This window comes from Cervus elaphus, chromosome 10, assembly GCF_910594005.1.
Source record: "Cervus elaphus chromosome 10, mCerEla1.1, whole genome shotgun sequence".
Lineage (NCBI taxonomy): Eukaryota > Metazoa > Chordata > Mammalia > Artiodactyla > Cervidae > Cervus > Cervus elaphus.
Genome location: NC_057824.1, coordinates 48180952 through 48302847, shown reverse-complemented (window position 1 = coordinate 48302847; position 121896 = coordinate 48180952). Strand labels below are relative to the sequence as shown.

Sequence of the window (121896 nt, the reverse complement as noted above, 5' to 3'; positions counted from 1 at the left end):
CTCGTAGGAAAGGCCCCTTCAGTCGACCGAGGTGTATTTGCTGGGTGCCAGGCGCCTAGTAATTCGAGGCGGACAAAAGAGATACGGCCCCAGTCCTCCGGGAGCCCACATTGACGTCTGTGCTGTCTTAAACAGGTCGTCAGAAGCGGCAGGAGTGGACCAGACCCAAGGAACAAAGGCCCGGGGGCGGGGACGGGGGTGGGGGTTGCTGAGAGCGTTAGCAGGGTGGCGGGCGAAGCCACAACTCGCCCCGGGACTGCGGAGGTCGGCGGGGGCCAGACCCTCGGGCACACAGGGCCGGCCACCTCTCCCCAAGGACGTGGGCGTTCGCTGCACAGATCTGCTCAGAAACAGGAAAAATAAATCTAGCAGCTTTAATCAAAATAACCCACCCGGGCCTCGAGCTCATGAATATTCAGCAGCCTGCTTCCGGCGGGCAACCGCTCCGGCCGCGCCCACCTAGGAGACTGCGCTTGCGTCACTGGCGCGCGACTCTGTCGTCACGCGCGCACGCCGCCGCCCGCCAGGGAAGGCTGCTGTCATGGCGAGCTCGGCGGCCTCCTCCGTGCGACCGCCGAGGCCCAAGAAAGAGCCACAGGCGCTCATCATCCCCAAGAATGCCGCGGAGGAGCAGAAGCTCAAGCTGGAACGGCTCATGAAGAACCCGGTGAGACGAGGCGCGGGCTGACGGCCGTCCCGAGTCCCAACCCCTTTCCTTCCGGCGTCTCTGGGCGCTCGCGGGCCCTCTTCCCCAGTCTCTGAACGCGGGAACTCAGGAGCCAAAGCCCAGGGTCAGACTTTGGGAAGGAATAGGCGAGCCGGAGACAGATTTCTGCTGCCCTTCTGTTAGAGCCAAGCGTGGAGAAGCGCGCTGCGGACTGGCTTCCCGTGCTTGAAGACCCTTTAACTTCGTGTGAACGGAAGCCTTAGACTAGAAAGATGGAGTCTTTGGGTTAGCGCAAGAATTTATTCTAGAAGCATTAACTGTTAGGCGTTGGGCCAAGAAACCTGGGGGTTGGAGGTCTCCAGCGATAAATAATGACTGACGTTCTGAGTTCTGCCCTGGAAAGTTGAGTTTAGCCCTAACAAGGCTGTGGGCTGTTATAGGACCCAGAATATACAGAATGAAGTAAAGCCAGAAGGGAGAAAATAAACTCAGCTTTGGGTCCAAGAAACAAAGCAGCCTTACTTCACTAGTTCAGTTAAAGGATTTTGGTTGTAAAAGATGTCACTTCGTCAGCCGGTTTATAACTAACAAACGCTTTCATGTTTAAATGTTGCAGGACAAAGCAGTTCCAATTCCAGAAAAAATGAGTGAATGGGCACCTCGACCTCCCCCAGAATTTGTCCGAGATGTAATGGGTAATGTCTTTGTGTGTGTGTGTGTGTGTGTGTGTGTGTGTGTACAGTTTTTAAAGTGTAAGTATAAAACCTCTAGTTTTTGTTAATTATATCCCCGTGGTGGGGGGGGGGGGGGAAGTTCACTGATCTAATATTTTACTCTTACAATGAAGGGATATTATTGGTTATGGTTTGGCATTAGAGAATCTTCTTTGTTTTTTAATGATATCTTTTTTTTTTCAAAGTGGAATAGTTTTTATTTTGTTGGATTAGTAAATTAACAGTTCTAAAGAAGAGTAAAGAACAGGTGTAAAAAAATTAGAACCACCTGTAGTTCCGTGGTTCTACTTGTAACATTTTGGTAAAGCCTTGGACACCTCTTTATAGTCAAAACCGCTCGTGCTTAAGAAAAAATGTTCTTAGAAAAATACTGTTGTTCTACACATACTATTTGAAACTTACTCTTTTTTAGATCATGGCATCTTTTCAACTCAATAGAATCACATATCGTGTGAAATCCTTTGCTTGGGGAGGGGAAAGGTCACAGACTCTCTTTTAGGTTTCTGGTTTCTGAACCTGAATCTGCTTGTTCTCTTAATGCTGTTTGAGAATGAAATTTTTAGGGACTTCACATTCAACATTCATGCAACAAGTATTTAATGATATCTACAACATGCCAGCCAGTGTGCTAGGTTCTGGAATACAGTGGGAAACAGGGCAAGCTTGATCCCTTCCATCACTTCTGGTATTTGTCTTTGGTCCGCTTTGATTAAGGGTAGCCTGAGTTGGTAACTGGATCTCATCAAGAGCTCTGGACTGTCCTGGCTCTAGGTTCAAGCGCTGGGGCCGGCAGCGGAGAATTCCACGTGTACAGGCATCTCCGCCGGAGAGAGTACCAGCGACAGGACTACATGGATGCCATGGCTGAGAAGGTTAGTGAGCCAGGGGGCTGGCTGAAGCCTGGGGTTGAGTCGATGTGCACTTAAACCCGAGGAAAATAAACAATTGAAGAAGAGTAGATACACCTGGTTGTGGCTTGAGTGAGGGCTGCCTTCTGAAGTCAGCACGAGAAACAGATGTCAAGTAGAGTCTGGGTTACTTCTAGGTCAGACCCAGCACAGCAGGGCACTCACACTAGGAAGGGAATGAAGGGAGGGCGTCTGCCAGGTGGTAGAGAGCCCAGCAGGGTCCCTCTCCCCACCAGGCCATTTGCCATGGAATAGGAGGCAGGATCTCACATCACTGGAGTTATTATTTCTCTATAATTTTCTCTCTTTTTGGCTGAATGCCTGTAATTCCAGTTAGCTGTGTGTCTGGTGCAAGGAGTACTGTGCTTTCAAGTGTTTTTGCCTCTCTGAGTTCTCTAGCTTTGAGGCTGGCATTTCTTCATGACACATAATAATTGATTAAGAATTGAGAATATCTGTGAGTTCTGGTGGTCTAGTGGTTAGGATTCAGCACTTTTCACTGCTGTGGCCTGGGTTCAATCCCTGATCTCAGAACTGAGAATCCTGAAAGCCTCCAGGGAGGGGCATGGCAAAAATAAATAAAATTTTTAAGTTAAGAATTGAGAATTGCTTTAGAAATTGTACTGTAAGAACTCTTAAATTTTCCATTGCTTGATGGGAAAGACCAGAAACCTCTCTCCTATTGCTCTTAAGAAGTATTCTCTTGGACATTTCACTTGTTTTGTTTTTGGAATTGGGTTTTGAAGTTCTTTTATCCACACCAAACATGTTGCTTGATTTTTTTTTTTTTACTAGATTTAGATTGAGTCTGTAACTTAACTTGAATGAGAATGGATGTCAGTGTTTAGTCATCTCCTCTAGAAACTTTGTCTTCTTTTGCTTGTATCTTTTTGTATCTCTCAGTAATCATCTATGGAGATTTCACATATGTCTCACTACATTTGTTCAAAGATTTTTTTTTTAAGTATTTTGATTGTAGTGATCCTTTACATATTTATTGGCCTGGCCAGAATTGAGTTTGAAGAGGTACCTTTATGATTTTCGAGCAGAATGGGATAATTGCTGTGGTGGTTTTCGCCTGGTATTTGTGTGTCCTCCAGCCCTTAACTCGGCCCCCAGCTGTTGGTGGTTCTCCAGCGTCTTCTCAGCTCCAGTAATTAGCTTCAGGTGACTTGTCACAGCTGTGCCAGGTCACTGATGGCTTTGCACCATCAGGAATAGCAAAACTCTGTGTATAGACACTTAGTTCAGTTCAGTCGCTCAGTCATGTCTGACTCTTTGTGACCCCATGGACTACAGCACGCCAGGCTTCCATGTCCATCATCAACTCCTGGAGCCTTCTCAAACTCATGTCCATCGAGTCAGTGATGCCATCCAACCATTTCATCCTCTGTCAGCCCCTTCTCCTCCCGCCTTCAATCTTTCCCAGCATCAGGGTCTTTTCTAGTGAGTCAGTTCTTTGCATCAGGTGGCCAAAGTGTTGGAGTTTCAGCATCAGTCCTTTCAATGAATATTCAGGACTGATTTCCTTTAGGATGGACTGGTTGGATCTCCTTGCAGTCCAAGGGACCCTCAAGAGTCTTCTCCAACACCACAGTTCAAAAGCATCAATTCTTCGGCGCTCAGCTTTCTTTACAGTCCACCTCTCATATCCAAACGTGACTGCTGGAAAAGCCATAGCCTTGACTAGACGGACCTTTGTTGGCAAAGTAATGTCTCTGCTTTTTTTTTTTTTGTCTCTTTAATATGCTTTTTAATATGCTGTCTAAGTTGGTCATAACTTTCCTTCCAAGGAGTAAGCGTCTTCTAATTTCATGGCTGCAGTCATCATCTGTAGTGATTTTGGAGCCCAAGGAAAAACAGTCAACCACTGTTTCCCCATCTATTTGCCATGAAATGATGGGACCAGATGCCATGATCTTAGTTTTCTGAATGTTGAGCTTTAAGCCAACTTTTTCACTCTCTTTCACTTTCATCAAGAGGCTCTTTAGCAGTTCTTCACTTTCTGCCATAAGGGTGGTGTCATCTGCATATGTGAGGTTATTGATATTTCTCCCGGCAATCTTGATTCCAGCTTGTGCTTCTTCCAGCCCAGCGTTTCTCATGATGTACTCAGCATATAAGTTAAATAAGCAGGGTGACAATATACAGCCTTGACGTACTCCTTTCCTATTTGGAACCAGTCTGTTGTTCCATGCCCAGTTCTAAGTGTTGCTTCCTGACCTGCATACAGATTTCTCAGGAGGCAGGTTAGGTGATCTGGTATTCCGATCTCATTCAGAATTTTCCACAGTTTATTGTGATCCACACAGTCAGTGGCTTTGGCATAGTCAATAAAGCAGAAATAGATGTTTTTCTGGAACTCTCTTGCTTTTTCGATGATCCAGCAGATGTTGGCCATTTGATCTCTGGTTCCTTTGCCTTTTCTAAATCCAGCTTGAACATCTGGAAGTTCACGGTTCATGTATTGCTGAAGCCTGGCTTGGAGAACTTTGAGCATTACTAGCATGTGAGATGAGTGCAATTGTGCGGTAGTTTGAGCATTCTTTGGGATTGGAATGAAAATTGACCTTTTCTAGTCCTGTGACCACTGCTGAGTTTTCCAAATTGGCTGGCATATTGAGTGCAACACTTTCATAGCATCATCTTTTAGGATTTGAAATAGCTCAAGTGGAATTCCATCACCTCCACTAGCTTTGTTATAGTGATGCTTCCTAAGGCCCACTTGAGTTTGCAGCCCAGGATGTCTGGCTCTAGGTGAGTGGTCTCACTGTCATGGTTATCTGGGTCGTGAAGGTCTTTTTTGTACAGTCCCTCTGTGTGTCCTTGCCCCATCTTGGTATCTTGACGCCGAGCACTGTTTAAAGCGGAACATAGAGCATGGCTGTGTCTAGTGCTCAGTTGACGTTTGTGGGTATTGATGGACAACCCAGAGAAAATACAGAAAAATATTTCACAAACCTTGAATCCACATAGTTGCAAAGATTTTATTTTCATATGGTGAAGGACAGGCTCTGAGATTAGAAGGAAAGAGAGATACAAGAGAATCCTTAACCTTCCACAGTGACTGTGGGCCAGCAGCCAGCGGGGGCTTTCCCTTGGAAAGTGCAGCTGCTTCAGACATTCACAGCTCAGCTTCTCAACAGACCAAGCGCTTTTAGCTTGAAGGCGTTGCTTTCTAGTTGAACTCTAATTGATGTTAAGTCCTGGGAATTCCCTGGTAGCTCAGTAGTTAAGACTTGAGCTTTCACTGCCAAGGGCACGGGTTCAATCCTGGTTGGGGAACTAAATCACACAAGCTGCACAGCACGGACCAAAAAAAAGATGCTAATTCCTTTCTTGGAAGGAGGCACTTCTTTTTTATTTCAGAATTCTGCTCTCAAAGAGAGTTTCTGCGTCAGTCTCAGCAGAACCACCCAGCCCTGGCAGTGCAGACCAGCAGAGGTGATGAAGCCACTTCTTCCTCTGCTGGCTCCCTTTTTGCGCCCCCACCCCACCCCCCCGCCCAACCTTTGTGGCTGTAACTACCAGAGGTAGAGGTGACACTCTTTTATCTGAAGATGTCTTTATAGTTTTTCCTGTAGGTTTATTGCAGTTCATTGTTCTTCCTAAAGGCTTGGAAAAGGAAGAATTACTATTCCCCCATTTTATAGATGTGGAAACTGAGGCTTAGAAACAGGTACAGCTGCTAGGAAGAAATAATACAAGGGGTGGATATATGTATGTATGTATGTATTGACATATACATATGTACCACATGTATGTATGTTTAGGTAATGGCAGTACATGTTATGCTGCCTTAGAATCTGTCTGTTAGTAACTAACTAGTTGGGACTTGAAAGTTCCACGGTCCCAGCCCTCTGGCCACTCTGCCTGATGAACTCTGGTCACTGTCTCTGAAGAAAAAGCACACCCTTCTGTGTCTCCTTACTCTGAGTACTCCTAGTACTTTTCTGACACAGTCAACAAATCTATGGGAATTTTCCCCACACCAAGCAGTTCTGTGGCACCAGGCAAGTGTCCTACAATTTAACTCAATTCACACACTACCTATGTGGAAATAGCTTCAGATCTCAAAAGTTAAGGACTCAGCCCCACAAGACTGTCTCCCCGCCCAGCTTCAAAGGCATACTACATGCCACCATTGTCAGCTGTGCTTCTGACCCCCTGGCTGTGAATCAGAGGCTTCTGTGACCCCCTCCTCGGGGCTCCATTCACTTGCTTAGAGAGGCTGACAGAACTCAGGCAGGCGTCTCGCTTACTAGTTTCTGGTGTATTCTGAAAGGCTGGAGCTCAGGGAGAGCCGGATGGAAGAAGGTGCAGGGAGAAGGAACGGAAGCCCTGTACCTCCATTCGTTCACCAGCCCAGGAACTATCCACACACACCCTTTGGGATTGGAGGCTTCACTCTGTGGACATGGGTAAATCATTTGGCCATTGGTGGTTAGTTCAAGCTTCAGCCCCTCTCTGCTCCCTGAAGGTCAAGGAGGCGGGGCAGAAAGTTCCCGTGGCAACCAGCCCTGTTCTTAGGGGCTTTCCTAGAGTCACTCATACACTCCTGTAGTTGAAAGGGACTGGTTATAAAGAACAAAAGATACCCATTTCATCTTTATTTCTGGAGCTTTGTATCTGGAGTTAGGGAAGAAATTGGCAACAAAATTAAATATTATAGTAAAAGATCCCCCTGTGGCTCTTAAATAGGAAATTTATAAGAGTTTTAGGAGCTATGTGTCAAAAAAGTAGACAAAATATTTAAACCACAACGTAACATTTTCCAAGGCTCTAGTGAGAAAGAGTCAGTACTGCTACTGCTGCCTTCAAGATATACAGTGCGTTCTCTCCTACTTTCTGTCTCTTAGGTTTACTTGGGCATGAATGGTATCTTCGGAGAAGGCAATGGCACCCCACTCCAGTACTCTTGCCTGGTGGGCTGCGGTCAACGGGGTCGCTAAGAGTCGGACACGAATGAGCGACTTCACTTTCACTTTTCACTTCCATGCATGGGAGAAGGAAATGGCAACCCACTCCAGTGTTCTTGCCTGGAGAACCCCAGGGATGGGGGAGCCCGATGGGCTGCCGTCCATGGGGTCGCACAGAGTTGGACACAACTAAAGTGACTTAGCAGCAGCAGCAGCAGAATGGTATCTTAATGAATTGATTCGCTTCAACATCAGAGTCCTGTATGTTGATTTCCTGCCCCACCTGTTGGGCAACTTCTTAAAGTGGCCCCAGAGATTTGGCCATGTCTGTAGCACCCCCGGTGGTGTGACTTGTAGAGTTTTCATGCCACGTCAGTGTTTGTCTAAGTGATGTGGTTTTTTGCAGCAAAAATTGGATGCAGAGTTTCAGAAGAGACTGGAAAGAAATAAAATTGCTGCAGAGGAGCAGACTGCAAAGCGTCGGAAAAAGCGGTGAGAACTTTGTGGCATCCCATAGCTAGTGAGACTTAGGGCAGGAAATGTAAAAATAGATGTCTGGTGAACAAATCCTTCTTGTGGTCAAAAGTTCACCTGTATGGCCTGTTGAGGTCTTGGGTGTTAAAACCTACAGTGGAGCACCCCAGTAGAGAAATGACTTTTCTTCCTGGGGAGAGATCTGTTCACTTACTGCCCCCCACCCCCAGCTTACTACAGATTTTCCAAGGCTTGGGGGTCAGCACTTCGGTGATGGCGTGGATTTCTGTGTCCCCTCTATGTCTGTGTTTTAATGAAAGGTTTAGTAAGTTGCTATGAGCAAACTTTGCAGTTAGCCTCTCCCTGAAAGGAGGGCCTGTAACCTCCCTAAGTGACCTCATGCAGGCTGCGTGTGTGTGTGTGTTTTAGTAAATGCTCCCTCAACTTTTAGAGAGGTGAGCAGGATTCTAAAAGTCGTCCCTGAATATCTTGGAATGAAAAAGTATCGCTGGTATCAATATCTCTGGATTGCTTTAATCACCTCAGGACTCCAAAGAATTTGATCTTGATTCATGAAGGACACAGGTTGATAACGTTGATGATGTTGGAGTAGCAGAGTCATGAGGAAGTACTTCTTTCATTTTATTGTAGCATTTGTGTAGTGTCTAAATCGCTGAAGGTTCTATAAGTAGATGTTTATTTTCTAATATATAAAATGGGTAGTTAAAGAATTAATGTATTTATTTTACATTTGTAGCCAGAAGTTAAAAGAGAAGAAATTACTGGCAAAGAAGATGAAACTTGAACAGAAGAAGCAAAATGAAGGTGAGTGATGCCTACTTTCCTTTTCTGACCTTTCTCAGTGTTGATCACAGTGGTTGACCTGTCAAGAATGAGGTTTAGAGTCTGGAGCTGGTTGGCTGGCCTCTGAAGAAATGAGGGCTTATTTCTGTTAGTTTTGACTCATTTAATTTTCAAGTGTCAGAAAAACAAGCTGGTTTAAGCAAAAAAGAAAAGATACTGGCTCATGTTTAGTCCAGGACAGACCTCCTTTCAGGCCTGCCTTGTAAAGGAGCACTGCTATTATTGGCATTTACTGTCTCTCTGTCCCCTGGCTCCCTGTCCTCAGGGGGACTCATTTCCTCCTGATGGTTCCAAGGTCCCTGTGGCTGCTCCAGGCTGCACCCTGGCTCATTCTTGTCCAGTAGGAAAGACTGAGGGAGTGTCTCCAGCAAAAGCGTTTTTGTGTCTCTTTGGCTCTTATTGAGTCATTTGGCAAGTTAGTTAAGAATGCTTTTGGCTACAAGAAATAGAAAACTCACCTAGCGGTAGTTAAGCAAAGAGTTATTTTTTCTCACGTAGCAAGAAATCTGGTAGTAGGGTGGTTGAGCCGGTCAGTACTATCAAGCTCAGCATCCCTGCAGTTCTTTTGACCTTGATCCTGGGGGCATGAGATGGCTGCTGCAGTTCCTGGCATCATACTTAGGTTTAAAGCAGAAAGAAGAGGGAAAAGAAGTGGCATTTGTCTGGTTTTGTTTTTTTAACTGGAGAGCATACGATCCCCCAGAAGTGCCATCAGGTATTACTTTATATCTCATTGGTCAGTACCAGGTCACTTAATGTCATCAGGCTAGATGAATAGAAAACAAGTGTCACAACTATCTGTAACCTATCATCACCATCACTGGATGGATGGTACATTGCCAGTCTAGACAGAATTGAGGTTTTGTTACAAGGAGTAATAGGGGGCGAGTAATGTGTCAGCACACTGGGCTAGAAGAAGCACAAGCTGGAATCAAGATTGCCGGGAGAAATATCAATAACCTCAGATATGCAGATGACACCACCCTTATGGCAGGAAGTGAAGAGGAACTAAAGAGCCTCTTGATGAAAGTGAAAGAGGGGAGTGGAAAAGTTGGCTTAAAGCTCAACATTCAAAAAACTAAGATCATGGCATCTGGTCCCATCACTTCATGGCAAATAGACGGGGTAACAGTGGAAACAGTGTCAGGCTTTATTTTTGGGGCTCCAAAATCACTCCAGATGGTGATTGCAGCCTTGAAATTAAAAGATGCTTACTCCTTGGAAGGAAAGTTATGACCAACCTAGACAGCATATTAAAAAGCAGAGACATTACTTTGCCAACAAAGGTCCGTCTAGTCAAGGCTCTGGTTTTTCCAGTAGTCATTTATGGATGTGAGAGTTGGACTGTGAAGAAAGCTGAGCGCCGAAGAATGGATGTTTTTGAACTGTGGTGTTGGAGAAGACTCTTGAGAGTCCCTTGGACTGCAAGGAGATCCAACCAGTCCATCCTAAAGGAGATGAGTCCTGGGTGTTCCTTGGAAGGACTGATGCTGAAGCTGAAACGCCAGTACTTTGGCCACCTCATGCGAAGAGTTGACTCATTGGAAAAGACCCTGATGCTGGGAGGGGTTGGGGGCAGGAGGAGAAGGGGATGACAGAGGATGAGATGGCTGGATGGCATCGCCAACTCGATGGACATGAGTTTGAGTGAACTCCGGGAGTTGGTGATGGACAGGGAGGCCTGGTGTGCTGCGATTCATGGGGTCGCAAAGAGTCGGACACGACTGAGCGACTGAACTGAACTGAATATGGTCAGCATTCCACAGTCCTGCCTACTTCTGAACCCATCACAAGGCCAGTGATGCCAGTCACTCCTTTGAGAGCCCCTGGGCTGAGAATCAGAGAGAGGTCCCAGATGGGAAGGATCAAGGAGGCTAAGAGACCCAAAAAGTGACAACTGATCACCACATTACTGAATTGGTGGCTATACCATAATTGACTAGACGTGTTTCCTGATTGGACAGTTGTGATTTTTGTTCTTAAGATAAAATCAGACCTGCGTTGGCATACTGAAACATCATCAGCCCCTTCTATGACCTGAGTTGTAAATGTACTATAATGGGCTTCCCTGGTGGCTTAGTTCATTAAGAATCTGCCTGCAATGCAGGAGACCCAGGTTCAATCCCTAGGTGGGGAAAATCCCCTGGAGAAGAAAATGGCAACCCACTCCAATATTCTTGCCTGAAAAATCCCATGGACAGAGTAGCCTGGTGGGGTACAGTCCATGGGGTCACAGAGTCAGACACAAGTTGGTAACTAAATCACCACCATGTGACACTATATAGGACATGATTTTAGCCTGTTGCCCACCATTTCTGAGAAGAAATTATTTTAGAGTGCCAAAATGTGATGGCTCGGACCTCTTCCCCCAAGTGAGCCGCCTCGTCATGTCCCCTGTCCTTCCCCCAGCCCCTACACACAGGAGTGTGGGCGTACTTGCTCCAGGGCCAGGAGGGTTGGGCACAGGTGCCAGTCTCGTGTTCTGTTGAAGAAGGTACTATGGCTTGGACCCCAGTATATTGAGAAATAGAAAGACTCTCCTTGGCCCTGGTAATCTGACCTTCCCTCCCTGGGGCTTGTTTTTGCTGCTTGTTGTGTTTACTGCTATGTATGTGTTGAGTGAGTTCCCTGAGCTAACTCTGAAGCTTATGTTCTTTGTTGTGTGTGGCAGCTGAAGTCTTTGCTTGGTTAGCTTAGTGGTCAGCTGAAGATTAGAGATTTCCTGAAATGCTTTGAACCAGTAAGTCTCCTGATTCTTGCCAAGGGCCTTTTCTGTGTGTGCTGGAGCATGTCTTCAGCATTCTGGCAGGCAGTTAACAGCTTTGCCTTAGCCGTCACCTCTGTGCACAGAGCCTCAAGCTTAACCAGAGGTGAGATTACGGCCATCGCTTGTCTGTCTTAGACTGTGCACAGCGGTGCACATGCATACAGCCTTCTAGATTACCAGCTTGTCCTCTTATACTTTCGGTCAGTTTCTTGTTTGTTTCAACTGTTACCACTGCCTCAGGCAGCTATGATGTTAAACAGTTGCCACTGATGGTTTCTGACAGATACCTTGGGGAAAGTCTGTTCTCACTGAGTCGGGTTGAATAAAGACAAGCCTTGGGAGTGGAAGTTTCCAGGGAGCTGCCAGACGGGTCAAATAGGGACAGTGCTCTGAGTGGGTGACTTCGGAGGAACTCCCACCAGGGGATACTCGTGGCTTTTCACAGCTACTGCAATTAGGAGGCTGTTGATTGAGCGACTTTTTTGGATCTGGAGAGGAGGAGTAGGAAACAGGACAAGTTAAAACAACCACAAAGCTTGCTGTTCTTACCAAAATTCAACCACTTTTTGTCAAACCATCCAGGGAACATTTGTAGAGTTCTGAAAAAGTTGATTCTGATGATTGTTGTCAGTGTTCTCAACAATACTGCTACTTTTATGGAGGAGCAGATTTTAAGAGGTCCCTTCTGAAAGTGCTACCATCTCTTTAAATTTTTACCTACCTGTATTTGAAATATGTTTCCTGTAGATATCAGATATGTGGGTCATGTTTTTAATCCATTCTGACAGTCTCTGTATTTTTTGATAATGTTTGGATTTTAAGGCTGCCACTTTGTCTTAATTCTCTTCTTTTGTTTGTTTCTGTTTCTCCTTTCCTGTCGTCTTTTGGATTTATTTGAACATTATTCTATCTATTGTGTTTTTAACTATTTCCCTTTTTGCAGCCTTTTAGTATTTCCTTTAGAGCTTACCCTATTCATTATGCTTTCACAATCTACTTAGAATCAGCATTTCACCACTTTAAGTAGAATGTAGATATTTTTCATCATATAGATTTCTTTAATCCTTATGTTACAGTTGTCTTAGGTATTATATCTCCATACACTGAAAACCCCTTCAGATAACATTACTTTTTTTTTAAGTTGACATATAGTTGACTTACAATATTATTTCAGTTTCAGGTGTACAACATAGTGACTTGATATTATCATAGATTATGCACCATACAGTTATTATAATATCTTTGGTTATATTTCCTATGCCATGCATTACATCCCTGTGACTTATTTATTATGTAACTGGTCGTTTGTACCTCTTTGTATCCCTTCACCTGTTTTGCCTTTTCCTCCATCCTCCTCCCCTCTGGCATCCACTAGTTTTTTTCTCTGTATCAGTGGAGTCTGTTTCTGGTTTAAGCAGATTTTTAGATCCCACATATAAGTGAAAACATGCAGTATTTGTCTTTCTCCATCTGACTTATTTCACTTAGCATAATACCCTCTAGGTTCTTCCATGTTCTTGCATATGGCAAGATTTCATTCCTTTTTTATGGCTGAGTAATATTCGTGTGTATGTGTGCATGTGTGTGCACACGCACACATCTTTATTCATCTGTCAGTGGACACCTAGGTTGCTTGTGTGTATATGTGCGTATACGCACACTCATGTACACATTTTCTTTATTGATTCATCTGTCAGTGGACACCTAGGTTGCTTCCATATCTTGGCTTTGTAAATAATGCTACATTGAACTTTCCGATGCATGTATCATTTTGAACTAGTGTTTTCATTTTTTTTTTTTTTTTTTTTCAGATAAATACCCAGAGGTGAAATTGCTGGATCATATGGTAGTTCTGTTTTTATGAAGCAGAGCTATTTTTATTACTATCTTTTATTTTCAATCATCAAATATATTTCAGACTCAAGAGGAGAATAGTCTTGAATAGTGACCAGATAGTTACCATTTCTATTGCCTTTTCTTTGTTCCTCATGTTCCAGACTCCTTTCTATCAGTCTGTCTTTTTTCTGTCTTCTTTCCCGTCTGTCAGAAGATCTCCCTGTAAGTCATTCAGTGAGAATAGGTATGCTGGCTATGAGTTATCTTAGCTGTTCTTCATATATGTCTATCTTTATTTCATCCTTGTTCCTATGGGGACATTCTCACTGGATAAGAATATTGGGTTGGCAGTGGTTTATTTCAGTACTTTCGAAATGCTGCTTCATTTCCTCTGGCCTCCATTTCTAATTAAAAAAAAAAAAAGTTATTCAGATTGTTTTCCTATCATTGTTTTTCCCTGGCTGCTTTCAAGATCTTTAGGTGTTAGGAACTTGATTGTGATGTGTTGGCACATGGATTTCCTTGGGTTTATCCTGGAGTTGCATTTGGAGTTCACTGAGCTACATGAATCATTGGTAAGCACGTGTCTGTCAAATTTGGGACTTTTTTCCAACTTTTTTTTTTTTTGCTTTGTTCATATTGGATAATTCCTGTTGATCTGACCTTAAGCTGTCTCTTCCCTGTGTCATTTCCAATCCACTACTGAGTCAATCCGGTGAATTACGTTTTTCAGAAAAGTTTTTGTTTCCATTTGATTCTTTATACTTTCTCTTTTCTTTGCTGCAATTTTCTATCTTTCTGTTTGTTTCAAGATTCTTCACACTCACTTCCTGGAAAAATATTTCAATAGCTACTTTGAAGTGTTGGTAGTTCCAACATCTGGGTTATCTTGACATTAGCATTTGTTGAATGTCTTTCCTCGTGCTAGTTGAGATTTTCCTGATTCTCCACGTACTGAGTGATTTCCTGTGGATCCTGGACATTCTGAATGTTGTGAGACTCTGATCTTGCTGATGTTTGTTTCAGCAGTCAGTCATCCTGGTTGTGTTCAGAACCCAGGTTCTCATCAGCCTTCTGTAGACTGTGGCTCCAGGAACCAGGGCTTTTAAAGCTTTTGCTGTGCTCTCCAGATGTGTCCTGTGGGTGCCACCCAGTGGCCAGTCAGGGTTTAGCTGAGTTCGGTTCTCAAAGTGCTCGGCATGATGATTAGGGCCAGATCCATGCATGTGCTGTCAGGGTGACCCCAGGAGTTCATAAAGACTTTACGATGTCTCTTCCAATCTCTCCATGACCTCCCCGGTAGTTCCTGGTTTCCTGGAGCTCCCCTTTTCAGATCTCTGGCCAGAAAGTCGGGGCTCTAGTTACCTACTCTGCCACATGCTCCGTACAGTTGCCCTTGCATCCAGGGCTGAGTGGTGGGAGGATAAAGAAGAAAAGTAACAGTTTGCCTGGCCATCCTAGGACCACAGCTCCTCTGATCATAGAGAAAGGTTCCCCTCCTTCCAGGTTTTTGTGCAGTAAGCCCCCATTGCCACCAGTCACTGTGGCCATCCTGACACTGGCAGAGGGAAAAGACAAAAGAGATTCCCCTCCCTCTGAACATCGGGAACCCACTGTCTTACTCCTTGAACCAGAACTCGAAAGCTTCTCTCAGAACTTGTCTATGCCAGTCTCCACTTCTGTGTATGGATCGCCCCAAATCCAGGCTGGGATACTGGAGAGAAAAAAAGGAAAAAAAAAACCCACAGGAAATGCAATATTGTTCCAGTGGTACTTTGTATTCTGGTCTTTTCTCCCATTTTGCTTATCTTTCCGAGTCAATGCATTCTGTCCTGGTGCTATAAGCAGTGTTCAGTGGAGAAACAGTCGAATGTGCTTGCTCTGTGTTACCTGGAACCCACCCTCCATTTGTTTGGGGGGGGTGTGGTTTTTTTTTTTCTTTCTGATTGTGCTGGGTCTTCGTTGCTGTGCATGAGCTTTCTCGCGCTGCGGCCGGTGGGCCCAGCTCCCCAGCTGCGGTGCACAGGCTTCCTGCGGCGGCTTCCCTGGTGGTGTGCAGGCTCGGTAGTTGTGGAGCGTGAGCTTAGTTGCTCTGCAGCATGTGTTGTCTTCCTGGACCAGGGATCTAACCAGTGTACCCTGCATGGGAAGGCGGACTGTTAACCACTAGACCACCAGGGAAGCCCTATTTGGTGTTTTGAATCCAGTTACAGGACTTGACATTTAGCTCTTGCACATTTCAACTTGGTGTTACTGGTTCTGTTGGTTCAGGTCTCCACAGTCCTTGTGAATTCTGATTCTGGAATTCAGCATGTTACCATGTCTTTCTGGTGTTGTGATGGGCAGGTTTGATAAACATACCTCCTTTCCGTCATTGGTAAAAATGCTGAGCCAGCCAGACTGGGCCAGGGAGCTCCATCTAGCCTGGCATGGACCTGTTCACTGAAACCCTGGGTGGTGGTATTCTCCAGCCGAGAATCAGCCAGACTCCCTCTTCTTTAATCTGACCCACAGAGGAATCATAGGAAACTTGAGAGGTCACTCGAGGCCATGGAGTGAGCATGGTGTCCGTAGGGTCTTGGCTCAGTGCTCTTTCTGGCTCACCTTGACCTCAAGCATCTCTTGGAGCAGATATTTTTTTCTCCCTTAATTTTAGCTTGTAAAATGATAAGCTCTTCCTAGATCTAAAATTCTGCAACTTGGTATCTTTGCCACATGCCTTGCTATAATGAATATACACCATCTTTGGGGGGGTGGGGCAGAGGAGTTCCATCCCCTGTAAATGCAAGAACCCTTTCAGAACAAGAAACTGAGGTTACTTTGCTTGCTCTGAGTTTGTATTTATTGAACCTGTGATGGGTCTGCGGGATCAGAGTAACTTTTTAGTAATCAGATTGGAGAGAGGTGGCAGTATCCCAGAGCTGAGATTTCTTAAACCCCCCTTTTCTCGCCACTTTCTCACCTTAGATTCATGTTACCACACAGTTTCCAGTCCCTTTTCTTTCATTTGCCTGAGGCTGTGAAGAGTCTCAGAGATGATAGATTTCACCCAGGGTGTCTGCCCTGTTTAAAATGGCCCCGTGCCCTTGCCCTGGGTCTCCCCCGGTCCTGAGCTTCAGTTCTGTCAAAGGATAAAATGTTTTCATCCATGTCGCATTGTAGCAGTGCAGTGTTTTTCAAACTGAGGGCTGTGATCCTTTACTTACTGGGTCATGAAGTTAGCTTAGAAGTTACAGGTTGTTGTTTTTTTCAAACATGCATAAAACAGACTAGAAAACATCAGAATGCCTCACATCCTGGAGTAACTGTTTAGTGAAATTTTCTTTTCGGTTTCTAGGTGAGCTGTCAGGCTTGAAAATCACTGTTAGGATACATGAGCCCCACCTGTCTTGTGCAGTTAGCACCTGTACATATTTTTTAAATGATTAGTAATAATGTATGGTTGTATATGCTTCTCACCAAATGAGCAGGAGAGTGTTATGGGGATAGCTTCCTACAGGGGGTTTGTGTGCCTTTCCTGCACCTCTCAGTTCCTTCCTTATTTTTCATTTTGTGAAAGGGAAAGGATTTCTAGATTTCTAGGATTTCTATTTCTAAAATAAATTTAATGTGGTGATACTCAGTTCTGCCACAAGGTGGCTTCAGTGCACCGCTGGGTTCTTGAAGGACCTGGAGCTAAAGCACCTGAGCTTTTTGGCTCTTCTGTCCGTGGTGAGGGGCAGCTGGCCAGGAGTTCGGTTCTGTTGCTGGAGAGGAAATATCCCAGCTTGTCGTCCGTGCTGGTCCAGCAGTTCAGTGAAGTGAGACTTGTCAGAATGATACCACAGGGTGGCGTTAAGCCAGTCTGGATTATTAAAGCCTTGAATCCCTGAACAGTATATTCTGATGCCAGTGTTAATCATGACGCTGGCTTACCTACCAGAGAAACCTTAAGGTGACGCATTACCAAGAACATCAAGGGCGATTTCTCCAAGGCTGGGTGGGGGGAGAAGCAGGCGAGGGAGATAAAGTGGTACAGACTTTCACTTACAAAGTAAATGAGTCACAGCTGTGAAAGGTGTAGTGTAGGGAATATCATCAGTAAGGTTAATATCTTTGTGTGGTGTCAGATGACAACTGGACTTACCGTGGTGATCATTTTGAAACATACAGAAATAGTGCATCACTATGTTGTATACCAGGAACTAATATAATACTGATACTTCAAAAACACTCCTAGAAAAAGAGATCAGATTTGTGGCTGCAGAGGTCAGGAGGAAGGGGAATTAGATGAAGGTAGTCAAAAGGAACTTCTGGTTACACGATGAGTAAGTACTGGGATGTAATATACAACATGATAAAGATAATACTACTGTACATTATAAATGAAAGTTAACAGACTTCTCTGAAAAAGGAAAAAAACCTTTTTTTCTATTTCTTTAACCTTATGAGAGATGGATGTTCACCAAACATGTGGTGAGTATTTGAAAACTGGGGTGGGAGGAGCAGTTTATCAGCCTCAGCAGTGTGGACACCCTGGGCCACATGGCTCTTTGTTGTGAGGGACGATATCCTGTTCACTGTAGGATGTTTAAGAGCATCCTGGCTTCTACCCGCTAGATGCCAGCAGCACCCACCCTCCCCTCCATCACTGACAAAAAGAAATGTCTCCAGACCTTTGCCAAGTGTTTTCCTCATGGCGGAGAGGGACAAAAGTGTCCCTAGTTAATACGATTCCTATTTCAGCTGGTATCGGGTGTTGGGAAGACACTCAGTTTATGTTTTGGATCAAACTGTTTGCTTGAGTGCCACAGTTCTTACCCATGCTCTCTATATTGGGAAACCATGTGTATCCCTTGCGTCTTTTGAAAGTAAAGGCAAGACAGGATCATTTTAGAAATGTTTAGAATACACAGGAAAGGAAAAAAGTCAAAAAATTATCTGCAATTCTTACTTAAAAAAATCACTTTAACATTCTCATGATGTTTATTTAAATTTTAATATTTATCATGTAAACCTATTTACATAATTATCATATTTACAGTTGTCCTTTTATCATATAACATTGTATCACAAATATTTTCCCATGCTCTTATAATTCCATAGTGCAAGGAAGGATTTTTTTTTCCCAATCTGTTCATTCATCTGTTGTCTTGGATTTTTGTTTTTTTGTTTTGTTTTATTAAAGTTAACATCAGCTTCAATTACACTCAGTGGCATTTTACCTAGTATTCTTACAGTCTTGTGAATAAAATCTCAGATACCTAGATTTTAAAATCATCTGTAAACAGCAGTGTGAGAGTAGTGGAAAAAGGTCAAGTATCACCATCCTAATAGATCACCTCTCATTCTGTCCGTTTTCTCCTTTTTACGTGTTTGTTTATTTGATGGCACTGGGTCTTAGCTGCGACGCGCGGGGCCCTTCACGGCAGCGCACAGGTTCAGTAGTTGCATTGCTGGCACTCAGTTGCCCTGAGGTGTGTGGGATCTTAGTTCCCTAACGAAGGATGAAACCTGAGTCCCCCGCATCGCAAGGCGGATTCCCAGCCACTGGACCACTAGGGATGTCCCTGTCCGTTTTGTTTTAATCTCGCCATGTGAACATACCGTCTGTATGTAGGTAATAATTGTAGTATATGAACATGTTCCCCATTTGCTTGCTTTTATTGAACATTATAAGCACTTCTGGTCTTCATAACTTTTTCAGTGACTGATCATATCCAGCAATCGACATGCCATGATATACCTAACATTTTCCCTTTGTTAGACATTAGACTGATTCCAGTTTTTCTCTTCTTTAGAAGATATTTTAGTGAATTTATGAACCTGTCTCCCTTCCCCCTTTCTGGGTAAAATTCCAGCAGTGGCAATTATTAGATCACAGAATATAAAAAGAGTTTTTGGCTCTTGAAATGTATTGCCAGTTTCTTTCCAAAGAAGTAGTATCAGTTTTTACAGCCATCAGCGATGTGCAGTGGTGTGCATTTTACCATATTAAAAAAAAAAAAACCTTACAAAAATATAGATCCAGATCTGGCAGGACTGTGATAGCAGCCTCCATGCTCTTCCCACCCACCCTGAACAGCCTCCAAAGCTCTCTCTAAAACAGGCTGGGTTGTCATTTGTTCTCCTACACTTCTCTGATGGCTCAGAGAGTAAGGAGTCTGCCTGCAATGCCGGAGACCCGGGTTCAATCCCCGGGTTAGGAAGATTCCCTGGAGATGGAAATGGCAACCCACTGCAGTATTCTTGCCTGGAAAACCCCATGGATGTAGAAGCCTGGCAGGCCCCAGTCCATAGGGTCACAAAGAGTCGGACGGGACTGAGCGGCTTCACTCTTACTTGCAACAGTCCTTAGCATTTATTGAACATTTACTATGTAGCCCCAGTTCTAAGTGCTCTGCAGGTATTAACAAAATCCTCACAGCGGCCCTGTGACAATCCCCATTTTACAGTTGAGGGGCCTGAGGGACCAGGCAGTGATGGGCGCCCACAGAGCGAGCAGATAATCCCAGTGTCTCCCCACTGGCCTTGCGCTGACCCCCGAGGTGACTGTTTCAAACCTAGCCAGCAGCCCTGCACGCCCACCCCTTCCGGTCTCCCCGCCCTTGCCCTCTGACCTTCTCTCACTGCTCTCCCGCCTCTGCTCCTGCTCAGGCCGCTGTGCTCTTTCTCTCTCGTGCTCCCCACTCCCCGTCTGCCCAGAAAGCTTCTGCTCAGCTTGCACCTTGTAAGACCTTCCCTACCGCCCCTCCCCACCCCAGCCTCCCACTTTGCTCCCACAGGGTTTGGTTATGGAATGTGCTAAATCACATAATGTGTTTATTCAGTCGCAATCTCAGTTCCCTGAGGGTAGGCAGTGTCTTTAAAAAAATAATAATAAGCTTGGTTTTAGAATGATTTTAGATTTACAGAAACACTGCCAGGAGAGTATAGTACGAAGAATTCCCATATGCCCAGTTTCCCCTATTGTTAACATCTTAAGTTAATGTGGTTCATTGGTCACAGTTCATGAACCAGTCTTGATGCATGTAGTAGCTGAAGTCCATACTTCGTTTCCTTACTTTTTACCTAGTGCCTTTTCTTGTTCCAGAATCCCATGTAGGGTGTCATATTACATTTAATCATCATGTAGCCTTCGGCTCCTGATCGCTCTTGACAGTTCCCCAGACTTTGTTTTGATGACCTTGAGAGTTTCGAGGGTCAGGTGTTCCGTAGAATGTCCTTCAGTTGGGATTTGTCTGGCGTTTTTCTCATGAGTGAGTTACCTAGAGGAAGAAGACCACAGAGATAAAGTTCCATTCTCACGTCAGGGCTGGATGCTTATCAGGACGACTTGTCACTGTTGACGCTGCCCCTGATGCCCTCCTCAGGCAGTGCTCGTCAGGGTCCTCTGCTGGACGGCGACTCTGCTTCCCCTTCCCACGCTGTGCCCTTTGGAAAGAAGTCACCCTGCACGACCCACACATAAGGGGTGGGGGCTTACGCAGCCCCTCCACGAGGGCGGAGGCTCTGCATCAGCTATTTGAAACTCTTCTGCATGGATTTGTCTGGTCCTCATTTTCTTTGTAACTGTGGACTCTGAGATACTTATTTTGCACTCTAAGTTTAATCTAATACTGCTTTATTTTCTTGCTCAGATTGTTCCAGCTTTGGCCACTGGGGGCTCTTTCATATAGTGCCTGTCCCTTTCACAGACTCCCATCGTTGGTGGAGTTTGGGGGGTTGGTTTTGTTTGCATCAGCACTTCCTTACTTCCTGGTGCTACAAGGTAGTCCAGACTTGTCTTACGTATTTTCAGCCCCTAACCTAGGATTCAGCCATTCCTCTGAGTCCTGTTTCTTTTTATTGGAGAATGAAATAATTTTGTTGAAGAGCCAAATGACTTGAATGTGCATCGGATTCCTAAGTTTCTCCTCTCTGAGAGTGACACTTCTAGGCTCCGACAGCCTGTCTCCTATCCACAGGAACCAGTTGTGTTTAGAGCTTGTCAGTCATAAGCAGTGCTTTGAGCTCTCCTCAGTCAGTCAGCATCTCAGACATCCAGACAACACATTCCCCAGACAACCAGATTAATGAGTGTTTCACTGTTTTTTTGGTCCAACAATTACAGAAGTTTAACAAAGATGTTCAGTAATAAAATGTACACAACCCAATTTTTATAGTAAAATGCAGGGGAGGGGGGCATGTGGACACCGTTGAATCTCTGATGAACAGCCATTGTTGGTACTGGTTCCAAGACTGACGGGATGATGTCTCCTCGTATTGCCACCAATCCAGTATTGTTCTGTTGCCCACCAGTAGCCATCTCCACACGTTCACCTATCACAAGATTCATAAAAGGATCAGGTCCCCACAGTATTCCTTGGACATATCTGCCACCATTTAATTTCAGCAATAACTTCTTGTCCATACATTTCTTCAACTCAGGAGGGTGAGCCTTGCTCATGCTGTCTACTTGGTGAGCTCAAAGACACCTCCGACTGTCCTGTCCCTTTAAGATCAGAATTCAAGATGAAAGTCTGTGCACTTGTCCTGCCTGTTCATACCTCTTAGGATATGGTTGGTGGTTTTCAGGCTTGAGGCTGACCTGTGATGACTAAGTTACAGAACAAAACAAGTAATCAGCAGTTGCACCCTGGGAGCGCAGGTCCTAGAGCAGAGCTCCCCAGCTGGCAAATGGGGAATGGGGCACACGTGGCAGACCCCGATCACCTTGCCTTCAGGGTGGCGGCTGAGTGCCCACGACCTGGACAGGGCTCAGAGAGCACTGCCCGAGGAGTCCAGGGCGCTCAGAGCTGTGTGTCTGGTCCACCTCTAGTTTTTCACTTGGTCTCCGTATAGCATGTTTTTTCTTTCTTTCTCCCCCTCCCTGCCCCCCTTCTTCTTTTGTTTTTTTTTTTTTACAATTTTGGTGAAATATACATAACACAAGATTTACCATCAGTACAGTTCAGTGGTACTAAATACATTCAGATTGTTGAACAACCATTATCACCATCATCTACTGCCATAACTTTTCATTCTGTAAAACAGAAACTGTGTCTTTGAAACAGCAGTTCCCCCATTCCCTGCTCCTCCCAGCGCGTGGCAGCCACCCGTCTCCTTTTCCATCTTCGAATCTGCTCCTCTCAGGACCTCCTGTAACAGAAATCATAGAGCGTTTGTCATCCTGTGACTCCCGTTTGACTCAGCGTAATGTCCTCGGGGTTCCTCCCCATTGCAGCCCCCATCAGAACTTCTTTCCTTTTTCAGGCTGAATCACTGCGCTGTATGAATAGGCCGCATTCTCCTTATCCATTCAGCATGCTCATTGTTACTGCTTGCACCTCATTTTTCTTACTGTGTATCGGAGTGTAGTATATTTACAATGTAGTGTTAGTGTTGGGTGTACCGCAGAGGTTCCTTTGTACGTATATCCTTTTCCAGATTCTTTTCTCGTCTAGGTTATTTGTTTATCTTGGCTGCCCTGGACCGTTGTTGCTGTGTGGGCTTTCTCTAGCTGTGGGGAGGAGGACTCCCACTGCGGTGGCTTCTCTTGCTGAGGAGCGGGGGCTCTAGGGGCACGGGCTTCAGTAATTGTGGCGAAAGGGCTCAGCTGCTCTGTGGCCTGCGGGTCCTTCCCGATCAGGGCTCAGACCTGTGTGCCCTGCCCTGGCAGGCGTTCTTGTCCTCATGCAGGTCATTGCAGAGTACTGAGTAGAGTTCCCTCTGCTCTAACAGTGGGTCCTTGTTGATTATCTGTTTTATGTGCAGTCGTGTATGTAATTGATCCCTCCCCGACACTGCCCCACACCGTAAGTTTGTTTTCTAAGTCTCTGAGTCTGTTTCTGTTTAGTGAATAAGTTCATTTGTGTCACTGTTTAGATTCCACATATAAGTGACACCATAGATGTTTGTCTTAGTTGATCATTTCAGTCCATCCGTGTTGCTGCAAAGGGCTCTATTTCATTCTTTTCTATGACTGTCACGTCAAGTTTCTTTTGTCTCCATTCCCCTATGCATTTCTGCAGGCAAGGTAGGCAGAGGCTTGAAAGTCACATAGTGCAGGTTGGAATCCTAGGTCCTGGTTTTACAGATTGTGAGACCTTGATTAGCAAATTACTTAACCTCTCTGAGCTTGATTCCTCATCTGTAAAATGGGTATAGAGGAGCATTACTCATCTCAGAGACTGTTATTAAACAAGAGGGTACAGACGTGCAGACTTCGCCCAGCGCCTGGCATGTGACAGGTGTTCAGCAAATCTTAGCCACTAAAACATGCTCATCATTTGTAGTTTCTCATCCTGGTTGGGCATGAGGTTGAGGAGGAGGAACATCCTAAGGAATTAAATCGTAGAGATGATTTCGACCCCTTGCCATGAATGCTCTTTAGTGTCCCGCCAATGGTGTGAAGGTGGATAGACCGTGCTGTGCCCTGGGTGCCTGTGGGCGCAGGAGTGAGTTCCTACACTTCTGCGGGAGGTGCCCACCGTGCCCGCCAGTGTTGTTGAGGAGCTGGGGAGGCTGGTGCGGGCTCCGCGGGCTCTGGCTCCGCCTCGTCCCCGCTCTCGCCCACTGCCCTGCTCCAAGAGGGGGAAGCAGGAGGAGTCGGGAACAAGTTGTCTTTGTGCTCTGCTCTTGGTCTGCTCAGCGGCACTGTGGGTACTGGCAGACACGCCAGGGAAGACGCTGGGATTCAGAGGCGCACGTGGAGTGCCGGTGGGAGGCTTTCTGGGTCTGCGGGCAGGGCTGGGAAGCGGACATGTTTGTTGTGGGCGGGGCCCTCTGCTGCATGGGTTTTGAAAGTCCCTTCGCAGATGGGCCGAGAGCAGGGACGTGAGCACATGTAGTCGGCCTCCCTCAGTGGTAAAGGGCGGCTGGGGGCGTTGCCTTGCCAAGACGATGGACTGGGGAGGACCACATATAAAGCAGTGAGGCCTGATTTCTGGGGCGTCAGGATCTTGTGTGGGCTGGACCCTCTTAGAGGGATGAGGTCCACCCTCCAGCAGTGGTAGGGTCGGTTCTGGGACTGGCCCTTTATTCCCGGGGTGGCCTTGGGGGCTGACGGGCACGAGGACCTCTCCGGCTCCTCGCTGTCCAGTCCAGGGACGGCTGGGGCCTGGGTTCTTCCAGCAGTCCATTCTCAGCGAACCCCTCATTCTCCGAGTGGATGTGTGTATCGCTGATCCAGATGCCATGTGATTGCAGGATCCAGTGAGACCCAGGAGCAGCCGTCCAGTGGCTCCGAGGAGGCGTCTGGGACAGAGGACAAGGGGGACGCGCCCAGCTTCGTCATGGGGCGATGACGGGGCTGGCCCCGCGACTCCGAACGCCCTTCCAAAGCCTCATGGAGACACGCAGTGGGAGCCCCTCCTGAGGACTCGCAGCCCCGCTGCGGGCAGGACTCAGCCGGTAGGGAGAAGACTGGCCGCCTGGACACGCGAGGGCACTGCCAAGCGGGGTTCGCTAATGTTCTCGCTGTGAGGGGGGAACTGTATGACCTGGCGCCCCCACCTGCTCTCACATAAGTGGACAGTGATGAGCTTGGGGCTGGTTTCTGTGAAACGAATGTTTGTTTAGTAAAGAACAGAAAAACTCCAGGTTTTGTTCGGACCTGTGACGTGACACGACAGGGGGGGGCTGGTCCCAGACCCAGAGAAGCAGCCTCGGCTCCGGAAGGAGCCCTCGCTGCAGGGTGCGGGGCCTCCGTGTCCTTCAGCTGAGGGTGCAGAGTGCACCCCAGGACTGCTCCCTGCATCCCAGCAGCTGCAGAGGGAGACCTGGGACTGAGCCAGGGGTGGAGCCAACAGAGAGGACCTTGGCGTGTGAAGACGACTTCGGAAAACCAACTGGTCATAGAAAGTCAGCAGGTAGAGGAGCCAGGCTGGGCTGGACCAGAGCAGGTGGCCTGGGGAACCCTGCTGGACCACAGGGGTGCGGATGACGCTGGCCAAAAGCTACACTTTCATCAAGAGGGAAAAGGGGATCTAAGCAGAAAATGGAAGGTGACTGAGGGCAACCTTTCAGGCCAGTGGGAGAGACAGATGGTTTCTATCTAAAGCCTTGGCTCACGTTTTTGGTATCTCCAAGTTTCTAGGTCTATTTTGTGCCTTTTATAGAAAGTTTGATAGAATTAAGGAAATAGTGGTTTCAAGTGAAGGGAAATGAGGAAACATCTTACGTTTCTTGATTTCCCTGGCTCCATCCTGAGCCTTGTGACATCTGTGATAACGTCTGTATGTCCACAGTTTAAGTCACAGGAATTTTCTTTCCCAGGAAGCTGAAATGGAAAGTCAGCCCTCATAAATTAGAACACAGCCTGACTGTTTTGAAAGTGGCGTTTCTCTTTCATTAGGGACTGACCGGTTAGTTCTGTGTCCTCCTATCTTTGAGCTGTTGGTTTCCTTTGTCCCCTCAAAGTGTGTGTGTCAGAGCTCGTGCTTTGAGCCTGGAGCCCTGGGACTGAGTCCTGGCCCTGCCTCTGATGGGACAGGGAACTCCGGGCAAGTCCCTGCCCAGTGTCCCCGGCCAAGAGCTCGGAGCTTCCGCAGCAGATGTGTGCCGGGCAGGTGGGCAGATGACTAGACTGGGTGCTTGCTTTTACCTTTACTGGATGTCAGGAGATGCTGCTCAGGGAGAAGATGTCCTTCAGCAGTTCCCAGTGATGCAGCGGTTTTAGTGCCTTAGGTTGAATGACTTGCCGGCCTTCTGTACCAGCCGGAAACTTGGATCCACTCTCCCAATCCACTCAGCAGAACCAAGCGACTGACACTGCACTTCGTGTTATCAAACCCAGTTCACTGCAGGGCATCCAGCAAGGAGAACAGGCCAGCTGGTGCTCAGAAGCCCAAAAGACTGCGAGGGAGAGGGTCCCAGGGTATGTGATCCGCTCCTGTGCGGTTTGATTGGTCGATGGTGAGTGAGTAAGTGATGTCTGGGGAGTTGCAGCTTTCTGGTTCCAGCCCGTCCGGGCTCTGCGCTGCTGGTGGTCCTCGGGCAGGCAACTGCTTTCACCTGGGGGGAATCATGCCTGCAAGACAATTAAAGGGTGTGGCTCGGGATACTACTTAGCGCCCTTAAGGAGGAACTGAAGGGCCTTGACTTTATGGCCAAATTATTTTGTCTGTCTTGACTGCTTTCTTTGTTTCTTCATTTTCTCATCTGTAACTAAATTTGTGCAAGAATGTGGGAGAAAGTCATTGACCTTTTCATTTTAAAATTCTTTTCATTTTTAAAAGAATTCTCAAGTTGCTTGGTGCCAGTACTTTGTATTATAAAGACATTACCCCTGATGGCTTTGTCACAGCACCTGGACAAACGCTTGAAAATTAGACACAGTACAATGAGGATAGAGATGTAAACACACCTGCCATATACCCAGAGTTTGTTACAGATGGCAACCAGGAAAATCAGTTTTGGAGTGAGTCATTTTTATATAAATTCTGTAACCAAGGAGTCTTTTGAATTCTATTTATTTGGGTTTCAGCTTCTCCAGGGCTCTTTTTTAAAATATATTTATATATATGTGTGTGTGTGTGTGTGTGTGTATATATATAAACAGCTGTTGGCCACTGCACATCTTTTTTGTGGTTAAAATGTAGTTTTATTATCTAGTACTTTTCTGCCTAAATAATCTAGCGCCTTCTCCTTGGAAGCTATAGCTTGAGCTGTCTTGCTAATTGCTACAGTAAGCCCCCTACATACAAACCTTCAAGTTTCAAACTTTCAGATATGTAAATGTGTTCCACGCCCATCAGGTGTGAGTGAAGCTGCCCTCCATCTCCTATTGCTGACGATCCTTCAGCTCCACTGTCTCCCTCCCCCAGTCAGTAACTCTTCTTAGCCGCTCACTCAGTGCCAGCTGTTACGTGACTGTACTTTTCAAGGTCCTGTAAGGTTGAAAGTTTGTTTTTTCTGTTTAGGTATTACTTGTGTGCAAGTATGAGCCTAGTACCATACTATAGAGCGATCGTGTTAGTTAGGTACCTAGACTGACTTTGTTGGACTTACGAACTCATTTATATGTAGGGGACTCACTGTATTCCTAAAGAAAGGCATTTCATGGCAGCTGATAGTGTCCTTGAGTCTGATACAGTTCAGAAAGTTCAGGTTCTCAATAATACAGGAACGTGTCTGAACCCATGTCTGTAATAGGCACGCAGGTCCATACTGAATGCCTGAACTACAGTTACTTCATTTTAATTTTGTAAATGCTTCTGTAAAGTAGATGTATACAGTGTATGTTTGATAAACTAAAACAGCCTGTATAAACCAAAATAATTTCTCTATACCTTGGTATGTGAAAGTTTCCATTATTTTCTCCTTTTGTTTGCAAATCTTTCAGTAGAAAGCATTGATGATTCAAAATACTTGTCCCTCAATGCTAGGCCTCCTTTTATGTATAAAGTATATAAAATATTAAATATATTATGATGAGAAAAACTAATCAAACATAGTGAACAAGCTCACAGGTATGCTAATTTTATAGGCTGTACATTATCATTTATACCAAATTGTCACACAAACATTGTACATATGCTTTCAGAGTAGAGTTAAAAGCAAGTGGTGATAAATGTCATGAGTACTCAACTTGACGAGAATTTTCAGTCTTGAACTCTGGAGTCAGAAGTATGATTAGAAATAAAACTTTGTCTTGATCGGGAGACACACATTTGGTGAACAGTTCAGCTGAATTACAGTGGACCTTACAGACCTGGTGCGGATTCTTGGGTCAGCGGTCTGCCCCTCTGTCGTCGTCTTCTCGGCCTGGTGTCAGCGTTGTTGGAGGTCAGCAGTGCTCTCTCTAGGCCAGTCCTGTGCAGAAGCCCTGAGTGGGAAATAATTCATTCAGGAGTCGGTTTCTGTCAGTTTCCACTATGCATGAGCCACTAAATACCTGATGAGACACCTTTCATTTGGGTTGGAGAGAGTCTCAATAAATGATGTCTTTTCCAGTATAATGTGTATATGTATAATCTGGTTGTGGATCACGGGGCATCTGATCTTCGTCCAAAGACAGATTACTGTGATCAGCTTCAGAAACAAGCTTGGAATATTCCTTTAAAACTTAGACTTTATAATATAACAACAAGGTCATCTTCAATGTAGATAATACAACAACCTCAGCATATACAAAACGTCAGTATCCACAAAGGTATGTTATCAAAACACAATCTCTCTAAATTACCCTTTGTGGCTCAGACGGTAAAGAATCTGCCTGCAGTGTGGGGCACCTGGGTTCAATCCCTGGGTCGGGAAGATCTTCTGGAGAGGGAAATGGCAACCCACTCCAGTATTCTTGCCTGGAGAATCCCATGGACACTGCAGTCGCTGGGGTCGCAAAGAGTTGGAAATGAGTGAGTGACTAACACTGCCAAATTAAGTCGTTTGATAAACTTGGCCTGATTATTTACCTAAGTGTAATTGATCATATAGGCTCCTTTAAATCGACTGTGCCAGAATCTTTCCTAAGGAATATCAAATTTAACTTTTTAAAAAGATTTCCTTATGTCTAGAAAATACAGACTAAAAGTTGTTATAACTATTCATCAGTTAACTGAGTCCCATGTAACTAGCCCTTGATCTTGTTAACAGTTTGATGAAACCATCGGGGTTTCCATTAGAATTAATTTCTTACCAGTTCATCGGTATGACCTGGAAGTTATCAGAATCTTGTGCTTGCCAGAAAGTCCTTTCTGTGAGTCTTCTTAAAGATGAGACATTTTTGCAAATGTTTTGAAATATCACCTATGAATGACAAGGGACTTGAAAAGACGAAGTTAAGGATATGATTACCATGCAGCTGACAAAGAAGCCTAACCAAGTTGCTGTGACATACAATATTTTAACAACTTACTGACCAGAGACATCTCTTGTTATCTGAACACTATTGATCAAAGACATTTCCACATTCACTTACATAACAAATTGCTAGCCAGAGGCATTCGTTTCTGCAAAAATTCCCCAGTCAGTAATGTGTTAACAAGAATTAAGATCGATAACAAATGGTATAGTTTCTAGAACACTTAATGACATTTACCCATACAATATTACTTAAGGCTTATCACCACTCATTTGATAATGCTTCTCATGTAGTTTTAACACATTAACTTATCACAGCTGAAATAAGTTTCACTTGAGTTTTAAAAGGCTTTTCCATTTCCTTTCAGTTCAGGTTCTACCTATTAAGCTAAGACCATAGTCTCAGACAGTGTGAGCCGTGTTTGCATTTAAAGGAAATGGGAGTTATAATTTTGGCTCTGTACCTAGGAAAACTTTTGCTCTCAGGGTCGGAATTTTGAAAAATTTTTATCAAACCAGATTTCTTTAACTGTATTTGCAAAAAGGAAACAAAATTAGAAGGTCAAGAGTTTTATCTTGGCCATTTTTCTCCGAAGTCTAAATAACATTGTGGCCACGTGGTGTTACACCAAAGTCATCTTTTCATAGAGATCTAGCTGAAAATTTCCCAGTTTTGTAAGACACCCTAGGGGACTACAAGAGGCAATAGAGCTCTGATTTATCTTTTCAAAGAGCTGTATTATCAGAAACAGATCAGAACCAGGCAACCCAGTGCTCAAAGGCCCCTCAGATCCTAGTTCCAAGCACGAGGATGGAAGATTTCCTATCTGTTGTTCCAGAGAGGGGTAAGAGCAACCAGCCTTGGTGTATGAGGAGTTTTCCAAGCGGCCCACGCAGTGCGGGATGGCTGAGGGATTCCTCAACCCAGAAGAGAAGGCTCCACTTAGAGCGGCACTGTGCTTCTCCCCTGGCGCCCCCCCACACACCAGGAAGGACAGATTCCAGTCACAGGAACCCAGCAGGGAGATGTCCCACTGCTCACCAGTGACGCCTCCAGAGCAGAACTGGAGCCTCGCGTGCTTCACCACAGAACCGAGACTGCCATGGGCCAGTCAGCACTCAGGCTGTCCCGGCGACACTGCTGCCCGGCCCGCTGCTGGACCGGATCCGAGAGCTGCAGCCGGCCAGGGGCTGACGTGCCCCTACTGCTCCAGCAACCCCACTCCTGCGAGTTTACCCAGACTCAACTATCATTTAGGGTACACACACCCCCACGTTCACAGCAGCACTGCTCACAATAGCCAAGACACGGAGACCACCTGAATGACCACCGACAGATCGCTGGATAAAGATGTGCATACATACAGTGGGAGACCACTCAGCCGTACAAAACAATGCCACTTGCAGCAACACGGATCCAACTAGAGATTATCTTACTAAGTGAAGTCAGAGACGGGGACTTCCTAACAGTCCAGTGGTTAAGACTCTCCCCATTCAGTGAGTGCCGCAAAAAAAAAAAAAAGAATATACCAGGTATATGTAATAGAACACAAATGAACCTGTGGAACAGAATCACGGACACGGAGCAGACTGGTGGTTGGGGGGGAGGGGTGTTGGGAGAGGGGCGGAGTGGGAGGTTGAGGTTAGCAGCTGTAAGTTTTTATATTTAGATAAACAAGGTCCTACTGGATGACACAGCTATATTCAATATCCTATGATAAACTATAATGGAAAATATTAAAAATGTGTATACACACACACATAACTGAATCACTTTGCTATATAGCAGTACATCTACACACCAGAGGCCGTCCCCAAGAAGCCCCCCAACCCGAGTCCTGCTCAGTTTAATTTCTTCAGAAATGAAAAATGTGTAGAAAAAGCGAACGATTATGTGTCATCAGTGAGGAGGGGGAGAGACCCACATTCCCCCCGCCCCCGAAAAAATGATTAATGCCCTTTGTGACAGTTACCAAACCCAGGATCATTTTGCCCAACATGCAGCAGCCAGAATGCTGAGATGCCAGGGTTTGCAGCAAAGAGGGTTTATTCACAAGGCAGTCAAGCAACAAGACAGAGCAAGTCTCAGATTCACCTCCTGGAAGGCAAAGGGCTCCCGGTGTTCATGGTGTGAAAAAGCAAGGCAGCCTGCGGTGTGGGGGCAGTGGGGATGGGGAATTGGAGAAAGCTTGGCAGTTGTCATTCTGTGCGGGTGTAACTAAGCTACAGGCCTCTGCACACACTCAAAAGTGGAGCTGCTTACAGCATGATCTGAGGGTTACCCTTTGAGGTCAGAAGGTCACCACGTGGACACACGGGCCGGCCCATTTGGAAGGTCATTGGTCCTATCCAGCCTTAGCCAGCTCAGCTCAGACTAGACACAGCTGACTCCAGGCCCCTGGGAAACAACTGACAAATACTGTTTAGGCTGTGTGCTTCTTGTTGACACACAAGTCTCAGAACAAACGACCCTGATCAATGCAGGTAGAGGAAATGGATTTGACTGATAATTACCCTCAGTTTCGTTCCCCCATGTCTTCTGATCATTCCTCGATCTTCAGAGTGGCAGGGGCGATGACAGATTTACAGAGCTGTGTTAGCCCTCTGCCTCTTACCAGTGTCTACACATGCTCGCTCAGTCGAGTCCGACTCTGTGCAACCCCATGGACTGCAGCCCGCCAGGCTCCCCTGTCCGTGGGATTCTCCAGTCAAGAATACTGGAGGGAGCTGCCATTTCCTCCTCCAGGGGATCTGCCAGACCCAGGGATTGAACCCACATCTCCTGCATTGGCAGGCGGACTCTTTACCACTGAGCCACCTGGGAAGCCGCCCTCTTAACAGCACAACATTGTACATAAACTGTACTCCAATTAAAAGTTTTTCTAAAAAGCTTAGGGCTAACAAGGGCTTGAAGAATGCAGCTGTTGATTACTCACTTAAACATTCTCTTGTTCCCAGTTTCCAGTGAGCACTTTGATCCCAATAAATAGATAACCACCTCTGTACCAACTGTCACAGGCCCAAGACTGATAATCAAAATGGCAAAGACCAACTCTGAGGGGGACACACATATTGTTAAAATTTAGGCCCCAGATCTTATCTAGGACATGGTCAAGCCAGGGAATCCATGTCTTACCTCCTTACTGGAGAGTCCCAATCATTAGCAGTTTGACTGAAACACTTAGATACTAAATATGGAAGGAACACAGGCTGGAAAAATACGTATGTTTTCTATTCTCACCTAACAGAACCTTGACGGGTAGAAAAGGATTATTTTTTTTTTAAATCTGAGGTCACAAGGACCAAATTTCAGCTTAGACAGGGAAAAACAGGACAGGAAATTCTATTGATTAGACTAATCAGATATGTAACATTGGAAGTCACAGTGAAGTTAGGGACAGTTGAAAAATTAATGGCAGGCAGGACAAGAGGTAGGCATCATTAAATACAGAAAAAGATTTTGGATGAAATTTCCAACAGCTAGGACAAAGGTCTGTATAGTCAAAGCTATGGTTTTTCCAGTAGTCATGTATGGATGTGAGAGTTTCTTTAATAAGAAAGCTGAGCGCCAAAGAATTGATGTTTCTGAAGTGTGTTGGAGAAAACTCTTGAGAGTCCCTTGGACTGCAATGAGATCAAACCAGTCCATCCTAAAGGAAATCAGTCCTGAATATTCATTGGAAGGACTGATGCTGAAGCTCCACTACTTTGGCCACCTGATCTGAAGAGCTGACTCATTAGAAAAGACCCTGATTCTGGGAAAGACTGAAGGCAGGAGGAGAAAGGGACGACAGGATGAGACTGTTGGATGGCATCACTGAGTCAATGGACATGAGTTCCAGCAAGCTCTGGGAGATGGTGAAGGATAGAAGCCTGGCGTGCTGCAGGCCATGGGGTCGAAAGCAGCCGGACGTGACTGACCGACGGAACCCCACCACCACCAGCACTTCCCCAGTGGTCCGATGGTTAGGAATCTGCCTGCCAGTGTAGGGGACGCGGGTTCCATCGATGTTCCGGGAGGATTTCACATGCCAGCGGCAACTCAGCCCTCGAGCGGTAACTACTGAGCCCACACTCCATAACCACTGAAGCCAGAGCACCCTAGAGCCTGTTCTCTGCAACGAGAAGCCACGGCAAGAAGAAGCCCTCACACCCCAACTAGACAAAGCCTGAACACAGCACCGAAGATCAAGCACAGCCATAAATATTAAAAGAGTGAGCATTAAAGACATCCAACAGCTAGAGAGAGTGCCTGCTTTTGCCCAGCTTTGAGAAATCTTAATCATTGAGCTGCCCTTCCAAGCCTTAATTTCTTTCTTGCGACTTCATTCTGAAAAGCTGCATAAGATCTGTTCGAGGTTCACCTGCCCACTGGGAGGAATCAGTGTAGGGGACCTGGAACCAGCCAAGGCTTGGAGTGATCTCTGTTGACAGTGCTCCACAGTATGGTTTCCATTTCCCATCACGTTCCACACACGGACTTCTCTAGTGGTCCAGTGGCTTAAGACTCCGAGCTCCCAATGCAGGGGGCCCGGGCCCAGGTTGAATCACTGGTCAGGGGTCTAGGTCCCACATGCTGCAATTAAGACCTGCTGCTAAGTCACATCAGTCGTGTCCAACTCTGTGCAACCCCATAGACGGCAGCCCACCAGGCTCCCCCGTCCCTGGGATTCTCCAGGCAAGAATACTGGAGTGGGTTGCCATTTCCTTCTCCAATGCATGAAAGTGAAAAGCGAAAGTGAAGTCGCTCAGTCATGTCTGACTCTTAGCGACCCCATGGACTGTAGCCTACCAGGCTCCTCCGTCCATGGGATTCTCCAGGCAAGAGTACTGGAGTGGGGTGCCATTGCCTTATCCAATTAAGACCTAGCACAGCCAAATAAATTTTTTTTTAAATTGTGGATCCAAATGTTTCAGAACCCAGCCATTCTCAGGAATCCCCACAACTGTCTCCTGAAAGTGGGAACTCCAAGCCCAGCTAGAGCCTCCCTTCTGTCAGGGGACGAGACTCTGTCCTTGTGAGACTTCAAAACCCAAGTGGTCAACAGAGGGCAGACAACTATGCCTTTTCCTCAGACACCTTACAGCTTCATTCAACCACAAAGTTCAAAGTCAAAACTGTATTCTGGTCTCAGGCTTCCTTTGTTTTACATGCAATCAAATGGGAATGTCCACATACTAGAGTGGGGCTCCCCCTCTTTTAGTTCAGGGGCCTTCAAATCTTTGGCCAGGATTTCTACAGATATGGTGCGGGAATTTTTAAGTCCCTGAGAACTTCCTGTCAGGCAGAACGGTTGTTTTAACTCTTCTATCTAGATCTTTCCATTAAAAGCAAACAATTCTTGGGATTCAAATCTCAGGGGTATGCAAGCACGCGCGCACACACACACACACACACAGCATTCTTCAAATCAAGCATAAGCGCGTGCGTGTACACACACACACACACACAGCATTCTTCACATCCAGTAAGTAAACCAACAAAAACCTCGCGTGAGCAGAGCAGTGAGAAGAATGTATGGGTTAGGGACTCATGGACAAATATCTTCTACAATTTGATTAACTGCTTGTAAGTCATGCACAAACCAATATTCATCTGTGCTCAGTTTCTAGACAAGTAAAATTGGATTTCCCTGGTAGCTCAGATGGTGAACAGTCCGCCTGCAATGTAGGAGGCCTGGGTTCCATCCCTGGGTCGGGAAGATCCCCTGGAGAAGGAGATGGCAAGCCCACACCAGTATTCTTGCCTGGGAAATCCCATGGACAGAGGAACCTGGAGGATCACAGTCCATGGATTCGCAAAGAGTCAGACATGACTTAGTGACAAACAAAAACTGGAGTGTAAGGTGACTCGGGGACACATTAAATCGTATTCCAAGAGGGCTGTCAGCAGGGATTGAATTCCGTGCTGCACCTGCTCCTTTAGTGGGCAAGTTTATTCTGATACAGTAACAATTGACTGTACATAAGGTATTTCATCCCGGTGTTTCTTCCATTTACAGAACAAATCTAGTTGCAAATTTGTATTATAACTTAAGGATCCATTTTTAGGCCCCAAGTCCAAAGGATATCTTGGCACATACAAACCAGACCAGAAATAAGACCAAAGACCAGAGCCCTGGGTGTCCAGCCCAGGTATGGAGTACCTGAGCAGCTGGGACCTTTTATACTTTTTTACCAAAATTCTGCTGACCCTATGGTCTTTGTCCCCCATGTCTTCTGCCTGCCTTTTTTGGAAAACTTGAGTCAAAGACTAAGTTTAATCAGAGAAGTGAGAAAAGGTGGAAACAAATAGGAGTCAAAGGAGACCAAATAACCACAGTTTAGTCATATGCTAAGGACCCCTAGTTCCTTCTCAAGGGCTATAGAGAATATTCTGAGCCACATCCTGTGAGCTGTCTGACAGATGCTGAAACCCCCATCACATGGAAGAAGTTCACTACATGATGACCGGGCTGTAGCCATGACATGCTTGTCTGCTCAGCCCCTCAGTTGTGGCCAACTCTTGGCGACCTCCTGGACTGTAGCCCACCAGGCTCCTCTGTCCATGGGATTTTCCAGGCAAGAATACTGGAGTGGGTTGCCATTTCCTTCTCCAGGGGGATCCTTCCTGACCCAGGAATCAAACTCACATCTCCTGCATGTCCTGCATTGCAGGCAGATTCTTTACCACCGCATCACCTGGGAAGTCCCACGGCCGTGACAAAAGCTACCGCAGTTTCAAGAACTGTCATCAAGGAAATGGGAACAAACCAACCCTGGAACTGAAGACCAACTGTACTTAAAACAAGATGATGCTGGTCAGACACCGCGTGGCCAATTTCAGGATGACTGTCAAGAGTGCATGGAGCCCCCTCCCTCAGTCTATAAAAGCTCTTGGCCCCTGACTGTCGGGGAGGGGGTGGAGGGGGAGTTGGCTTTTGGACAGGCATCTGCCCTGCCCCCTCTCTACATTGGCATCCAAAATAAAACAGACCTTCCTTCCCACCAACCTGGCCTCTTTTTATTGGTTTTTGAGCAGCCGGACCCTGGTCTCAGTTACACTGCCAGGTGGGCCTCTGCCCCTTCCCTCCCCAGCCCCCGCCCCCGTCTGGCCGGGAATGCCAACCAGCCCAGGTACAGGTGCATTCAGGCAGCTCAGTTCAGTCACTCAGTCGTGTCCGACTCTTGGTGACCCCATGGACCGCAGCACACCAGGCCTCCCTGTCCATCACCAGCTCCCGGAGCTTACTCAAACTCATGTCCATCATGTCAGGGATGCCATCCAGCCATCTCATCCTCTGTTGTCCCCTTCTGCTCCCGCCTTCAATCTTTCCCGGCATCAGGGTCTTTTCAAGTGAGTCAGTTCTTTGCATCAGGTAGCCTAAGTATTGGGGTTTCAGCTTCAGCATCAATCCTTCCAGTAAATATTCAGGACTGATTTCCTTTAGTATGGACTGGTTGGATCTCCTTGCAGTCCAAGGGACTCTCAAGAGTCTTCTCCAACACCACAGATCAAAAGCATTAATTCTTTGGTGCTCAGCTTTCTTTATAGTCCAACTCTCACATCTGTACATGACTAGTGGAAAAACCATAGCTTTGATTAGATGGACCTTTGTTGGCAAAGTAATGTCTCTGCTTTTTAATATGCTGTCTAGGTTGGTCATAACTTTTCTTCTAAGGAGCTAGCATCTTTTAATTTCATGGCTGCAGTCACCATCTGCAGTGATTTTGAAGCCCAGGGAAGTAAATCTATCACTGTTTCCCCATGTATTTGCCATGAAGTGATAGGACCAGATGCCATGATCTTAGTTTTCTGAATGTTGAGCTTTAAGCCAACTTTTTCACTCTCCTCTTTCACTTTCATCAAGAGGCTCTTTAGTTCTTCTTCGCTTTCTGCCATAAGGGTTGTGTCATCTGCATATCTGAGGTTATTGATATTTCACCCAGCAATCCTGATTCCAGCTTGTGCTTCATCCAGCCCAGCGTTTCTCATGATGTACTCAGCATATAAGTTAAATAAGCAGGGTGACAGTATACAGCCTTGATGTACTCCTTTCCCAGTTTGGAACCAGTCTGTTGTTCTATGTCCAGTTCTAACTGTTGCTTCCTGACCTGAATGCAGATTTCTCAGGAGGCAGGTCAGGTGGTCTGGTATTCCCATCTCTTTAAGAATTTTCCACTGTTTGTTGTGATCCACACAGTCGAAGGCTTTGGCATAGTCAATAAAGCAGAAGCAGATGTTTTTCTGGAACTCTCTAGCTTTTTCAATGATCCAACGGATGTTGGCAATTTGATCTCTGGTTTCTCTGCCTTTTCCAAATCCAGCTTGAACATCTGGAAGTTCCCGGTTCACATACTGTTGAAGTCTGGCTTGGAGAATTTTGAGCATTACTTTCTTAGTGTGTGAGATAAGTGCAATTGTGTGGTAGTCTGAGCATTCTTTGGCATTGCCTTTCTTTGGGACTGGAATGAAAACACCTTTTCCAGTCCTGTGGCCACTGCTGAGTTTTCCAAATTTGCTGGCATATTGAGTGCAGCACTTTCACAGCATCACCCAAAGAGGTCTTCCAAACCCCAGCCCCTCTCTGTGGTCTGCAGAACAAAACTAAACACCGAAGGGCCCCAGCGTCTCACCGAGGAGATCTGGGGCGCGGGTCCCAGAACCAAAGGACGAGGCAGCTGCTCTGAGACAACACCAGCTGACAAGCCCCGGGCAGAAGGCCCATCTGGGCTTACCCCCGGCCGGCTCAGACCATCACCGAACCCGGTTCATCTTGCCTGACGCCCAGCAGGCCGAGACGCCGAGATGCTGAGGCTTACAGCTGAGAGGGTTTGTTCACGAGGCGGCCAAGTGAGGGGAGAGAACCAACCTCAGGTCTGCCTCCCAGAAGGCAAGAGGCTTAGGATGCATCGTGGGAGAGCAAATGGAGAAGCAGGCTGGTCCCGGGCGTGGGGGGCGTGGGGGGTGTGGGGATCGGTGACTGAGCAAAGGTGTGGGCATCGTCGTCCTGCGCAGGTGGGACTCAGCTACAGGCCTCTGCACCTTCAGAAATGGAGGCACGGGATTTCCTTGGTGGTCTAGTGGTTAAGACTCCACGCTCCCACTGACAAAGGCCCAGGTTCCACCCCTGATCAGAGAACTAAGATTCTGCAAGCACCATCCCCCCACTTCCCCAGGTGAGGCCAAATATTAAAAAAAAAAAAAAAATGGAGACGTTTAGCACCATCTGAGGGTGGCTCTCTGACATCAAAAGGTCGCCCACATGGAGGATCAGTGGTCCTCTCTGGTCTTAACCAGCTCAGCTCCAACTAGGCACAGGTGCCTCTGAGCTCCTGAAAGACTACTCAGCAGACAGCTTACCGTGTAAGCTTCACACCGCTGAGGGGACGGCCAGCCTTAAACGACCTTGGCGAGTGAAGGCAGCTGAGGTGCGTTTGACGAGTAATCCCCCAACAAGGAAGTGTAGCGCCGCCACCTGAACCCGGGCGTGACTGCAGCATCCATCCTCCCAGCCCTGGCCACTGGCCGGGCCGCTGCAGGGAGGGGTGTGCGGAGCCCTAACCTGGCAGAGAGGGTGCCAGGCTGAAGGCCCTCCTGGAGTGAGCCACCCCCACCCCGAGGGTGGTATGTGCGTGTGTTTGCGTAATAACATAGACGTGTGTCACAGCGTCTAATAGTCTTAGATACAGTCGCTCCTTGTGGTCCACACCTTCTGCTTTTGTGAACTGGCCTGGTCACTCAATTTGATTTGTAACCCCAAATCGATACTTTTGTGGCCAGGTGCAGACATGCGCACTGTGGTGAAAGTTTGAGTTGCCCGATGCGCGGTTGCCAGCTGAAGTCAAGGCAACACTCTGCCCTCTGGTTTCAGCTCATACTTGTCTCCTTAATGGTGGGCCTTTTCTGCATCTTTGCTTTTTCTCCATGGTTTTTCCATTTTAAACGGCCCGTGGGCATCGTGTTAAAATGCAGAGACTAGTGTTTCTAAGCTCAGGGAGGCTGGGTGTGTCTTAGAGCAGCTTTGCTCAGGCATGAATCAGGTGCTGTGAGTTCAAAGATAGTGAATCAGTAATATCTACCACTGAAAGGGTCTTTAAACAAAAACACACATAGATCAAGGTTGTGGGACTTCCTTGGTGGCCCAGGGGTTAAGAATCCACCTGCCAATGCAGCTTACATGGCTTCAATCCCTGGTCTGGGCAGATTCCACATGCCATGGAGCAAGTAAGCCTGAGTACCTCAATTACTGAGCCCGTGCCGTAGAGCCTGTGCTCCGCAACAAGAGAAGTCACCGCAAGGAGAAGCCCCCACAGTGCAGCGAGAGAAGCGCCTGCCCTCCCCGGCCAGAGAAGCCCTTGGGCAGTAAGACTCACTCAGCACAGCCAAAAAGAACACATTTTAAAAGCTGTGTATTGATCTTTACTGATGGGACCAGAGGCTCACAGAAACCTAACCCCGTATTTCCCCGAGGAAGGAGTGGTTCGTGCTTGGATGCTCAATCACTTCAGTCATGTCTGACTTTTTTCAACCCCATGGACTGTAACCCCACTAGGCTCCTCTGTCCATGGGATTCTCCAGGCAAGAATACTAGAGTGGGTTGCCATGCCCTCCTCCAGGGGATCTTCCCGACCCAGGGATCGAACCCATGTCTCTTAAGTCTCCTGCACTGGTAGGCAGGTTCTTTACCACTAACGCCACCTGGGAAGCAGCTCAGCCTCTCGGCGGCATTCTGTTCCGTTTTTCACTCCTCTGCCCGCATTCCTGACAGCACTGCCTCCCGGCTGGCTTCCTGCCTTTCCTCTTGTTTGTTTCGCCTCCACTCAAACTCTACATATGGGGGTGACCCAGAACACGGCCTTCTGTTGTCAACACTCAGGCCCCAGGAGATCGTTTCTAATATGTGGCTTTAAAGGCCAGCCTGTCTTCTGCGTTGTGGCTGCACCTTCCCTCTGGAACCCAGACTTCGTATCCATCCACCCGCCCGCCGTCTCCTCGGGGCTGTCTAATGAGCACTGTGGGCTTCGCATAAAGGAACCTTGACTCGGGCTTTCCTGGTGGCGCAGTGGGTAAGAATCCGCCTGCCAACGCAGGGGACATGGGTCCATCCCTGGTCTGGGAGGATTCCACATGCCGCGGGGCAGCTGAGCGCACAGGCTGCAACTACACGCCTGGAGCCCGTGCTCCGCAGCAAGAGACGCCGCGGCAATGAGACGCCCACGCAGCACCAAGGCCCCGACATGGCAAAAAAAAAAACAAACCAACCCTTGATTACATCCCCCAAGCACGTTCCTCCTCTATCTCCCCACCGTGGTAAACTGCCCCGCTTTCCACCCAGTTCCTTGAGCCTCTAACCTCAGAGTCAGGGTCACGGCTGGTTCCTGCTTTTCCTCACCCGCTCCCCACATCCATCCATCTCACCGGACCTGCTCACTCTCACCGTCTCTGCCTCCTTCCTCCGAGTCCACACCACTAGCATCTCTAGTTTGGATGGATGCTGTGGCTTCTTCCCACTCAGGCCCCTCCGAAACCAAGTCCCCCTGAAAGAAAGGGCTTCTCCGGAATTTATTATTAACCTCTATCCAAGACCTTATCCCCTTTCTGTCCTGCAGTCTTGAGGGGACTCAAGATTGAGGAGAACCCAAGAAAATGGGGGGCTGAAGCCAAGCAGGGCCCTGCGGGGCCCTCCTGGGGACAAATGCCATTCCATGTCCCCTGTTTCTTGTTTACAGAAAAAGACTTTGTAGTCTCCTAGACCTTCCCTGAGTTCCAAAGACCGGACTCAAGCAGTTACTAATTAGGGAAGGAAGGGAACACAGAAACGAAGAGCAGGTCCGAAAGGTCTTGAAAACAGCAGGGGCTGACCAGGAAATTCTCAACCAGTCAGTCACCTCGGCTCTAAGTAAACAATCAAATGCCTCAACCATCCCTTTTGCTCTCTCTGAGAAAGAAGTTAAGGAATCAACAAGACCATGATTTATTAGTTTGTTTTTCAGGAACACAGATCGCCAGTGACACAGAGTCACAAGACGGATGGAGTACCGAGAAGCAGGCAACTGAGGTCTTTTCAGGAAACTGAAATCACACAGATCCCTCCTCGTTACCTTTTCTTTTTTTTTTTTTTTTTTTTCGCTTTAAAAACCTTGCACTTCAGCCAGCAAGATGGATTTGAGACAAACCTCTTGTCCACCCAGTTGGCACCTCCTGGACTAGTAAACCCTTCTCTGCTCTAAACGCCAGCATGTCAGTTTGTTTGGCCTCACCGCTGTTATGCACATGAACTTGATTTTGATGACACCCCCCACCCCCAAATCCGTTCCCCACACAGCAGCCAGAGTGATCTTTTAAAAGAAACTAGAGCCTTCCCTGACAGGCTAATGGTTAAGACTCCAAGCTTCCAGTGCAAGGGCACAGGTTCAATTCCTGGTCGGGGAACTAAGATCCCACATGTCTCATGGTGAAAAAAGAAAAAAAGCAGAAACCAGATATTGCCTCCCCTCAGGGTTAAGTCCTCAAGGGCAGGCTTCCGTTGTTACCAAGTCCAAGCTCTCTCTGCTCACCACACGACAGGCCAATGAATCCGAGGGACAAGGTGTTGAGGCAAGCAAGGGAGAGACTTTAATCGGAGAGTCAGCAGACTGAGAAGATGGTGGGCTAGGGCCTCAAAATAACCATCTTATTGGGGTCTGGATGCCAGGTTCTTTTATAAAGCAAGAAAGAAGCAATGAGGAACTAAAGTCAAAAGGCAGAACAGAGAGTGAGCAGTAGTGGGGAAGGGGTGTGCCAATCTCCTCTATTCACAGGTGGGCAAGGACAAACTCTCTCTCCATGAGCTGAACAAAGGCACTTTCAGTTCAGTTCAGTCGCTCTTTGTGACCGCATAGACTGCAGCGCACCAGGCTTCCCTGTCCATCACCAACTCCCAGAGGTGGCTCAAACTCAGGTCCATGGAGTCGGTGATGCCATCCAACCATCTCATCCTCTGTTGTCCCCTTCTCCTCCTGCCCTCAATCTTTCCCAGCATTTAAAAGGCACGTTAGTTTACAGTCAAGCAAAAGGGGCACAGTCCTCCAGGCAAGCCACTGAGTATGATTATAATAATAAAAGCAATGAAAAGCAAGTCAAAGCAACACTTTCAACATGGGAGTCAGAACGGGCTTTCTCCCTGAAACACCATTACACTTAAAATAGGAGCTGAAGGCCTTCAACCCAGCCTCTGCCTCCCACACTTGCTCCCAATGACTCCACCCCGGAAGCATTTCCTGCCTCTTCTCTCCTGTAGGCCTCAGTTTTCCACCCACTCACCACCTGTTCCATTTCTTCCAGGGCTCCATCACTGGCTCACCTGCCTGCACCCTGTCACACCCACAGCCCCCACGCCCCCAGACTCAACTCAGCTTCTGACAGTAAGGACCCCCAGTGCCAGCAGGGTGCTTGGGATGTCACAGGTGTGAAACAGATGTCCCTGAGCAATCTCAGTGACTGAAAGCAAGCAGGTAAGTTGTGCACACCTGAAAAAACTGCTCCTACGGCAAGAAGAACCTACAAACCTGCAAGTAGACACGGTCACTTTTGCTGCCTTTAATGCCCAGAGCTCAGCAGCAGGGGAGGAGCCTGCCTGAAATACCCAGACCCCAGCCACACCCCCCAGACTGAGTCATCACAGCTCTGGCCATGATTAGGCATTTTAAGCAGGTATCATTTGAAAAGATCCTGATGCTGGGAAAGATTGAAGGTGGAAGAAGAAGGGGACAACAGAGGACGAGATGGTTGGATGGCATCACTGACTCAAAGGACATAAGTTTGAGTGAAAAACTCCAGAAGTTAGTGATGGACAGGGAAGCCTGGTGTGCTGCAGTCCATGGGGTCGCAAAGAGTCGGAAACGACTGAGCAACTGAACTGACCTGAACCTCAGATGCTACTCTGGATCCCCACCCCCCACCCCACCACCACCAATACCTTGAGAAACACTGGTTTGGCGCAAAGAAAGTACCATCATTATTTTAATTCTCTGTTTCAACATTTATCATTTGAGGGGAAAAAATTGAGTTAGAGGAGAGACGTTCTATTGACTTTTGAAAATAGGAACGTAACTAAACTTGGTTTAGTAACTAAACCAACGTAACTAAACCTGGTTTCCAAGGTGCGTGGAAGGAGGGCTGTGTGAAAACCGTTTCTTCCATGATCATCACTGGAAACAGGCACAGTTTCTCCTCCTCCCCTTTGGAAATTAATCTATGTTTACTGTCCAGCATACATTACTAAAGTGATCTACAACCTCTATCTAATAACATAGATCAGTAAGGAGAACCACCTGAGAAATTAGCCTGGGGCAAGTCCTCAGGCAATTTTCCATTTTCTTATTCCCCAGAATGTAGCAAAAAATTTTTTGGAGGGGGGCGCAGCTGTGCTGTCGCGAGCTTCTCAAGCATGCACTTGGGATGTTAGTTCCCTGACCAGGAATCAAACCCACGTCCCCTGCATTGGCAGGCAGATTCTTAACCACTGGACCACCAGGGAAGATCCTGCAGCAAACATTTATTGAGCAAACACTAGGCTGAAATCCAAAGGGTTCCGAAGTGCACTGCTGGGCAACACGATCCTCACCTTCAAGGACTCCGGGTCTGATCGGGGACACAGACATGAAAGTCAGGCTGGTGCCACTCGGGGTCCTGCGTGGGCATGGGCCCCAGGCCTCCGGGATGAGCAGAGGCTAGCTCAGATCAGAAACTCAGATCAGAGACCAGAGGTGACGATGGCCTGAATTAGAATAGACACGAGGTGGGGAGAGCAAAAATGAGGGGCTTGGGGGATTTCAGAGACATTTCAGTGGGAAAATTCACAGGACTTGAATTCTCCTTGTGGGGTCAGGATCTATAGAGTTCTGCAGATCTACAGAGTTACCAGCTGTGCCAGGCGACAGGGAACCAGGAGGTGGAGCAGGTATGTGAGGGAAAGATGAGGACTCTAGCTGTGGGCGGGCTGAAGCCAGGGGCCCTGGGACACGTCCTGCTGGGAAGAGATCCAGAGATCGGGGTTGTAGGTGATGATACGGGAGCCCTCAGGCGTAACGGTGAGTGGGTGAGAAAACTCCAGGAGAAGTGTAGAGAGAGGGACCCGGATAGGATCCCGAGAAACACCAGTATCGAGTGGACACACAGAAGAAGAGAAGCTCGCATAGGGTGTGGGGGAGAGTCTGGTGGGCTCACCAGAGAAGGAAGGAGGGTTTCCAGGTGGAAGGAAGGGGACGCAGGGACAGACAGGGCAGTGGCTGGGACATCTGGATTTAGCAGCACAAAGGGCCGTGACTCCAGGTGGCTGAGGAAGAAACACAGGAAGTGATTACAGCTCTCTGAGGAATTTATAGTCTGAAGTGCAGGGGAAAGGCAACAGGAGTGGAAAGGAGACTGAGAGAAAGATGGGTGTCAGCAGGGTTGGGGGAGTGCTGGGGACTGAGTGAGGAAGGAGGGTCAGAAAGCGGGGTATCTGAATTTAAGAGTTCACACTGGGAATTCCCCAGCAGTCCAGTAGCTAGGACTCGGCGCTTTCCCTCCCAGGGCCCCACGTTCAATCCTCGGAAGTTCACAGAGGGTGATAATAAGCGCTGGGCTTTAGGAGTGAATGGTCAAGGGGACAGAACTTGTCTCCATGTCAGGGGACTGGATACACTGTCTACGCCAGCTGGGAGGCCATCCTGGCTAGGAGCTGGGGGGAGGAAGACAGCAAGGATCACAGTGTTCACGGAACGAAGGGTCACAGTGGATGAGGTCACCAGCATGGGGGTGACCTCTGGGATGCGCCTCCCAGAATTGCCTTTTTCAAATGTGGGGTGGCCGAGGCCTCAGAAAAGGAGGTGACTTGCCAGACCACCAGCCAGGGGAGTGTCAGCACAGACTGGAACCCAGACCTCCCCGCTGAGCGGCCAGTACTGTGCACCTTGACCCGAACCACCTTGGTCTCTGCGTAACCCCCACTCAACACCCTGGGCGCCTGAGTGGGCTCTGCAACTGTGAGTACTGTGATCATTCAATTTCTCTTCAACTCGGTGCTGTCAGCATGCTTAATCTCACAGGGTGGGGAACGCCGTTTTCTTGGTTAGTAAACGAGCTCTGGAAAGCCCTGGTAATTATGACTTACATTCTACTTCTGCCCAGACATGCTGGATAAATGTGCCTGGGGGTGGGAGCATGACTACCAGGCCTAGGAAGCTTTCTAAAGGATGTGCCATCAGGGTTCAGAGGTAAGAACTCAAGCAAAGGACTCTGTTGCTCAAAGAATGTTCACCTGTGATGCAATTACTGCCGTTAGCAAAGTGTTCAGAATGTTTCCTTCCTTTTTTGAACACCAAAAACATTTTATATTGGGGTGTAGCCGATTATCAATGTTCTGGTAGTTTCAGGTGAAAAAAAAAATAAATTAAAAAAAATTTTTTTAAAAATAGTGTTTTCCTCCTGTTTTTCAGTCCACTTTATCAACTGCCAGAGGTGTGAAAGCCACACTGTATTTTTTGTGGACTTTGCTCCCCGAAATACAACAATCTCTTTCCTGTTGCCATGGGTGGGAGGGGCACTAATCAGACCCCAGGATTTTCCTCATTCCTCTGTTAGGGCGGTAAACACAGGGAAACTAGCTTAGTCCGCTCTTAAGTGTTCTCTCGGAATAAAAGGTGTCATTCTGGCTCTCAGCGAGGGTCTTGAAGTATAAATGGATCTGGCCTGGCATACCTGCTAATCTTTACTCATCCAATTGTCGGAAAACTTGGACTGGGCGACAGGAATGGAATTTTTCTTTTTTCTTTCCTTTGGATAAATGTGTCACGGTGCCATGCTGTTGTGACAGATGGAAAAATCCTATGTAGGGCACGCAGGAAGGGCTCCGAGGCCCGCCTGGCACGGTGGGTGGATGGGAACCCATCTCTCCCTCAGTGAGTTACCCATATGCACTTCCTGAAAAGACCGTTCCTGTTTGAATGTCTGGGTTACAAAACCGGAGAGTTCACCGTTCCCAGTGAGAGGTTCCCTGCAGCCTGGAACGGAAGCAGCCAGAAGCACTGCGGAAACTTCTCCCCCAGCGCTCTGCCCACCAAGCATGCCGCACTCGGGTGAGGACCCCGCAGATCTAGCTGGGCCTGGTGGGTGGGGCTGCGGTTCCAGGTGACCAGCTCCGGGTGCATGCTCGGCCTGGGGTCGCTGTCCACCTGGCAAATTGGGGCGTGGCCACCCACACCTTCCCCCAACGGAGCCTCCTCTCCTCTCCACCCCTTCTCCCCGCCACCCCGCCACCCACCGTCTGCGCGGCAGACTGATAACGAGATCCCACCCGTCCACAGGGTCAGTGACCGGTCCTGGGCGTCCTCCGGGGCTCACCCTGGGAACCTGGTGCTCCTACTCTGCGCTCAGACCCACACACGTCTGGCAGACTAGGGCTCACCCTGCCCTGCACTTGCGGGCCAGACCCAGGGGCAGAGAAAGCGCAGCCTCCCCATTCCGTTGCGGGGGAGGGAGAGCGAGGGATGCCCAGGCTTCCGGCTCTCATCACCACCGCGGCGCGGATCCCTGCTCACGGCCACTCGCGGCGCGCCCGGGAACCAGGAAAGATGAGCACCCTTCTCGGGTTTTCGTGTCCCGGTGGGAGCGGCGCCCGCGCTGCAGGGACCCCGGGTGGCGGGGGTGGGGGGTGGGGGGTGCTGCGCACCCCGCCCCTCCTGGCCCGCAGCGTCACGTGGCCCGCGGCGCCCCCCCGCGGGCCGGTCACGTGACAGCCGCGCCGTTGCCCTGGCAGCGGCTGCGGCGGGGCGGCGGGGGGCGGGGCTGCCGGCGGGGGCGGGGCCTGGGGGACCCCGCGGGACTGGCCGTAGGAGGGAGGGGGCCGCTCTCGGCGCCCCGGCCGGGCCACCCGGCCACCGGGCCACGCCAGTGCCGCCAGCTGCGCGCCCGAGCCGGAGTTGGGCCGGGAGGGCAGAGCAAAGATCGGTGAGTGCTCGCTGCGGGATCTCCGCCCCGGCGGGGGCGGGGGCAGCCGGAATTGCACCCGGAGACCCCAGCTTCCTCCTGGGCAGGCCTACGGGACGACTGTGAGGTTGGAACCCCAAGCCCGCGGGATCCCCGAGCGGGATGCGGCGCCGCCGGGATGACTGGGAGGTTGCGGGGCGCGGAGAGATGCGGGCCGCATGCGGGTCCCCCGGCTGCTAGGGGGTGCTGAGGGAAAGGAACAGGGATGCAGGCGGGTTCCTCTAGAGACACCCAGGGGAGGAGGGGAGCTGGACCCTCCCGTGTGCGGGTGTGACAGAAAGAGTCAGAAACAGCCGTTTCTGCGTGGCACTAGCCATTGCTAGTGCCCCAGATGTTTAAGGGAAGTTGACAGGCAAACCCCCAAACTCACCCCCTGGAAATGTTTCCCACGGCCAGAGACAGCGTCACGGTAATTCTACGAGATCTCTTTTCTCTGACCGCCCCTTATTTAAAAACAAAACCAAAAGCCCACAAGGTTCGTCCAGGAGAGCATCCTTTGGAGCCTCTGCCACCTGACAGAAAGGTCAAGCTCCATCTTGCCCTGCCCCACCCGCTGCCTAAGCCGAGCCCTGGAGTCTGAGGACCAGACTCTGCCTCTGGGGAGCCCGGGTGGGGAGGAGACTTGGCCCGGGGTAGGACTCTGGGGCTGAGGGGCCTGAGGATGGGTTTGAATCCAGTCTGAGCTGCTCCCTCTGCAGGAAGTGGTTTCTCTGTCTTGGGGCCCCACAGGCTCACCTCACCACCCCCGTTCCAAGCCCACAGACAGTCCTTCCTCCCCAAATCCTGCCACTGGGGACATCAGTAGAGCTGAGGCCGCCCCGGCCACCGCCCAGGCCACCGTCAGCTCTCACTGCCCATGAGTTCTCCAGTCTCCAACTTGGGCTCAGCTCACCTTCACTGATGGTCCCCATCTCCACACCATTCATCTCTCTGGAGGCCACCAGGCCCTCCTGCCCTTCCCAGCTGGCCAAGTGTTTGAGCATACAGACCAGACGGAGCCCCGATGGCTCCCTCACCAACTCCTCCCAAGCCCGGGCATCTGGGCAGCGCCAGGGCAAGTCCAACACAGTCCTACCGCCTGGGCCGCACGTACTCCCTGAATCTTGCTTCCACCACTGTTCCCCGGCCCCGCTGCAGCCAGCCTTCCCGCCCTGCCTCTCAGACCCTCTCCAAGTGCGCACCCACCCCCTCAGCCCTCACACCCGCTCCACTACAGCAGCCTTTAACTCACCGGACAAGAATCTCCCCCCACTTAGGCCACTCGCCCACTGAACATCCTCACCTTTCATCTTTGATCCTTAAGTACCAAATGCAGTCTTACTTAGGGCCCAGGAAGCGTTTACTGGATGCAGGACGGAGGATGGATCCTCTGAGGGGACAAAGGTTGTGCCTTTCACCCTTCCACAGGCTGGACAGTGTCTTCATCAACCCCGTGGGCTCACTTCTGTTATGTAGTGGGGCAAAAAGAGGGGAAAAAAATGTATTTCCAAATGATGCCAATGATGCCATTGTAAATGATTTGGAGCCAGCCAATGGATTGGTTAGTGAACAACGTTTCTCCAAATTCTCTCCCCAGGGAAGGGACATTCCTGTGATTGAAGTGCTCACAAGCAGTGCTGCTGGCTGCAGATGTGGGTGGGGGCGGGGGTGGTGGTGACCAAGGTTCCCAAGTCGGCCCTCTTGTAAATGACCTAGTAATTGGCGTCCCCGGGCAGAAACAGAAGGGCACAGAGCTGTTCTCTGGGGGCCCTGTTGGCCAGTAAAAGCCGTGCCTCCATGGCCTGGCGCAAAACAAAGAGGAAGGCACCCCCAAAAAGAGAGAGCCTCCCCCCTCCTCAGGACCTTCCCAGAGAATCCACTTAGGGATTGGCATGGGCAGATCAAGTTTGGGGCATTTCCTCAGCCACGGACCCTGGTAAACACCCTCTATCCTGCCTACCCACCCCCAGCCTGGCTCCCTGGGACCTAGGAACGCTGATCTGTTTGTAATAGCCTTAAGTAGGCTTTTCACCGGGCCCATGCGGGCCTGAAGGTACAAGTTAATATCTGATGCTAAGTGAGCTGTGAGGTGCCTGTGCCCTTGAAGCCTGCCCTGCAGATTAATTAGAGCTGATCCTGAGGGCTGCTGCAGGGTCAGCCCCTTGGGCCACACGATCCCCTATTTGGATTAGTGGAGATTTGGGTTTAAATTCACAAATCTCAACAGATCAGCCCTTCTGATCTTCATCCTGTGTTACTGTCAAACCACATGTCTACTGGGATGACTTGAGGGGTCTCCAGCCTCCATTTCTTAAAAAAAAAAAATAAATAAACCCCCAAACCATGCTCATGTCAATTGGCCAATTTGGTTTTTCATTTTGCTAAAGGTTTCCACCCAGGATGTAGCACCCTGGATGTAGCTTCAGTTGTATAAATCAGTTATTTTCAGGGTGAACTGTGCTGATTTAAATTGAAGTGAGATTTGAGAAATTAGCAGCTGTGTGGAAACATTGATTTCATGGTTGGCACCTGGCCGTTGGAAGGCAATTTGGGGTCTTTGGGCTCCATTCCCTTGTTAATGAGAATCTCCAGGATTCTTGCCTGGAGAATCCCATGGACAGAGGAGCCTGGCGGGCTACAGTCCATGGGGTCACACAGAGTTGGATACAACTGAGCGACTAACAGGGTGGGCATGTCTCCACGTGAAGATGAACAGGTTGAAAAAGTCAGGTGTTGTGCTTAGAATCCCATGGCCGGGTCAAATCCAGAAGTTTCAGGTCCTAGAAGCTTCCAAACCGCTACGACTCCCTATTCCTTGAAGATGGGCACTTAGGTGCTTTTGGCCAGCCTTGGAATTCTGTTCACCCAGAGCCACGCTCAGTTGGAGCTTTTCTCAGCTCAGGCGAGGAGACCAGATTCCAGCTTTATGGAGGTACACTGGACGCAGAGTGGGTCCTGAAGATGCACCCGCCTGACCCCTCTTTCCCACAGGTGGTCCCTACATTCCTGTGTGGGGACAAGCCTCAGAGGCCAGAGCCCCACCCTCGTGCACCCCTGGATCCCGTGGCCCTGGCGCAGGGTGTATATAGCAGGCCCCTAGGGAAGGTAGAAGGGACTTGGGAGTCTGGCTTCTCCCCGCCCCGGGGACCCTCTGGTATACCTGAGTGTCTCTCTCCCGCCCCCAGCCTGGCCCCCACCATGAGCGCCGAGCTCAACGTGCCTGTGGACCCCTCCGCTCCCGCCTGCTCAGAACCCGGCCATAAGGGCATGGATTACCGGGACTGGGTCCGCCGCAGCTACCTGGAACTGGTCACCTCCAACCACCACTCTGTACAGGCGCTCTCCTGGAGGAAGCTCTACCTGAGCAGGGCTAAGCTAAAGGCCTCCAGCCGGACGTCAGCCCTCCTCTCGGGCTTTGCCATGGTGAGTGGAAACACGTGGTGGGAAACACCAGCCAATAAGGTGGGCTTCTGCTAACTGAAATCCCGTGATGCTTCAGGGAGCAAAGCCCACCCTCTGGGCCCTGCTGGCAGCCATGGAAGTGGTCCAGGGATGGACCACTAGGAAGTCTCTGTCCAAGGACTTCCCTGGAGGTCCAGTGGCTAAGACTGCACTCTTAATGCAGGGGGGCCTGGGTTCAATTCCTGGTCAGGGAACTAGATCCCACTGGCTGCAACTAAAGACCCCAAGTGCTGCAACTAAGACCCCCGCTCCCCCGCCCTACAATAAAACTCTCCTCCCAGGCCCCACCCCCTCCAAGGGGATTGGTCTGGCAACAGGAAGGACGGCCTGGGGCACCCAGGGGAGTCCCCCAAGCCCTCATGAGGACCCCAAGAGTTTGGGAGTGTGAACAGGAACTGCAGAATGGACCCGGTTTGCTCAGTGTAACCCAGCTGGGCACGCACACGCTCCCCCGAAGTGATGAAGCAGAGCCTCTGGCCTGACTCCCGCCTGCCCAGTTATGCTTTCCTTCTGAGTCATCCCCCAGGGCGAGTCTGTCTGGGGAGAAACCGCGGGCCCCCAGGAAGGGCCACGTCTCCTGTTGACTCCGAAGCCCACAGACCTCATCCCTCCGGGCGATCGTCCCAGAGCCCGGGGATGTCAGGATCCCAGTGAGAACTGCGGGCACAGCTCCTCCTCTCTATGTTGTCTGCTAGGAGGTCCTATTGGGCTGGAAGCAATTTTTTTTTTTATGTGGAAACAATTGTTTTTCCATAGCCTAGAGCGTCAGTTGTCCAGTGGATATGCAGAAAATAGAAAGGTGTCCGAGAGAGCCAGTGTGGCCACGCCCCTGACAAGGGCCTGCCAGTCATGGGCCCCGGTCACCCTCTGAGAAATGAGACATTGTGTAGTCAGGGCGTGATTTCATACAGGGCAGGGCAGTGGTCACCACATTTAGAGGGCAGTCAATCTGCGTTCAGGTCTGTGGTTTAAAGCAAAGGCTGATTCAGGTCTTGCGAATTATTTTTTAAAACAATTCTGATTTTAATCAAGCCACTGATGGTCCAGTGGCTCAGACTCTGAGCTCCCAAAGCAAGGGGCCTGGGTTTGATCCCTGGACAGGGAACCAGATCCCACAAGCCACAACTAAAGATCCTGCATGCCACAACTAACACCCGGCACTGCCACATAAATATATATTAAAAAAAAAAACAAACATAATTACAAAAGTGTCCAATCACACGGGGCAAAATTTTGGCTCAAAATGATTTTCTTTCATCACATTAAAAAAGGAATATTTTCTCAAGCTTAATTTTAAGAAATAGGCAAGGGAATTTTCAATGTCACTATTAAAATTAGATCTTGGGGGACTTCCCTGGTGGTCCAGTGGCACAGACTGCTCCCAATGCAGGTGGCCTGCGATTTGATCCCTGGATGAGGAACTAGATCCCTGTGCAGCCAAATAGATAGAAATAAATATTTTAAAAATTAAATCTTGTTTTCTATCTTCACAGAAGAATTATAGTACTGCATTAAGTTTTTCTGGCCTGTATATATATACACATATACGTATATGTATGTGTATATATATATATGTGTGTATATATATATATGTATGTATATATATGTGTATATATATATATATATAGACTTTATCTTTGGAAAACTAACTCTGAGAAGCACTGCCCGCCTGAATGCGGTAGGATGGTTTCCATTCTGTGTGGGGCCCAGGTCTTGGAAATCACTTCCTGTCTGCAGGCGGTCTCTTGAGACTACGGTTTGGATTTCCAAATTTAGGGAAGAGTCACTTTTTCCAACAAAACGCTCACCCAAGTTGAAGGCTACAAAACCCCTCATTGAAATTTGAAAGCAAGCCCGGTGAAGCTACAAAACAAAGAGTGAATCCTGGAGGGTTGGTTTGAGACTTAACTGCAGCCTTCAGGGGTGTGAAGTGGCCTGAGAACGGGAGCAGTGACCTTTGAGAGGCAGGGGTGGAAATAATAATGCATTTTCTCAGCTTTCATGGAATATCTCCTCTGTATCAGCCAGTGCTCCCGTTAAGCCGGCGGGGATACGTTTCAGAAACCACACAGACCCCAGTAAATCAGATAATTGTTCAGACAGCAAAGCCACCTAGGAGAAAGAACTGATGAATACTGATCGTCAGCCAGTATTTCCGCTGTGGAAACTATAGCTGAATAAGGACAGGGTCGTGGAAAAATGAACACGGTGCTCGACGCGGAGTCCGCTTTGTGTCCTTTCTTGTCCGCGCTCAGTCACTCAGTCATGTCCGGCTCTTTGCAGCTCTCTGTATTTTGTATTCCCTAATTAGAATTGCAAAGCTGGTCCTTTGTCCAACAAGTGCTCATGCCTGACCTTAAGCTTATTTCTTCATGTTTATCCTGCCCCTAACACAGAAAACCTGTGATCCGAGGCCTGTGATAAAATATCTGCATAAATACACTGAAATATGACCTTTGGCCTTTTCTCCTCCTGCGGTGGAACAAAATTGCTTTCCTTGCTGGCCTTTTAATCATCTTTGTTTCTTATCTCACCACCCTCTGAGGTTCAGGACATCCTTTTTTGTTGGGTCACATCCTTTGTGGTCACAAGAGCCTACCCAGGCTACCAGGGCACTGAGAAAGGACCACCCCTCCCTCACCTTGGCAATGTGGCCACTGACTCTTTGGAGCAATAATCATTGCAGAGTTTCCATTCAAGCTGTGGTCCATTAGGACTGACATTATCTTTTTCCCTACCAAGGGTTCTATCTCCACTGAGGACGGAATGAGGGGATAAAGCAATAGTTGCTAGAAGTTGTGAAATCTTCTTTCTTGTAAATTTCTTAAAACTGGGATGGCTCTGGGAGTTCCCTGGCGGTCCAGTGGTCAGTGGTTGGGACTCTGGCACCTTTTTTTTTTTTGGGCTGCTGTGGCCCTGGGTTCAATCCCTGTTCAGGGAACTAAGATCCCACAAGCCGCACAGTTCAGAAAAAAAAAAAAAAAAACTAAAAACCAAACAGGGATGGCTTAGATCTAGGAGACAAACAGTGAGTGGAAGAGCTCCCTGCTCCTGCTGTCTTAATGGGTCTGGTTTCTTATTGTTGGGTACCTGGGAGAAAGCCCTTGGTGAGCCAAGACTAAACCCTCCACTGGGGCTGGTCTGCAGAGCTGGGGTGGGGTGTGGGCCACAGGAGAGCCATCCTGAGTGGACTGGGTGTGACCTGGGGAAGCGTGGCAGGAGCTTGGCACCCAGTCTGGATTTTGAAAGCCCCTTAGGGCTTCTGGTGAGCAAGTCTCAGCCTAAATAGACACCCACTGCTACAGAGATAAGCTGGGGCTTCTGGTCCTTTGGTGGATCTCTTACTCCCTTTGACGTAAAAGTGATTCATATGTTATTGAAGTGAATACATGCACACAGTTAAAACCCCAGCAGCCCCTGGTTCCCACCCCTGGAGCCCCTCGGTCTCCACGTGGAATTCGGGAATTACTGTTTCTTACACTTGCTAGACATACCTTTGGCCTAGCTGTGACCATTGCTGAAGATCCGGCTGTTTGCCCAGCCCAGCCCTTTTCCCAGCTTCCCCTTCTTACCATTGTTCTCATGTATATGACCATTCCTGGCCTTCAGAGATGAGGCTGCTCCTTCCTGCTTTTGGTCTCAGCTGACAGAGGCACCCTGTGGCTTGCGTGAGTCCATCCAATGTACAGTTCTGAGTCTGGGGGTCACCAGGAGCCTCCATTGTTCCTTTTTTTTTAACCCCCTGAAAGGTCAGGTTGTTTGTTTTGAAAAGCAGCAGTTGTTGGGAGCTAAGCCCTACAGCAGCCTGGCTCAGCTATCAACAGTAGTGTTGCATTTTCCCAGGGAAGTGTGGCCTCGCCCTGGGCTGGAGCTGAGCACCCCCAGTACTCCTCCATTCTTGGCACCCAGGATGCAGTCTCCGCGGGACCCAGTGCTTCTTTGGCCTTTTCTGTGCTTTTTAGATTGCCCTTAGTGAGATCTTTAGTCTATCAGAAAGAAGTTCATAATATGTGAACAGGGGAGGAGAGTGCCCTCTGCTCTGTGGAGGCCCCGACTCAGCGCCCCCTCTGCCTTGCAGGTGGCCATGGTGGAGGTGCAGCTGGAGACGCAATACCAGTACCCGCGGCCGCTGCTCATCGCCTTCAGCGCCTGCACCACGGTGCTGGTGGCCGTGCACCTGTTCGCCCTGCTCATTAGCACGTGCATCCTGCCCAACGTGGAGGCCGTGAGCAACATCCACAACCTCAACTCCATCAGCGAGTCTCCGCACGAGCGCATGCACCCCTACATCGAGCTGGCCTGGGGCTTCTCCACCGTGCTGGGCATCCTGCTCTTCCTGGCCGAGGTGGTGCTGCTCTGCTGGATCAAGTTCCTGCCCGTGGACGCGCGCCACCAGCCGGGCCCCCCGCCCGGCCCCGGCGGCCACACGGGCTGGCAGGCCGCCCTGGTGTCCACCATCATCATGGTGCCCGTGGGCCTCATCTTCGTGGTCTTCACCATCCACTTCTATCGCTCGCTGGTGCGCCATAAGACCGAGCGGCACAACCGCGAGATTGAGGAGCTGCACAAGCTCAAGGTGCAGCTGGACGGGCACGAGCGCAGCCTGCAGGTGGTGTGAGCGCATGCGCTCCCGGGCGCGGCCGCAGCCGCGTCTGCGTCACTTGGCGTGGACCGGAACTCGCCTGCCTCCTGGACAGTTTCAGACACGCGGATGGCCCACCGGGCCGCCGAGTCACTGCCAGACGGTTCAAGACCAAAGTTCTACTCCTGTCTTAATGCTGTTAAGACCTGGCTCGTTTTCCCTCGGAAGATGGAACTCTTCAGTTAAAGGGGAGACTGATGGCCAAGAGCTCAGGGCAAAGAAAGACTGAGTCCTTGGCCCTGGGGACTTCCAGAGGCAAGGAGGCCGGGCTCTGGGTTGTAAGGGGTGGTCACGGGTCCCCTCGGAGACTTGGACTGAGTGACCAGCTCGGGGCGGGAGCCTGGCAGGGGCCTATAGAGTCGGGGCAGCATCCTGAGTTCACGGAAGGGATTGTACCCCGATTCCGGAGCTGGGCTGGTGGCAGCCCCGGGGCATGAGTGATGATACCACCCTGCTATGAATAGATGGGGCGCAGGATTAACAGCTTGGCCTGGTGCTTCCCTCCCTGCCCTGGAGGGAGTTGGGTGGCCTGGCTCCTGGGGCAGGTGGGGGCGGGGAGGCAGGAACCTGGGTAGGGCAAGTCAGTACAGCAAGTCCATCAGACTAGTTAGGCCTTGGATGAGATGTCCGAGGTCTGAGGCCTGCGGGGTCGGGAGGCCTATCTCCGGGCATCCCAGGTGAGGTGCCCACTTGAGGCGGCTAACAGGGATGACCTGAAGCAGCCTGAGCTCGAACTCTCTCTTCCCAGACAGCAGGATCCCTGGCCACACTGACCCAGCGAGGCCACCAGGTTGGGGAAGGGGCCCACAGTCCAGAGACGTCCTTCTCTCAACCCCAGATTGTCCCAAGCTGTCAGCCCTCTGAGCTGTCAGCCCTCCGAGCTGTGGCTACACAGGGCCGGACACTGGCCAGGCAGCTGAACTCACCCATTCCCCTGCTGCCTGTGGCCCCGGCTGTGGGAGGGGGTGGCCTGGGGGACTTCCTGTCTAGACAAGGCCGTGGCCTGGCCTGGTCCGTGGGTGGCGGTGTCAGAGGCCAGCCCTGGCCACATGTGCGTTCTGCTTATGACAGCAGGGAGACCAAGGTCCTGTGTAGCGCTCCTTGGGGGCCCCCCAGGCCTTCCGGCCACACCCACAGGCCCAGCTCATACTTCTACACAGCCATGCACAGGTGTGGGTTCTGGTGTTTTCGAGAAGGGCATCTGGTAGACCTGAGCCCCTGTCCTGGGGTAGAACACACACATGCTACAGCTCAGCTTATCTGTGAGCTTGCTGTGCTCTGAGCTGCTTTTCAGAACCACATGTACAATACTGGCCAGCAGCCATCAGAAAGGGGTGCCTTTTCTTTTGTTTCCACAGTCATCGGACTTCATGTTCCGATGGCATGTCTGTCCACAGCCTAGTAGCTCTGTGGTGTCTGGGTTGTGAGTGCCAAGAAATGCTGGTGGGCCTTGCCGAGGTTTCTGAGACTGTGACATACTGTTGAGAATGTAAACCTTAACACATCACTCTGAAATGCTGAGTACCACCAGTGCAAGTCATGGCATTTACGGGGAGCCTGGACGTCGTGTCCTGCGGGGCCAGAGGTGAGCCCTGGCGCCTTCCGAAGGGCGTGTCCCTCATGCTGACATCCTCTGCTGACATCTGTTGTGACTTGCTCGCGTCTTAGCGCATGTCTCCTTTCCTCTCCTGGAGCCTTGTTGAAAAGGCCTTTTCGTGTTTCTTTTGTGCAAGAATGTCAGCGTCACTGCAAGACCACCACTGTGTGTCCTGGTAGGGACCAGACGGGCTGGCTCCTCCCCACTGCGGGGAGCAGGCAGCAGCCCCTTCCTCTAGCCTGAGCCTTTTGAGAGGGGCCTCACGGGGCTGACCGTGACCCACTTATCTGGGCCGCCTGGTGCCCTCTCCTGTGAGCCAGGACCATGGAGTGCCCAGCTTCCCAAACCGTGGCAAGCACACCCCAGGTATCAGCCAGGAGCCCGCTGTTAACGCCTGGCCCGTGGCGGTGGTGGGAGGGGGTTTCCTAACCTGGCCACATCAGGGTCGGACACTAGGTGCCAGGGACAGTGCCACTCGGGTAGGGAAGATGCCACATGACATATTTTAGACACTGATTAGGAGAACAGTGTTCTTGTAATTTATTTTCATCCAGCGAGTTTTCTTGGCTCCAGCCTTTCTAGTTCCGAGGTGTGGGGCAGTTTCTGTGAGAACCGAGATGACCGTGGGTTGAGGCCTGGCGATGGGGGTCCCCTCAGGGCAGCCCAGAGCGTCCTCTGGGGCAGGAGAGTAAACTACTATTTGGAGCCACAGCAGGGCAGTCTCGGAAGGAGAGGGAAGCATATTTACAGGCTAGAAATTCGGTTTCTGGAGGTTTAACCTGATTGTGAAGAGGGTTCTGAGTACAGTGGCCTCTCCATGGTGAGAGGAGCCAGTGTGGGCTTGCCCTATTTTCCTCTGAAAGGAGCCTTCCTGGTGCTCATAAAACAAATGCCCACAGATACACAGAGGCCGTTTCCAAAGTGGAACACAATCTCCATTTAGTACCGGACCAGAAGCAAACGCAAGGGTTTCTATTTTGGACAAACTGCCAGGGCAGAATGTATTTCAGTGTCTTCTAGGGAAATCCGTGCAGGACAAAACCACGCAAGCCTGAGTGGATTGAGGCTCATTTACAGACCTTATCTGTCTTCTGCTGAGAAATGCACTATGCATGACATCATGGAGACCACATGTGGTATATGCAACCCCATTCCCCCACATCCTGTATATGGAGTTTTTAAAAACAGTTGCCCTGGATTGAACTGAATAAATAAAGCTATAACCTGCTCTCTGCTCTTGGTGGGAGGCCACAGGGAGAGGGGATACTCAGAAGCCCCTGCTCCAACCACTGGTCACCAGTGCCCCAACAGGCTCCCAGGTGAGGGAGGTAGAGGCCCCCTTATTGGACACTTCTGGCCTTTACTATTTTTAAAACATTAAAGAAAAAAAGATTCTCTTGTTTTTTTGGCCATACTGTGCAGTATATGGGATCTTGGCTCCCCAACCAGGGATTGATACCATGCCCCCCTGCAGTGGAAGCACAGAGTTAACCACTGGACCACCAGGAAAGTCACTATTATTGTTCTGAATGTTCTGGCCCTTCAACCCAGAGGGCCAGCCTGCCCCTGCAGCCCAAGACGACTCTCCAGGCCCTGGGGGACCCCAGAAAAGGCCTGGGCTCAGCGCAGATCTTTGGGCCAGCAAGCCTACTCTGACCATTTCCTGGGTGAGCTCAGCCAGCCTGCAGAGACGGTCCTGACTCGGATGCCTCCAGGAGGGCAAAGGGAGAAGACGGACAGACAAGGCTAGAGACTCCTCCCCAGGCCCATTAAGAACCTGCTGAGCTGTCCTTCCAGCCCCTGCCGTCCCTCCCAGGCTCCTGGGGACACAGTCAGCGAGTTTTGCACCCGTCTCTGCAGGAAGAGCCTAGAGAACACTGCCTGGCCTCAGCTCAAATGGGGCCCTCTGTTGGCGGAGCACCCTGCAGGCTCCATCCAGGGGCCGGGCTGCCCCGAGGCCCAGCCTGCCAAGCTCCCAGCGAGCAGACCACCGGGTCTGTGCGCCTGCTTGGCAGCTGATGTGGCAAGAGGGGCTGGAGCTCTGGCCGCCTTGCCCAAGCGCCACCCTGAGGGGCGTGAGGGCTAGCAGGGCGGTCACAGTATCTGAGGAGCAGCAGTCCCCACCAGTCGAGGTGTCTGGAAGCCCACTGCCCCCCACGGCCGGCCGCTGGGCCCACTCAGCCCTTCTGTTGGGCCTCTGCCAGGCCACTATGCAGACAGTGCAGGGTGGCCCGTGCCTCTGCACGCCTGACAGCTCTTAAAAAGTTCCAGTGACAGTGAAAACCAGTGTGCAAATGTCTCCAGGCTGTGACGGGGCGCTGGTCCCCCAAGTTTGGCTCCTAGCATGTGGCTGGTGGGCCAGGTATACTGTTATATAAGCAGCAGGAGACCAGGCTGGCCCGCCATGCCGCCAGCCTCCACAGGCTGCTCCTCACCTGGCCGCGGGGGACCGCCGCCCGTCCAGGTCAGCCCTCACAGCACTGCTGCCAGGCAGTGAGCCGCCCTGTGCTGTCCTGGGGGCTGAGGAGACCCCTCCCCAACTTCTAACATCACTGGGGGTGGGGGGCCCAGACTCCCAGCAGACTGCCCCATCACCACACCGCACACCCCATGGAGTCAAGCATGACCTGGGCAGAGCCGGCTCAGAAGCTGTCAGCAGTCCTGACGTCTGAAACAATAACCACCTCACATCCTCTACCAATCCCCTCTCCAATCCAACACGCTCCCTAAAGGGGGGGGCTGGGAACTCCCGGGCGATCCAGTGGTTAGGACTCGTCGCTTTCACTGCCATGGCCTAGCCTCAATCCCCAGGTCAGGGAACTAAAATCCTGCAAGCTGCGTGGCATGGCCAAAAGTAAATAAGTAAAATAGTAAATAAATGTGGGGCCTGCAGGCTGGGATATTCTGCAACCTTGTTAAGTTGTTATTCAGTGGCTCAGTGGTGCCCGACTCTGCGTCTTCATGGACTGCAGCATGCCAGGCTCCTCTGTCCTTCACTGTCTCCCGGAGTTTGCTCAAATTCATGTCCACTGAGTTGGTGATGCTACCTAGCCTCTAACCTTGGTTACCCTCTAACCTCATTAAGACAGATGGATAAAGGAGAAAACACAGCCTGAAGGAGCACCAACCATTTTTAAGCTCAAATTAGGCCACTGCCCTCAAACTGTGACAATCCACCCAAACAAGTGGCCATCGCACAGGTCAAAAGGGACTGACCTGAGGCCCCTCACCGTGAAACCATTCCGGGCAGGGCTTGAGCTGCCCTGTGCCAGGGCGTGTCCAGCGGTCTCCCCTTAAGACCTGAGAAAGACCCTGGCGCTGGGCGCTCCCTTCCATGCTGGCTAACGGACCGCTCGGGAGCCAGCGCCTCCGCCAGGCCCAGCGGCCAGCTCCCCGGCCTGGCAGCTCACGTGGTGGGTCTCCCATGAAAGGAGAGCGCCATTTGCAGGAGTTCCTGCCCCAGTTCCTGCTGCTTCCCTCCGGGGCCGAACTCGGCCGACAGCTCCCGGAAGGTGACGCCCACGCGCCGGGCCCCGATGTCTCGCCGGTGGATGGCGTGCTTCCACTGGTGCCGCGCGCCTCCCCTGAGCACCACCAGGGAGCGGCGGGGCAAGGGGACCGCCACCTCCACCTCCTGGCACGGGACGGACCGGCTGGGGGCCATCGCGCCGTCCGCCAGGGCCTCCGGGAAGCCGGATGGGGCCAGGCAGAGCAGCAGGCTGCCGGGCGCCTCCCGGGACATGGATAGCACGGTGGGGGACAGCAGGTTGAGGCTCACCAGCCGCTCCCCCCACAGCCAGGCGTCGTCCAGGTGGGGATCGATGGCCGAGCCCCGCTCCGGGCAGTAGTCCAGGTTGCACTGCTCCACGGGCCGGAAGTCCTCCAGGATGGGGTACAGGCCCATCCGCCGCACCACCTCCCGGCTGAAGCTGGGGAGGCCTCGGAAGCCGGCCATCTTTAGCTTCTGTTTCCGGAAATTGACTTTGGGGCCGTAGTCCTGGAGGATGAAGACAAAAGGAAGTAGGGGGCTGGCTGAGTTTACGGAAATGGCATCACATGCCAGGGCGGAAGAATCCAATCACAGAGACCAAGACAAGCCACGATGTCTGATTTCGTGGATCTGACATTTTGGCAGGAGACAGCACAGAGATAAATACAAACAGCAACACCAGCTGGCGGTAAATGCCGAGTATAAAAACAAAGCAGGGGCGGAGGACGTCTCAGCCCAGGCACCTCAGGAAGCAGAGCTAGAGCCCCGTGTGTGGGTGGTGTCCCCCGCCCCAGGCCGTGTTACCCAGCTGGTCAACACTGGGCTTCAAGACCACAAGGGCGGTGCTTCCCCAAGCACCGGGCAGAAGTTCCACTTCTGGCCTCACTGAAGAGAATGGAAACACAGGGCCACACAGAAGCCTGCGCTGGAATGTTCACAGCAGCGCTACTTAAGAAAGTCAAACAGTGGGGACCTCCCTGGTGGTCCAGTGGCTAAGACTCCCAGCTCCCAATGCAGGGGGCCCGGGTTCTATCCCTGGTCAGGGAACGAGATCCCACATGGTGTAACTAAGAGTTCATATGCTGCAACTAAGACTCGGTACAGGCAACAGAAAATGTCAAAGTGGAAACAACCCGTGTCCCCCAGCCGGTGAATGATGAACAGAGAGTGGTCTATCCATACAATGGAATAATGCCGAGTCACAAAAAGCAGTGAAGTCCTGATACAGGGTGCAAAGCGATGAACCCTGAGAACGTGCTCGGTGAAAGATGCCGGACACAGAGGCTCATACCCCAGTTATAGGAATGTCCAGAACAGGCCAACCCACAGAGACAGAGAGCAGGTAAGTGGTTGCTGGGGGATAAGGGAATGCAAACGGACTGGCAATGGGTGTGTGGTTGCTCTGGGGTGACGAGAATGTTCCAGAACTAGACAGTGGTGATGGCTGCACAACACTGTGGCTACACTGAAAATCAAAGCGCTGAATCATATACTTGAAATGGGGGTCTTACAGGAGGTGACTTCCATCTAAAAGGAAAAAACCCACGAGAGAGGAGCCCTGCAGAATACAGCTCAGATCTGAGGGGTGAGAGGGGAGCATGTATACACACTCCTGCTCCCGGGGGCCCCTCCAGGGGAGGGTTGCCCCACCTGGTGGTAGAGTCGGGGCCAGGTGGCTCCTTCAGGTCACCCCGACCCATCGGCAGCAGCTGGCAGAAGGGCCACAGGCAGAAAGAGAAGCCGGAGCCCAAGGAATCCCTGGGAGGCTGGGGCGACTGCCGTGGGGAGAGCAGCCGCGGAGACAAGGTTGGGCTGGCGGCCAGCAGAGGGCCTTTCAGGGCACGGGAAGGCCTCTGTGTTCACGCTGAGATGGGAGCCGTGGAGGGCCTGCAGCAGAGCGGTGACTCTGACCAGATGGTGGGATCACTTCCTACTGAGACCAGCTGAGGAGGGGCGATGGCTGCGCAGAGAGTGTGGGAGGCAGGTGGGAGCAGTGGCCAGGGGTGAATGTTCTCAGATTCAGGACGTGTTTTAAAAGAGTAAAGAGCTGACAAGAATCACCAGTGAAAGACAGAGAGGACTATGGAAAGATCCAGGGTTTCTGGTCTGAGTAGGTGGAAGGTGGAATGTGCCAGCTCAGCTCAGGGTTGACAAACAGGAGAAGCTGGGGCTGGAGATACGAACACGTGAGCCCTGAATTTGTGGGGCCGGGCCTCACTGAGATCAGCTAGGGGTGTCTGGAGAGGGAGGAGAGGCCTGAGCCTGAGAACCAGCCGCTGGGTTTAGGGGTGGGGGTCGGCGATGAGGCAGTTTCAGAGTAGGTTAAGGGCAAGCAGGAGGAGAGGAGCTGAATAGAACAGCTGATTCTTTTGAGAAGTTCTGCTGCAGAGATGAGAAATGCACCTTCCTGGGAGGCCGGTGGGAGAGAGCCGACCTTGAGAGAAGGGAGCTGGACAAGGGCTTCTGGGAAGCAGCAACCAGCCCGAAGCTGGAGAGGGGCTCGGAGGGAAGTGGGGCACAGGAGAAAAGGGAACCTCGGTAGATCCGTCTGTTTTCTCGGAGAGGTCCGGTCATCACTGGAGAGGGAGGAGGGGAGTGAGGACTGGAAGGACAGCAGCAAAGCCAATGACCTGGGGAGGTCAGCACGGCTCTGAGCATGAAGGGCCCGGCTCAGGATGGAGAACCAGAGCCCGGGGGACCACCTGGGGGTGGGCGTGGGGGCTGGACCCGACCAGGGCTGTGGGTGAGCGGAAGGAGTCTGACAAAGTGAGAGGAGAAAGGGTGAGGGACACCCGAGGAAGTGCCTGTACTAACTGGCTGGGGGGGCGGGGGGAGTTGGGGGGTGGGCGCGGGCAGGGAACGTGGAAAGGGGGCCGATGGCTGTCTGGAGGGGGCGAGGATTGCTGGAGATGAGGAACAGAGGAGACAGGAGTGGACCCAAGGAAAAGGGGGCTGTGATCCCAACAAAGGGAAGGTTCAGGGCTTGGAGGCCAAAGTATTGGTAGGAACAGGCATGAGGAGATTCACAACTGACAGGGAGAACTGCCGACGGGGGTGGGGCATCTGGCAGCACTCCACAGGGCTTCCCCAGGGGCTCAGTGGGAAAGAATCCGCCTGCTAATGCAGGAGACACAGGTTCAACCCCTGATCCAGGAGGATCCCACATGCCTCGGAGCAGTGAAGCCAGAACTATTGAGCCTAGTGCTCTAGAACCCAGGAGCCGCAAGTACTGAAGCCCCTAGAGCAACAAGAGAAGCCACTGTAATAAGGAGCCCTCGCACCGCAACTAGGGAGTAGCTCCTGCCTGCTGCAATTAAAAGCCTACATAGCAATGAAGACCCAGCACAGCCTAAAATAATTAATTAATTAAAAAAAGAAGCACTCCATGAGAGTCACCGGCACCAGGCCAGCGGGGGAGAGGGCACAGAGAGCTGGGTGGCCATCTGCTTCTGAGCCCCAACTCACAGGAAGGTAAACAGGCCATGCTCTGGGCCCTTCCCCAGCACACCCTATTCAGCAGCCCTGCCCTCCCGCACCCCTAGGTCAGCTTGTCCGCTAATGGCTCTGGGGGGGTGGCTGCAGAGGAAGGCATGGAAAGGAGATAAGCTTGGGGGCTTCAGGGTCAGGGCCTGGCAGGCTCTGAGACCTGACAGTCCTCTCTCGCCGGCCTGACCTGCCCGGCCCTCCTCCCCCAGCCCCGCTCTGGCCCCGCCTACCTGCTTCCTCCGCCCAGACTGGGACAGCTTCCAGGGGTCGCGGTCCATCAGCTGCACCATCTCGGCTTCTTCCTCCGGGGTCACGAAGTCCTCAATCAGGGTCACGCCCGGGAAGGGGAAGGCCCAGCCTTCAAAGTCAGACTCCTCGGCCCCCACAGCCCAGCCGGTGTCGGGGTAGTAAATGAACCGGTGTGTTTTCTGCAAAAGAAAGACAGGGGTATCAGAGCCTCTGGACCCCTGGCTCACACTGCACATGCGCCCCGAGAAGCTGCCCCACAGTGGTGCACCCTCCCCGGCAGCACTTTGGGGGGCAGCTGGCATCTACCGGGAGGTGGGACCCCTGCCTGGCCCCCGCCTTGCTGACTTTCTCCTCTGTAAAAGGGAAGAGAGTACACAGGACCAGTCTGTCGTCTTCCACCTTGCAGGCGAGGTGACTGAGGCTCAGCAAAGTTAAGGAACTAGCCCAAGGCTGCAGCCTCCGAGGCCACACTGCTCCTGTGTCGCCGTGAGCAATGTCTGTCCCCCCCCCCCCCCCCCCCCCGGCCACCTCCCCATCCCGGGGAATCTGCTCCCCTAAAGCGGAGGCCTCGGGCTGCCCAGGGGGTGAGCGCACATGCTGGGAGACCAGAGGGAGCAGCTCTATCCAGCCGCAGTGGGGGTGTCGCTGGGGCCTCCCTGACACGGCGGCAGCCATGGCCACTTCCTGAATTTCTCATCGAAAAAGAACAGAGGACTTCCCAGGTGGCTCGGTGGTAAAGAATCCGCTTGCTGACGCAGGAGACGTGAGTTCAATCTCTGATCCCATAAGATCCCACACACGGTGGAGCAGCTAAGCCGGTGCGCCACAACTACTGAGCCCGTGCTCTAGAGCCTGGGAGCGGAAACTAGTGAGGCCCGCACGCCCTAGAGCCCGTGCTCCGCAACGAGAGAAGCCACTGCAATGAGAAGCCCGTGCACCGCAACTAGAGAGTAGCCCCTGCTCGCTGCAACTAGAGAAAAGCCCACAGAGCAATGAAGACTCAGGAGAGCCGAAAATAATATAAAAAATAAATAAAAAAAGAAGAGCAGAACTTGCCAGTCAACTAGAGGAGTACCAGACTGACAACCTCCTGCGGCAGGGCCTCCGGCCAGTGACCCGACACGAGCCTGGCCAATTACCAGGCAGTCTTTGCTCTGGAGCTTCCGGTTGGGTGAGCCAAGACTTCCTCAGATCTAGGCGGCAGTCAGAGGTGCTCCCTGCCCAGTGCCCCTGCCTCCTCCCTGTTTATGTTCTACAGGCACTGCCAGCACGCCCGCCTCTGAACCACCGCATCTCCCTCCTGGCACCTCACTCGGGACACACAGAAAGTAAGGACTCCTCCTGTACATTTCACTTGTTCCTCAGGCATCAGGTTGGGAAGATGCTACTTGCTGCAGTACCTGGAACCTCCACACCCTCGGCCATGAGCACAAGTTCAGACCTCTGGTGAGGTCTGAAAAACTTTTTTTTTTTTTTAAAGAAAGTAATTGTGGTGAAATATATACAACCACGTATATTTTATACGTAAGACTGATCCTCAACCATATTTTAAGTGCACAGTTCAGTGTTGAGTATATCACACGGTCGTGCAACCAACTTCTGGAACTTTTTCATCTAGCAAAAGTCTACCTGTTAACTTAAGAGAAGGAACTTGTGGTTGCCGGGGCTGGGGGTTGGGGGGTAGGGGGTAAGGATGGGGTAGAGGGATAGTTAGGGAGTTTGGGATGGACATGTACACGCTACTACATTTAAAACTAATGAGGTCCTCCTGTATAGCACAGGGAACTCTGCTCAACGTTATGTGGCAGCCTGGATGGGAGGGGAGTTTGGGGGAGAATGGATACATGTATATGCATAACAGTCCTTTCTCTCTCCACCTCAAACTATCACAACACTGTTAATCAGCTATACTCCAATACAAAAGAAAAAGAAAAAAAAAAAGAAAGTCTGTCCGTTAAACAACACATCCCCTCTCCTTTCCCCCAGCCACTGGATCCACCCCTCTCCTTCCCGTCTCAGCGACTCTGACTACTTTAGATGCTCTACCTGAGTGGAATCATACAGTATGCCTTGTGACTGCCTTATTTCACTCAGCATAACGTTCTCGGGTTCATTCGTGTTGTAGCACGTGCCAGACTTTCCTTTCTTCTTTTCTCAGACTGAATAATAGTCCATTTTATGGATGGGCCGCATTTTGATCATCCTTTCATCTGTCCATGGGCACCTGGGTTGCTTCTATGTTTTAACTATTCTGAGTAACTCTGCTATGAACATGAGCGTACAGAAATCTCTTCAAGACACTGCTTTCAATTCTTTTGGGTCCATATCCAGAAGTGGGATTGCTGGGTCATATGGCAGCTCTACTTTTAATTTTCTGAGGAACTGCCACTGTTTTTCACAGGACCTTCTGAGCGTCTATCAGGGACACCGTGACAGTTTCTTCACTGGCGTCCCAGCCCCCTTTCCTTCTTATCCACTCCTTCCCCTCAGAGGAACTTCCGAAGGTTCACATGTGATTTTACCTTTAAAACCCTCAGGAGCTCACCACGGCCCTCAAGAGGAGCCCAGCCTGCCTTCCGTGGTCAGGCCCCACCGGCCTCATCTCCCTCACCTGACGCATCACCCACCTTCCCCAGGCCTCGGCCCAAACAGTTCCCCAGCTGGAAGGCCCTTGCTCTGCTCAAAAGCTCTGAGTCCTTCTTTGTTAATTCGTAGGATTAAGGAATCTCATTTCCGTCCAATGCCTTCTGGGACCCTTTGCTCTCTTCTAGTCGTCTTCCCACGGGCCGGTGAGGTTCCCAGCCCGACCAGGGGCGGGGGGGGGGGGGGGGGGGGGGCAGTAGCTACGTCTGCTATCAGACTACCCCCAAGTTCCATTGGTGAGCCGCGGCCGGACTGCACCGACGTCCCAGCCCCTTCTTCGCTCCAAGCCCACTCCTCAAATCCCTCATCGCTTCACCTCGCGACGCCCCCATCTTCAGGGCCGCTGACAAGGTCTGATCCGGAACCTGTCTTCAGGGCCAACTTGGGCCTCAGTTTCCCCACACGAAGAATGGAGGTGTGGGCGCAGCCCCTCTCCCACCCCTCACCTGCGAGGGGTGCTGCCAGGGCGGGTCACCTCCGCGCTGCCGCTCGCAGATCAGACAGGTCCTGATGCCCTTGCAGCCGCATTCCCGAAGGACCTCGGGAGGCGCCACCGCCGCGGCCGCCATGGAGGCGTCACGGCAGCCAGGGCGCAGGTGCGGGGCCGCGGGGGCCGCTGGGAGTGGTAGTCCGCGCGCAGGGCGCCAGGTTCGCGGGGCCGCTTCCTTCCGGTGGTCGCCGCCGCGGACGGATTCGCGCGGCGCCACCTCCTGGACTGAGGCAGACGCTGGCGCCTGCATCGGATACGCGTGCTGCGCAGCGGGAGCCCGCGCCCGCGCCTTCTCGCCATGGCCCCCCTCTCGACGCGGCTGCTGATCCAACGGGGGCGACCCAAGAGCGACCGGCTGGGGAAGATCCGGAGCTTGGAGTAAGGGCCGGGGCCACACTGTCCGCCACCGGGGCCTGGGTCGGCGGGCAATCGGAAAGAAAGCCTGGGATCCTTTTTCTCTCCCTTCCCGGCCCCGTTATCACCCCGTCTTTAAACAGTCGGGCGAAACGCGGTTCTCTCGTTATGAGATGGGTCGGGGCGGGTTGGGGGGGATTCTGGAGCGGCGTTGCCCTAGAAGAGGGCCTGGGCTGCTAGGGAGACAGTCTTGCAGAAAGAATATGGAGCAACCTGTTGAGAGAGTTACAGGGGAGCTCAGAGAGCCCCCCCTAGAGGATCAGGAAAAAGCCTCTTGGAGGTAGCCAGCTGCTTCAAGTTCTAAAGTAGTTATGAAGGGAGGGGATGTTGGGGATCAACTGCACAGGCAACAAGAAATATCAAGAGAAAAGCCATCGGAGGCACCTGGGCTGCCTTGGGTGTGGGGTGGAAGTCGGTGGGCCTGCCCCCTGAGCCCGCCCTGTCTGCACCTCTCCCCAGCCTGTCAGGGCTGAATCTGCTCTCAGAGGATTTGGACCCCAAGCTCCTGAGTCGCTTGAAGCAGCTACAAGAGCTGGACCTCTCCGACAACCAACTGGAAACGCTGCCCGCTGACCTGGGCCTGCCCCACCTGCAGGTCCTCCACTGCGCCAACAACCAGCTGAGCGACGTCACCCCCCTCTGCCAGTTCCGGCAACTTGAGGAGCTCAGCCTGGAGGGCAACCCCTTCCTGACAGTAAGCAGCAGCCCCAGGCACTCAACGGGCTGGGGCTCAGCCACAGATTGGGCGCAACCCCGAGCCACTCTTCCCTCTTCCCCCAGGTCAGTGACAGCCTGAAAGTCACCTTCCTCCTGCCCGAGCTCCGTAAGTTCAACGGCAAGGATGCTTCCACCACTCGCTCTAAGGCGGAGAACCTGAACCGGGAGCTGACCACCAGGGTAAGGAACCAGGAGGTATCCCTGGTACTCGGGAGCCTTGAGGAGTGAGTGGCAGAATGGAGTATTTGGAGGACACCGAGAGGGGCTGCAGCAGCCCTGAGACCTTACCCTGACCCAGGGCTCTGAGCTTGGCTGTGGTGCTTGGCCTCTTGTTCTTGTGCAGGTATGAGACGTTGAGACGCTTTCACGGTGACGCTACACTGGGCCAGCTTTTCCCTTCAGGGGCTGTGTCTCCCTGTGGCTCGCTTGGGTTTGTGCAGCGTGCAGCCGAGAAGGCTGTGGTTCCTGGAGGCTTCCCGGAGGTGATGAGCGCAACACCTCTGATCGTTAGACACAGAGGCGCCACGGAAGATCCAGGAGAGCTGGGCTGGCCTGAGCCTGAACCTGGTCCCTCTCGTGCCAGGTCACAGCTCACTGGAAGAAGTTCGTGGCCGCACTGAGCCCAGAGAAGCAGGCAGAGGCCCAGGCGGACTTTGTGAAGTCGGCTGTCAGGAGCGTCCGCTACGGGCCCCTGTCCCTCAGCGAATTCACCCAGTGGCGGGTATGCCCTCACGCTGCTGTGCTGCCAGGCGGCTCTCCCAGCTCCTTCCTCCCTGGCTCCCACAGCCTGAGCCGCCCTGGACGTCTCTGGCCACAAGAGGACATGGGGAGTAGGGCAGGTCAGGGAAGGTGGCCCTGGGGGCTGGAAAGACCCTTTTCCAGCTCTGACTGGCTGTCTGGGAGGGGCTGGAGGCCCCAGGACTGTGCCCAGCTTCCTAATGGCCTGCTCCCATCCAGGTGCAGATGATCTCTGAGGAGCTGGTGGCCTCTGGTGGAACCCACACGCATGAGGCAGACACACCAGAGGGGCGCCACAAAGCCACAGCTACCCAGGAGCCCAGGGTGAGTGGTTCCTTGGGGCTCCCGGGCTCCGTGGGCCTGCCTTGGCCCTTCTTGCCTCAGGAGGCATTAGGGAAGCCGGGGTCCTTGAGATGTGCCCAGGAGATGGGTTCCTGTGCTTGAGTGAGTTTCCTCTGACCCTGGTACCCCTTGCCTCCCATACCCCAGGAGGGTGAAGTTCAGTCTGTGACAGGGAGGAGGCAAGCCCCAGGCAGATGGGTGCCCGGTCACCACACCTCAGCCTGCCCCTGCCCCCTCCTCCACAGGCCAGGCCAGTGGCCTTGAGGCGGCCAGGTGACACCCCACTCAGCCTCTCCCCCGAGAAGCGGGTGTGCACCTCCCCGTTGGGCCCGGTGGAGGGCAGCCTTGTGGGCCCTGACAGTGGCCAGGTGAGCCCGCGTGGTGGCAGGGAGGCGCGAGGCGGGAGAAGGGCCGGGGCAGCCGTGACCGCCCTCTGTCCCCATCCCTGTCCTGCAGCTGGAGCCCCTGCACTTCCTGCAATGCCACAGCAAGAACAACAGCCCCAGCGACCTGAAAACCCAGCTCTGGGCCTGCGCCTTCGAGCCGGCCTGGGACGAGGGTACACCCTTGGGGGGCAGGCCAGCCGAGGGCCCCGGGGCAGGGGCCCTGGGAATGCCACCTGCAGGGGCTGTCTGGGAGGGTGGGGAGCAGGGAGGGACAGAGTGCTTAAAGTGTCATTAAGGTCAGGAGGAGCGACTGCCGTGGACAACTGAAAATATTTTCACCAGACTGACCTCCCAAACAGGGCAGGCAGGGGCCACGTCCCAGACCGTGGCCACGTGCGGCGGGGAGGCCGTGTGTGTGATCGACTGCCAGACGGGCCTTGTGCTGCACAAGTACAAGGTGCCCGGTGAGGTGAGTGCCAGCACCTGGCTCCCGCGGGCTGGTGGGCAGAGCCGTGGCTGCTGGGGACGGGAGTGCTGAGGTCGAGGGGCCAGACTCTGCCACCAGCTCACCAGGTGGCCTTTGTCTTCAGTGCTGGGCCGCGGTTCCCAGGTAGCTCTGCCCCTCGGTGACTGCTCCCCTCCCCGCCCCAGGAGTTCTTCTCCGTGGCCTGGACCGCCCTGACGGTGGTCACACAGGCCGGCCACAAGAAGCGCTGGAACGTGTTGGCGGCCGCGGGCCTGCGTGGGCTGGTCCGGCTGCTGCACGTGCAGGCTGGCTTCTGCTGTGGGCTCATCCGGGGCCACAAGAAGGCCATCGCCACCCTCTGCTTCAGCCCCACCCACGAGACCCACCTCTTCAGTAAGAGCCTCTCCTCCCAAACCCCCCAGGGCTCCCCCAGTACCCATGTCCTGCAGCCTGGCACCCCAGGGCTCCTCCCCGGGGTGGTGCGGAGTGCCTGTAGCTGGCGGGCCTCACACCGGCTGCCAAGGTCAGCTCAGACTGCGGCAGGAAGCGCGAGGCTTCAGGGACAGCTGACCCGGCTTCGGGTTCTGTCTTGTTCCCCCAACCTGCCCTGCGGCCTTGGAGGTTTCTCAGAGCCAGGGCAGTGTCTGATCTGGGTGGGTACCCCAGCTCTCTGGGTGTGGTGAGGTGGTATCTGAGCCGTAGCTGCCTGGTGTGGGGCACATTCGGTTCAAGCAGGATAAGGACAGGGGGCCCGGGAGTCCTGTCTCCCAGCCTCAGGAGCCCAGTCTCCACCGGGATGCGGCCTGCAGGAGGGAGTGGGGCCTTCTCAGGGCCACCTCTCTCCTTCCCGTCCCCGCGCCAGCGGCCTCCTACGACAAGCGCATCATCCTCTGGGATATTGGGACACCCAACCAGGACTATGAATTCCAGGCCAGGTGACGCTGCGAGGCAGGACGCCCGGGATGGGGGGTGGGCACACCCGAGTCTGTGGCCTCACACCCTGCCTCCTCTCACCTGCTGGCAGCCAGCTGCTCACACTGGATACCACCTCCACCCCCCTGCGCCTCTGCCCTGTCGCCCCCTGCCCGGACGCCTACCTGCTGGCTGGCTGCGAGGGTGGCTGCTGCTGCTGGGACGTGCGGCTGGACCAGCCCCAGAAGAGGAGGTGAGTGCGGGCAGGGGGTGCCCCGAAAGCCCGTCCTCAGAGCTGAGCAGCTGCAGGTCCAAGGCTCTGACCCCAGGCACAGCTGCCAGGGGTAGTGCCTGCACCATGCCCCCTGCTGGGCAGCCCCCGAGGCAGTTTCCGGGGCCCTCTTCGCAGAGCTGGCCTGTCCGCACCTCCTGCTCATCTCTCGAGGAAAGATCACATCTCCCAGCACCCCAGGCTGAGATCACCTCATCACTGCCCAGGTCCTGCCACTCGCCAGCTGTAGGACTTTCCCTTGTCCAGCATGATTTCCTCATCTGCGGAGTGGGGACAGTAACTCACACCCCAGGGCTAGCTGAGGGCAAGGGGGATAGTGTCTGGGCTGGGACGAGGCCCCGGGAAGGCCAGGTTGAGGCTTGTGGCTCCTGGACCCTGGGAGGAGGCAGTGCTCGGCAGGGAAGCCCTGCCCTCAACGGTCCCAGAGCCTGGGGGAGGAGACAGGCATCAGCGACGAATAAGGCGCTCCGAGAGGAGCAGGGAGGCTCAGGGGACTCTGAGGTGACCAGTGGCAGATGGACAGGTCCTCAGGCCTGTGCTCTTCACGAGCCCCAAGGGTCAGGTGGGCAGGCGGAGGGAGGATCTTTACAGAGGGAAGCACAAAGGGCCAGGGGCAGGGGGAGCTGGCTGACCAGGGAGGTCTGGCCACAGCTTGGAACACTGGAGGGAAGGCAAGGGCGAGGTTGCCTGGGCCCGGGGAGACCGGGCCTGTGGGCTCTGGTGATGTACTGAATTTTAACCTGAGTGCAGGGATAGTCTGGGGAGAATTTGAGGGGAGGTGGCCGGGGAAAACTGCAGAGACATCTCGGCACAGACCAGCTGCCACCGGGCAGTGGTCCAGCCAGCTGTTGGTGGCGGCCCCTGCCTCCTCCCTCCCTGCCCACCCACGTCTGCCTCCTCGCCAAGTCCTGTGATGTCTTTTCCGCATCTCCGATGTGTCCGCCTCTTGGGGTTGGTACTTGGCTGCCTTTTGTGGATCTCGGACTCTGCTGGGAGCCTCTCCAAGCAGTGTGACCCCACACTTTCAGCCACCACTCCGCACACTGCCCTCGGCGTCAGAGCAAACTCCTGCCCCTTGGCCAGCGAACTGCTCACCTCATTCAGCCTGAGGCGCAGTCAGGCTTCAGAGCCCTTCCTGGCGGCGCCCCCACCCCACCCCCACCCGCTGGCTCCCCCTTGCAGGGCCTGGATGGACCAGGGGTCCCGAGGAAGTGCCCGGCAGGGATCTGAGTGCCCAGCTTTGATGTGTGACTCTTCCTGCAGCCTTCTGGGCTGACCAGCATCTTCCGCTGCCCCGCAGGGTGTGTGAAGTCGAGTTTGTCTTCTCCAAGGACTCTGAGGCATCGGGACAGAGGGTGGACGGGCTGGCGTTCGTGAACGAGGATGTCGTGGGTGAGTGAGCCCAGCTCTGGGGAGTCTGGCTTCTTGGGACCCCGCTGGGCCCTGGCCAGGCCTTCTGGGGTGAGTTCTCTGGGCGGGGGTTTAGGTCCAAGGGCTTCTGAGGGGCCCTCGCTGTGGACCAGGAAGTGTCTGGAGAAGGGACCCCCCCAGCAGGCATAGCTTTTCCTTCTCCCATCAGCCTCCAAGGGGAGCGGCCCGGGCACCATCTGCCTGTGGAGCTGGAGCCAGACGTGGCAGGGCCGGGGCAGCCAGTCCACGGTGGCCGTGGTGGTCCTGGCTCGGCTGCAGTGGTCGCCCACCATCCTGGCCTACTTCTCCCTCAGCACCTGTCCTGGTGAGTGGCCCCCCTTCCCCCCCCGCCCCCCAAGTTCTGCTCCACCTAAGACTCCATCCCTGTCCTGACAGACAAGGGGCTTGTGCTCTGCGGGGACGAGCAGGGCAGCGTGTGGATCTACGACGTCAGGCCCCTCCTGGCACAGTGCTCCCCGCCGCAGGCCGCCGTGCAGGCCCCCACGCAGGTAGGCACGCGGGGGGCCGGTGCTGCCCAGGGGCCCTGCTCGGGAAGCAGTTGCTCAGAGCCCCCTCTTCCTCCCAGATCCTTAAGTGGCCCCAGCCCCAGGCGCTGGGCCAGATGGTGACCAAGACGATGGTGAACACAGTGGTGGCCAACCCCACCTTTACCTACCTCACGGCGCTGACCGACTCCAACATCGTCGCCATTTGGAGGCGGCGCGAGCCCTGAGCGTGGGCCGCCTCGTCACCGGGCCCCAAGGACATAGCTTAACTTATTCAGTTTTGGGGGTAGTGACGGGGTCTTTGTATCTGAGATTGTTGTTTTTATTAAATGCTACTTCGTAAGAGAAGCCTGGGGAGAGATCTCTGTGGGCCCCATCCCTGTGCTGAGGGAGGCAGGCTGGCTGGCCCTGCAGCTGAGGCTTCCAGAGCAGAGACTCCTGGAAACACATGGGTTTTCGATTCCCTTCTGCTTGAGACAGCGTCTGGCAGCCCCAGGTTCCCAGGGTTTGTTCAGAATGAGCTCCTGCCACCCTGTCAAGACACAGATCAGGTCTGTGGGCCAGACCACTCTGAAATGAGGCCCCCAAGTGGCGTCAGAACAGGTCCACTACCTCCCCTGAGCTGACGGTCCGTTTGCTGTGAGGTCATCTCTGTTCAGCCCACAACCAGGTCGTTTCTGGCCACGCTTTATTAGGAAAGTAAAACAGACTCTCTATGTACAAGACACATTGGTGTCTGGGCGGGGGGCGCTCACTGGAACCTAAACGGAGGCCTGCAGCCGGAGGAAGCGCTCTCGCCCACCTGGAGAAGGGCCGGGGGCAGCCAGTTACTCGATGCCTTCCTGCTTGTCTTTGATGGCCACCTGCAGGGGAGTGAGGGTGTTGGAGACTCAGCCCCAGGCTCCCTGACCGAGGGCCGCCAGGAAACCGCCCCCGTGCCCTTCCCGAGTGCAGCCGTGAGCTGAATAGAAGCAGCAAGCGGGCCCCAAGCATTCTGGGTGCTAGGCAGGCGCCTCAGGGGCCCTGGAGCCAGCCCCACCCACGCTGACTCCCCCGCAGCTCAGGTCCTATTGCCTGGGGCAGGAGGGAGTCAAGGAGCAGAGGTGCCTCCTGGTGACTCAGGAAGCCATGGCTCTTTCCCACTCTCAATTATGTCTAGACTTTAAAGACCCCCGAATAAACAAGTGTGGCCACGCCCATTTGGACTTCTCGAAGATGGAACCCCCAGGGTACAGTGAGCTGCACCCTAGACAGACCAACCACAGCGGGCCGACACTGCAGGGAAGAGGCTTGGAGGGCCAGCCCCAGGCAACAGGCCCCTCGATCCCACAGGGAGGCCGGGGCACCAGGGGAGGGCCCACCCCCGGATGCAGAGCGCAGGTCCCAGGCCTCAGCTCCGTAAACCCTCAGTCCACACTTGCTGGATGCTGTGGCGGACGTCCCTGCTGTCATCATCCCCTACCCCCCAGTAAGTCAGAGGCAACCCCCCAGGGGCCGTCCTGGGTGAGGGCGTACAGGCTGGTGTCTGTGGGGACCCCCGCCCCCCCCAGCAGCCCCTCACCCGGAAGCGCTCTTCCAGCAGGGACAGCTCACTGATGAGGTCGGTGATGGCGTTGGTGAAGGCCTCCTGGGGGCTGTAATCCGGCGTGGTCTGCACCCGGATGATGATCTTGTGCTCCAAGGGGTGCGGGACTTTGTAGCCAGCAAACAGCACCTGTGGGTCCTTGAGCAGCTGCCTGAGACACAAGGATGGGCGCAGTGAGGGGGGCAGGGTGCTGGGCCGAGTGCACTTGGGGCTCTGGCCCCCTTGTGGCGTTCTAACCAAAGGGCTCCCTGTTGGCTTGTGGCCTGAAAGCACACGCAGCTACTCCCAACCTTTAAGAGTGTGTTGTGTGGTGGTGTCACACACCCCACCCCAGCCCCTGCAAAAATCTCCGAGTTAAACAGACACTTGAAGACGACACAGCCCGTGGGGACTCCTTCCATATACACACCTACGTGCAAGACAGTCAACAACCGTTCCTAGTGAACAGCCACCTCTTCCCTCAGGGGATGTCCAGGAGCCTGCAAAAGCCCCAGAGAAACCTCCCAAGACAGCAAAAATCCAGCCAGCGTCCAGTAAACCAGAAAAAAAAAAAAAAGCCCCATTCCCAGTCCCCAAAGAGCATCTGGCAGAGTAAATAAAGGCAGCAGGTGAAGAAGGCCCTAGGCTCTGAGCACTTAATGAACCAGAAACGGAAATCCTCCGGGCAACGCGGGCTGGCAGCTGCCAGCCGCACACATGGGGTCCTGCTCCATGAGGCTGTGGGGACTGAAGCCTGTGCCCTGGGCCCCGGGAGGCTTCCTCCTGCGCGGCTCTGTCAAGTGTGAGCACTGGGGGGTTCCCCCGGTGGCTCAGCAGGAGAGACCTGCCTGCCAATGCCAGAGACGAGGACTCGACCCCTGGGTCAGGAAGATCACACGTGCGGCTAAGCAGGTAACTCAGCCCGTGCGCCACAGCCATGGAGCCAGTGCTCAGAGCCCGGGGGCCACAGCGCCCGAGCCCACGTGCCGCGGTCCCTGAGCCCGGGCTGCCTGTGCTCTGCAACGAGAGAGGCCACTGCAACGAGAAGCCCTCGAACTGCAACGAGAGAGCAGCCTGAGCGGCAGTGAAGGCCCAGCACAGCCAGAAACAAATAAAATGTTTATAAAAAGTACGCACACCGAGGGAGGGGTGCGGCCTGGCACAGGAGGGGACACTGGGCTCACAGGGGCGGGGGGGGGGGGGGGGCGCGCAGCAGGGCCTGCGTGCACCTGGGTGCACCCCTGGCGTGGTGCTGGGCGGGAGTCATCCAGACAGAAGCTGGGCAACCCCGCCCCCTAACTCACACCAGGGGATAAACAGGCTCCTCCTGCCCGCAGCCTCAAACATGCAGACCCGGGAAAGGCTTGGTTTCACTGACAGCATGCTTCAGTAGTGAAAGGACAAGTTCCTGGGCCAGAGTGGCAATCCCACTGCTGGCCACCTACTGGGCCAGGACTTCACTGGTGCAAATACCAGGTGTCAGGTAACCACCAGGACACCGGATGACCAGAGTCCCTCTCCCACCTCCTTCCCTTATTCTACTAATTGACAATCTCTGGCACGTGCGTCTTGGAATGCCAGGTGTCACTGATGTCACTACTTGTGACAGGATGGGCGGCCAACTCTGAAGGTGTCTCGTGAGCACAGAGCCTCAAGTGGGCCTCCTTCTGTGGCTCACTGGGCATTTACTTTCTTTAATCAGATAACTGAGCCAACACAGAGAAATGGCGGCAAGACCAGATATGGGGTCACCATCATTTGGAAGAAAAGGCACTGGGATCTGTGAATTCCCACAGCCAGCTCCCAGGACTTTCTGGAGCTCAAAGAGTCTGGAGAATGTCTTCTGGAACTTATGCTTGGCCTCTCAAAAAGCCCATCAAACGTAACTCCCAGGACTTCTTTGGTCGTCCCGTGGCTAAGACTCCACACTCCCCACATAGGGGGCGCAGGTTCGATCCCTGATGGGGAGCTGGAGTCCTCATGCCCCGACTAAGAGTTCACGGGCAGCGACTAAAGATCCTGTGTGCCGTGACTAAGACCCGGCGTGGCCAAGTAAATAAACAGTTAAAAAAACACAACCCCCAAAAGCCACTGACTTGGAACTTACGATTTAATGATGTTTCCTAGCGTGTGGTCCTCCTTGTTGATGGTGAACAAACAAGCATTGGGTACTTTGGTGTCCTTGTTAATGGTGATCCTAGGAAGAGGAGGAGGCAACAGATTGGGGGTGGGGGGTTTCCTCCCTGGAGTCTAAAACCCTCTCCTCCAAGGCAAGCTTAGGCCCTACCTCCTCCTGAGAGCCTTTACCCATCTCTTCATCCCATACAAACCTCTCTGACTCAGAGAAGCCCAAACCCAGCCACACCTGGTACTGTAGGACCCTCAACTACTCTGAATTATCCCTTCTTCTCAGAGCAGAGCTTCTCAACTTTGGCACCACTGATATTTTAGGCCAGAAAATTTTTTTGTAGGGAGCTGTCTGGTACACTGTAGGGTATTAGCAGTAGCCCTGGCCTTCACCCACTAGAAACCAGAAATGTTTGCAGACACTGCCAAAGTCCCCTAGCGGGATAAAGTGGTCCCCGGGGTTGAGAACCACTGCTCTCAAGGGAGACTGAAGTGGCTGGCAAGGGGCTACGGGCTAGACTGAAGAGCTTTGCAGTTAAGACCAGGCAGTTAAGAGAAAGAAAAGCCAGCATTTAAGATGGTCTTTTTCGGGGACTTCCCTGGCAGTCCAGTGGTCAAGAGACCGCGCTTCCACAGCAGGGGGTGAGGGTTCCATCCCTGGTTGGCAAAGATTCCCCACGCCACCGCAGCGTGGAGAAAAAACAAAACAAAAAGACGGTCTTCTTTGTGCTGAATCCTAGACTAAGCACTTCACATAAATTACTTAATTTAACCTCCCCAAAGAGAAAATCCTGTGATTTAATACACTAATAAGCCCATTTCCCAGACGAGGAAAGTGGTTCTTAGGCAGATTAAGGGGTCACTTGCCCAAAGACACAGAGTTCTTAAATGGGGGATCCCCACGCAGGCTATCTGAGCACTGGACTGCACTTCCCTTCACCAGCAGACAATAAGGAGTCACTGGAGATTTTACACCGGCGAATGAAGATCCGGTGTGAGTCTGACAGCCGTCAAACTGTCCTCTGGATGCAGCAAAGAGGATAACGGTGCCGGGTGGGAAGACTGTGGAGCCAGAAACCCCGGGTTCGAATACAAATAGGCCCATTTCTGTGCGCCTGGAGGAGTTACTTAACCTTTCTGAGCCTTGGTTTCCTCGTCAAGAAAATGGGGCGGCTCACCACCACCCAGGACTGTCTTAAGTTTGGCAGACACGGGTGTGGAGCACTCGGCGAGTAGACACTTGAGCAAAACTTGCTTCTGTCTCCCGGCAGAGAACAGGCAGAGAAGCCCCAGAATCTGCGGGCGCAGACGGTCGAGGGCCCGCGACCCTCCCCCCGCCCCTGACCCAGGCTGGTTCCACTTACTTCTTCTCGCCCTCGAAGAGCAAGAACGACTCGAAGGCGGGAGGGGCGTTCATCCTAGCGTCGCGGCCACCTTCAAAACCGCGGCAGCAGCCACCACCGCCTCCAGAACCCAACCAAGCGACCACTTCCGGGTTAGCGGCTGCTTCCGGATTACGCCGGCATTGCCTAACCCGTGTGAGGATCGGCTCGTTGCCCCCTATCGGTCTGGAGGATCCTGCGCAGGCGTGAGGAAAGCCTGCCAGAGGGAGGCTGGTGGCTCTGCGCATGCGTGAGTCCAGAAGCTCCTCCCCGCTCACCTGCGGGTCCCGGCGCGCTTTGGCGCTGGGTGGGAACGCTGGGGGGTTCTCTTTCGGTTCTCAGATATCCTCGTTTAAGCTAAGCGGGAAGCCTGCGGTGTACTTCCCTCCGCTCTCTTTGTCCCTTTATCCCTCTTTGGAAATGTGCCCTTGGAGTACAGAGGAACAGGCCCTTGAACGGAGGTGGAAGCCTTGTGGTAGTGAGCAGGTGTGACCAGAAGGGATGGAAGAAACCTCCCCTGGGCTAGACTGTTGTGTATGAAAAAAAAAACCCTGTGCCCACGCGAAGGGCTGCAAGACCCCTGGCCGGGTTGTCAACTGACTTTCCAGGTGGGCTTGTAGCCTAGTGAGTTTCTTATTAGGGGAGGGAGGGCTAGGGAGGAAGCAGGTGTAAACAGGTGGGGACCAAAAAAAAAAAAAAAAAAGTCTGCCATTTCAGTAAACAAGGAGCGGTTGCCCACTATCGAGTTACCAGCCCCTGACAGTGCGCCCCGAGGAGAGTTCAGGATGGAGAAAAACAGGATGCTGGCCCTAGATAGTTAGGCTGCATATCTAGAAATCATTTCAGTGAGCCCACATCCTTGCATCTTCCCAAGAAAAGCACTGAAGTCCTTGAGTGTCTGTCTTTTGTGATTAGGAGCGATCTTCTGATACTCGACTACATGTGTTATGTTTTTCAGCAAAAAAAAACCCAAAAAAGCTCCTCTATATCCTGTCTTGTATTTTACGTCTTTGGAACAGTTCCTCACAGCGATCTGAAAGGCTGTCTCCCAGGCTATCGTCCTCAGTAGGATCCCCAATAAAACAGAACTCATTTGGGAATTCCATGGCTATCCAGTGGTCAGGACTTAGCACTGTCACTGCTGAGGCCCAATTCAATCCCCAGTTGGGGAAGTAGGATCCTACAAGCCACGTGGGGCAGCAAAAAAAAAAAATCAAACATAACTTCCAACTTCTGGGTTTTTTTGTTTTGAGTCAACACAGTTGAGAGGAACTCGAAAGGATAAGGGTATGAGTCGGTTCTGGTTGGTTGATATTTTGCAGACTACAGCTTAGAATAAAAGTCCTACCTGAGCAGTCAAAGCAACAGGGGCCAGGGTCTCAGATTAACTACTGGAGCTGTAACAGCTCCCTAGCTGCTTCTTCAGGTCTGGACCACAGCTGTGGAGCCCCCAAGGAAATCTGGAGCTTCCCTCACCACTTCCTGGGAAGGACTATTTCCTACTTGAGCTTGAGACCTGCGGTGAGAAATGTCATATGCTGGAGGCCCACACCAACCTGACTCTTCGGGCCAAGAGAGTCTTTTGTTGTTGTTGTTGTTGCCAAGAGAGTCTTTTAGGTTGTGACTGTTTTTTAAGTTGACAGTTTCATTGGAATACGCTGTCCCCACTGGTTTCCTCATTGCCTGTGGCTGCTTTTGTGCCACACGAATAACTGTGACCAAAACCTGCATGCCTGGGCCTTTGGAGGAAAAATCTGGCAATCCCTAGTCTTGGGGAATGAACCCATGTTTGACTTTGATATTTATTATTCAGTTAGAGCCCAGACACTGAAGTTACTTGTTAACTTAAAGGTTTCCATCCCATACAAAACTTCATCCACCAGTTTTGTATCTAATATCACCATCTTATTCTAACATTTCCCAGCTTCTCAAAATAGTCTATGAACCAGCTTTGCTCAACACTCCTTTCCTCCTTGAAGTGTAATAAATCTTTGTTACATGTTCATTCTATATTTGTCTGAGTCATTTTTTAACGTATTTGAAAATTATATTTTGACAGGAATTTCCCAAGAGGAAGTCGGTGGGAATTTGCCCAGATTTCCTATGGGATCAGCTCAGAGGATGAAGAAATGCACATACCACAAGAGCTAGGCCCACTCAGGGCTTCCCAGGGTGTCTGCTTTGTACTGAATGCCAGCCCCAGGACTGCAGGCCTGTGTCTGAGGGCCCAATCAGACTCTCAAGACATCTGGGGGGCGGATGAATAACAGGCCTGGCAATCCCAGGGGAGTGGTACAGACTCCCTGGGCAGGTGAGGGGGTGATCTCCAGGACCACCTGAACTTGAGGGCAGGAAGGAGTCTCTTCTCTCTCCTTTTTCCAGGAGGCTTCCAAAAAGAACGTAGCATCCTGGACTGTAGGGAGCTCTGCTCAGAACCTGAGAGGAGAACCTAGCTGGGTGGGTACTCACGGGAGAGGAGGCTACAGTGGCCACGCCCGCATCAGATCCATTGGAAGAGAGGGTAGCAGTGACCACTCCCCCATCAGATCCATTGGAGAGGGTGGCAGTGACTACGCCCACATCATGTCCATTGGAGGAGAGGGTGTCAGTGACCACGCCCACATCAGGTCCATTGGAGGAGAGGGTGGCTGTGACCACGCCCACATCAGGTCCATTGGAGGAGAGGGTGGCAGTGACCACGCCCACATCAGGTCCATTGGAGGAGAGGGTGGCAGTGATCACGCCCACATCAGATCCATTGGAGAGGGTGGCCAGTGTTGCCAGTGGGTGGCTGTGTGTGTATGCCGTTAAAATCTGCGGTTCTGGGACTTCCCTGGTGGTGCAGTGGTTAAGACTCCGAGTTTCCAGTGCAGGGGACGTGGATTTGATCCCTGGCCAGGGAACTAAGATCTCACATGCCAAGGGTTGTGGCCAAAACCCGCCCCCACCGTGGTTCTACTTGTGGCAACCCCTTATAAGTGCACACTTCTCTTTCCCCTTCACTCCCTGCCTGGGGGCTCAGCAGACCCTGGGGCCCATACTTCCTGATCAGGAGATCCTTGAAACTCAAGAAGATCCAACATGCAGGAGATGTGTGTGAGACCCTAGGGAAGTAGCCAGAGAAGCAGGAGTTGGTGATGGGGGCAGGGATGAGCCCCCCTGGACCTGAGCCCTGGGCCAGGAAGGGAGAGGGGATGCCCAGCCCTGCAAAGCAGCTGGTGAGGCCCACAGGATGGCGGCATCGTGACCAAGAAGCGATGAACATCCAGGGGTTTGAGTTGGTGTGAGCTGTGGGGGGGGAACCACCCCCATCAAGGCTGTGGCCAGGAGAAAAGCCTGATATGGCCTCAAAAGCCAGGGGGTTGAAGGGAGGGGGCAGCCCCTTGTACCTTCATCACCCTTTTGCCTTTCTGGGCCACCCCTCAAAGAACCCAGTTTGTAGTCTGCCCAGATGGTCCTGCCCCAGAGCCTGGCTAGTCAGCCGGGTCAGGGGTCCTGCCTGTGACCCAGGCCCTTGGGAACTGTCCCAGGTCTGGGCTCACAGGGGAGACTCTAAACTTGGTTGAATGAGATCTTTAAGAATATGCTGGAAGATCCTGTCCCTCCTTTGTCTCGTTAGTTACGTGGAAGGTTACTGTAAGCCTAGGGAGGGACTGGGAGGAGGGCAGGGAGGTGATGACCCAGGAAGTCCTGCTTGGGATGAGGGGGTTGGCATAAGGGACACTGACAGGGCCAGGCCACGTGGTTTGAGGCTCTGACCTGCCTCTGCTTGCAGTCTTCAGGACGCTTGGAGGAAGGGGCTGTTTGTGGGCTGCAAGGAGGGGCCAGCTGGTGAGACATGTCAGGCTCCGTAGCCTGTGCGATGGATGAGTGGGACCCAGGGGTGTGGCGGGGACAGTAGGTGGGAGGAGAAAGGAAGTCCTTAGGATGGGGGGCAGCAGAGAAGAGGCAACGGGGGTACACAGAATCTATGCTGGTGCCCGGTCCTCAGCCACCCCCGCCAGCAGCCGACCCCCATCACGAGACCCCAGAGCCTCCGCAGTCACAGCAGGTTTATTGTCGGCAATAAAGCACCTCGATGCTCTCCCGGGGGGCACAGCCGAGGAGCAGGTGGGGTGGTGGCTGGGAGCAAAGGGGGTGCTGAGGTCCAGGCCTGGTCTCCTGGGCCCCACGCGCCCTCCTGCCTCTCTGGGTCTGAGAAGCGTTAGTACATCTGGGAGTGGGCCACCATAAAGGGTGGCTTCTGGCTGGCTCTGCCTTGGGCAGGAGAGGAGGGCCCCTGGCGCAGCCTGGGGCGAGCGGTAGCAATGGCGGCAGGGAGCAGCCCGGCCTTACAGAGGAGCGAGAGCAACTGAAGCTCCCTGGAGACATCAGGTGGGCGATGACCGGCCAAAGCCTTGTCAGCCCTGGACGTCCGGAGCCCCTGGTCCCCCTGGCTCCCCTGGCCCAGGAGGGACCCAGGCCCTGCATCCCAGTAAGAGGGACTGAGACTAAACGCTGAGAGTGCGCAGGGGTCTCCCCGCACTTGGCGGGGCGCGGCACAGCCTGCGGGGCATCCTCACGTCTGCAGCTCCAGGACGCGGCTGGGCTCCGAGGGTGGTGAGCCGGCTGGGCTGGACCTGTGGGCCTCCTGGAGGTCCCCGAGCACCTGGAGCAGCTCGGCCAGTGGGTCCTCGGGGGCTGGAGGCAGACGTGGGGTCAGAGAAGAGAGGGCGCCCTGGGAGGGAGGCCCCGCCCACGATGCCCGAAAGGGAGCTGGGTGGGCAGCACCTACCTTCCCCAGGGCCCGTTGGCCCGCGGCCTGCCTCTGGGCCCATGCTCAGTTGTTGGTGCTTCTCCCTAGGGGGGAGGACAGGGTGTGAGGCTCCCATGTTCCTACGGGACCCAGGGTGACCCCAGCTGGGCCTCCTGACCTGGAGGGCGTCCTGGGGGCAGGGGCCTGCCTCTTCCAATCTACAGGAAGAGATATGGGCCCAGGTCTCAGCTGGCCCCCGCTCACCTCCCTCGTCCCCCCTTCCAACCCCCTCCCTTGGCCCCACTCACCCCTCACCCCCCATCACCCCTACAAAGGCAGTCAGGAAACCAAGGCTGAATGGTGTCACTCCTGTTTCGGAGGGCCCTTGGGAAGAGGGCCAAGCGGAGCCTGAACGTCCCCTAGTGTTAACTGGCCGTGGAATGAGTTTCCTTCTTCTGGGAACAGGAGACAGTGATCTTTTTCTTTCTTTTTGGCCACACTGCACAGCATGTGGGATCCTAGTTCCCAGACCTAGGGTCAAACCTGAACCCCCGTGCATTGGAAGCACGGAGTCTTAACCACTGGCCCACCAGGGAAGTCCTGTGAGTGCTGTTTCAAGCGTGGCTCCTGACCGGCATTCACCAATGGCCCCCCAGGCCCCTCAAGTACAATCCTCTGTGCGCTTGCACAGAGAGGTGAGCAGCCTTCGTGCAGACTCTGAGCTCCTTATTGAGGAATTCTATGGGCTCAGCCCTTTGACCGTCTCCCGGATCTATTCTGGGAGAGACGTGTCCCTCTGCTTAGGTCTAACAGGCTCCTCCCCATCAGGGGCCTTCCAGGCCCCAGGGGGTCAGTCTGGTCCCTTACTCCTCTGTTCATTTGCTTCTTCAACATTTGCTAGAAGAAGAGAAATCCGTGCTGTTTAAGCCAACAAATGTATGATAATCTGCTACAGCAGCTGCAGGAAACTAATACAGCAGGGGGCCGTGGACAGGTGATCAGGCCAGAGGCTGGAGTTCCTGGTAGGGCAGAAGTTCTGGGCAGCAGGCTGGAATGGGCCAGGGCTGGTCAGAGGTTCTGGAGGTGGGGAGGCCCTCAAGGCAGGCTGTGCTGGTTAAGAGCCTGGGCACTGGTCCCACCTGAACCCCGGGTGGGTTGGGTTCGAATCTTTGCTCTGCTGCTTCCTGGCTTAAATGGGGGATGATAAGAACCCACCTGCTTCAGTGGCTGCAAAAAGTGGTTTTTTAAAAGCACCCCATGTTTTCTGTGGAGCCAGGGGCTTCCCTGGTGGCGCAGGGGTAAGGAATCCGCCTGCCAAAGCAGGAGACATGGGTTCGATCCCTGGTCCTGGAAGATCACACATGCCTCAGAGCAACTAAGTCTGTGTGCCACAACTATTGAGCCTCTGCTCTAGAGCCTGAGAGCCAAAACTACTGAAGCTCAGATGCCCTAGGGTCTGTGCTCCACAACAAGAGAAGCCTCTGCAATGAGAAGTCCTCTTGCCACAACTAGAGAGAAGCCTGCAGAGCAATGAAGACCCAGCACAGCGAAAAATATTTTAAAAAATAAAATACAAAAATAAAACTAAAATAAGCTGGAGCCAGGGCTGAGAACCACTGAATTGAGTGAGTTTGCTGAGGGTAGTCCTGGTGCTCCGAGGGGCCCACGGACATGCTGGGCAGATAAGGGGGCAGGGTCAACCGGGGCGGAGATCAACCACAGCCTGACCCTGGGCTTCCACAGCCCTTGGCACCTTCATCCAAATGAGAGCCAGCCTCATGCTGCAGAGATTCAGGCGCCTTACCCTCCCCAGGTGTGGGTGCCCTAGGCAGGAAGGTGTGGGGGTTGGATTAGGAGGGAAGGGACCTGCCACCGTGGAGGAGCCCTGAGCCCCAGTCCTGGCTCCGGCCACCCCTTGTCCCCCAGGACATCCCCGGGGGCTGCCCAGGCTCTGCCGCGTGGGCCTCGCTGCCCCCGCATGGGCCTCCTCACCGCAGTGTGGCCTCCACGCCCAGCAGGTGCCGGTAGATGAGCTGAGCCTCCAGGTCGTGGTCGAGAGGGTCATTCCACTCCTGTAGGGTCACCCAGGACCGCGTCTTGTCACAGCCCAGATCTGGGGGCAAAGAGGGGACGGAGTGGTGGGCAGGCACTGTGAGCATTCACATCTGACTTCCTGGAACGCCGATGGGGGAACTGAGGCCTAGAGAGGGCGAGGGGTGGACTCAGGGGCCCCCCAGTGCGGGGCTGGGCTGGGGGCACAGCCTGGGAGGTCTGGCCCAGGGCCAGTGGGTGGCTCCCACACTCCAGGGTCAGCCCCTCCTCTCCTTCCTGGTCAGCTCCTGAGCGGTTACTGACGTAACTGCAGGATGTGGGAGTTGTGTGGGATACAACCTAGGGTGATGGACCACTTTCTGGAAGATTCCATGCCTGGAAGGATGCTGAGAGAAGCTGGGAACCACAAGGTCATGGTGAGAGGAGCCAGGAGGGCTGTGCCTTGGAATGAGCTGGCTCTGCCATGTGCTGGCTTCACGACCTTGGCACAGACACCTCCCCCTCCACAGCACACGGCTACCCGGCCCTGCCTCGTAGCGCCCTGGGGAGCCCCGCTGCGCCAGTGACGAGGGTTCTTGCCACAAGGTTATAGCCGGAGGCTGCAGGCCAGGCCCACCAGCCAGGGACATGCTCCTAACAAGCTGCCACTGCCCCCTGCCAGAGCCAGGGCTGGGCCAGAGCAGGTGGGCCACCTTCCCAGGGCCCGGACCACGCCGAGCTACAGGGCTCAAGGCTCGGCCTGGCCTTGAGGGCGGAGGGGCTCAAAGTGCTGAGTCTCCTCTGTGACTGGGGAGCAAGAATTTTGTAAAGCAGATACAGATAGTGCAGGAAGATCTGGAACCTTCAAGAACTTTGCTGTATAAGAAGACAGCCACCAGTTGCATGAGACCGTTCATATCAAAATGAATTGAAATTAAAATCGATTCAAAACTCAGTTCCTAGGCTGCTCTCGCCCCATCACAAGTGATCAACAACCACATGTTCACAGCAGGCACACACACAGTGTTGGGCCGTACAGATACACACCATTTCCATCATCATTGAAAGTTCTAGAAGCTTCTGTCATCCCTCTAGGGCGCAAGGCCTAGGGTAACCCCAACTCACAGCTCCAGTATCGGGCTGCCAGTGTGGCAGTATGCAAATTCAGGAGCTTTCTTCAGCCCTCGTTAGCAAGGAATTCCTACAGCATGTTGCTCGGAACCCTGGTTCTGCAAGAAGCTCATTCACTGGGCCGAAAAGGGGATCCCTGGGAAAGGAGTTTGGAAAGAGCTGGACTAAATGGCGTCAGATATGGGATTCTAACTCTGGCCTCCTCCAGGGTCTCCGAGGCACCCACAGGCTTTGTTCACACCAAGTGCAGTTCCCAGACCACCGGGTCACAGGACCCTTTCTGCCCAGAGCACCTGCATGGCCTGGCTGGCCTCAGGTGAGTACCCATAGCTGCCCAGGTGGCTCCCAGCTGGCAGTGAGGCGGGGCTCCAGAGCCCCACGCCCCAGGCAGGGCCTGAGGCCTATGGGGGACAGACTCAGCACTGTGGATTCCCTGCCTGCATCCCACCTGTCTTGTCCCTCTGGTGGCAGCAGCTCCATTTGTCCCCGCGGAAGACGCCAGGGTGGTAGGAGCCCAGCAGGCCGGTGTTGTTGATGCAGACCTTCCTCAGTGCAGACAGCCACTGGTTCAGCTCGTTCACACACTGCAGGGGACGAGGGGGGAGGGGCGCTGATGAGAGGTCACTGCCTCCAGGAAGCCCGCCGTCCTTGAAGCTGCCCTGCCTCTCAGGACTACACAGTCTCGAAAGCTGGCTCAGCAGCTTTGGGGGAATTAGGAAAAGCTGCCCTTTCTCCAGACGCTGGCAGCCCACACCCAGCACATGGCCTGGTGAATAGAGCGAAGGCTGGATTTCAGCCTCCACTGGCCCCCTTGACCAAGCCCCCGGGCAGTCCACAACCTGTTAATTATGTGTGGTGGCTCTGCTATCACCATTTTTTCCCTGTGGCTCTAGACCCTGACCCATCAGGGAGTCCTTGAGGGTTGGGCCCGGTAGGATGGATCTGTGACCTCCCACCCCTGCATCCAACAGAGTCACTCTGGGCAATGAAGCATGCCCCCGCCCCCCACTTCACCGTCCTCCTTGTTCAATGTCTCTGCTCAAATGCTGCCATCAGAGGCCCTCCCTGAGCGCCCCTCCCTGCTGCACCCCACTCTGTCCCCTCCCTGTCTCTCTCAGGCTCCGTTGCTAATGTCAACGAATCATTGACATTAAAATAATGTCAAATATTTTAATTGACATTTAAAATATTTATTTATGGGTCTATCTCCTTCCCTGCGATGGAAGCCCATCAAGGCAAGGACTCTGTTCTGTCTGCCGCTGTACCCCCATCACTTAGATTAGTGCCCGGAACCTAGAAAGTACTCAATTAATATTTTTTAGATGAATGAATGAGTGAATGGGGTTAATACATGAAGAGAAGGGGATTTGAGGGAATGACCCACAGCCACTTGCATAAACATGCGATTGTTATGTGTAGATACATACACACACACACAGAAACACACAGACACCAACTTAAGACAAGTTCCAACAGATGTGTACAATGTGAAGATTCAAGACACAGGGACACACTCAACTACGCACTGGACCACCCCGAGACCTAAGATGCCAAGTGCCTAAGACCTAAGGTGCCAAGGCAGGGCCACACAGACATGGGCATGGCTTCCGAGGCACCCAGACCCCAAGAGACCCCAGACCCATGGCACTCACATCAGCTTTCACACCCACGCTGTGCTTAACACAGCAACAGGCGGTCGGAGGCGCACTCAACCTTCACTCCAGCCTACCCGGGGGGTGGGGGGGATCTTCCCACAGGACCCCTATTGGCGTGGGCACCCCTCCACACGGCCCACACCTTGCACTGCAGGTAGGCAGTCTGGAGCCTGCCTGAGTCGTCCGTGTAGATGACCTGCATGACATGGGAGCTGCCAAAGCTCTTCTCCTCCACTTTCTCTACTGCCCGGATGTTGGCGAGCTTGATGAGGGTGCTCTTCTAGAGGGACGGGGACAGGGAGAGGGAAGCTCAGGGTCCTAGCTGGGGTCACTCCCCTTCCTATTTCTGGGCCTCAGTCTCCCCTTCTGCAGCACCAGGGGTTGGCACTGGGGATCCAGAGGACCCACCCTCCCAGGAGCCTGCTCTGAGAGTGACCTCAGTCAGGACGCATACAAGCAGATGCACCTGGCCTCTTGGGGTCAGTGCCCTAACCCTACCTCACTCACACCCCTGACCAAGAAGCCAGGGCAGGTCACCGTAGCTGCTGCCCAGGACCCCCAAGACAGAGGACCTTCTTCCTCATGGGTCTTAAGTCACCCTATGACTGCCACCAGGGGCCTGCCCCTTCCTGGCTTTCTTCTCCGACCCCGGTGGACCCTGAGGTGGGCTAAGAAGGGACAGTTACCTCCAGGGTGTTCCAACCCCTCAGAGCCCCTCTTACCCTCTTACCCTTACCTTGGAGCTGGGGGTCTTGGCAAAGCTGAGGGCCTCCGTGGTGAGGGAGAAGTGGAGCTTCTTGAAGGAGGAGGACATGAGGGGGCCTTTGCTCTTGGTCCTGTGGATGAAGAGTGGCCCTTCCTTCACCGGGGGTGCCTGCAAGCTCAGGGTCCGCTGCAGGTCCAGCTCTGCGGGCCAGGGAGGTAAGGCAACACGTGAGCCCCAGGCGGAGAGGGGAGAGGGAGAAGGGGCGGGGCCGGGGGGCCGCGGGCCGAGCAAACTTCAACACCGGGCTGTGGGTGGAGGGCGAGAGGCCAGAGGTGGGTGGGGCAGGGGGCGGGGCCGCACCCGGAAGCACTCACCGTCTTTCTCCTGGATGTCCACCAGCTTGGTAATGAAGTCCTTCAGCTGGGCCACGCCCTGGCGCACCATGGGCTGCAGCGGTTCCATCCAAGCCTCCTTAGCCCTGGAAGCTGGCGTGTCCATGTTGCCCACGTTCTGGACCGCCTAGGGGTTCAACAGTAGGAAAGGCCAGCCTCTGCTAGAGTCAGAGAGCAGGCCACGGCCACTCCTACTACCCCCCACCTGCACCGCCCCCCCCACCTGCACCCAGTCTGTGCTACTCCCACTGTAGAAATGGAGGAAGGGGCGACCCAGGCTCTGCTCAAGGGCCCACTCTACCACTCTGTCCTACTGGGGACCGGGGCGGGGGGAGGGGGCAGGGACGGGTCACAGTTTGTGGTCTTTAGGGAACTTATAGTATAGTTGGGACTGAAAGTGAAAGTGAAGTTGCTCAGTCGTGTCCGACTCTTTGCGACCCCATGGACTGTAGCCCGCCAGACTCCTGTTTCCATGGGATTTTTCAGGCAAGAGTACTGGAGTAGGTTGCTATTTCTTTCTCCAAAGGATCTTCCCGACCCAGGGATCGAACCCGGGTCTCCCACATTGTGGGCAGACGCTTTACCCTCTGAGCCACCAGGGAAGTCCATACTTGGGGACAACTTGGGCCCAGTCTATTGACATTCTGCGGATTTCACAGCACTCTGTTCCACTGGGTACCCTGACCCCAGCCTGGTGTTGCCCTTATGGCAACCTGGGAGAAGGTAGATCTGGGAGTTAGAAGGCACCGATTCTTCCAACAGGCAGTGAGACCAGGCCTTGGGCACCCTCCAGCTCGTGGACTTGTTCCCCTAATCCATGAGACCGGGCGACCATGAGAAAACTATGAACACTGTGAAATGCAGTGCCCCAGGAGGGTACCGGCGGCCTGCCACCAGGCGTTCCTAGAGCCAACGGGGAACCCAGCGCACTGCCGCGAGGGCCCCAGGCCAGCACCCAGCTGGGCATCTCCCGCCAGGGTCCACAGCCCCGGACCTTGGCCAGCAGGAGCAGGGTGCGGCTGGTGCGGGCGTCCGCGTGCCGCTCTCGCAGGTGGAAGAGCTTCGGCGCCAGGATGGCAGGAGAGATGAAGCGCAGGCACAGGAAGCTGGTGACGGCGATGAAGGGCACGTTCTGGAGGGGCGCCAGAGAATTGGGGGCTGGACTCCGTGAGGCCTGGGCTCTTTTAACAGCTCCCTTCCCTTTGGGACACTCCCCCTCACTCCCGTGACCTTCCCGAGCCCGGCCCCAGCCTGGGCTTCTAACCATCAATCAGGCCCCTTCCTACCAGGCCCTGAGATACCCGCCCCTTCTTTTGCCGCCACTTTCTCCCCTCCGTCCAGCCCCACCGGCAGAGGGCGCTACCTCGTCCTGGGCGCTGGGGAAGCGCTCGCGCACGCGCCGGAAGAGCTGGCGGAAGGTGGCCCGGACCACGGCGGGGCACCCGCGAACCGAGCGGCTGAGTGCGCTCAGCAGCGCCCCCAGGTGGGCGCGCAGCGTCTGTGCGCTCTGCTCCAGCACCTCGGCCTCGGTCTGCGGGCGGTGCAGTCCAGAGCACCTGAGTGGGCCCCGGGGGCGGACCCGCCGAAAGATCGAGGTCAGCGCCTGCACCCACGACTCGGACAGGGGCGCCCGGAGACACAGGTGTAGAAAGCCGAGACCGGGACACAGACAACATACAAGTGGGCAGAGCGGACGAAAGGCCGACTCAGGCAGAAAGAAACCCACGCATACTTGCAGAAAGGGCCTGACCCCTCCCCCTGCCCGCCACCCCACCCCACCCCCAGGGATCACCCCTGGCCTCACCCTACATCCTTGACTTCCACCTTGCTGGGATCCAGCTCCACGTACTTCTTTTCCTCAAATACGCTGTCAATGATGGGGCCCAGGACTCCGTGCAGATACCGCATCCCTGCCACCTGGGGGCCACCGCGAGCAGCGTTGGTCCCGCCTCCCACCTCCAGCTACCTGCCCTCTCTCCCCGCAGCTGACCTCCCAGCCACCATCTGCCTGCTGTAGCCACCCAGGGTAGAACCTGGCACATACAGGGGACGGCAGCTCAACAAACTGCAGCTACATGAATTAATGAATGAAAGGAATTCTTAGCCTTAAAGGGCCCCGGACAGGAGACAGATAAGTTTAAGGCGCAGCTCAGTCTCTTGGCCTCTACGAATCTCAGTCTCCTCATATATAAAACAAAGACAATATGCCATGCAACCTCACCTTCAGAAAAGACTCCATGGATTTGGATGCCAGAGAGTTGCTCCGGAACAGGGTGTTGGCCTCACCTACAAGCAGAGGTTCCCACGGGTATGGGGCTGGGAGAGTGACAAGGCTTTGGGGAAGGGGACAGAGGAAATTGGGCCTGGGGCTCCGTGCTGGCCACTCAGTAGCCTCCGGGCCACCTGTCAACTCTCAGCCTTTTGCTTTTTCCTTTACTTCCGAATCTGACCTGTCTCCTGCCTTAACTGGACCCATCAGCCTCCTGCAGGAGGACCCCGGGGTTTCTCCCCTCTGAGCATCCCTGGAGTCCTAGGCTCCTCCCCCGACCCCCACCCGGTGCCCTCAGACAGGCCACTCCCTCCCAGGCCTCACTGGTGCGGCTCAGCTCCAGCTGAAAGAGCAGGTCCAGGAAGTCTTTGGCTAGTCCCTGCCCCAGGAAGAGCTTGAGCAGGGTGGTGGCCACCTCCTGGCGGTACTCCGTGCTGGTCGTCTCCTCAATGAGTGAGATCAGCTGCCCTGGGCTCTGCAGGAGGCGGCGAGGACAGGCGGGGCTGCAGGATGCACAGGAGAACCCCAACCCTTCCCTCTGAGGACCGCAGAGGACCACGGGGAAGGGGGGCCACTGTCCCAAGGGACGCAGAGGACCACGGAGGGGCCCCGGGCACCAGCTGGTTCCTTACCATTCTGACAACTCAGACCGTTGCTCTTCAGAGCGTGTTTAGGAGGACAGGGAGGACACGCCTACGGTCCCTGAACCTCCCACCGTCCCCCAGGGGCCCCCTCACCTGGGTGCCCAGCTTCACCTCTCGGCACAACAGCTGCACCAGGGGCTGGTAGCAGCCGGATGGCAGCACCGTCTCATCCCGCAGCCGCACCTCCAGCTGCAAGGAGCCCACGTGGCCCCTGGAACAGGCAGCCCGTGACCTCTCCACCTGGGACCCAGGCCGCCCGGGGCCAGCCCCCTTCCCCACGGCCTCCGTCTTCCCTGCTGTCCCTCTGAGCGAGCCGGCCTGCCACCGGAGTTTCCTTGCACTGTCTCCCCCCACCTCCCACTCTCTGCCCCGCTGTTCTGTTTGGAAAGCCCTTGCTGCCTCCATCCTCAGGGGAGCTCCATCCGTCTTCAAGGCCTGGCTCCCTGCCACCTCGAGACTCCTGTGGACCCCAGGCTTCACCCATGTGGGCGTGCTGGGCTCCCCGGCCTTGAGTCTGTCAACTCCCAGAGAACAGCTCCCCCATGTGTCTATTTTACACTGGAAGCAAATCCCCAAGCATCCTGACAACCTGCCAGGGGAAACCAAGGCTCAGACTGGGTAAACAACTTGCCACCTCAGACCTAACTTCCAAGCTCCCCTGTTCTGACCCCTCCTGGGGAGGCCGCTGACTAAGGCTTGACAGTCTCTGAGTCCCCACTGCCTGCAGGACAGCCCGGCTAAGTGACAAGTGACAAGACTGCCGTGGCTGGGTCTACGGAAATGTCTTGGAGTTGGACACAGCGGTCCACCCAGCCCCTGTCCTGAGGAGGGTGTGTGGGGGGGTGGTCTGGGACCTTCTGTGGACAGACGGAGCTGAACCATCCGAGGTGAGGAACACTGCTGTTCCTCCACTTCCGGGCTGAGTAGAAAGCAAGGGGGCCAGAGGGCTTCCTTATAGGGTTGCCAGATTCACCAAAATAAAGACACAAGGCACTGTTACACTGAGTTATCTTAAATAAAGTTTGTCTCATATATTTCACGGACGTACACCAAAAAATCAGTTCAAGGTTTATCCCAAATTCAGCTTCACCAAACATCCCATATTTTATCTGGCAACCCTACTCCTGAAAAAGTGGGGGAAGAGGGAGAGCTATGGCTCAGGGACACTGACTCAGAGTTCTGGGGACTAGAGCTCTGGTCTAGGGTCTGCAGGGACACCCTTAAAGGGGAAGTATCTGAAGGCTTGTTCTAGAATCTGCCAGAAGACTGAAAGCAGGAGACTTGTACTGCTTTGGAGCTCTGAGGTCAGGGCTGAGTCCAGGACTGTCAGAAGGGGAGGAGGAGGAGATGCTGGCCTGGGTGGGCCAAGGGCACAAGAAATCTGGGGCCAATCACTCAACCCCGACTGGCACACCTGTCTGCCTCCTGGAGCCGAGGCTCAGCCTCCCAGGGCCCAGACCCGCCACCCCTGCAGCCAAGCCCCAAGCACTCACTCTTCCCGCCGGCTCTTGGACTGGTCAGGCTGCAGCCGGAACCAGCCCTCCTCCCGCTGGGCCGCCCACAGTCTCTGCACGTTGAACACCACCTGGGAGCAGGACAGGCCTTGGTTGCTGGAGGGGGAGAGGTGGGGACGACCCGAGGCTGGGGTCCTCATTTCTCTTCCTTGCCAACCACTGTTTTTTCGAGAGGGGGGTACCTGCTGAGGGCCCCTGTGCACCTGGGGGGTCCCGGGCCTCCTGGGTGCCCCTCTGGGGGACGGGATGGTTGGAATGGAGGCCGGAAGGGGCGGCCTGAAGGGGCAGGGTGCTCACTTTGCCCAGGAAGTCGTTGCGACTGACAAGGTCCCAGTCCCAGGCCTCCACGCACAGCGCCTCCGCCGCCCCCTCCTCCAGCTCGAACTCAAACGTCTCGTTCCAACGTGGGTAGCATGACTTTTTCACGATCTGCCCAAAAAGAGATCACTAATCACTGGAGGCGGGCTGACTCCACCAGTCTCCCCAGGGCCACCCCACACACCTCCCTTGGGTACCCCCCAGGGGCTCTGAGGCAACATCCCCTCCTCACCCGGGCAGAAGCCTCAAGATAGCAGAGGTAATGATTCCATGTCCAAACCCCTACTCACTTCTTAAGTGGGGAAATCGAGGCCCAGAGCGGGTAAGACACTAGTCCAAGGTCACACAGCAAAATGATAGCAGGCTGCCCTGAGAACCCAGGTCTCAACGCCCTCCCCACCAGGGCTGGGCCCCCCACCCTGGCTGCTTCCAGAGTTGAGAAAAAAACAGTGTGGGCAGGGGGTGGGCTTGGCAGATTAACCCCTAGGTGGGCAGACTGTCGCGGCCCACCCGGGCCAGGAGTGAAAGGCAGTACAGACCATAGGAGCTGGCACCAGAAAGGTGGGACCCACTGTGCACCCTGGGAGGGGTCGCCCTGCTTCCCTGAGCCTCCTCTGAGAGACTGCAGACCTCAGCTGACCTCCCCGGTGATGGTGAAAAAGGATGAGGCAGTGAGGGCCAGGGCGGGTCCCTGAGCCCCCCGGCCCACTTCCGGCCCCCCAGCCTCCTCACCGAGGTCTCCTGCGTGCGGCCGTTGTATCGCACTCGGACAAAGGGGTCAGATGCGCCATTACGGTCCTTGGGGGCGAGGTCCCTGCAAGGCAGCAGAGCACCCACTTGTCACCCAGCCTCACCCAGGTGGACACCCCCCACCCCACTGTGGGGTGACCCTACACCAGGCTGGAAAGGCCTGGGCGCAAGCTGGGAGGCTGTGGACAGTGTCCCTCTGTTTTCTGGACCCTGACTCCCACTGCATTCACCCCATGGACCCCCAAGTGTCCCCCACACCAGGCTAAGGGTCCTCCAAGGCCCCTTCTGACTCCAGCCAGCTGCTGCACCTCCAAGGGGGGGGCGGGGAAGTGAGGCAAGCGCGGCTTGGAATAGCCCGGCCCAGGGGCACCTCTCACTGCCCTCCGTTCACAGGGCAAGGCTCACCTCTCTGAGCCTCGGTTTCCTCATCAAGAAAGTGAAGAAGACAATCCCTTGAATGGAGATAACGGGCTCCTAGAAGGCCTGTCCCTGAAATACCCCCTCCTACTTGAGGGGGGCCCTTGGGGAGCAACCCCCACCACCATCCTGCCCTCTCCCCATAGCTGGTCCTTCACCAAGACCAAATCTGGCCACGGTGCCCCTGGCTTAGCACCCTCTTTGGAAGAATCACAAAGCCCACCCGCCTTCCCTTCCCTGGAAATATTATTTTCTGCTCTTTTCTGTCTTCCAGTTTATGCCTCTTGTGACTGCTTCTCTTTCCTCCTCAGAACTGCCTATTAAAATTCCAGAGCGTGGCCTTGAGAATCTGCCCAGAAACATGAGGAGAAAATGTTCTTCCTGCCTCTGCAACAAAGGCAGCTCCTTAAGGGGTCAAGAGCCAAGGACAGTGGGGGACAAGTCCCCTCACACACCAAAGGGGTGTGTGACTGACCGCCGTCCCCCCACCTCGCCCCCAACCCCGTCACTTGCTAAGAGGAGGCCAGGTCAGGTGTGAGTGTGTGTGTGTGTGTGTGCATGTGTGTGAGCATGTGAGCACTCAGGTTACACACAGCCTGGCCTGGGTGAGGCTGAGGATGGAGGAAGTGAGTGGGCAGAGGGGTGGACGGTCCGTGAGGATGACAGGGCGTGAGGGGAGTGACTGTACGTCTGCCCAAGTCCAGCCCTTTCCCTGGGGCTGGCTGCACATGTCCCAGCCCCAGGATGCAAAATAAAGCCCGGTGGAGCCATAGGCCCCGCGTTCAGGAGGCAGGCCTTCCTCCCTAGTGGCCAGCCACCCCGCGGACACTCCACAGGTGCCGGCCGGCTGGTGTGTCCCTCCATGGGCTGCCCCCGCTCCTGCCCCAGGGGCAGGCAAGGACCCTGAAAGGAAGGTGCTTCTCACGGAGTTTGTGTGACTCACACTCAGGCCCAGACAGGAGTGGAGCCTGCAGCTAAAAATACCCTGGTGGGGGCGGGGGGTTCCCTGGTGCAGGTGACAGGCCCAGCTTCCCATCCAAGTCACTGTCCCTCCCGGGGAGAACCCCAACCCTTGCCTCGGGAGATTTTCAGCAACTCCTTTCATCTCCCCCCGCCTCACCCTACCCTACGGAGGACTCCCCGCCAACCCCACAAGTCAGGCCAAGTTCACAGTAAAGTTAAACCCAGGGGAAGCCCAGTCCTGGCACTGGGGCTGGACGATCGGGGAGCAGGGTCCCTTCCCCCATTAACCCCACTGCTCGAGGATGCCTGAAAGTCCAGCATCAGAACAGCATCCTTGCCCCTAAGAGACACAGCCTCCCACGGGGTCACCGGCGAAGCGTCTTCATGTCCCCAGTTCCCCTCAGAGCCCGCCGTCCAGGGAGCAAGCCTGGTGGTGTCAGGGAGAGGAGGCCGAGCACCCACGGTGGATTTCTCTAGTTTCGGGGGGCCCCCGGCCCAGCTCCCCATGGCTCACCTGGCCTCCAGCACAGAGCAGCGCAGCCGGGCCCGGGTCCCCGGCACCACCTCCAGCCGCAGGTGGATCTCACCCTGCACCTCCTCATCAGGGTCGACCTCGGTCAGGTGGGCCCACCCGCTGAAACCTGAGGGGCCGCGTCTCAGCCAGGGGCCTGGCCCTTCTCCCGCAGACCCCCAGGCACCCCGGGCCCCTGCGCGATCGCCTCGGGGTCCTCTCAAGCTCTTAGGAGGCTGGGGCTGCTGCCCCCAGTGGCAGGTGGGGACACGGAGGGTCAGGAGCTGAACTGCGGTGGGGTCAAAGTCCACGTCCAGAGTGGTGCCAAGCTCCATCTGGTGGCCCTGCCCCTGCCCCATCCTGGGACCGGCCTCTCTGCCTCAGTTTCCCCATCTTAAGAGACGGGGAGAGTGGGCTGCCAGAAGGAGGATGTGACAGATGGGGGTACGACAAGGGGATGGCATCACGGGGGCCACTGGCCCCTGAGCGGCCAGCTGGGGCCACAAGCAGGAGAGACCTCAGGCCTGGCACGGGCCAAGAGGCCCCGTGAGTCAGCAGCAGCCCGCCCCAGCCTCACGGATGGGAGCAGGTGGGTGCCGGCAAGGCCCCCTGGGAGTCACGGGGGCTCAGGCCAGCAGAGCCTGAAGCACCTCTGAGCTCCTGGCCTGAACCTTTACCGGCAGATGGTGACTCAGCCCAGAGCAGCAGCACCAGGTCACACGGCCAGGCTGGGGCAGGGCTGACCCCTCCAAACAATGTCTGTGTCCCCCGAATCCTCCAGGGGCTCTCTAGCCACGTCCCGCTCCAGGCCAACCCCCGAGACTTAGGACACTGGGAACCAGGCCGAGGAACGCTGGTGGGGTACACAGCCAGCCAGACTGGGAGGAGGGGTCCCCACACCTCAACAATGGAGCATAAGAGGCCCCTTCCTCTGCATGCAGAGGTCTCAGATCTCACCACTAGCAGCCCTTCATCGCCCTGGGGGTGATGTGGTCCCAACTAGGCGGGCAGAATGGTCCCAGCTACGGGGCAGAGGCCAGGGAATAGGCGATGGAGAGGGCCACAGGCCCTTCTGGGGAGGGCAGCGATGGCTCTCCTGAGCACGGGGCCTGACAGAGCCCAGAGGAAGGTCTCAGAGCGGGGGATGGGCCGGGGACTGGGCAGACCAGTGGGCAGGGGACGAGAAGCAGGCGTGGCCTCCCTCCTGGGGTCTTACCCTTAGGGTGAGCGGCCAGCGTGTCCCTGGTAAGGCAGACCTTCCCGATGACATCGTCCCGGCTGGAGAGTGGAGAAGAAGCGGGAGCTGGGCAGGGCTGGCACAGAGCCTGGGACCCCCAACCCCACCCCCTTCAGGGCCCCTCTTGGGAGGCTGACACTGCGGTCACTTACAGGAGCCCAGAGCAGGACCCGTGACCCTCTGGCAGGCCCTCTCGGGGGCACAGGCCATGTGTCTGCACATAAACTTACACGTGTGCCTACCTACATGCCCAGCTCTTCTCTCCAGGTGCCTGTTTCCAAGCTCGCATCCCCATGCACACACAGCCCAGCGCTCACACGCACGTGTGACGGGGTGGGAGCACAGTGAACCCACATGCACGGACACAGACGCTGCACATCCAAGCCCCACACCCTGCAGGTCCCCCGGGGCTCCCCTTCCTTCCAGGCTGTAAAGAGGAGGCAAAGTGACCCACAGTCCCAGAGAGGGACAGGGGGGTGGGGTCCAGGTAGGGAGCGGGGTTCCACCCACCTGAGGGCATCCTCATCCATGACGTAGAAGGCCACCGAGTGGAAGGTGGGCGGCAGGTGCACCTGGTACTCCTCGCCCCAGAAGGGGCACAGGGTCTTCCACACAGTGGCCGTCCTGCAGGAGACGACCCTCAGCACCGCCCGCAGGCCCCGGGCTGGGATAAGGCAGTGGGCGCTGCAGGGCTCGAGCCCACCCGTCCCCACATCCCCCTCCGTTTCCCGGAACGGCTGCTCTGCTGGGTGATGATTCTCCCTGTCCCTCCATCGTCCGCCGCCCATCATCCCCTCCTGACCATGCTCTCTGCCCTGGGTGGGGTACTGGCTGCATCTATCAGGCCATTTTCCATTTGGGGAAACTGAGGTCAGAGTTGGCAGTCGCTGGCTGGCCTCAGGTCACACAGCAGGACAGCAGCAGAGCCAGGACCAGAAGCCTAGCTTCCCAGCCCCCCTGGCCCCTGATGCTGAAGAGACTCGCTGAGGGTGGAGGCAGGGGGATGGCCAAGCTGACTCTGGGGACAGACGGTCCTCCTAGGGGGAGCCTGAGAGCCAAGGTGTCGAGCCTGCCCCACAGAGCCAGCTCTGGTTCATCCCAGGGCAGAACCCTCAACTCATAGGGCTCCAGACACTTCCCTGGTGGTCCAGTGGATAAGACTGTGCACCCATTGCAGGGGGCGTGGTGAGTTCCATCCCTGGTCGCAGAAGTAAGATCCCACGTGCCCGTGCGGTGTTACCAAAATAAACCCCTCCAAAATCCTAGGGCTCAGCAGTGTAAGCTGAAACCCTCCAAGGACCCAGATGAAAGCGCAGGGAATCGCCTTCACCCCAAACACTTCTTGGACAGGCCACTTGAACTCAGGCCTTGATTTCCCTGTCTGTCCTTGAGACAACCCGAGCAGTCAGGCATCTCCCCACCCTGCTCCCCGCATCCCCCACAGTGTCCGTGCTCGGGAGAGAACCTGGAAAAAGGCACGCTGTTTGCAGGTGGGAAGCACTGTGGGGCTGACGGCCTTGGCTATTGATCGATCAGCAGTGGGCACCCCAGTGGGCAGAAGAGTGGAGCGGCTCTGGCCAAGAAGTTCGAAGGCAAAGGCCTTCGTGGGAGAGGGTACCAGACAGCAAAGACCCTGCCCAGGATCATGGGACCCACGGGGAAAGGGATGCAGCACAGGGGAAGGGGCCGTTCTGGGCAAGTTAGTTTTGTTTTTTTTTTTTTTTAAATGGGATGTGATGCTGTTGTATGGAGCTCATTTTAAGGATTAAATGGGCTGCAAAAGGTTTAGCACTGGGCCTGGCAAAGTCCATCCTCCCTGAGTGACAGCTGTGGTTACCACCCATTATCCTCTGGCCCTTTGGCCGGTAGTAAAGTTGTCAAGAGGAACAGTGGGTGGGAGGCCCTTGGCTGAGCGCCCAGTCCACAGTAGATAATCCCTCTATGGGCGTTAAGGTCAGTAATTAGCAAGGCTAGTCGGTCTTTTCTCACCTCCCAGCAGGATGTCAGGGCCTAATGGGCCCCAAGGAATCAGGTGCTCCAAGCCCTGGCCATCTCCATGCAAATTTCACACGCCCTTAGATGTGGGAGTGGGGGGCGGGGCAGGAGGAGTGGGAGGGGCGGGGCGGGAGGAGTGGGAGGGGCGGGGCGGGGGCGGTACCTGATGATGGGCTCGTTGTCCACCTTCACGATGCAGTAGGGGTCGCTGCTGCCGGTGCTGCAAGAGAGGGTAGGGGCTGATGGGGGCGGGCGGGCCATGGGCACCCCTCCTTCCACCCCAGGAAAAACGATAGTCCAGGCTGAGGCACCAGGTCCTCGGCTGGGACCCAAAGACTCCTCCGGCTGAAAAGTGTGCCCCCACCCTGGGTCCGGGAGGGGGCTGGTGAGGCAAAGGCCGGAACCTGCACCAAGGCTCTCCAGCCACTGCTTCTCCAGCTCGGGATAGGGCGCTTCTCCTTCCTGCCGGCTCCCACAGCCCCCAACCCTGCCTCGTTCAGGGGAGGACAGAAATAGCAGTCACAGAAGCCCCTCCACCATGTCAGTCTCTCCTCTGAGCCTTGGTTCCTGCTGTTCCTTCTGCCTTCCCACTCCTCCCAAGACCCCTCCCCAGGCCCCCTCCTCTGAGAGCCCTCACCTGTCCCAGAGGCTGGGAGTAAGGTCTCCCCTCCCATCCCAGCTAGTGATGTATTGTCATCAGTTGCCTCCTCTGCCTGACTATAACCCGAGAGTAGGGACCACTTCTGTGTTGACAGGGCTTGGCACAAGACGGGGTCCCTTGTGAGTGTTTGTTGAGTGGAATGAATGAAAGAATGAAGACAGCCATCAGCCTCAAGCTCCCAGCCATCTGGGAAAGAATAAATAGGGAAGGCAAGCCAGAATGGCTTGGTTTCTCCTGTCTTCGTTGGCGGGGGATTCCTGGGGTTGAGGGCAGCCCTAGCCAGGCCCAGGGTGGCTCCTGAGCAAAAAGCGGGAGTGGACTTTCTCCAGAAGTGCCCTTCAGGTCTGCGACCCATAAAAAGGAAGGAGATTTGCATGTTGATGGTTGGGGAATTCCAAGCCCAGCTTCCCTACTCAAAAGGGGATCTTCCTGCAGAGGAAGCTACTGGAGACAAAGGTTCTCCTGACACTGATGGGAAATGTCTCCCAAGACTCAGTCCCTCCTCCCCGTAGATTGGGACCTGTAACGGCAGCTCACAGGGTAGCTGACCTGACCTGATGTGAGGACCAGCCCCTAGACTGTGTTTAGTAAACGTTAGCACCGCCCTGGACTCTGATCTTCTGTTTGTAACCCTCTCCCATTGTTCAAGAGCCCGGCCCCCAGGTTGGGAAACTAAGATTCCACGTGCCTTTGGAGCAACTAAGTCCTATGCAAGGCAACTACTGAGCCCTCGAGCCACAACAGGAGTCCATGCACCTTAGCTAGAGAAGATCCCATGTACTGCAATTAAGACTTGATGCAGCGTGGGCATTTAAGGACCTGAGCCCAATGATGGTCCCTGGCCAGCTGTTGGGACTTGTGCTGTCTGCCCTTGGGCTGGGCCCCTTCCCACTTCTTCCCCAAATCACTCAATGCTGCTGCTGGCCCAGCCTGGCTCCTTGCAGGGCCTCTATATTTAGGGCCTTGGCAGTTTCCAGGCTGTAGAAGGGGGAGGATCAGGGCAAATCCTGAAATAGCCCCGGGACCGTCCCCAGGGCCGCTGGGCAAGGGAGCCAGCAGGTCACCAGTCACCATGGGACTCAGCTCCTCTCTGGCTGGCCCAGGCACCCAAGGATGAGGAGGAAGCAGGACAGAACCGGGCAGGCTCTGGAAGCTGTTCGGGGAGCACCGCTGGGCCCTGTGCCCTTATGGGGACTAAAACCCCAGGAGTGGAAGTGGCAGGGAGGCGGGTGGCCACTGTGTGATGACCACCCCTCCTCCGAACTCAGTCAAGATGGGTCACCAAGAGTGAAGGCGAGCTCCCTGTCCTCAGAGGCATCCAAGTGCCAGCTGGAAGGGATGTTGCTCGGGAGTCAGGCTGGGGGCTCATGAGGCCCAGGGGTGCAGGCTCACCACCATCACCCCCACCTCCAGCACTCAGGGAGGGCCTCCTGAGATCTCTGGATTCCTGCCATGCCTGAGCCAAATGCTTTGCATGGCATTTGCGAGGCTGGGTCCCCACTGAGCCCCACAGCAAGCTTGCAACCTGGGTCCATCTAGGATGCTTGGCCTGTCAGTGGCAGAGTGGATTTGAATCCTGACTTCTCTCCCTACCAGCTGTGTGGCCTTGGCAAAGGACTTCCATATCCTGAGCCTCAGTTTCCCCATCTACAAACATTTGTTGTAGCATTTGTTGGCGCAATGTTCAGTCACCCAGTCGTGTCCGACTCTTTGGGATCCCATGAACGGCAGCACACCAGGCTTCCCTGTCCTTCACTATCTCCCAGAGTTTGCTCAAATTAATGTCTATTGAGTCAGTGATGCCATCCAACCATCTCATTCTCTGTCACCCGCTTCTCCTCTTGCCCTCAATCTTTCCCAGCATCAGGGCCTTTTCCAGTGATCAGCTGTATAAAGTAGATATGAGACGACTCAATGGAAAAGACTGATGCTGGGAAAGGTTGAGGGCAAGAGGAGAAGCGGGCAGCAGAGGATGAGATGGTTGGATGGCATCACTGACTCAATGGACGTGAATTTGAGCAAACTCCGGGAGGTGGTGAAGGACAGGGAAGCCTGGCGTGCTGCAGTCCATGGCAGCACAAAGAGCTGGACACGACTTGGAGACTGAACAGAGGACTGCATGGGAAAGGTCTTCAACACATCTGAATCTCCTCTACTGTGGACCACGTGTCCCTGAGGGCGCTGAGAATGCCGAGACGAATGAGTCACGGTCCCTGTGCTCGGAGTCACGTGGCACAGGCAGCCCACGAAGGAGCAACTGGTACCCAGGGCTTCATCCTAACTCCAGCTGATCCAAAGTGCTGCAGGGCAAGGAACCCTGCCCAAGGGCACCAGGGAAAGCTCTGGAGGGAAGTAGAAGTTTGGAAGGGGTCCTGAAGGATGAATAGGAGTTTTCCAGTGGCCCCCGAAGGGAAGTGTTTGAAGGTGGAAGACTCACACATGTGCAAGAGCAGGGCTCTGGAGGCCAACGGCCCAAATGTGAGGGCCTGAGGTGGCGCGGGTTCACAGCTGGATCTAAGAGATGGTTGATGAGTCAGAGCTGCCTATACCAGCCACTATGTCGAAGACAGACCAAAGGAGGAGAGGGGAGGGGAGTACACAGGAGCGCAGAGCAAGCAAAGAGATCCTGGAGGCAGAACCCACAGAACCTGGTGACCCCTCTCCTGGGGATGGAGGCACCCTCCGAGGAGCCCCTTACCTGCGCAGAGGCAGGGCTGGGCTGGGGAACCAGGCACCAAGGCTCCCAGGTGGGCGGAGTGCACAGTTTCACTGCCCTCGGCAGCTAAGAGCCTGGAGTCAGGCACTAGGGCCAGCGCTGCGGGGATGGGGAGGGAGGCGACAGACGGAGGGGCTGCACCTCCCAGCCGCCACCAGCCGGAGAAGGCCAAGCTGACCTAGATACCAGTGCCAGCATGGGGTGGGGGCGGGTGCTTGGAGGCTGGGCCTGGAGACTGAGACCCTTCTCCTAGCTCATCTGCCTCCCCACCCGAGAGACCACGTTCCCAGCTCCAGCTCCCCTCCCCTCACACAGCGAAACCCACCTTGACACAGCCCGCCCAGCACCCTCCCTCACCCATCGCCATGGCAACTGCTGAGCCTGGCCGCCTCAGGCCCAGGGGGCCTTGAACTGGAACTGCTCGTGGCGCTGAGCGTGCTGGGAAACTCACGGGGACCACTGTGCGCGGGAGGGAGGTGCCTGAGCCCACCTCCTCCTGCACCCCACTGCCGGTCCGCCGCCTCTCTGCATCCCGGCACCCGCTGAGGAGCCCGGGGGTGGAGAGGCTGCCGGCCAGCAGACTTTGGACCCTAGGCTGCCTCCGGACTCCCCCGCCCCCGCCCTTCCTCCAGGCAGCCAGGCCCCTCAGGCTTCATACTTTCCATCACCCTCCAACGAGGGGGATTTCCTCCTCCAGTTTACAGCGGAGAAACAGAGTTGGTGGAGAGTGAGCCGCCTAAGGCGCATAGGAGGGTGGCGGCAATGGGATCGGACAGCTCAGCTCTGGCATCTACTGAGAAGGGGGGGCGGGGGGCGTGCTTTGGAAACCTCAAATCTGGCCAGGGGCCAGGCAAAGTCCTAGATGTCAGTGCTTGTGAGGAGCCCTAGGATTAAGACCTTGCTCTGCCACCTGAGGCCAGGATCTCCCTGTTCTCGGAGCCTCCGTTTTCCCATCCGTAAAATGGACCAGTGACAGAGGCCTTACTGGGTGGTTTTAAGGGTTAAAGGCTGCTGCTTAGGCAACGCGGATGACACAAGAACAGCGACTCCCCAGCCACCCCATCCTGCACAGACCCTGCCTCTTGACCAATAGGTCTACTCTTCAGACCCATCCTTCCCTTTTCAAAGGCACAGCAGGAAGCCCCAGGGCATTTCGGGTGCACACTGCCAGGAACTAAGTGTTCCAGAATTATTGAGGAAGAGAGAAGACCCTTCGTTTTTAGGGGGGCACTCCACCCCCTCCAGCCACACCCCCCGCAGTGCACAGAGACAACTCCTTTTCGATGTCTTCCCCATGCCAGCTCGTTATATCAAAGCCCCTTCCGCTTGAGGGCCGCCGTCTTCCCTCCCCGTTCACTGAAGGCCCCTTATAGCCCCCCCGCCCTCTCCCCAGTCCCGGGCCCTTCCCTGTCATCCCCTGTCCGATGTTCCAAGCACATCTCACTGTCCCCATTTCCCTGCCTCCCACCGCAGCCGCACTCGCCACACCCTCGCCACCACTGTGGGCGGGCCGTGTAGACCCCAGAAAGGTCAGGCGGGCATAAGGGGCAGCACCCCTCCTGGAAAGTTGGGGTTCCCATCCCCAGCCTTGCTCACATGTCCTTGGCGGGCAGGTTCTTCCCCTCCACGATGCGGATGGACAGCGAGCTGCGCTTGGCCATCGCGGGTCCGCGACGCGGGGTCCTTGGCCAGGGGAGCCGGACGCCAGGTTCCAGTGCAGCGGTCGGCCGGCGGGCAGGCGAGCGCTGGACTGGGCGCCGGAGGGGGGCGGGCCCCGCGAGGCAGGGGAGGTAAACGCGGGGGCGGGGGAATCTCGTCCACTTCATTCACCCCCGCCCCCGCCCCACGTGCGGGGGGACACAGCGCCCGGGCGGACCAATCGGCCGCCGGGGCTCCCCAGGGTGGGCGGGGCTGGCCCGAGCCGCGGCGCCCATTGGGCACCGGGAGCGGTGTGAGGGCGGGGCCTGCTCCGGGCGGAGGCGGGCGATGGTTGGTCCCGGGTCGCGGGAGAAAGCGGAGGGGTGAGGGGCGCCCCCCTAGGCGAGTGGAGACCCAAGGCCCCAGGTGACGTGCGCCAGGATCCGCGTGGGCCACGGGCGTGGTCCGAATGTCTGAATCCAGGCGTTCGAGGGTGTGGGCCCGAGTGTGCGCTGGGAGGCGTGAGCAAGCGCGGGGATGTGCGGGTGGGATCGAGCGAGGAGGACACCGCTGGTCCCCGGAGGCTGACTCGGGGAGGCCCCTGCAAAGGTGTAAAATAAACGAATGAATAATCGGATGAATTTAGCAAACAACTGGAGTGTTGGTGTTAGAGTCGCAGGGATCCAGAAGGAGGTGAAGCAGGGCAGCTCAAAGGTTCCGGGGATCCAGAGGTGTGGGGATTTATCTGAAAGACCCGGATTATTTGGGGGAACCTGCTTGGGAGAAGGGAGCGTCCTCAGTTGTCATCTCATTTTCGCCTTTTACATGCCCGGAGTGGGAGACTGGATGAGTCACTCAGGTTCACAGAGGGAAAATTATGTGCTGGAAGGTCACACAGTTGGCCCCTGGTGGGGCTAGGCTAGGCCTCCCCAGAACTTCAGGCCTGACTGGGGACCTTTCCACGCGGGCAGGATCCTTCTCCGAGACTCGGCATGCCCCTTCCCAAATCGAGAAGTCACAATCCGGGTCTGGCACAGTGGCAACTGGCCCTGGAAGCTGACTCGGGGGTGGGGGTGTGGGTGGGTAGGTAGGTGGGAGAGGTATTACCCCAAGCATGACTGCAGACTTGGGTCCTCACCCCAGCCCCACCACTCCCTTGTTGGGTGATGCTGGGTGGCTTCCTAGACCTCTCTGAGCTGGTTCCATTCCATCACCTGCAAAGAGGGAGCACTGACACCTACCAAAAGCACACATTATGTATGGGGTGCCCAGCAGGTTCTATTTTCTGAAACATTTTGTCTTTTCCTGTTTTGTTATTTATACACTTACACGCATGCTTTACCAAATTCAGAAGGCATTGAAGGTTTACAGTATCTTCAGTGAAAAGTCAGTCTCCTCTCCCAGCCACACAAATTCCTTCCCCGGGGACACCCACAAGTCCTGACACCTTGTGCATCCTTTTGGAGTCAGTCTCTGCCTACAGTGCGTCAGCAGACATGTATTTTGTTTTCCTTTTTATACACAAATAATAGCTTAGTGGTTACTCTGAGAGTTTCACTTATTCTGTCTCAGGGAGCCGTGCATATCTGCACACAAAAAGCATCCCTGTTCTCTTGGCCGCTTACCCAGTTTTCCTTCGTGTGGAGGTCCATCCATCACGTCTTCAATGTCCCGTCAGTGGATGAGCAGGGTGTCACCATCATTTGCTTTCACCAAACAATCCCATGGCTCACACGTCATTTGCTCAATTGCCCGTGAGCACACGCAGCAGCCGAGAATGAATTCCTAGAAACGGAATCCCAGGGCCAGAAGACATCTGTGGGCGGGACTTCCGCAGGATTTGCCAAATTTCCTGTGGTGGTGGTGGTTCTGGTATACACAGCCATCAACATACGGGAGAGTGCCAGCCCCTCATGCCCTCGCTAGCCTGCGGGTTATCAATCTGCAATCTTTGATCAGTAGGAACAGAATGGTTTCGCAGGGGACCTAGGGCTATTTTTTCAGGTCGTTTATCAAGGCCATTATCAGTCATCCTCAGTTGCTCCCTCCTGACTGGGCATCCCTCAGGCTTGTTCCCCTACCCCTGGGTTTGGACCAGGCCATCTGGGGAATGAGAAGAAGCTATGTTGGCTTCTTGGTAGATTGGTGGCTCACTGCCCCCACCAGGCTACACTGAGGCCTGGTTGGTGGGTGGTGGGCCGGGAGGGTCACTGCCAAGTCTAGTGTTTGCTGTTGCTGCAAGGATATTCTCTTCACCTAGATGGGAGACACACCCCAAAGCCAAGCCAAGGAAGCCCAAGCTTCAGGACCCAGTCCTTGCTTACCTCCAGTGCTGGGGAGCTTTGTCATTTAGTCATTCAGTCATGTCCGACTATTTGCGACCCCCTGGAGTGCAGCACGCCAGGCTTCCCTGTCCTTCACGGTCTCCTGGAGTTTGCTTAAACTCGTATCCATTGAGTTGATGATGCCATCCAACCATCTCATCCTCTGTCGCCCCCTTCTCCTCCTGCCCTCAATTGTATCGACTCCAAAGGCAGCTCTGTCCATCGTCAAACTATTCCAGCAGTGAGCACGGCCTGGACCCCCATTCCCTGAGCTGCCACAGTGGTCCCTGGGGCCTAAACCATGACTCTTCTCCCCAGAGCCTTCAGCCTACTCATCTCCAGGCCAGGTTCCCCTCCCCTACTATGAATTCTAGACCCCAGGCTAGAATCGTCCCCCAGAGAGCCTCCACTTTGTCACGAGAGCTTCTGGAGTGTAGCTTCCTTCCCTTCTGTGTTCTCTGCTCCATGGAGCAGACATGAACAGATCCTCCCATTCTCTGGGCGCTAGACCTTTAGTGATATCACCCGCAATCTCACTAGCTTTGGGGGGGGCCATGCTTCCCTGGTTTCTGATCCCAAGCAACACAAACCAGCTCTAATACAGACAGAAAGGGGTTCACTAGAGGCTGTTGAGTGTATCACGGATGCTCAGGGAGAGCCAGAGAACCAGGTCCAAAGGCCACACCCAGCCGGGAACAATGCCCCAAATCACATGCCAGAAGTGGCTTGGTGTGGACACCCCCACCGCTGCCCTGGCCAGACCCCTCGCCTCACACCAACACTGGAGGCCAGGTGCTCCCACTCCAGCTGCTACACGGCCACCTCCCCTGCCTGCCCACGAAGCTGGGAGGCTGTCTGTGCCTGGGGGGGAAGGGGGCCTGCCTCCAAAAGCGGGGTGGGGGGAGGGAGGAAGACCTGGACAGAGGAAGGGGGTCCAGGTGCTGGGCACGCTGAAGGGCGACAGTAGTCCCTGCAGGGTCTTGGACTTCTCCACGCTGCACCCACTAGATGCCACCTAGACTCCGAGCACCCACAGAGTTTGTCATCTGGTTCCCGTGACAGTCCTCTGAGTAGGTGCCATCACCCCTTTCTCCCAGTAGTTTCCGTGGCGCTTGGCACCCTGCATCGCTCAACTTCAGAAGGAAGGGAGGAGGCCCAGTGGGGGCTGCCGCCCACCGACCAACATCCCTGCTGACCCGAGAGGCCCTTCCCTCTGCATTGCCCACTCCCTGGCTTGGTGGCCTCAGAGCGCAACCTCTGGGGCCACAGGGACTCCTGAGGCAGAATGGGGTTGACACAGAGGATTCAGCCAGGGAGGCAAGCCAAGCTTCTAGAACGTTCCCAGAAACCAGTCTCTGGGGATGGGGTGAGTCAGAGGGCAGGACAGGGAGGAGAGCGCCGCCCGGCTCTGCCATCAGACCCTCCATCTAGAGGGCGGCTGCAGAGGGCGGACTCCTACTCTCAGTCCCTATCTTCCTCATTCATTCATTCAGTCATCTGCTCATGTTTTCAGCATTCATTGACTTGTGCTGGGTGCTGGGGATCCGTGGGATCAAGGGGTTTACAATTAAAGGGAAAAGAAAGACTTAAAAGGGCAGGTAAATGCTACAACAGAGAAATGAATGAGGAATACAGAGGGGGAGGGGCCCCAGGATCTTCAAAGAGGAAGTGACATTTGAGCTGGCTCTCAAAGGATACACAGGGTGCCCACGGTGGTCCAAGGGGGAGGGGATGCTCCCAGTGGAGGGGGGCAGCCTGAACAAAGGTGTGCAGGCAGGATGAAGGCTGGTATGTTACAGAAACATCCAAGAAGGAGGTGTCAGAGGCCTATGGAACTTGATAGTGGAAGGGCAGAGGGAAACCAGCCAATGAAGGGCCTTGGCAGCTCAGATGTTTTCCTGGGCAGGGTTTGGAGCCGAAGAATGACGTGGATGGACCTGGGTGCTGGAAGTTCAGCAAGTCCACATTTTGAAGTATTAGCACGTGGGTCTCATTACCACCCTGAGCTCACTGTGCCCCTAACCCACATGGTCAGTTAAATGGAGTATCCCTTTCCGGATGTTTTTGGGGAACTACAAAATGTTTCAGTTTCTTTTAAATCAGAAGAAAAAATGAATGTAGTAGTAATGAATAGGTAACACTGGATCCACTCTGGATTGCATCCATCTCTATACCAAAGCGGACGTAAATTTTAAGATCTTGACCCACAACAGCAAGAGTGCCAAGGACTCCTGAAAGTCTTAGTGCTCCTGGCACATTAAGGAAGCAGCTCTTGAGTTTCAAAGCATGTCTAGAATAAACTCACAACAGGTCAGTGACACTGAAAAGTGTTTGAGTTTGAGGAATCTGGGTTTTTGAGCATCAGAGGAGACTCAGAAGGGCCGGGAGGACCAGCTACCCCTCCAGCCTCCACCCAAGATGGGGAAAGAGCCTTAGACAAAGGTGAACCCCTTGGGTGCTACCCGCCAGGGAGGGGGTTGAATCCAAGTTGGCTGAGATGAGAAGTGAGGGTCTAATCAAGATTACACTGGGGATGTCCCTGGTGGCACAGTGGATAAGAACCCGCCTGCCAATGCAGGGGACATGGGTTCGATTCCTGGTCCGGGAGGATTCCACATGCTGTGGAGCAGCTAAGCCCATGAGCCACAACTACTGAAGTCTTCGTGCCCAGAGCCTATTGTGTGTCAGTGATAGCTCAGCAAAACTGGAAAATGAATAAATAAAAATGTATCCATACCAGATTCCTCAAAAAATTAACCAGCAATCACACTTCCACCCCATGGACTGTAGCCCACCAAGCTCCTCTGTCCATGGAATGCTCCAGGCAAGAATACTGGAGTGGGTTGCCATTTCCTTCTCCAGGGGATGTTCCCAACCCAGGGATTGAAGCCGGGTGTCCTGCATTGCAGGCAGACTCTTTGCCGACTGAGCCACAGGTAAGACCTCCGGATACATCCAAAGGAAGTGAAAACAGGGTTTTGCAGAGATATTTGCATACTCTTGTTCATTGCAGCTTTTTCCCCAAACAGCCAAGAGGTAGAAGCCATCTAAGTGTCCACTGATGGATAAATGAATAATAAGGTGATCTCTACATATACAGTGGAATATTATTCAGCCTTTAATAAGAAGAAAATTCAGGGACTTCCCTGGTGGCCCAGTGGCTAAGACTCTGCACTCCTCCAGGTTTGATCCCTGGTCAGAGAACTAGATCCCACCAGCCCTGCAACAAAAGATCCTGCATGCTGTAACTAAGCCCCAGGGCAGCTGAATAAATAAATAAAAACAAATATTAAAATAAAAAGTTGAAAAAGGAGAAGGAAATCCAACACCTGCTACAGCGTGAACTGACCTGGAGGATATTATGCTCAGTGAAATAAACCAGTCACAAAAGACAAGTGCTCTATGATTCCACTGTTATGTGATGTCTAGTGCAGTCAGGCTCAGAAATAGAAAGTAGAAAGGTGGTTGCCAGGGTTCTAGCCTCAGGGAGGGAGAAGGGGGTGTTTGTTGTTTAATGGGTATAGAGTTTCAGTTTTGCAAGATGATAAACTTCGGAAGATGTGTCTCACAAGGGCGTGAATGTACTTAGCAACATTGAGCTGTTCCCCTAAAAATGGTTATGGTGATTTACTTCATGTTACTTTTTTTTTTTAACCACAATCAAAAAATGCAAATATCTTTCAACTTTATATGCATTTCTGTGGCTGTAAAAATATTCAAAAAAGAATCTTATAACCTAGTTTTGGAAGTTCTCTGGGTTCCAGGAACTCATTTGACTTGCTGCTGACCTTGATTTCTCCACAAACATAGTCCACTCTTAGGAATCTTGGGAATCCTTCCCAAGTGAGAAAATGTGACCTACCGATTGTTTTCACGCACAGTGACACATCTTAAAATGCTAAATTTGTGAAGCTGACACAACATTGCATGTAGAAGATATTTAAAGAAACATTCACCATTTTTAAAATTGGCGGGGTGGCGGGGTATGGGGACTGTCCTGGTGGTCCAGTGGCTAAGACTCTGTGTTCCCAATGCAGGGGGCCCGGGTTTGATCCCTGGCTGGGGAACTAGATCCCACTGTGCCGCAACTAGGACCTGGTGCAGCCAAACAAATAAATACATAATTTTAAAAACTGAGGAGCTTCTGTATTTTGAAGCCAGTGACCTTCCCCTCCCCCAGACCTAAGGACTGGAGGCCCCTCACCCGCAGGGTCTCCCGGGGGAAGCTGTTCCTGCTCAGGGGAGAGGCCTCCCCTTCTGTCCTCCCCACTCCCAGTGCCAAATCTTAGCAGGGCCCCAAGAGAGGACTTCTGAGAGGAGAGAGACCCCAGGAGGAAAGGGCAGGGAGGTATTACTGTGAGTCAGAAGGTCAGAGAAGTGGATCAGAGGGAGAAGCAAGGTGTGGGGAGGAAGCTGGGCGGAGGTGCTGAGGGGGGGAAGGGCAGCCCTCCCACAGAGGTCGGGGCAGGGGGGTCCCAGTTGGGACCCCACAAAGGCTGGGTGCAGAGCTCTGGACTGAGCCCAGGGCCCCGGGGAGCCCTGGCAGGCTCCAGACGGAGCGAGGGCAGAGTGCCAAGAGGTCTGGACCGGCCAGTTGTGAGATGCCTGGAGGAGGCAGACCAAGAGGCATTCACAGGCCGGTCAGGTTCTATTTCCGGCTTCCCCCCGCCCCGCCCCATTTAGACAGAGGCCCACAGTAAAGAGTGTGAGCCCTGAGCCGGATCTGGATCCGGGGTTCAAATCCTGGCTCTGTTACTGATGGCGACAGCAGGAAGGGACAAAACAGGTGATTGAAAGGTGATTAATGAGTTAATCCCGCTAGGGGACTGTAAGTAGAAAGATATGGGAGACCCCTGTGAGTTAATGATTACTCAAGAAAGCAGGGTTGCTTAACCACAAAACCAAGCAGGCTTGTTTAGCAGCAAAACCATGCATCAGAAGCACGGGACATGCCCCCAAACAGTAAAACAATGGTGGCATGAGACCCACTTCCTGCCCGGCGAGCTCAGTAAGTTAATGATCTTGGACATGCTCTCTGCACACATAAAAAACAGTAATTTGTGGACCTCGCTTGACCATGTAGGGGTAAGAAAACTCCCCTGCTCAACCTGGAGGAGGAACTGATGATGAATGCATGACGTCTACTCAAGAAAGACAAAGGACTTCTCCCCTCCTCACATTTCCTTTGATTATAAAACTGCAGCCCCACTAAGTTCTTGGGGCTCAGCATCTCTTGCCCGCCTGTGGGTAGGCCTCACAAGTGTCCTAGTCTAACAAGTCACTTCTTATCTACCACTTTGCTCTCGACGAATTCTTCGCTGTGTTGTAGCCACGCGTCCTGGGAAGCAAACTCACTCAGAAGGACAGTGCAGATAGTGGAGTGCAGTTTGTTACACCAGCGGGTCCAAGGCAGAGTCTCCTCTTACCCAAGGACCCTGACCAGTTTTTCTGAAAACCTTATATACCCTAAGTGTACGTGCCCAAACCCACCTCCCCAAATTCCCTGAAACTAGTCTGAACAAAGGAAAAGAAAGATACAATCAAAGTCAACCCATGATTCATATGCCTTAAGCTTAGGTAGTTAACAGTGGACAATTATTAATAGGCCTGTGGTCATATCCCAATAAGCATAATAGAATTTATTATTCTATTAGGTTACACAGATAATTAGGGTATTCTTTTAGGCAACAGAGAGTCTAGATATGAGCCCTGGGGCTCTTCCATCCAGGGGCCTGGTTTTCCAGTTGGTATGTCGTTTCCATAGATACTGGGCATATAGCTCAAAGTCCACAGTCCAGCCCAAGATGGAGTCCTGTTCTGTCTGTTTCCTCCTTCATTCCCCCCTCTTGATGCTCTTAACTCATAGTATGAGCATCATTCATAGGGATATATTGCACCCTGACTCTCCAATCTCCAATTTGGGAGAACGACATCAACCTTTGGGTTACAAAGTTCATAATACATTGTAAAATAAAGGGTCCACAAAGCAGAACTATCAAGGCAACTATAACAATGGTAAACATAGTTTCCACCAATCACCCTTCACCCAAGATAGGACCAAAGTCCAAAAAGGAAGATCATCATCAGACATAACTTTTACCTGACCTTTCATGTCATCTCGGGCTTCCCTGGTGGCTCAGAGGTTAAAGCGTCTGCCTCCAATGAGGGAGACCCGGGTTCGATCCCTGGGTTGGGAGGATCCCCTGGAGAAGGAAATGGTAACCCACTCCAGTATTCTTGCCTGGAGAATCCCATGGACGGAGGAGCCTGGTAGGCTACAGTCCATGGGGTCGCAAAGAGTCAGACATGACTGAGTGATTTCACTTCACTTTAGGGTGGCTGATATATAGCCAGATAAATCAGGAATATATACACAACATTCAACTTTAATTATAGCACAGGTCCCTCCTTGTGCTGAAACTATGGTTAATCTCAAGATGATACCAGCACGTCCTTGTAGCAGCAGTGGATCATAGAGCTTCATCTCTTTTCCTTCTTTAAGATGATGTTGGTTTCCCAGGGATCAGTGGGGTCCTTTGTGTGGTCCCCTCGGCGTCCTCCAGGTTTGCATGGTATGCTCTCTTCACCCTCATGAGATGGATCCAGGGGGTGACACCTGCAACTTTAACTGCAGTCGGGCTGGTTAGAACAACAGGATATGGACCCTTCCAATGTGGAGCCAAGGAGTCGTGTGTCCAGTCCTTGACCACACCCAATCCCCGGGCACAAATTCGGGAATCTGTTCCCCAAGGGGGAATGGCACCTTTTCTTGTACAAACTTAGTTCCCTGATTTATGACCTTACCCAGTTGTTCCATCTGCTGTGAAATCTCATCCCCCTTTACCTGAGGCAAATTTGTTGACACCTGTTTTATTATGGGAGGGGGCCTCCCACACACAATTTTGTACGGAGAAGAGCCTTGGGACTGTGGGGTCATCCTGAGTCTGAGCAGAGCCGTCGGAAACAGGTCCACCCAGGAACAGTCAGTCTCTAAGATCCACTTGGAGAGAGTCTTTAAGTGTCCGGTTGGTACCTTCCACCATCCCAGAACTCTAGGGCCTATATGCTGTATGTAATTTCCACTTGATGTTTAAAGTTTTGCTTACTTGTTATACTCAATCAGCTACGAAAGCCGGGCCATTGTCCGATCCAATGCTGGTAGGAAATCCAAATCTGGGAACTATCTCCCTAAGCAGGCACCAGGCTACTGTTGATGCTCTTTCAGTCCGGGTAGGAAAAGCTTCTACCCATCCCAAGAACGTACATACTATGACCAGTAGGTAATGGTAGTGTCAGTTTCATTTCAATGAAGTCCACTTCCAGGTGTTCAAAGGGCAGTGTGCTTTTTACCTGAATCCCTGGAGGTTTCTGTTTGTGCTGAGAGGCAGCATTGACTTGTGAGCAGGCAGTGCAGTTCTGAGATTTTGTCCTGCAGAAGGAAGAGAGGCGGGGAACCAAGAGATATTTTCAAACTAGCTCTTCCAGTTTATCATGGCCTAGATGGGTCGCTTGGTGTGTTTGGCTTACCAGAGTGGGTGCCAGCTCCTCCGGTACAATAATTTGCCACTTGGCAATTCCCACCATCCCTTTTCAGTCTTGATGGCCCCTTCTGCTTTGGCGAGCTGGTTTTGGGCTTCAGTGTATTTTGGAGAGTCCAGCGTTAGCTCAGGTAGCTCCGCCAATATGAGAGCTTTAATAGGGGCTTCACTTGTCACCCCCAAGCCCTCAGCTGCTTGTTTAGCAGTCTTATCTGCCAGTCTGTTCCCTGAGCCCAGGGGGTATCCTCTTTTTGATGTCCTCAGCAGTGTATGACTGCAACCCTTTCTGGTTCCCAGGCAGCATCTGCTGCTGCTGCTGCTAAGTCGCTTCAGTCATGTCTGACTCTGTGCGACCCCATAGACGGTGGCCCACCAGGCTCCCCCGTCCCTGGGATTCTCCAGGCAAGAACACTGGAGTGGGTTGCCATTTCCTTCTCCAATGCTTGAAAGTGAAGAGTGAAAGTGAAGTCGCTCAGTCATGTCCGACTCTTCGAGACCCCATGGACCGCAGCCTACCAGGCTCCTCCGTCCATGGGATTTTCCAGGCAAGAGTACTGGAGTGGGGTGCCATTGCCTTCTCCACAGGCAGCATCTAATAGGGTCTTAATTTCTTCCTTATTTTTAATATCTTTTTCACTAGCTGTCAAAGGCCTCTCTCCTTATACAGAGCCCTGTAGTGTGGCAAAAGCATACCTGGAGTCTGTGTAAATGTTTGTCTTCTTACCTTTTGACAGCTGGAGGGCCTGGATGAGAGCATCTAGTTCAGCCTGTTGAGCGGACCATTGTGATGGCAGAGAGCTAGCCTCAACGATGGCTTCTTCCATGACTACTGCGTATCCCGACAGTCCTTGCCCTCGTTTCACCAGGCTGCCGCCATTGGTGAACAGGACCAACTCTGGGCCCGGGATTGGCTGGTCTCTCCAGTCAGGTCTGCTGGCATATTTCCTTGCAATCATGTGAGGGCCCACCTTCTCCCACAAGAGAGTGGCCAGATTCAGGGCCTGACAAGGCTCAGTAGTAACATGGGGGCTCTCACTTAACAGTCCCTGGCATTGAGTAATCCGGGATGTTGACAGCCATTTATGGGGATCCCCTGGCAGGAGAGTGTTGACCTCATGCGGGACTTTTATGAACAAGTCTTGGCCCAAAGTCAGCTTGGCTGCCTCCCGGACCAGTAAGGCAACTGCAGCAACTGCCCGTAAGCATCCCAGCCACCCAGGGGCAACATTGTCCAGCTGATTAGAGATAAGTCACCGGTCTGTCCCAGGTCCCCATAGTCTGGGACAACACCACCTTGTCCTTTTCAGTCACGTAAAGAGTAAACAGCTTAGCAAGGTCTGGCTGGCCCAAGGTGGGTGCTGACATAATTGTACCAGGTTTGAGTTCTATTACAAGTGGGACTTGTTTTGCAAGCCCTGGGGGGTGGGGGGTGGTGGTGGTTTGTCTTCCTCCCAGACCTCAGGGAATTGTTAAATTAACTCTCTCTCTCAACTGTTTAGCCCATCAGGTTTCCTTGCCAGAAGATTGTGCAACCTCCATTCATCTTGAGGGGTTACTGAGAGGAAGAGTAAATACGTGGTTGAGCCCACTCGAACAGTGGGTCTTTCGTGGGGGGAAAGGTCACTTGTGCCCTCAATTTAGACAGCAAGTCTCTTCCTAACAAAGGTACTGGGCATTCAGGGATGTCTAAAAATCCATGAGTCACTTGGTGTCCCCCCATCTGACATTGTCAGGGTGGGCTAGAGACACAAAGGCTGCATTTATCACCATCTGAGACCCAGCAGCCTCTGGCTGGGTCTATTGGCATATAAAGTCTACAGGCCTTGCACAGTCTTTCGCAGAACTCAGAGGGTGATTCGCGTGCCCTTTGAATCACTTCGGAGCACCGGGCCCCTCATCGGGGGTGGCTGGTTCTCCCACCGCTGCGGGTTTGCAGTGCCCTCAGGTGCCATTTCTCTGAACCATTTTCTGGCCTCAGTTAGGATCCTGTGTCTTCCCTCAGAGCTGAAAAGGGAGACTAGTAGTTGGATTATGTCATCCTATGTACGGCGGTGGGTTCGAAAAATAGTCTCCATTGGCCTAATCATGACTTGTGGCTCCCCCGAGTACGGTGGAGCGTGTCTCTGCCAGCTTAATACATCCGTAGAGGAAAATGGCTGGTAATAATAGGCTACAGGGAGCTGATGATAGTGCCCACATGTGTTCTGAACCGGAGGCTGTTGTATCTCTCTGAGGGGCATCTGTAGTGGGGTTCTTTCCCCCTGTTCCTTGGTGGAGTGCAGCCTCTGTCTTATTGCTGTGTTTTCTTCCCCCTTCCCATCAGTACTCACCGGGAGAGGTGGATACAATCTAGGAGGTCAAGCTGAGGTGAATTCTGGGGGCATTGACCAGAGGTCGCCATTGCTGGGATCAGAGCCTGCCGAAACGGCGGCTCTACGAACTCTGGGAGAGCTGGCGGAGGAACAGTGGCTGCTGTAGGAACTTCACCTGGCCCTGGATTGGGCCTTAAGGCGGCCTCTGGTCCTGGTGGAGCACTGGGAGGCAGGCGCGTCATTATCCAGCATGGGGGAGGGGTCAGGTCATCCCCGTCCAAATCCTGTAGAATTTCCTTTTTTATCATCAGGCAATTTTTGTGCCTTTAATATTTTCCCCTTCCCCTTCTGGATACAGAACCTTGTCCAAGTAGGAGGGTCTTGAGCTAACCCTAGCCATGAGTCAACATATGGATATTGATCCAGGTGTCCTGGCTCTCCTGTGACTACTGTATAGACTGCTTCCACTATTTTTAAGTTCATGGTGTTCTCTGGTGGCCATCCTACTCCCATAGGGTCCATTGGATCTCAGAGAGTATGTGGAGGCGGTTAGGCTTCATCTTCACCCCATTAGTTAGTTAGTTCGTTCGTTAGTTCAGTTGCTCAGTTGTGTCCTACTCTTTGCGACCCCATGAATCGCAGCACACCAGGCCTCCTTGTCCATCACCAGCTCCTGGAGTTCACTCAAACTCATGTCCATCGAGTCGGTGATGCCATCCAGCCATCTCATCCTCTGTCGTCCCCTTCTCCTCCTGCCCCCAATCCCTCCCAGTATCAGGGTCTTTTCCAATGAGTCAACTCTTCGCATGAGGTGAACAAAGTATTGGAGTTTCAGTTTCAGAATCAGTCCTTCCAATGAACACCCAGGACTGATCGATCTCCTTTAGGATGGACTGGTTGGATCTCCTTGCAGTCCAAGGGACCCTCAAGAGTCTTCTCCAATACCACAGTTCAAAAGCATCAATTCTTCGGCGCTCAGCTTTCTTCACAGTCCAACTCTCACATCCATACATGACTACTGGAAAAACCATAGCCTTGACTAGACGGACCTTTGTTGGTAAAGTAATGTCTCTGCTTTTTAATATGCTATCTAGGTTGGTCATAACTTTCCTTCCCAGGAGTAAGCGTCTTTTAATTTCATGGCTGCAGTCACCATCTGCAGTGATTTTGGAGCCCCCAAAAATAAAGTCTGTCACTGTTTCCACTGTTTCCCCATCTATTTGCCATGAAGTGATGGGACCAGATGCCATAATCTTAGTTTTCTGAATGCTGAGCTTTTAGCCAACTTTTTCACTCTCCTCTTTCACTTTCATCAAGAGGCTCTTTAGTTCCTCTTCACTTTCTTGCATAAGGGTGGTGTCATCTGCATATCTGAGGTTATTGATATTTCTCCCGGCAATCTTGATTCGAGTTTGTGCTTCTTCCAGCCCAGTGTTTCTCATGATGTACTCTGCATATAAGTTAAAAAAGCAAAAAAAAAAAAAAAAGTTAAAAAAGCAGGGTGACAATATACAGCCTCATGCACTCCAATAGTGTTGTCTTAGAATCACTTCCCCCCATCTTGGTTACCTTCTCGGACCTTCTTCTACTCTTTCTTTTTGTTCTGTCTATGAAGTTCTCAGTACCCTATGTACTTCTGATATTTCCACTCAATGACACTTAAATTGCCATTCTGCCTCCTTCCTAATTGGAGTGAGAAGAGCCTTACCTGCCAGATCCCAGAGAGAGAAGGGGGATCAGCATGTCTTCACCTACCGGTCAGCACAGTCAAACCAGAATACCACCATGTGATCCAAGACTGTTTCTCCCTTAACTTTTAAAGTCCATTCTGCTCTGGTGGGCTTGATCAGGTGCGGATGAAAATACAGATGGGTTAAATATCCCACGTCCCAGGCCGTCTCCAGAAAAGCCAATTCGTTCTCACTTATGTATCCCCCCCCTCCTTCTAGCCTGACAATTCCAAGGGGGTCAAGAGTTTCACAGCAGATGGGACACCTCCTTGGGGAGGGCAGAATGCGAGCATATAAAGACCAAGTTTCTTCTCCTAACAATCCCCTGGCAATTGCTTGGTAATAATTTTCCTCAAGACGGCGTGGACACCACCTCCTAAATGACCTTCAAAAATTTCCTTCCTAGCCCTAGCACGCTCGTCAACCTGTGTACCAAGCAATCGTTGCCACCTGCCTATTCCAGGCTCCTGTGGGTCCCCGCCCCTTCTAGTCCCGCCCAGGGGGGTGACCAGGCCCCCTCTTCCACCCTGCCGGGTGGGTTCCTCCTCACCAGAGCGCTCAGTTCCCCTGCTACCGTCCACTACCTGCTGACGTGAAAGGTCCGGGCATTGAGAAGCAGAATCCTTCCAGAAGGGTGAGGTGCCTTCCCCCCTCTAGAAGATTCGAGCCGCAAGGCCTCGGAGTAGTCCCAAATGGGACTTGTCTCCTCAAAGTGAGGAGTTTCCCGGCCCATGCACCAAATGTTGTTGCCACGTGTTCTGGGAAACAAACGCACTCAGAAGGACGGCGCAGATAGTGAAGTGCAGTTTATTACACCGGCGGGCCCAAGGCAGAGTCTCCTCTTAGCCAAGGACCCCGACCAGTTTTTCTGAAAACCTTATATACCCTAAGTGTATGTGCCCAAACCCACCTCCCCAAATTCCCTGAAACTAGTCTAAACAAAGGAAAAGAAAGATACAATCAAAGTTAACCCTGAACATATGCCTTAGGCCTAGGTAGTTAACAGTGGACAATTATCAATAGGCCTGTGGTCATACCCCAGTAAACAGAATGTATGATTCTATTCAGTTCCACAGTTAATTACGGTATTCTTTTAGGGAGGGAGAGTCTAGGTATGAGCCCTGGGGCTCTTCCATCCAGGGGCCTGGTTTTCCAGTTGGCATGTCATTTCCATAGATACTGGGCATATAGCTCAAAAGTCCACAGTCCGGCCCACGATGGAGTCCTGTTTCAAGAGGGAGCCTGTTCTGTCTGTTTCCTCTTCAGCTGCACTGAGACATAAAGCAATATGGTACCAGAGCCCCCCTGGAATGACACCAGTCAGTTTCAAGACGACAATAAGACCTGCTGTATGATTATGGGCAAGTAACTCAGCCTCTCTGGGCCTCGTTTGCCTAAGTTGAAAAGTGGGGCAATGGGCGGGCACCCCCTTCATAGTGTGGCTGTGAGTAAAGCTTGCTGATGTCAGCAGAACTCAAGAGGCACTTTTCCGTGCTGAAAACTTCGGGAACATTCTCATTCGTCTTCGCTGGAGCCAGGGGCTGCTCCCATCATCCCCTCTGTACGGATGAAGAAGCCACAGACGGAAGGGCTGGTGTCCATCCGCTTTGTAGACAAGACCCTGCAGAGGCACTGTGACTACGTTGCCCACTCCTAGCAAAGCTTCACCCTCCCTGGGAGGACAGAGAAACCGACCCTGCTCAGAGAGAAAGAGAAACAGAAGCAGAGAGACAGGAAGTCAGAGAGAGAAGCTGCGGAGACAGAGGGAAGATTCTAGACCCCGACTGAGGTGGGGGCAGAGTGAAGGGGAATGTGGTCCCCCAATTCTCCCCAGGGACCCCTTGTGCGGAGGGGAGAGAGGTTGCAGGTCCCTCGGGGCACCCCAAGGTGGCTGGGAGAGTGGCCTTGAGCAGAAGCCTAGAGCAGGCACGCAGTGCTAACTGCTGTCCCCGAGGTGCCCTATGAGTGTGAGGGCCCCAACAGCGGCCAAGCGGGGCAGCCAGAAGGGAGCCCAGAGGTGCCCATTCTCTGAGGCCTCCCCAGAGCTGCAGTCACTTAAGCCCCTCAGCTCCAGCCCACTGCCCCTTTCCAAAGCAGGAAACTGAGGCAAGGCAAGTGAAAAACCAGGAGTCCTGGGTTTTGAAAGGGGAAGGTTGGGAATCCAGAGTCTTGGGTCTAGATCTCTGCCCCACCCTCTCGAAGCCACCCAAGGCACCCCCTACCCATAGAGGGTGATGTTCCAATTGGGCTTCCTGGAAGAGGGGGCACCAGGCTGGACTTGAAGGAGCAGGGCTGGGGCAGGGGGAGGGGAGGGACAAGGGTCCAGGCGTGGTTCTCAGGCACCCCCTGAGCAGAGATGGCCCAGGACTGGGAAGGGAACGGTGTGATTCCCAGGAGACCCTGGCCTCCAGACCCCTGGCTGAGCGTCTCCCAGCTCTGGGGGGAGGAGGAGGACAGGGGACTCGGCATGAGGCCAGAGCAGCAGCCGCAGCCAGAACATAAACCTGTCAAGGCTTCTGGCGCCACCCCCTTCCCGCTCCAGCTCCCAACAGGCCCTGGCTGGGCTGACGGGAACCAGGAGTCCTGGAGCCATGGTGGGGTGGGGGGTTTGGGGGGGCTGTGGGGGAGACAGGATGTGGAGGCAGCTCCCGGTTCGCAGCCTGACTCCTGCCCAGGGGCTCCAGCCCACCCTTCACACCTGCTTAGAGGGCGCCCCTCCATCGCCGCAGACACCAACTTCTCTGCTTTCACGGCATCACAGCTTCTGGTCCTCTGTGGGGGTTTCCAGTCCAAGCTCCAACTGCTCGCCCCAGGGCAGGCCGATAAACCGAGAGGAGAGTTGTTGGGGCACGGAATAGCAACTTTATTCGGAAAGCCAGCAGACCGAAAAGATGGGACACTGGTGTTGCAAGGAACCGTCTTCCCCATGTTAGAATTCAGGCTTCTCATACTAAGAGGGGAAGGGGGAAAGTCCCGGTTCCGGCCAGACTCCAGAGGGGATGTGTTCATTTCTTCCTTCCCTGCTGCCATTCACAGGTGGGCCTGGTCAGGATCTGTCCGGTGAGCTAATCTAAGGTATTTTAGCTTAACACTCCTTACCTGGGTGGCAGGGCTCCCAAAGGTGGTTCATTATGTATAATACAAGCTTACAGGTGGGATTTCCTTTGATGGTCCAGTGGCTAAAACTCCACACTCCTAATGCAGGGCCTGGTATTTGATCCCTGGTCATGGAACTAGAGCCCTAACTAAAGATCCCATAGGCAGCAAGATTCAGCATAAGTAAATAAATATTTTTAAAAAAAAACCCAAAACTTATGGACAATCGTGATTAACTTGTAAAAGAATATGAAGGTCCTTCCCTATTACCTGGGCACTTGGGACCCTGGCCTCTGGGTGCCCTCCAGCCCTCAACTCACCAGGGTCCCCCCTGCCCTAGCCGCCCCCCAGCAGGACCCCCACTGTCCCTCCTAGCCTCTCCACTTCTGCTCAGTC

The 121896-nt window shown here is 53.4% G+C and overlaps 6 protein-coding genes across 11 annotated transcripts; 3 read left to right on the top strand and 3 right to left on the bottom strand.

The window, feature by feature from the left end:
• Positions 1 to 376: 376 nt before the first annotated feature.
• On the top strand, positions 377 to 41151 carry PRKRIP1 (PRKR interacting protein 1). Of its 3 annotated transcripts, none has more exons than XM_043915049.1 (6): positions 377 to 667; positions 1284 to 1362; positions 2173 to 2273; positions 7635 to 7720; positions 8460 to 8527; positions 40908 to 41151. In XM_043915049.1, exons 1-6 carry the CDS (start codon positions 542 to 544, stop codon positions 40988 to 40990), a joined length of 543 nt encoding a protein of 180 aa, XP_043770984.1. In that variant the 5' UTR covers positions 377 to 541; the 3' UTR covers positions 40991 to 41151. The 3 variants fall into 3 exon arrangements, with proteins under 3 accessions (XP_043770984.1, XP_043770985.1, XP_043770983.1); XM_043915050.1 differs by lacking the exon at positions 40908 to 41151 and adding an exon at positions 13145 to 19406 and having other exon boundaries at positions 383 to 667; XM_043915048.1 differs by lacking the exon at positions 40908 to 41151 and adding an exon at positions 24339 to 27428 and having other exon boundaries at positions 466 to 667.
• Positions 41152 to 45856: 4705 nt separating this feature from the next.
• On the top strand, positions 45857 to 55487 carry ORAI2 (ORAI calcium release-activated calcium modulator 2). 2 transcript variants are annotated; one of them, XM_043915044.1, is made up of 3 exons: positions 45857 to 46013; positions 50088 to 50325; positions 54443 to 55487. In XM_043915044.1, exons 2-3 carry the CDS (start codon positions 50101 to 50103, stop codon positions 54980 to 54982), a joined length of 765 nt encoding a protein of 254 aa, XP_043770979.1. In that variant the 5' UTR covers positions 45857 to 46013; positions 50088 to 50100; the 3' UTR covers positions 54983 to 55487. The 2 variants fall into 2 exon arrangements, with proteins under 2 accessions (XP_043770979.1, XP_043770981.1); XM_043915046.1 differs by lacking the exon at positions 45857 to 46013 and adding an exon at positions 46727 to 46884.
• Positions 55488 to 57119: 1632 nt separating this feature from the next.
• On the bottom strand, positions 57120 to 67083 carry ALKBH4 (alkB homolog 4, lysine demethylase). Its single transcript, XM_043915043.1, has 3 exons — positions 66918 to 67083; positions 63810 to 64007; positions 57120 to 60600 (listed from the first exon to the last, which is right to left on the bottom strand). Exons 1-3 carry the CDS (start codon positions 67038 to 67040, stop codon positions 60010 to 60012), a joined length of 912 nt encoding a protein of 303 aa, XP_043770978.1. The 5' UTR covers positions 67041 to 67083; the 3' UTR covers positions 57120 to 60009.
• A 48-nt stretch (positions 67084 to 67131) lies between these two features.
• On the top strand, positions 67132 to 73492 carry LRWD1 (leucine rich repeats and WD repeat domain containing 1). 2 transcript variants are annotated; one of them, XM_043915041.1, is made up of 15 exons: positions 67133 to 67339; positions 67835 to 68069; positions 68156 to 68272; positions 68676 to 68813; positions 69050 to 69154; positions 69418 to 69540; positions 69629 to 69731; positions 69918 to 70027; positions 70210 to 70417; positions 70887 to 70959; positions 71049 to 71189; positions 72529 to 72620; positions 72808 to 72963; positions 73035 to 73147; positions 73225 to 73492. In XM_043915041.1, the coding sequence occupies exons 1-15, from the start codon at positions 67260 to 67262 to the stop codon at positions 73369 to 73371; spliced, it is 1941 nt and encodes a 646-aa protein (XP_043770976.1). In that variant the 5' UTR covers positions 67133 to 67259; the 3' UTR covers positions 73372 to 73492. The 2 variants fall into 2 exon arrangements, with proteins under 2 accessions (XP_043770977.1, XP_043770976.1); XM_043915042.1 differs by lacking the exon at positions 68676 to 68813 and having other exon boundaries at positions 67132 to 67339.
• A 323-nt stretch (positions 73493 to 73815) lies between these two features.
• Positions 73816 to 78355, bottom strand: POLR2J (RNA polymerase II subunit J). Its single transcript, XM_043915047.1, has 4 exons — positions 78200 to 78355; positions 76816 to 76905; positions 74706 to 74880; positions 73816 to 74007 (listed from the first exon to the last, which is right to left on the bottom strand). Exons 1-4 carry the CDS (start codon positions 78250 to 78252, stop codon positions 73972 to 73974), a joined length of 354 nt encoding a protein of 117 aa, XP_043770982.1. The 5' UTR covers positions 78253 to 78355; the 3' UTR covers positions 73816 to 73971.
• Positions 78356 to 82254: 3899 nt separating this feature from the next.
• On the bottom strand, positions 82255 to 104678 carry RASA4B (RAS p21 protein activator 4B). Of its 2 annotated transcripts, XM_043915039.1 has the most exons (21): positions 104459 to 104675; positions 99649 to 99705; positions 98001 to 98114; positions 97470 to 97531; positions 96257 to 96383; positions 94345 to 94426; positions 93592 to 93723; positions 93274 to 93365; positions 91874 to 91991; positions 91461 to 91611; positions 91089 to 91153; positions 90672 to 90784; positions 90231 to 90423; positions 89862 to 89999; positions 88850 to 88994; positions 88506 to 88675; positions 87912 to 88049; positions 86563 to 86698; positions 84945 to 85065; positions 82992 to 83056; positions 82255 to 82897 (listed from the first exon to the last, which is right to left on the bottom strand). In XM_043915039.1, the coding sequence occupies exons 1-21, from the start codon at positions 104521 to 104523 to the stop codon at positions 82776 to 82778; spliced, it is 2406 nt and encodes an 801-aa protein (XP_043770974.1). In that variant the 5' UTR covers positions 104524 to 104675; the 3' UTR covers positions 82255 to 82775. The 2 variants fall into 2 exon arrangements, with proteins under 2 accessions (XP_043770974.1, XP_043770975.1); XM_043915040.1 differs by lacking the exon at positions 87912 to 88049 and having other exon boundaries at positions 104459 to 104678.
• Positions 104679 to 121896: the final 17218 nt, after the last annotated feature.

Coding starts and splice junctions, on each gene's coding strand:
- RASA4B (XM_043915039.1), bottom strand. CDS start 104,523: ATGGCCAAGCGCAGCTCGCTGTCCATCCGCATCGTGGAGGGGAAGAAC. Junction 96,384..97,469: donor GCTGGCCGCTCACCCTAAGG/GTAAGACCCCAG, acceptor GCGGCCCCTCAG/GTTTCAGCGGGTGGGCCCAC. Junction 90,785..91,088: donor CCATGGAGTCTTTTCTGAAG/GTGAGGTTGCAT, acceptor GGTGGCCCCCAG/GTGGCAGGGATGCGGTATCT.
- LRWD1 (XM_043915041.1), top strand. CDS start 67,260: ATGGCCCCCCTCTCGACGCGGCTGCTGATCCAACGGGGGCGACCCAAG. Junction 67,340..67,834: donor GGGAAGATCCGGAGCTTGGA/GTAAGGGCCGGG, acceptor ACCTCTCCCCAG/CCTGTCAGGGCTGAATCTGC. Junction 69,732..69,917: donor CGAGCCGGCCTGGGACGAGG/GTACACCCTTGG, acceptor CCTCCCAAACAG/GGCAGGCAGGGGCCACGTCC.
- ORAI2 (XM_043915044.1), top strand. CDS start 50,101: ATGAGCGCCGAGCTCAACGTGCCTGTGGACCCCTCCGCTCCCGCCTGC. Junction 50,326..54,442: donor TCCTCTCGGGCTTTGCCATG/GTGAGTGGAAAC, acceptor TCTGCCTTGCAG/GTGGCCATGGTGGAGGTGCA.
- ALKBH4 (XM_043915043.1), bottom strand. CDS start 67,040: ATGGCGGCCGCGGCGGTGGCGCCTCCCGAGGTCCTTCGGGAATGCGGC. Junction 64,008..66,917: donor CCTGGCAGCACCCCTCGCAG/GTGAGGGGTGGG, acceptor TTTCTTTTGCAG/AAAACACACCGGTTCATTTA. Junction 60,601..63,809: donor AGTCTGGGCGGAGGAAGCAG/GTAGGCGGGGCC, acceptor TTCATCCTCCAG/GACTACGGCCCCAAAGTCAA.
- PRKRIP1 (XM_043915048.1), top strand. CDS start 542: ATGGCGAGCTCGGCGGCCTCCTCCGTGCGACCGCCGAGGCCCAAGAAA. Junction 1,363..2,172: donor ATTTGTCCGAGATGTAATGG/GTAATGTCTTTG, acceptor TCCTGGCTCTAG/GTTCAAGCGCTGGGGCCGGC. Junction 8,528..24,338: donor ACAGAAGAAGCAAAATGAAG/GTGAGTGATGCC, acceptor ATGTGATTGCAG/GATCCAGTGAGACCCAGGAG.
- POLR2J (XM_043915047.1), bottom strand. CDS start 78,252: ATGAACGCCCCTCCCGCCTTCGAGTCGTTCTTGCTCTTCGAGGGCGAG. Junction 76,906..78,199: donor CTCTTCGAGGGCGAGAAGAA/GTAAGTGGAACC, acceptor TCCTCTTCCTAG/GATCACCATTAACAAGGACA. Junction 74,881..76,815: donor CTAGGAAACATCATTAAATC/GTAAGTTCCAAG, acceptor CTTGTGTCTCAG/GCAGCTGCTCAAGGACCCAC.